General features: G+C 39.3%; 9 protein-coding genes across 10 annotated transcripts in view; 2 read left to right on the forward strand and 7 right to left on the reverse strand.

The window, feature by feature from the left end:
* Nucleotides 1-19,824: 19,824 nt before the first annotated feature.
* Nucleotides 19,825-23,657, reverse strand: s100z (S100 calcium binding protein Z). The gene is made up of 3 exons (XM_027019310.2): nt 23,514-23,657; nt 22,333-22,478; nt 19,825-20,158 (listed from the first exon to the last, which is right to left on the reverse strand). The coding sequence occupies exons 2-3, from the start codon at nt 22,471-22,473 to the stop codon at nt 20,006-20,008; spliced, it is 294 nt and encodes a 97-aa protein (XP_026875111.1). The 5' UTR covers nt 22,474-22,478; nt 23,514-23,657; the 3' UTR covers nt 19,825-20,005.
* An 8,124-nt stretch (nt 23,658-31,781) lies between these two features.
* On the forward strand, nt 31,782-33,068 carry ch25hl2 (cholesterol 25-hydroxylase like 2). Its single transcript, XM_027019311.2, has one exon. The coding sequence runs from the start codon at nt 32,069-32,071 to the stop codon at nt 32,990-32,992; it is 924 nt and encodes a 307-aa protein (XP_026875112.2). The 5' UTR covers nt 31,782-32,068; the 3' UTR covers nt 32,993-33,068.
* Nucleotides 33,069-43,446: 10,378 nt separating this feature from the next.
* Nucleotides 43,447-46,227, reverse strand: f2rl1.2 (coagulation factor II (thrombin) receptor-like 1, tandem duplicate 2). The gene is made up of 2 exons (XM_026996206.2): nt 46,005-46,227; nt 43,447-45,584 (listed from the first exon to the last, which is right to left on the reverse strand). The coding sequence occupies exons 1-2, from the start codon at nt 46,072-46,074 to the stop codon at nt 44,473-44,475; spliced, it is 1,182 nt and encodes a 393-aa protein (XP_026852007.1). The 5' UTR covers nt 46,075-46,227; the 3' UTR covers nt 43,447-44,472.
* A 2,578-nt stretch (nt 46,228-48,805) lies between these two features.
* LOC113568038 (proteinase-activated receptor 2-like) lies at nt 48,806-49,990 on the reverse strand. The gene has a single exon (XM_035521734.1). It carries the CDS (start codon nt 49,988-49,990, stop codon nt 48,806-48,808), a length of 1,185 nt encoding a protein of 394 aa, XP_035377627.1.
* Nucleotides 49,991-54,142: 4,152 nt separating this feature from the next.
* LOC113568039 (proteinase-activated receptor 2-like) lies at nt 54,143-55,183 on the reverse strand. The gene has a single exon (XM_035521566.1). The coding sequence runs from the start codon at nt 55,061-55,063 to the stop codon at nt 54,143-54,145; it is 921 nt and encodes a 306-aa protein (XP_035377459.1). The 5' UTR covers nt 55,064-55,183.
* Nucleotides 55,184-60,234: 5,051 nt separating this feature from the next.
* LOC113568041 (proteinase-activated receptor 2-like) lies at nt 60,235-65,938 on the reverse strand. Its single transcript, XM_026996205.2, has 2 exons — nt 65,781-65,938; nt 60,235-63,510 (listed from the first exon to the last, which is right to left on the reverse strand). Exons 1-2 carry the CDS (start codon nt 65,845-65,847, stop codon nt 62,417-62,419), a joined length of 1,161 nt encoding a protein of 386 aa, XP_026852006.2. The 5' UTR covers nt 65,848-65,938; the 3' UTR covers nt 60,235-62,416.
* A 2,624-nt stretch (nt 65,939-68,562) lies between these two features.
* Nucleotides 68,563-72,251, reverse strand: LOC113568043 (proteinase-activated receptor 1-like). Its single transcript, XM_026996207.2, has 2 exons — nt 72,014-72,251; nt 68,563-70,481 (listed from the first exon to the last, which is right to left on the reverse strand). Exons 1-2 carry the CDS (start codon nt 72,075-72,077, stop codon nt 69,253-69,255), a joined length of 1,293 nt encoding a protein of 430 aa, XP_026852008.2. The 5' UTR covers nt 72,078-72,251; the 3' UTR covers nt 68,563-69,252.
* A 16,941-nt stretch (nt 72,252-89,192) lies between these two features.
* Nucleotides 89,193-125,040, forward strand: LOC113568903 (protein NLRC3-like). Its single transcript, XM_035521624.1, has 24 exons — nt 89,193-89,346; nt 90,670-90,794; nt 91,824-91,931; nt 95,443-95,542; nt 96,854-97,049; nt 97,276-99,028; nt 101,954-102,127; nt 104,968-105,141; nt 105,513-105,686; nt 106,414-106,584; nt 108,418-108,591; nt 109,492-109,665; nt 109,860-110,033; nt 112,785-112,961; nt 113,291-113,461; nt 114,612-114,788; nt 116,006-116,188; nt 117,757-117,927; nt 118,646-118,804; nt 119,228-119,389; nt 121,192-121,368; nt 121,721-121,891; nt 122,169-122,330; nt 122,725-125,040. The coding sequence occupies exons 2-24, from the start codon at nt 90,703-90,705 to the stop codon at nt 123,074-123,076; spliced, it is 5,526 nt and encodes a 1,841-aa protein (XP_035377517.1). The 5' UTR covers nt 89,193-89,346; nt 90,670-90,702; the 3' UTR covers nt 123,077-125,040.
* Nucleotides 125,041-135,796: 10,756 nt separating this feature from the next.
* LOC113591938 (olfactomedin-like protein 2A) overlaps nt 135,797-144,179 on the reverse strand; it is a 9,277-nt gene continuing 894 nt past the window's right edge. The window contains exons 2-8 of one of the 2 annotated variants that reach the window (XM_027032649.2): nt 142,366-142,626; nt 141,795-141,902; nt 140,861-141,034; nt 140,516-140,747; nt 138,474-138,719; nt 136,901-137,080; nt 135,797-136,603 (exon numbers count right to left, since the gene is read on the reverse strand). In XM_027032649.2, the coding sequence (XP_026888450.2) occupies nt 135,996-136,603; nt 136,901-137,080; nt 138,474-138,719; nt 140,516-140,747; nt 140,861-141,034; nt 141,795-141,902; nt 142,366-142,626 (1,809 nt within the window). In that variant the 3' untranslated portion in view covers nt 135,797-135,995. Of the gene's footprint in view, nt 136,604-136,900; nt 137,081-138,473; nt 138,720-140,515; nt 140,766-140,860; nt 141,035-141,794; nt 141,903-142,365; nt 142,627-144,179 lie in introns of both variants that reach the window. The other variant, XM_027032648.2, reaches the window with a different exon arrangement.

Here is a 144,179-nt window from a genome sequence, read left to right on the forward strand (position 1 = left end):
TCAGGCAAAAATCATTACTGATGGTATAATATTGTATGAGTTTCCCCAGTCTTGTAGCAGTAGTCAAGGGTGTTTACTCTCTCCAGGTGTTTTCATATTGACAATAAAACCCTTAGGACAAGCAATCAGACAGGATTCTGATATGAAAGATATTCAGGTAGGACAATCAATTCACAAGATAAGTTTATTTGCAGATAATGTGATTAATTTCTAAAGGACACAGCTCGGTCACTTCAAGAAGTAAAATTTTGGGAATATATCAGACTATAAAGTGAATTAAATGTCATGCTATAAAAGTGAAGCACTTTCAATGACTGATTTTGATTATAGTGACATGGAGAAGGCCATGATTTTGAATATCTAGGAATCAGAGTGAGTAGTAACCTGAAGACTTTATTCAAACTATGCCAGAATAATTATATCCCAGAAAATATAGGAAGGCCCATTCCTGGGGTCTGTTAGACAAACATCTCCATCTTAGGGGTTACAGCCCCAAGTGCCCCTATTTACCATTGGAACAACACTGGAACACAACATTGGAACACGTTCTCACAATTTCTTCTTTCAGTCCCTGGTATTTTTCCAACTTCTCTTATTCCTTCCTTTGTATTTTCCATCTCTTGGGATCACCGCTGCTGTTTTCCTTATTAAAAATATTTTATTTCGATTTTTTCAGTATGTGTCTACATAGAAACATCATCTTAACAGTTAATTTAATATATAAATCAAATTAGAGTAAAACAATAATTAGCACAATTCCAACTGGCACCAAAACGGAAAAATCAATAAATAAACAACAAAAGCCATCTATAATGTGGTTTGGAGTATAATGAATCATCCCTATTGTAACTGCTCAGTATTGTACAATATTGTATTGTGACCTATGTACCATCAAGAATATACTAACACAAATTACTTCCCAGGGCTATAAATCGACAAGTGGAAAAAGTAATGCATCCTTGTACTAAATAAATGGCTGCCTAATCCTTAAGAACACAATGTATTTATTTCTCATAACATACAGAAGTCTTTGTAAAGGTATACAGTTATTTATTTGTTATATCCATTTTGATAGAGGGATATGGGATTCAGACTTCCATGTAAGTGTAATGCACATCCTGGTGACAGCCAGGACTTTATCTTTGATAGGATGATGGGTGATATTCATATGTGTATGGGTTCAGGACCAAGTGGAATTGTGGTTCCCTTAATATTTGTCAGAGTGGCACATAATTCTTACCATAATGCTCTGACCTTAAAACATTGCCAGGTGCAATGCAAGAATGTGCCATCCTATGTAACACATCTGAAACACATCACAAACAATACAAGGTTATAGCTGTTTCATTTCTGAGGGGTGTGATAAAAAATTGAAAATTGAAGCTGACCATTTTCAAACTAATTGTCACAATTGACATTGTCAGTTGTCACAAGGAGACTATTTGGGTCTGATCCATCAATATCATGTATATTTGTTCTCTCTCATTTTCAAACTTTTGCAAACTTGTGAAAAATAAATGTTTGTGGCCATGCTTGGACAAGGACGTAAAAGACTTCATGAATGCAGGTATGTATGTGCTCAGAGCAAGGTCTCTTGACAGTTACCTACAGGCTGCTAAACCTGCTACACATTCCTAAGAGGCGATGGTCACACATTACTGTCAATTTCATTACTGATCTTCCCCCTTCTCAAGCATTATTACCTCATTGTGTAGTAGAAAGCACGGCAGACTGCAATGGACCCAAATTGTTCAATGATAAGGGCAAAGAAAAGATCAAGATAAAATCGGGAAGCAAATTCATACACCAGGTCAGTTATCATAGAACAAATACAAACTAGCACAAGCACAAGTCTCTAAGTACAAACCTCACTGCTCTTCTCCCAAGCTTCTCTTACTGTTCTTCTTTCTTCTTCCTTTCATTCCATCTTCTCTCTTCTTTTTATTCCTCTCTACACAGGACATAACACAGGAAAATGGAAGGTTTCTGCAATCCTATTGCACTACAGCACAACAGGACTGGAGCAGCTCAGTATCCTGGGTTGAATATGGACAAAATTCCCTCACCAGTGCGCCAGCTGGTATGACTCCTTTCTAGTGCATGGAGGGATCTACCCTTTTTGAATATGATGCAGTGAGCTGGCCCTGTACCAGGACTGTTCAGAATCCTGGGAGATCTATGACGCCTTTGAAATCTTCTAGAGATGCTTACAGGTGTTGAGCCTTGTGACTGGCCATGAACATATGCTACTGCATAGGGTACTAAATGAAAACTAGTTACTACTGGTCAAACAGAACTATTCCCAATTCTATCAAAAGAAGGGAGGACTTAGCTGGTCTCCCTGTGTTTTGGTTTTAGGCTTCGATTGAGTCAGGTGTTTTCCTTGAGAAACACAATATAACCCAATAAAGTAAAATTAAAGAAAAAGAAAGGAATAAAACAACTGGAATACAAAAGCTTATTGAGATATAGATATACATTTCTCTATCAAACTGATACTCAAGGTTAGGTGAGGTAAGTTTGAGGGAGAGAAAGCTGCCATTCTCCACTACACTACCAAAGATTTCTGTCTTAAACTGCCCTCTGGCTTAGTCCCCAATGCAAATGTCTAACATCACCAAACAAGTCAATGCTGTGCCATATAGACTGCAGTTATGACCAGGCTGGACTGGGAATGCTATGACGCTGAGCAGCGCTTGTGGGTTCTGGCTGATGAGATCCTTGACCCATTTATTATCTCTGACTTCCACCATGCTGACATTTCACCCTGACAAACTTGTGCCATGGTCCTGGTGTCAGCCCATTGCATCGGCTTCGGCCGTTTGTACGTTCATGGGGTTCCGTCAGGTGTGGTTCTGTTATTCAGCCTTTGAGCCACCTGCGGTCCTCATTCTCTGACTGTCTCTAGACTTATCTGCCCCCAGTTTCTCCCAGCAACCTCCCTATTTATCTTTCCCATCCCCCTCTGTCACCAGTACCTAGTATCTGCATATCAGGCCTGTTAGTATATCACTGCTCCTCTGGTGTTTGACTCTTTACTTGTTTTGTGTTTTTATTATTTTTGCATAAACCCCTTGCTTGTCAGTTCTTTGGATTCTGACTCTGCTTTGACTCTCTGCTTTGACTCTCTGCTTTGACTCTCTGCTGTGACTCCTGCTGCGACTCCTGCTGTGGTTTTTGCCTTTTCCCCATTTTTCTCATCTCAGTAAACCTGTGCCTCCAATCATTCATGTCACAGTTTCTTATTGTGGGGGGAGAGGAAAAAAAGTTCTTCTCCCTTGCTGTAGTTCTCATAATTTCAGACACTACTGAAGTGTAAACATCAGTTAGATAAGTTGCTAACCACAGCTGTGCTATTCCTTTAATTACAATATTTCCTATCTAATACAATATTGTGACTCATGATGTCAAAAGCTTCACTGAGCTCAAACAGTACAAGCAGGAAGGTGTAGACATAGTCTGAGTCAATAAAGCACTTCTATAGCATTCATAACTTATCAGGACTGTGATACGACATGAATCCTGACATCTAAATTTCCTGTCTAATATTATCAGTTTTGTCATTGGAAAATTCTTGAAACTATAAGGGAGTTTTTGCTTGTGTTTTATTAGCTGTCTGGTCTCCATATTTTGTTATTGTAATAAATAAGAATCAATTATTATTTTTAATTGTCTTTGATCAGAGCTGAAAAATAAGATAAAAATAAGGTTATTTCTCACATCATTCTGTCTAAGCCAAAATTTTAAAAAATAATTTCCAAAATTACATATAAAATAATATTTGATAGGTTATTAGGATAGTGAAATGTGATATCTATTTACAAGCAGTGCTGTTTTATTTCTGTTAACAGCTGAATTGCATATATTTTTATTTCCTTTCCCCTTTTTCTTTTTGTTGTGTTTGTGTTTTTATTTGACACAGAAATATTTTTTTAAATTATAATATAGCACCATACCCCTCTATATGCAGAATACACCATTTTGTGATCTTATTCGTCAATGCACAACAGTTTATTGCTGTTTACTTTGTAAGCCAATTAATGTGGTTTAATGAACTTGCATAGGAACAGACTGCCTATGTTTATTAACAATTATTAGGCATGTGCTTTTAATCAGTGTACTTACCTTGTAGTGGCAGGTAGTTCAAAGTTCAAAGTTTGTTTGTCACGTACATAGTCATACATGGTATAACTGGCAGTGAAACGCTTTTTGTAACTGCTCTGTCCATGGCCAAGGGGAGATACAGGGAAATGGATGCGGTTTAATGAATAAATAAATATGTTATGATGAAAGAAGAGGGGATTTATACTATGCATATATATAATGTAAAATTCCAGTTTTTACAATTTACAGTTTTTACATTTTCTTTTTTTTTTTTTAATGATGTCATTGTGGACATCAGTCCCAGAGTAGTCCCATAAGTTCTATCAGTTGCTCTGATTCAGGGCCCAAATGGCCTGTGGATAGAAGCTCCTCTTCAATCTCTCTGTGTTGGTCTTCAGGGACCAAAAGCGCCTCCCTGACCTCAACAGAGAGAAGAGCCTATTGTTGGGATGGGTGGGGTCCTTCACAATCCTTCTGGCCTTGGTCCGGCACCGCTTGTAATAGCTGGTCTGCAGGTCAGGAAGTTCCGTATGAGTGATGCGCTGTGTTGAACATATCAGCCTCTGGAGTGCTTGTCTGTCCTGCTTGGTGCAGTTCCCAAACCAGACTGTGATGTTTCCCGTGAGGATGCTCTCAATAGTGCCGTTGTAGAAGTTCCGCAGCACCTCACAGGGCAGTTTGAAGTCTCTTAGGCCTTTTCCTCATGTCACGTTCTTTGTTCTCCCTCAGTATCTCACTTGGCCAGCTTGGCTCCAGGGTTAGATACATAGAAAGTGCAGAGTCTTTGATTAAGCCATCTGAATAAGATAATAATAGCACATGCTACTGTTGATTGCTGTGCAATGGTTTGTTTCATTATGAATTATGTATCATTTGTTTCATTATGTATAAATGAATCTTTGTTTTAATTCATGTCCTTGTTTTAGCGGATTTTGTTTAGAAAATTTGTTTAAAAAAAAGAAGAAGCAAAAATCAGCTGTGTATGAAGATCTGGGTGTTCCAAAAGCACTGTAATCCAAAGATCATCGTGAAATGGTAGACTGAGCATTACACTGAACACTCTCTCTGTCATTTACGCTGAGCCTAATGTTTTTGCAAATCAGGGCACAGTTAATTAAGTGCTTCAATGTCAGTTTTGTCTTATGATGCCGGAGTAGCTTTCACACAGCACATGAGAATTCATTGTCATGCAAATTTTAAATAATGTGCAACCAGTCAGTCACATTAAATTGATTCCTTACAACTATTTTATGTTTGTAGGCCTCTCATCAAAAATCTCACCCCCCCACCCCCCTTAAAAATAAAGCTGTTTGCATTACGTTCTGTGAAATCTAAAATTTCACATAAATTTTCATATTGCATTAATCATGTATGATGATTGGAACATCAATATTGTAGTAAAACACAGGAATATAATGACTGTTGAAATACATAGTGGGAGAAGCACACATGAAGATAGCATTTACATATGATGCTCAACTGTGATCATACAGCAAAGTTATGTATTATGTGTGATACTCAAATGTGATCAAACAACAAAGTTATGTGTTACATGTTAAACTCCAATGTGATCATACAGCAGTCATGTACTGTTCTAGGGGGTAATTTTGCAGTTGTTAACAAATGCACATCCATCACTGCTGCTTTCCTAATGATGTTCATTTTCTAGTATGTCTGCTCAGAATATTATTTGTTTATTGATTGCAATATTGATCCCTACAATAACGATATTGATGAAGTCTTCTAAATACAAATGATCTTTCTTATACACCATTTACATGATCTAACAATTCCTGTAAAAATAACGAAGTCCAATCTTTTATCATATCACACCAAGAGGACATCATGGTATTTATAATATACTGTGGACAATATTGCAATATGTAGCAAGATAATTGGAATGCAGTAATTTTCTCCATAATGTGCATCTCTACTTTATACCATGACCTGATGCACAGCAGAGATCAGATCAGATCAGATCTTCATGCTAGGATTTGTTATAATTATTTGCAAACCTTGATGGCTACTGAATGTTTGAATAACATTGGCTTAAGAGAAGACTCCTGGTGTTTATCAAGTTCATATAAAAACATTCACGTGCCTAAATTAATAACTTTAATGGTACGGGCTATTATAACCAAAATTAATTTTTTTTAATAGGTCTATACGTTCCTTACGAGATTATTCAGCCTAATGATCGTATATATGAGGAGATGGCTTGACAGCAGTTGAATATTGACTCCAAAATGTCTCAAATGCCCTCTAGCGGCCATCTTCAGTACAAATTTTAACTGTACCCAAGGCAAACGGAGCACAAGCCAACCTAACATGTGATCTCAGTGATCAGCCTTTATGACAGTTATGTTCTGTCAGTTTTACCAGTATTATCTTTGCATTATCTCTCACATTGTCTCGCTATACAATCAATGCATATTGCATAAGTTATTTGATGATATTGAAATAGATGTTTATGGTGAGGTTATTGAGAGCTAAGAAGAGTTGATTAACAGCTGTTACTTATAAAGAAGCATCAAGGATGATACAGGCACTTTCAACTAACTACTTGACAATTTTAAGCACAGATCACAATATAGTGAGTTTCTGTGATTTGAGAATTTTTTTTGTTTTAAGTTTGACTGCAGTGATAACTTTGAGTGTATTACAGATCTGTTCTGACAGTTTAAAAATAAATAAAGCCATATCTTGTGCCATTTAAATAATTTAATTAATTAATGGCATTTAGCTGATGGTTTTATCCAAAGCAATTTACAATTATGACTGAGAACAACTTGAGCAATTGAGGGTTAAGGGCCTTGCTCAGGGGCCCAACAGGGGCAACTCGACAGTGGTGGGGCTTGAACCAGCAACCTTTTGATTACAAGTCAAGTACCTTAACCACTGAGCTACCACTTAAAAAAAAACATTTAAAAAAATCAGTTGTGTATAAAGATCTGGGCACAGTTAACTAAGTGCTTCAATGTCAGTTTTGTCTTCTGATGCCCGAGTGGCTTTGACATAGCACATGAGAATTCATTATCATGCAAATTTTAACCATGTGCAACCAGTCAGTCACATGAAATTGGTGAGGTTTCCTTACATCATTCCTTATCTTATGTTTGACAATCTCAACTGCCCCCCCCCCCAATTTATGTTTAGATTTCTGTAAAATCTAAACATAAATTTTCATATTGCATTAATCATACATGATGATTGGAACATCAATATTGTAGTAAAATGCAGGAATATAATGACTGTTAAAATACACAGTGAGAGAACCACACGGGAACATAGCATTTACATATGAAACTCAAATGTGATCATACAACAGAGTCACGTTTTACATGTGAATCTCAAATATGATCATACAACAAAGTTATGCATTACATGTTAAAACTTCAATGTGATCATACAGCATGCATTGTTCATTGTTCATGTATTGTTTTAGGGGCCAATTTTGCAGTTGTTAACAAATGCACATCCATCACTGCTGCTTTCCTAATGATGTTCATTTTCTAGTGCATCTGCTTAGAATATTATATGTTTATTGATTACAGTATTGATCCCCACAAATTGATAATGCTAAAGTCTTCAAAAAAAAAAAGATCTTTCTTATGCACCACATTTCTTTTTGCATGCTATGAACATGCTGAACAAATCTCAGACTTTGCAGATAAGGGTTTACTGTTTTGATGAATTGGATTTACATGATATGAAAATGAGAAGTTAGGTAGCTGGATATGCTATACAGTTATTTTGATTTTCAAATTTCAATACCTCACACTATGGTTTAATCTGAAAATGATTTAAATGTTGTTAAAAAACATTTTTGTGATTGTTGAGAGAAGAATCTAGTCCAAATTTGTAATGTGTGCACAACCTAGATTATGTCATTTGATCATATGATTCACTAGGAGTTGTGAAATTGTGAAGATATAATAAACAACAACAAAGAACAATGTATTATCAAAAAAGGTTTCAACAGCTGTCATAAGGTGCCCTGTATCTCAGAGCACAAATATACCACATCTCTCTGTAGGTTTTAATGCCTCATGCCTGATTAAAGGTCAGAGCACAAATTATCACAGTCGGAACTGCACACTCCAGAGGGACTTTAGCAGTATAATTGATAATGATCTGAGATTCCTGGGGGAGTGCATGAAGAGGTAAGCACAGCTGCTCAAGGCTCCTTCTGCGCCCATCATCGGAAAAATCAACCAACTAAGGAAATTACTCTAGTTATTTAGACCTATTAGATATCAGAGACAGCAGGGGTGGAAGAGAGAATTGCATCATGGAATGCTTGGGTAAAAGTAGTGTCAGGTTTCATAACATTGGTGATGGTCAACTCTCGCTAAATCTGCCTTAGGTGTTCCCTAAGACATCTGGCCCCATATGGTTCAGAGGGCTATTCTAGGATCAGCTCCATGGAAATGCATTCATTAGGACGTGGAAGGTGAAAACTGATCTCATTTTAGATCTTCAGTGTAGCTACAGTGGTAGCTGCCAGAATTTTTGTTGTCTTGCAACGGCTCAGACCTGGAATCATCACATTTCAATCTCTGGAGAGAGTGTACAGTGTGACACTTTACTATCATGCAGTCATGTGACAGTTTTGGGGAAGCTACTCAGCAGCTTAATGGAGCACGACGTTATCCCAATGATACATGTCAGCATGTGTTTCACTCATAACATGAAACACAGCTCTTGCATGTGAGATTCAGAAACATCTGATCTAGACCTCAAAGTAGTACTGCTGAACAGTGCTAGTTTCCAATGAACTGTAACTCTTTCTCAACACACTGTAGCAGTGAACTGTAACTCTTTATCAACACATTGTAGCACTGCACCCCTTTTCCACCTGGATCATTTTCCTGGATGTGCAGGGTACTTTATAATTAACTGGCCCTGATTAAATTAAAGGAAGCTTTTATATTAAAGTGACGTGCAATCTCTGGGGACTTTGGGAAAAAAAAAGAAAAAAAGACAATACCTTGTATCCACCTGGAAGCCTTGGCATTAAAAACTCAGTGAGACCAATGTTCATGTACTGAAGAGGGCACACAATGTGTACATAACAGTGTAGACTGCAGACAGAGTTATTTGCAGTTATTTGACTTCATATAATTTAATTCTCATTGCATGTAATTACACAACAAAATGTTTACATCTTGAAACAGACATTTGAAGAAGTTCACACAAGTGGCTTCCATAAACTAGCTTCAGTCCTTCACATTGTTTTTATTACAAAGGCACTGGTAGAATTAATTAAGGTTGAAAACTGAACTCAGTTCAGCCTCAGTCAAATTTGTCTTCAGTATAACAGAGTCCTAATTTACATGACTCACAGGGAGATATAGATAGGTATTCCAAAGAAAGATGGATGAGAAGGTAGAGAGGTGAGAGCAGGGTTGTGTGTGATTAAGTTAATAAGCTGCTTCCTGTTTGCCAGGACTGATCATTGGACAATAATGTGAGTCATGATGTCATCCACTATACAATCTCTGCTTTGCTGAAAGGCCTAAATGCAACTGCTGTAATTTCAGCAGAGATTTATTATAAACCACAGCATACAAATAATGTTTGAAGGCAAATAGTAACCTATTTACAGTAAACCATTTTTTTCACATGATAAATATATGGACAGGGAGAGAGGAATTTGGTGCCAGAGTGTTTGCATGTCTGTCTCTTTATCTAGTTATTATGCAGCATATTGTCAGCTGCAGTGAACAGTACCCTAATTTTCTGACAGATGAAACAGAGAGAGAGGCATGTTTAATGAACAAGCTTCTTCTACAATCTTAGATATATAACTACCAGGCAGACATGAAGGTGATTTAAGGTAAATAAAGTTACGCAAAGACACAAAAACCACATGCCCCAGCTCAACATGTTAGTTGTTTTTCAGTCTCCATGCTAGTACACCCTGAAGGCAAAATATCTCATCTTTAAATGTTTGCAAGGTACTCCTGCTTTGAGTGCAGTGTTTGAATACAGAATGTAAACTCAAATTGATGTTGTGCTGCCTGTCCGAGCATGCTTTGTGCAGCTGAGAGTTCGTTTTTGCTCTTTGAATATAGATAAGTAAAATGTAACCAAAGATATGAGGATACTACAAATAAATATTTTAGGTTATTTGTAATGTAGAATTTGTGGCATTTGCATCTTATAGCCAGGAGTACAGTTGGGCCACTACTCTACCCCACAACCCCTCCGCCCACACAAACACACACAGTTTGTGCTATATTTACACACACCCCTGCAGGTCATTACCAAGGCTATCTGTTGCCTATTGCCAGTTGTTCTACAGCCCACTCTATCAGCCTGATCTGTGAGTATCAGTGCATGTGGCACTGTTGAACAGACCAGTCGATTGACCCAAGGCTGTTACACTAGTCATAGGGTTTGGGCTCCTGGACAATTCACTGCAGGTGGATTGTAATGGAATAGCACTGTGAATCATCGTTATTAAACCTGCACACTGGCACACACACACACACACACACACACAAACACACACACACTGAAGCATACTTGCACAAACACATCCACACACATGGTGGGCAAAATGGCAGGACAAACAGGAATATACAGAATACACTCAGAATTCCCATTCAGACACAAAATCTCTGAATGTGGAAAGCTGGCATCAAACTCTGTAATTTTCTCACTTTGAGACAGTTTATCTGATTATCTAAAAGTCTGCTGAGCCTCGCCTTGTGAGCACAAAGTCAGCAGGGCCCTCCTGAGCTGCACACCAGTTGCTCGCCTTCAACATGCTTCCACTCATTTCAGCCTCCCATCTTCAGCAGCAGTTCTGTTCAGTTCCAAGTGAGACAAAGGCATGTTTGGGTTTGCCCTGCTCAACGTGAGCCTCTTTCACATCAACAAAGCTGCTTTAGATGCTCTCGCTGCCAACATGTAGCCAATTCCAGCCAAAGGGACTAGTATGGAGAGCAGAGGATGGACTTGTATTCCCCTCCTCCCAGTGTGATGGCAGCTAATTCCCCCTAATAGTACAGTTGAAGTCATAAGTTTACACACACTTAAGTTGAAGTCTTTGAAATCTTCACATTCTCTTCACAGATTCCATGTCAAAAAACTATAGTTTTAGCAAGGTGTTTAGGATATCTACTTACATGATATCAAACATGACACAAGAAATTTTTCCAACAAATATTTGCAAATAGATCATTTCCCTTCTAATTCATTTGTCACTTATAATATGAAAATTCCAGTGTGTCAGACGTTTGTCAGAAGTCAAATTGATTGTGCCTTTAAAAAGCGTGGAAAATTCCAGAAAATTATCATGACTTTAAAAGCTTCTGATCTGATTAGAAGCTAATTGGTGTTCATATGGCAGTATTTTATGGCCTACCTCCATGGCATACTTGCCTCTTTTCTTGACATCATGGGAAAATCAAAAGACATCTGCCAAGGCTTCAGAAAAAGAATTGTGGCCCTCCACAAGTCTGGTACATCACTTTTCAATTGCCCAAAGGTTCCACGTTCAACTGTTCAAATGATAATTTGCAGGTTTAAATACCAAGGGAATCTGCAGCCATCGTACTCTTCAGGAAGGTCACATGTTCTGCCTCCTAGAGATGAATGTACACTGGTGCAAAAAACACAAATCAATCCAAGATCAACAGCCAATGACCCTGTGAAGATTCTGGAGGAAACAGGTAAAAAAGGGTATCAACAGTAAAATGTGCCCTATATCGACATGACCTGAAAGGCAACTTAGCAAAGAAAAAGCCACTACTCCAAAACAGTTTGTAGCCACACATGGTGATCTTACCTTTTGGAGAAATGTCCTCTGGTGTGATGAAACAAAAATTGAACTGTTTGACCATCATTATGTATGGAGGGTAAAGTGGAAGACTTGCAAGCCAAAGATCACCGTGAAGCAGCTGAAGCAACATCTAAAGACGTTTGGAAACAAACGGGTTTTTCAAATGGACAATGACCCCAAGCAAACCAGAGTTGTGGCAAAATAACTTAATGACAACCAAGTGAAGGTAATGGAGTAGCAATCACAAAACCTTGACCTCAATCCCATAGAACATTTATGGACAGAACTGAAAAAGAGCAAAGAGACCTACAAACCTATGTCAGTTCGACCAGCTCTTTCAGGAGGAATGGGCCAAAATTCCAGCAACCTATATTGAGAAGCTTGTGGAAGGTGATCTGAATCATTTGACCCAAGGTAGACAATTGAAAGGCAATTACCAAATATTAACCAAATGTATGTCAACTTCTGAGCCACTGGGAATTTGATGAAATAAATAAAATCTGAATTAAATAATTGTCTCTAGTATTATTCTGACATTTAATTCTTATTGTAGTGTTCCTAACTGACCTAAAAGAGGGATTGTGTGTGTGCATGTGTGCATGTGAATGTGCGTGTGTGTGTGGTGATGTCAAGGCTTGCGTCATTGCGACTGTGTTTGAGTGGAACCAAATACTAAATCTAGCATGAATGAACAAGAACCATAAGTGATGCAAATCCCCATGGAGCCAGCTACATACACACACACACACACACACACACACACACACACACACAGAAAGAGAGAAAGCCCTGTGGAGTTCAACTGCAGCGTGACGAGACCAGCTTTGTTTCCACAAACAGGCCACCATCAGATGATGAGCACACACGTGCGCGCGCGCACACACACACACTGCACTTTACTGTTGGATGGAAGTGTTAAGCTGTGTAAGACTGTGAAGGTGTGAAAAACATTCAGGCAGATTTCAGGTGAATTGGGGCGATGTGATGTGTTTGGCACACCCAGACATTCACAACATGAGCCCTAAGGGCCGATCCCCACAGACACATGCGGCACCTTCCTCCTCACTCTAATCATCATCATCAGCATCACCACCTGATCTGGGCAGTTATATGGGTCTAAATAGAGGAAGTTGGCATGTTGTCACACACCCTTGGATTGCTGCATGTGTAATGGAGGAGAACTAGAGGTGCTTGGTTTGCTGCAAGAGTAAAAACACCTTATTTTGTGTTCTTTCATGAGGCATTGTTATCACAGCAAAGCAGGTTTTTAAATTCTAAAGAAAATGTAATTAAAGAGGTCATTACTGAAAAAAGGGAGTCAAGCCTCAGAAACAAGAAAACAGTGAATGCAGGAATGCAATAGAGCAAAGTAGAAACATATTGTGGTAATGCATAACAAAAGCAAGACTAAATGAAACAGATGCCTTACAAACATATTCAATGCTCTTAAAAGACATCACATTAGAGTGATTTTCAAATGATGTATTCATAGATTGTTGTGATTAGTATTTTTAGTGCAAACCAATACTCTTTTAAGGTACTTGAATTATTTTTTTCAGTTTAATCATGGTGTGCCAGGCACTCAGCCCAAGGGACACACCCACTGCAGCTTCCCCATTCCCAATCCCCTGATTATTGATTACCTGCACCTGTTTCTTGTTTTCCTTTTAACCTGTTGAAACCCAAAAGAACATTCAGACAGTGTTGTATGTTGTTCCCTTGCTACTGCATTCACTAATAGACACCCCAAGTGTTACTGCTGCATGCTTTTCACCAAAACCACTTACAATTATGACAGAATACATCTTCAGCAATGGAGGGTTAAGAGTCTTGCTCAGGGACTGAAGAGTGGCAACCCGGTGGTGGAGAGACTTGAACTGGCAACCTGTAGGCTAATAGTCATATACCTTATCCACTGAGCTGTGACTGCCCCATGTTTAGCTACTGAGCTACCACTGTGCCATGCTTATCTGCTGACCTACCACTGCTTGCTGCAGATTTCCTTCATATTCAGAGTCTAACAAATGGTACTTCCATTAAGGATCTTTTATCAAGTAAAAATCTAACATCATAGGTCAGAGGCAGAGGTAACCTACCTCAGCACAGATCTTGAATATAAAATCACTAAGTAAATATCATTTTTTGACATCATTTAATATTCAAAACATATGGTTTTGTTGAGATAATGTTGTAATGAAGATTTTTTTTGTGCTACAGATACAAGACAGAGTGTAGTAACAGTATAGCAATATAACAGTATAGCAACTTTTGTGTAGCAAAGGAATGCGTGTGGGAAGAACATCTCATGATACAGTGCTTTACTGAGGCACACCATCCATATTTGTCCTGCTTGAATGAGAGAGGGAGGGTAGTTGGATGGAGACCCCTCATTCTGCCAGATCACTCATATCCTAATGAGAAGTGGGTAATGATGGAGTGGTGTACTGTTTGATGGAGGAGTAGGAGGATGGAGAGAATGTGTGAGGAGAGATAAGAGGAGTGGATGAAGGTTTCTGTTTTCACGATAATTCTGATGAAAAGTGATGATGATGCCAATGGAGTGGAACTGGGAGGGGATGGAGGAGTGGTGTAGGTGGAAGGGTGTGGAAGGTGGTGGTGTTCTCCTGAAACAGAGAGAAAATGGATGCTGTCTTTTCAGAAGACCAGCCTGAACCTCATGCTATCCACCTCTCTGTCACTCAATTACTCATTCTTTCCTTATCAAATACTTAAATAATGTTTTCTGTTTTCCATATTCCCTTCAATCTCACATCCCTTTATCTTTCTCTTTAGTTTGACTTCCTCTCCTGACTCTCACACTACTCCTCTCTCTCTCCCTCTTCAGGCAGGACAGGACAAGCTAAGAGGAAGGACAGAGAGAGGAAGAGACTGATGGCATGTTTCTTCCTGCTGCATCTTTCCATTGTCACTCTCTTTGACCAGATAAACCTGACTCATCTCCTCTGGTAGGAATTATACCTCATGCAAGCATGCATGCACATGCACACACACACACACACACACACACACACACACACACACACACACACACACACATTGGCTGACTTGTGTTAAAGGTTCCCCTGACCACAGCAGTAAAGTTCCTTATCTCCCATCTTTCAGCAACACCCTGTGGGTGGTCTTCTATATCTCTCCTACCTGTGGCCATCAGTCTGGCTCAGGCACAATGCCCCACAGTTGTGTCCTGGTCAGGTTCTCATAATTCACAAAGTGTCTCTGGCTCTGGGAAAGGAAGAGCTCTCAGGTAGAAAATAGTGCTCAAACCAAATCACTGCAAGCAATTCAAATGTGTGTTGATAAAAATAATTACTCTTAATAATTAATGCAGCTTTTACTGTTACTGGATCCACACAATTTTCAGAATTATAGAGCAATATGTTGCAAACCATCATTACTGATAAATATAATACCTATTAAACTTTAAACGCATGAAAGAGTGACAGCATGATTGAAAAATGACTGACTCACAAAGTACCAATATAACATTGTCACAGGCTTCTACAGTGGACTGACCAGCTAGGACTAGTTATGGCTATTTACCTTTATTGCTATGCTAAAAATTCCTCAACTAATTTAAGCACAAAACCCAAATCAATATCAGAGGTTTATTTGCCAGGTAAGTTTCACATATGAGGAATTTGGCCAAGTGAATTCAGAACAGAACAGGTTGACATAGCATTTACAGATATACAGGAATACAAAACATAGCTAAAGGAAAAGAAGACATTATATGGCATATCAGGTGGGAGTGCACAGTGTAATTTAAATGGAATATATATAAAAGTTGTTGTCTGGTGTTTCTGATGATTCTCACTACAGTGAAGCAGTTCAGACTGGGATCCCCTCTCTGTTCTGCACACCACATCATCACTTCATGCTGTATTACCAAATATTTCACTCTTATTTGGTATGGTTCTAAGTTTACTGACAATATGTAATTTTCTTTTTCCTATAGTTCTTATCTTAAGCTTTGCATGTGTTTTATTAACTCAAAATTTTAAGCTCTTCTGTGGCCTTTTAATATTAGAGAAGCGAGTGAGGGGAATAATTGTGTTTGTTCAGGTGAAGGCTGTTGTCACCAATTTGAGTGATTCATTTACTAGCACGAATGGCACATGTGCTTGACAATTGCGCTTGAACACTGTGTTTAGTGTTTTGCAACATGAGTGAATTGTGTTGCATATTGTGTAGAAGCAGGCAGAATGAGCAGAAGTGGTTTTATTAATGTGGTGGATTAACATAGAGATGAGATCACTGTCTTTGCATGAGTGCAAAAGCAAAACAAATGTACAATGTGCAAACATGGCTGCACATAATGACATTCCTTTTCTTGGCATGAACCACAGTTCACAGTTCACAGTTCACAGTCTGTTTTATCTGCTTTGACTTAGGCAAACTTGCCTAACTGAAGAGAGCCATGTGCTAGTGTGTAGTAATGTTTAAACATGTGAGAAAACAAGTACAGGTAAACATGTACAATGGACAATGACGTACAACCGCTATTAGAGCCATTGTGCTGTATGCACTGTATTAATAAAGAAGTGACACCTAATGTAAGAGATCATTTTGAAATAAGAGTCTGTCAATGCTCAGGAGACAGAGGGACAAGGAGAGAGAGGATAGAGAGAGACTGGAAGAGATAGAGAGGGAGAGAGAGACTAGAGGAGAGAGGGACAGAGAGATAAAGAGAGACTGGAGGAGAGAAAGGGAGGGACAATGGGAGGGAGCGAGAGAGAGAGGGAGAGAGAGGGAGAGAGGGAGAGAGAGAGGGAGAGGGAGAGAGAGGGAGAGAGAGAGAGGGAGAGAGAGAGAGAGAGAGAGAGGGAGAGGGAGAGAGAGAGAGCAATTTTGCTGCAAATGAAACGAGTACGACCATTGTGATGTCAGGGATGCTCTCACTACAGACTGTACATGTCCTCCTCTGAGCCATGAGGACCTTTTGAAACCAGTGAATGTGGGTGTCATCTCTCTGCTGTAGGAAGCATGGCATCAGTGTGCCACAGTGAGGAAGCTAATTTGGTTTCTCCAGCACATACATGTGCCAACACTCATTCTGTGATGAACAGTTCTTTTCATGGACAGCAGAAGGAAATAAAGTTGTGCTTTGCTGTTACATCATACTACTTTTACATAATACTACTGTTACATCATACTTTGCTGTTACATCATTCTACGTAATCAGTTCTGAGCACAACCTTCAGAAATTCATACCCAACCTGCAGATACCGGAACATACCTAACCTGTATCCACATACAGTGAGGGCATATAAATTATATATACAGTTGCTATATATTGTCTACATAAGTTATACAGCTATGTAAGTATGCAGTACTACACAGTGTTATGTAAAAGAGCTATACAGCTATACAAGCATTGCTACACTACTACACATGTATGGACCTACACCACTGTGCTGTTATATAGCTATGCAGTCCATCACCAGTGAAAATCCACAGCATCTGACGATGATTATTACTCATAACGTTTTAAGTAATTGTTGACTGAAAAAGATTTATAACCAAGTACTAAACTTGATAATTTAATTAATGATTATGTTATGTAATAATGCAGATTAAAAGGGATGTGATTCTTATATGGTTCTGCAGAATAGATGTAGCCTAAGGTCAGCAATCTGTCCTGCCAAACATTTGGTCTGTATCATACATAATGAGAGGATGTAGCTACAGAAGAAGGAAATTAAAACTATCTCATATGAACTTGGGGGCCTTTTGACTGAATTGCTCATACACTCAGTCCTTAGGCACAAGCCTACCACCCACTGTCTTGTCTTTCAGTATTCAACAAGTTTTTATCATAAAAATGCAAAACTAAACAACCCACTTAACGTAGGTCATAACGCTGTAAGTAGGGATACAAATGCATTTATGAGAAGCTTTCAGCTATTACCTGTCCCTTTGGTCAAAGCCTGGAAGGGGCCAAATAGGCATTACACAGCTGTAGAGCAAATAATCTGCTGTATGGTATTTGCTATAAACCACTATGATTCATAATTATATAAATCAGTCAATTTCACAGGTCAGCTATGGACCTCAAATGTGAAATCTGGTTCTTTTTAAATTCTGGTAGTTATGTTAATTTATATGATATCACAAGATCAAGGTACAGCTATTACCTAAGAGTCATGTCTGACAACAGTCTATAATATGAACTATTCAATTAACCAACAGTGATTGCTAAATCCTGGAACAAATTGTATTTGAAGGCATACTCATATACTCAGAAGGTCTTTCATACCTTTGGTCATTATGTATGTCTCATACTGATGTAATTACATTCACACAACACAATGATAACCAACTATTATTACACTGCATTACAGGAAGTTGTGGGTATTTCAGGGGGTGTGGCTCTGTAGTTGGTGTTGCTATTTCAGTGGTGTGTTGCTCTTCCAGGGGTGTGTTGCTATTATTAAAATATCTCTGCAGCTCCAGCACTAAAGTCTAGCCTGTACAGCTATACAGCTATAATTATATATATATAATTAATGTTTTACTGAATGCCTCAATTAACTGTATTTTTCAAAGTGAAAGGGTCTTTATGGTCTGCTTATTGTTCAGTTGTTTTCATTTTATTCTTTTCTTAGTTTTTTTTTTTGACTCTACCTCATATTACTGTTATACCATTATATGTTGCATGGTTAGTAGTTTGAATCTCAGAAGTTTAAAATATAAAAAATTTAAATATTTCCGATTTGTAAAAACCAGTGAAAGGTCTTCGCAAACATATTTTCCATATGCTGCCACACTGTTAAATTGAAAAGCTAGAATCTGTAGAATTTTAAATATAAACCTTGATAAAAACCATCATACAGATGCTAACTAAAGTCTTACATGTGTGTGAGCATCTGGCTGGCTCACAGGTGAGGGACCATTTGGAATCAATATTAAGTCCAGAGGGACAGAACTGCAGTAGGCCATAGAGCCTAATGTACATTCATCCCCAGTGAGCTTTAAATATAGCATGCCATCTTCTCACCGTGGTGATTCCCTCTGCCACAAACCTCCTCGGGGCAACACTGGTAGAACTGGAGTGACATAACAACTAGAGCTCTGATGATGACATACCGTCTTGAATGATTTCAAAGGAAGCGTACATTCTAGAATTTTAGAATTTGAATTTGAAAAAGTTTGAAAACCTCATTCCTTAACTTACTTCTGATTGGCTCAGCTCTTAACCACATAGCCTTCTTTCAGCTACATGGCCTTCTGATTAATTCAGCCATATAGCGTTCTGACTGGTTCAGCCACAAGGCCTGATGCATCTGGAATGAGCTGACTTTCTTTGTTTGTGCAGGGTAGGACTCTGTTAAAGCTAATTTTAATATAAATAAATGTTTCTGTAAATAAGTAACTGGGGAGATGATAATTTTCCTAATTTGGTATATTATAATCGCAATACTTTTAGTGCCCCAGAAACAAGCTACAAATATAAACTAAACCCACCACACAGCAGTGTTTCAGCAGAGGTGTGTTTATTAGGTAGCAGTAGTGTGTATATACTATACTATTTCATTAATGTTTATGTCCTGGCATAGAAATCCTGGAATTGCAAAGTTTAACTACTTTGAGGCCACACAAAAGTTTTGAGTTTTCTGTTTTAAACCTGACTGGAATCCTACAAGTTCCACTTTCCCCTGCTGGACATGTAACAGGCAGTACAGCATACATGGGGCTTATAAGTACCTTTGCATAAACTCACTAACTTTGAATAAACTCAGATTTCACAACATGGCCGGAAATTATGTTGCCTTTGGTCTCACTACAGCTGATAAATATGGATGTGTGAGGCTTAGACCTACAGAACCACACACACACACACATACACACACACACACACACACACACACACACACATACACACACACACACACACACACACACACACACACACACACACATACATACACACACACATACACACACACACACACACACACACACACACACACACTGCAGCTTAATCTAAAATCATAATGCGATGACATGGTTATAGGGTAACAGAAGCTATAATATGTAGTGTCATATCTGTTTTGCAGTGCAGTCTACTGCTGCTACTATTGACTGTATTTATTTCTTTTTCTGCATTTCCTGAAAGAAGTCATTACATGCAACAGTCAAAGCTGCCACCAGCACAACAAACTCATTAAAATCGACCTCGTTGTCCTTATTGGAGTCTAGATCATTCATTATCTTCTCCACCAGCATCGGGTCCTTCTGGGACTGAAAGAGAGAGAGCCAGAGAGAGATTGTGATTATCATTTTTAAATGAGACCTAAACTCAGTCTAAAATCAGATATAACACCAGTATTACAATGAATATTATAAGCTGAAATAAATATTCTAAGATAATTGTAAGCTGCAAAATATTATAAGCTAATTTAAATATTCTATTTCACAATACAAAAACAAACAAACAAACAAAAAAAAAACAAACGTGAAAACAAATGACCCCTTTTCATTCTTGACACTAAATTCAGACAAAGCAGGGAAGACCAGAGTGTCTTCAGCTGATATGAAGTGTGTGTGTGTGTGTGTGTGTGTGTGTGTGTGTGTGTGTGTGTGTGTGTGTGTGTGTGTGTGTGTGTGATATATTGCTCTTTTCTCTGTACTTTTCTGTGGCCAATCACATACTGCTTTTCCTGTAGTTTACCTTCTGTCACCACAGGAACCTGTTAAGAGGAAATGTAGAAATCCACTGACCCACAACATGAGAGCCATCAGACTTCAGTAAACAGCATGATTCACTATCAACAAACGTTTGCGTTTGTGTGTGTGTGTGTGTGTGTGTGTGTGTGTCTATACAGATATCTGGCCATGTCACTGTTTGACTTGGTGTTCATTAAAGAATAGACTCTAGGGTCTCTGTCTGTTCTGTTCATTATTAACATCTACCAGACTGGAACTCTTTCTGCCTGTCCATCTCTCTGCTTCTCTCTCATGACCTCTCATGACCTTCTCATGACTGTTTCTCTCTCCTGATCTCTTTGACTGTTGCTCACTCATGACCTCTCAGAATATTTGTCTCTCACAATGTCTCTGTATTTCTCTTTATCTTTTTGAGACCCACACACAGCCAAAACATTTTTTCACAAAGGAGACTCAGCTTATGATTTATGCATTTTCTGTCTCTTTTGTACACACACAGACACACACACACACAGACACACACACACACACACACACACACACACACACACACACACACACACACACACACACACACACACACACACACATATTATTAGCAGAGCAGTTACACTACCCATCAAGGTGGAGAGTTCAAGCTGAACCAGAGGCAGAAGAATATACATATTAGATCTAGCTAGAAGGACAACATGAAGTCAGCTGTTCCTCTTAGATGTTTTAATCTACCTTAAAATGAGCTAACTTTCCACTTTCTATATGCAACACAATTAACACTAATAGCTGTATTCTCAGGTATTGTCCTGTGTGAATATTTTACGGTGGGAATAAATTATCTTAAATGTGTAATCTTTGTAGATACTGTTTTTTCCCTCCAATGATCTGGATTAACTGCTTCTGTACACAATAAATAAATGAAACTGAAAATCCATATGCAAGTTGAAAGTTCACAGTTCAGTGGGCCAAATAAACATCAGTAATCAACACATGCAGTTCTAACAACAGTATCTAACAACAGTATCTCTGGATCATCATTTTAAGGGCTTGACTTAAATAAATTAGTTATGGTACAGTGACCAGTTAACATGGAAGATTTATTCTTAAGTGTGATATGTTTTCTTTTAGAAGAGAATACAATGTATGGCTCTTCATAGTGTCCTTATGAAATAACCTCTTTCCTAACTTTCTCTCTCTCTCTTTCTCATTTCTTTGTACCACTCTGTATCTACTTCCACTTTGCTGCCTATTTCCCCCTCTCTTCATGCAACCTTGGCACCCAGTTGATCTTGTCTGATTTGATGCAACCAGATGATGCACTCTTTCCAAAAAATCTCCAAATGCTGCATTCTAAATATTCAGACAGCCATCCAGCATAAAAGGCCTGATCAGACTTTCTGTAAATCGTCCCTGTGAGGAGCCGGTGGCCGAGGCCAGCGGCGCGTGTGCGGATTCTCCGTCTGTACACTCCATCCATTTCCTCACTCCGTCACGCAGCCACTCTCTCTCTCCTTCCTACATCCAAAACAGGATCCTGGAGTTAATCTGCACATGCTGCTTGCTGGGGCCCCATCTCAGTTTGGCAACTAGTGCTAACGCTAGTGGAGCTTCTGTAGACAGGCGTCAGCATGGAGAATCCTGTTACAGTGAGGGGCTTTGTGCTGAGCTGTGCTGGGCAAGGGGTCTGTTGGAGTGTGGAGAGGGGGTGTAGTTGTGGTAACAGCTTTTGTGTTCTGGTTCGGATTGGGGCTTACTGTGAGGAAGTCTGTGAGTTCGCTGTGAAGGAGCTGCTTCAGCTCGCCCTTGTTGAGTTTGAACTTGTCACCTTCGCTGCCTGAGTAGTTGTGGAACACTCGGATCAGAGCGTCCATGGCTCCCTCTAGCTGGCTGGGCATGATGACTGTACAGATGAGAGTACACACAGCAATGCAAAACAATTAGGCTACCCACAACCACACCATTAATGAAACTAGAATAAGCAAATTACAGTACTCAAGCTACACAGTGTTCGAAATTACATTTCACAGAGTAACTGTCAGTAATGAGCCAGTTATCAGAAGATACTAGAAGAGCCCCGACACTAGATGATTTTAAATCGAATTTAAGAATATTTTTATTTGGCCAGTTTTCTACTCAGGTTAAACACTCTTGCGTGAGATCCTGTAGCACTGCACTATTAACCACTATAGTGCACTTTTATTTTCCTTAATTTATACTTTATTCTTTATTTTCATTTTATGCACTTTATAAATTCTATTAATTATACTTTAGTTATACTTTTACCTATTTAATATTTCATTTTATTTCTTGAATTTTTATTAACTTCATTTTAATACATTCCAGAGTTTCTAGATGTCAGGATGTAATAAACTTTATTATTCTTCTATGTCTATTTTGAAGCACTTTGATTTGAAACACTGTGTAAGACAGGTGCTATACAAATAAAAGTCCTTGCCTTGCCTACACAAAACAACAGCTAATGATTAAACTAGATACAGCATTGGTTTTGAGTGACGTACACTGAGCAATCCTCATTAATCAACCACACACAGCAGTGTGTGGCAGTTAAACTCCACATCACAGAGCAGGTTAATCAGGAATGCAAATGAATGACTGTCATCTAGGAAATATCCAAAGTACAACTGCATATGGAAATATACAAAGGAGAAACTAGCTGCACCGTGTAGGTAATACATGTCCAATGCTATAGACATTAATTGATATATAGAATGATTTACAGTGGACAAAATGTGATTCTCATACATTTTTGGGCAGTAGGAAACTATTTCATTAGTCTACATCTCCACAGAGATGTAGACTCCACAAGATTAATATTCAGTTTTCAGTCTAAAGTGCTTATTTCCATTTAGACTGATGCAGTTAAGCTGACAACAGTGCTGGCAGTGTGTGTATGTATGTGTGTGATAGAGCTCACCTGAGGCCTTTGAACAGGTGAGTGCTGGCTCTGATGCTCGTGTGTGTGTGTCTCTCTTCTGGACGTCAAGGGCTCGGTTTCAGTCTTCTGGAGATCAGGGTTGCAGGAGAGGTTTCAGTCTTGAGGCGTGAGGTCAAGAGTATGTGAGTGTGTTGGAACAAGTTGTTTATGAAGTTTTCTGTGACTGGGGCCATCCTCCGTCACTGTAGCAGCATATGACAACTCAGGTGTGGTGCCATGGTAACAGTGTGATACAAACTGATGCTCCGCCTATAACACACCAACACACAGTGCAAGAGCAGCAGACTGCTACAAAGAATTACCTTCTATGTACACGTACACACACACACACACGTGCACACACACACACACACACACACACACACACACACACACACACACACACATGAACACACACATTTTATAATGTATTCTCAAGATGTAGGAAATATTCAAGCATTAAAACAGTCTGGTAGATCAGACTGAGTTGGTGAGCAGTGTCCGTCTATGATATGAACATTTCAAGAGCAAGTGGTAAAGTTGGGACCATTACTATTGCTTTAATGACCAAGGACATAAAGAAATGTAGACACACCAGTGTTCTGATGACAGATGAACAATTGCCTGCAACAATGTGCAACTCTGGGCAGCCACATGTCCTTCCATGGTGACAAGGTAAATCATCCCAAAATGCTATTTCCATTAATAAATTCCCTCCACACACACACACACACACACACACACACACACACACACACACACACACACACACACACACACACGCAACCTCAAACAAATCTATAAAATTGTACAGAGATATTTTATTTTCTTTTTTGTCAATTCTTCTTATGTTCCAGAATGTGCTATTTTCACAAGAAAATAAAAAAAGGGATTAGTTGCTTCTGTTTAATGATTGCAAAATTACTGAAATGGAAACCATCTCTTACACCTGCAACAGTATACTTGCTGCATTCACCCTGGAGATCTCCACTCCTTGGAGAGAGCAGTAACACACACCTGGTGCATCTTTGAATACACAACTCTCTTTAACATTTATATATATACACAGACATGCAAGCATGCACACACATGCATACAGATCATTGCCCCTCTAATATATATATACACACACACACACACACACACACACACACACACACACACACACACACACACACACACACACACACACATAATCATAATATAAAATAATTACAGTACATTGCACTAATTTGTGCAAAAATAGTCATCAGTATAATAATCAGCATGTCTGTGAATATTTATATTATATTTATATATTTATATTTATTTATATTTATTTATTATTTTCAAACATACATGTATTGTTGTTGTTGTTGTTGTTGTTGTTGTTGTTTAGAGGTATCTGTGCAAAGGGAAAAGATGGCAGTTTGATTGATTTCAGTAAGAATAGGCTAACTGACAGCTAGCCACTGAAACACGCTATTGCTACACTGAATATTCAATTAAAGAATTAATAAACTGAGGTATTTCCACTAAAATAACAATTAGTCATGACAGATTAATAAAATACTAAATAAAGTAAAGAGAGACATTTATCCCCTTTTTCAAGTTTTCTGTTGAAGAACAATGCTTTTGCTCCTCTGGACACTGGAGAGTCTTCCAGAGGGATGAACAGAGAGGTGAGACTCAGGTGTGTTTACCTCTCCCACTACCTCTCTCTCTCTCTCTCTCTCTCTCTCTCTCTCTCTCTCTCTCTCTCTCTCTCTCTCTCTCTCTCACTCTCTCTCTCTGTCTCTCTCTCTCTCTCTCTCTCTCTCTCTCTCTCTCTCTCTCTCTCTCTCACTCTCTCTCTGTCTCTCTCTCTCTCTCTCTGTCTCTCTCTCTCTCTCTCTCTCTCTCTCTCTCTCTGTCTCTCTCTCTGTCTCTCTCTCTCTCTCTCTCTCTCTGTCTCTCTCTCTCTCTCTCTCTCTCTCTCTCTCTCTCTCTGTCTCTCTCTCTCTCTCTCTCTCTCTCTCTCTCTCTCTCTCTCTGTCTCTCTCTCCCACTACCTCTCTCTCTCTCTCTCTCTCTCTCTGTCTCTCTCTCCCACTACCTCTCTCTCTCTCTCTCTCTCTCTCTCTCTCTCTCTCTCTCTCTCTCTCTCTCTCTCTCTCTCTCTCTGTCTCTCTCTCCCACTACCTCTCTCTCTCTCTCTCTCTCTCTCTCTCTCTCTCTCTCTCTCTCTCTCTCTCTTGCTCTCTTCCTGAACCTTGTTTTCCATTCATTAACAACTTTACATATTTCCTCCTGGGAGCACAGTTGGCTGCCAAATGATGGAACTGAGATTTCATTGCTGTTACAAACTGCTGTAGTGCACACACACACACACACACACACACACACACACACACACACACACACACACACACACACACACACACACACACACAGAGAGAGAGAGAGAGAGAGAGAGAGAGAGAGAGAGAGAGAGAGAGAGAGAGAGAGAGATGCTTGTGCACATCTGCAAGCACAACAAACTATTGTAACTTTTTACTATTATAAAATACTTAATGTTATGGCCCCTTTCATATGGCCTAGGTTAGAATTTTAGTACATACTAAATATAGGCCATGCTTTTATATTTTATTTTCTATCTGTGATGTGATTCTTATGGGGTTTTTACAGACCATTTTCATATAGGGTATATTGTCAAACTACATTGGGTATGTTGGGCATGTTGTCAAACTTTGTGTTAATGTGACTTAAACCCTCCGTCATACTAACTGAGACACTGTAGCTTTAGTGGCATGCAGTAACATGATACAGTGGTAACATACTTAGTTACAGTAGACTTAGGTATTGTAGACTTAGACTTAGTTATTGTAGACTTAGTTATAGTAGACATAGACTTAGTTATAGTAGACTTAGATTTAGTTATAGTAGACTGTTATAGTACACTTAGGCTTAGTTATAGTAGACCTCAGAACCTCAAGTTTCTGAAGGGCTTCTGTGAGGGCCATGTTTCTAACATGGATGGTGCATGACTGACACCTAGAGGCAAAATGTAGTACTGAAAAAACTCCTAGTAAAACATGCTAGACTAGCTAACAAGGAGAAGGACATGTTAGACTCTGGGGAAAGACATGATAGATTCTGAAATTTCTCTTATTGTGATTGATAGCACATGTTCATCCTGAGGTGTTTGTCTAAAAGGTATTGCTAATCTCTTCGTACATCTGGAACTCTGAGCACCTGTATCAGCCCACTGCCCCCCATATGAAGCTGACTGAATGTCAGCTATTGACAAGAAGAGGAGAGCTCAATACTGTCTAACATGTAGCTGCAATTCTCCCTTTGGCCAACTGTATCTGCAAATAATTTATATTCTCATTAATCTATAAGTCATTTGAGTGCAAGATCAGCGATGTAAATTCTGGCTCTTGGATAGGTGTAAAGGATTCTTGAATCATTTTTGGCTTGGTTGTTTTGATCTCTAAGTAGCTGCCCAATGTCATGTTAATTCTCTCAGATCAAGCAATATAAGCAATCTCATAAATATGATTCAGATTCAGATATGAGTTTAGCTGCTGAGCTACAGCTTTTTCTAGGATCTTGGAAATAAATGGAAGGTTTGAGATCGGCCTGTAGTTTGACAGCTGACATGGATCGAGGTTAGATTTTTTGATAAGTGGTCTGATTACGGCTAATTTGAACGATTTAGGAACATAGCCTATGTTCAAGGAGGAGTTTTAGTAAATTTAGTAAAGGTTCAATTACTTCAGGTAGGAGTTCCTTAAGAAATCCTTAAGCACAGTGAATCTAGTAAGCAAGTGACGGATTTTGAGTGTGAGATCAGAGATGCGAGATTTTAGAGTCCTTTTTAGCTTGGTTGTTCTGATCTCTAAGTCGCTGCCCTATGTCACATTAATAATCTTAATGTTATCTCTAATGTAATTTTCTCATTAAATTAATTCATGAACTCATTGCTACTGTGTGATGTAATCTGAGCATTGGTGTCAGTTTTATTCCTAGTTAAATGAACAATTGTACTAAAAAGAAATCCAGGATTATTTTTGATATTTCTATTAGGGTCGAGAGATAAGATGTTTGAGTGGTAATAAGTTATTTTCTATACTTGAGAAGGCTCTCCTTCCATGCAAGCTGGAAAACTACAAACTTAGTGTGGAGTGTTTTGTTTTAAATTGTGAATGTTGTCATTATACCAAGGTACTATATATTTTTATTCTTAAATGGAGCAACATCACTGAGTGTACAGAAGAATTCTGATTCTAAGCATTCAGTTGTTTGATCTAGCTCTGTGGTTTCAGGGTATCCTAGTTGCAAATGATAAATCAGGAAAATTCACAATAAATCTAGACAAAGTAGCTGATGTGATTGTGCATCTGGTACGATAGCGAGGCAAGGTAACTATATTGAGGCTCATATGTAGTTCAAATGAAATGAGGGAATGGTCTGAAATGGCATCTGACAGGGGTAGTATAACTGCATTCTCTATGACTACAGTTTGTCAGTACTAAGTCAGTACTAAGCGTATGTCCACCAGAGTGTGTGGGTTCTCTTGTACATTGGGTGAAAGCAATTGATTCTAATATAGAATTAAAGGCTGATCTCAGAGGGTCTTGGACATTATCAAAGTGAATATTGAAATCACAAACAATAATGGCTCTTTCTACTAGAGTGACTAGATTAGAGAGGAAATCTACAAATATCTTAATACATTCTGAGTAGGGTCCTGGTGGTCTGTAGATGCCCAATAGCGGCTGGTTGAGCTTCTTATCACTGGCTACAATAATTTCAAAGGACTCAAAAACCAGGTTTCTGTTAGGCAAAGTACATTAAATCTATGATATGTTAGGGTTTCATTTATCATGAGCACTTCAGATGTTCGGGATCTAACATTTAGTAAGCCCAGGTTTACATAAAAGGTGCAGGCAGTGTTCTGTGAATCAGTTACTTTAATACTAATTATGTTATTAAGACATGTTTTTCTTTATTTTCTGTCTTTCTGCTTAGGTGGCTCTGGATTGTCATAGATTAACTAGGAAGTTGGTGATCCACTGGCAGGTCGAGGGTGGGTTTGATGAGTGTGATGAGTTTGATCACTCATCAAACTCATCACACTCACACTGGGTTTTCAAGGTTCTGAAGGATTAGGTGAAGCCTCATGTTCCGTGTCTTCCACCAACCTGTTGGTCCAGTAAACAAACTGCAGGGAGTCCATCGGGAGGTTGTGATGTCCTTTAGATGAGCCAGTACCAGTCTCTCAAAGAATATCATGACCACAGAGGTCAGGGTGACAGGTCATTCATGAAGCATGAAGCATGAGCATGAAGCAACTTGATGTGTTTGTTAACAGCATTAAGAAAGTTAACTATTACATGTGTCTGTGGAAATACTGCAGTTCAGCTGCATTACACACACTGTGTGTGTGTGTGTGTGTGTGTGTGTGTGTGTGTGTGTGTGTGTGTGTGTGTGTGTGACACTCTCTCTCTCCCTGTGTGTGTGTGTGTGTGTGTGTGTGTGTGTGTGTGTGTGCATGTTATACTTCATATAGGCCTATACTACCATATATATATATATATATATATATATGCAAAAGCAATGCTCAATACTTCCCTATACATATGCTACAGTTGGGATTACTACACATCACCTTCCTGCTAGTGGTATGTAGAACATAAAAATTGTTTGCTGCTTAGAATTCATACAATGCGTGAATTGCATACAAAAGGCATGATCTTTAAGCTTATGGGTTGAATGAGCCCTTTGGAGAGGTTCCAACCCGCTTTTGGACATCTACCACATTGCAGAATTTAGCACCAATCTAATTTAAAATACCTGGTTCTAATATTCAGACTTTTCCAAAAGCCTTGATTAAAGGAATCATTTCTGCTACATTAGGTTAAGAAATAAACTCTGTAGGAAAGCAAGTTGCTTCAGGATGTTCAGGGTTTTTACTTAAACACTGTAGGGCAGTGGATTTCCAGCAGCAGGGTTGGAACTAAACTCTGCATGCTGGTAGATCTCTGGGGCATTCTTGGAACTAATCCCTGAAAGGTGATAGATTTCCAGGAGCTATGCCTGCTTGAATTCACAAAGAGCCAGCTTTAGGGTGCAGTTGTGGCCTAAACGTTAGTGTGGAGGAAAAATCAATAGGACTCGAGCCAGACATGCAGATGAGCGAGCTTTATTGGTTCTGTCCCTTATGCATCGAGGGAGAGAAGTCTCAAACTTCTCTCTCACATGAGTTCATATACCCCCACCATTCCCCGTTGTTCTCTCGAGCTAATCTCGTGACTCCAGGTGCCAGGACTCTCAACCGTCCTTGACCATTCTTTATTGCTAAAAACAAGTTGTTACTCCCTGCTGCTGCACCCCTGCCCAGCAACAGTTAAGCAATAACTGTCATACTCCATCACTTTTCTATTTGCCTTTCTTGCAGACTGGTCAAGATGAGGGCAAATGTCACATAAACGTCACATATTCCTTACTTCCTCCTTTAAGCAAGCATTATGCATTTTCCCTCACAGTTAGCAAATTGGTTTTGGAACTGAAAGGTTGGTGGTTTGATCCCTAGAACCAGCAATGACCATGGCTGCACTTGTGTATCTAACTATGCTCAATTTTGTGTGTGTGTGTACGTATCCGGGTGGGTTAAATGCAGAGAAGATTTCTTATGTGGATCAGTAAAAAAAGTATCTCTAAGTTTGCATTAGATATGAGATTGTTTAGGTAGTCTAGTGAAAGCAAGGGATCTGCAGCATCACAGCAACTGCGTCACTAGCTCGGGCTCTTCATGGCAGACTCCGTCATCAGCTTGGGCTTTTCATGGCAGACTCTGTCACTAGCTTGGGCTCTTCACAGCAGACTGTGGTGCTTGTGCATTCACATTGCCCAGTTTTTCTGCAGCTGTACCAGTTTTGCTGTAGTTGAGCTAGTTTTGCTGCTGTTGGACTGATCTTGCTACCGTGGAGATGCATATTAATATGCCTGGTGTGCTGGCGAGTAGCTCAGGCTGCTGAGAGGCTCCATAAAGACCAGCACTGCAGCAGCCTGACCTAACCCATGACTCCTGACCACTGACCCCAATCCTGCTCTTCTCTTCCCCCAAGCAAGCAAACTTCGTTTGGCGGAGAGAGCCAGGCTGGTACTGCTTCTTCCGGCTATGAAAAAAAAAGAAGAGAAGAAGACTATGACACATCGACAGTGTTTCTGATCTCTAGCAGAGATTGACAGCCAAGATATGATTAATTACATCTGTGTGTGTGAAAGAGAGAGAGAGGCGAGACCGGGAGAGAGACTAGGAAAGAATATATAGTCTACTCAAGCCTAACAACTATATCCATATTTATGTGGATGTTATGTAAAGTGTTCTTTATGTAAATATGGAAATGGTGAATATTAATAAATATTTATGAGATAAACATTACATGACCAAATCCAGTGAATTACTTTAGAAAACCTGAAAATAAAAAGTGGTTAATATGATCGTAGTCAGTAAATTACTCAAAGAAAACAGATGCTGGGTTGATGACGAAACAGGGACATGGGGAGTAAATTTTTGTGCTGTTGTAGTCCTATCTGGAAAGCAGTTGTAAATCATATCACTTCTTCAGGATTACATGGGAATCAATCAATCAATCAATCAATCAATCAATCAATCAATCTATCTATCTATCTATCTATCTATCTATCTATCTATCTATCTATCTATCTATATATATATATATATATATACTCTGGAATATACTGGAATATATCTGGTATAATTTATGAAAGTGCTCAAGCACTCTGGAAGCACCAGCGTTTGCTGGGTTTAGCAATACGAACTCTATTGCTGAAATTAGTGTGAGCGCTGGTTCAGGAAGTCTCTCTGAAAACCATGTCTGGAGAAATTTTGTGGTTAACCTCCAGAAGTTGTTATACTTGCATGCAAAATTTAGAACAACTTTCAACACATCACTGTGGTTGACTGCAAGTGTTCAGCCATTCATTTCTCATAAAAAGCCCTCTATGCTGATTACTCTCTAACTGCAGAAGAGGATCAATAATTCTACTTAATAATACTCATTCTCTATCTATTCTGATACTCCAGCTCTCATTTGAGATTAAGGTCACAAATTAGCCAGAGACAGTATTCAAATGAATGCTGGATCATTTTCTTTTTCATGATGAAAGCCTTTGCACATTCTCTCTCACTCTCTCACTCTGTCTCTCTAACACACACACATGCACGCACACACACATGCACGCACACACAGAAGAAGATAGAGGAAGAGGGAGATGCAGAGAGAGAGAGAAAGCAGAGAGTGCGGATGTAGGAGGTGGTTCTTAGACAGACAGAGCTGCTTAGTCCTGCCTCATTTGGCTCCTCAGCCTGCAGATCATCTGGCATCACCAAACCCTCCAGACCCTCGGAGCCCCCGCAGCCCAGTCGGAGGCTCTCCGCTCCTACTCTGCCGCATCCAGCCGCATCCAGCTACATCACCTCCACCCGTGCGCACATAGACACGTTCCAGGCTGAGGGTTTGTCTCTCTCTCTCTTGCTGTCACTCTCTTTCTCAGCAGGCAGAATGAGTGTGGAGAGGCTGGGCAATGTTCTTTCTGGTGCATGGCATGGTGGCAACGCGACATGGCCCCTGCACACCCGCCCGCTGCTGCAGCCCGCGTGGGACTACCTGCAGCGCCACCATGAGGGCACACTGCGCTCACCGCTCTTCCCTGCACTGCTCTCCATCTTCACCTACCTGCTGCTCGTGCTATTCTACACCGTGCTGGATCTGCTAGCACCTACCTGGCCCAGCATCCGCCGCTACCAGATCCACCCGGAGCGTACCGTCACCTGGCAGAACATCGGTGCCACGCTGGCCCTCACCACCTACAATCACCTGTTGTACATCTTCCCGGCAGCGGTGGCCCAGTGGCTGTGGCGGCCACCGGTGCCTCTCCCACCTGAAGCCCCATCGCTCACCGCCTTCTTGCTGGGCATTGTGGGCTGCGTGGTATTGTTCGACTTCCAGTACTACCTGTGGCATGTGCTGCATCACCGGATCAGCTGGCTCTACAGCACATTCCATGCCATCCACCACCAGTACCGGCAGCCGTTCAGCCTGGTCACGCAGTACTTGTCCGCCTGGGAGCTCTTCAGCGTGGGGCTTTGGACCACGGTGGATCCCGTGCTGCTGGGGTGCCACTGTCTCACTGGCTGGGCCTTCATGATCTTCAACGTGTGGGTGTCGGCGGAGGACCACTGCGGTTATGACTTCCCCTGGGCCCTGCACCGCCTGGTGCCCTTTGGTCTGTGGGGGGGTGTCCAGCGGCATGACATCCACCACCTCCAGCCAGGCACCAATTTCGCGCCATTCTTCACACACTGGGACTGGCTGGCTGGCACTGCCTGTGCTTCCACCACCAAGCCTCCCCGTGCAGAGACCGAAGAGGATGAGAGTGGTGACAGCACGAAGGCAAGCGGACAGCGGGCGGATAACGGAGCCTGAGAGACTCTCTCTCTCTCTCGCTCTCTCTCTCTCTCACTCTCACAGCCTCACTCCCTCTCCAACAGCACCTGTTTTGTTTTCACTTCAACCTCTCTCTCTCTCTCAAAAGTCTTGGATTTCATATGGTTTTTGTTTTCTGTTTCTGATTTGATTACAAAGAAGGTGAATCTGTCTTCATTATTTATTTCTTCATTCTTTTGACTGTTTTTCTCTTGTAACTTTTTTACTTTACTTGAAGGAATGAAAGATTTCTTATTAACTTAAGCAAGTAGAGAAGAGGCTATGCTGAACTATTCTACTGAAAGCTTTTTGAACTCTGTTTGCTGTTCATTGATCGACTGTATGAGTCATTTATTCTTGTGAAGCATATATATTTTTCTAGAGCCTTTCTACAGTTAGTGAGTGTGTGGGCATTTTTCGAAGGCTGTCTCAGGTCAGTAGCTTTGGCCTTTTGTGTGATTCCAGAGCGCTCTGGGTCTCCTGACTCAAAAGACATGAACATGTTTGCTATTCTATACTTTAGCTGGTAATGGATCTTACAGGGTACATTTGTTTTTTCACTGAAGTTTGTCCAATAAAATGCAGTGTTTGAGCCTTGTCTGATTTTGATCTTAATAGGATTTGCTTATTTATCCATATTAATACTAGAATCTCAGCTGACATATATTCAATTCTATCATTTATAACAGAGAACTTGTGCAGTATAGAAAATGGGAGCTTATGGCGTGTTCTAGAAGAGGTGCTGTTCAGATGTCAACCCAGCAGGAATGCAGAGCAGAGCATTTTTAATGCATAACAGCTGATGGCGCTGTCTAACAGACAAGTGTGTGGGAGAAAGCACAGTACAGTATATGCGTGCATAAAGCTGAATAATGACAGCGGGGTGTTGTGCAAAATGCAAGGGGTCATTGTGTGTGCCAGAAACAGCTTTATATGCACAGCACCTGTATACTATAACCACATACCAGCTCTGCACTATACACAATGCTAATAAATGATAATGTTAGCAATAGGGACACAGTTGACTGTGGTCTGCACTGACAGAGGATCATTTCACACTGCAGCCCTGGTGCAGTTTCACTCTTGTTGCCAATTTCAATTAATCATCTCTTTCAGCCTCCTACCGCCTTCACTGACATGAAGAGAATAGCTCTCCATCCTCCAGGCTCATGCTACACACATACACACACACACACACAAACATACATAAAATAGTGCTCAGACTGAATTAATTTTTTATTAGTTAAATTTTTGGAGCGGAAGGTGAGAAATAGATGTGTGTATACATGCGTACATGCGCAGACATTAATATGCATATATGTCCGTGTATGTGTACGTGAGTGAATGATTGTGTGCATATGCACATGCACATTTGAAGCGAGGCTTTCATGAGGCACAGTTATTGGCAGAGGCCCAGCTGCTCTGTGTCTCTGCGGAGCTGAACAGTGAGCGATTATCTTAAGCCCAAAACAGGAAGCCCACACCCATTTTCCCTCAGGCAGCGGAGCGGACGCCCCCTCCTCTTCTGGCACACCAACAGAGGGGTCCTTCAGGAATGTGCAAACAAGGAGGAGACATGTGTGTGTGTGTGTGTGTGTGTGTGTGTGTGTGTGTGTGTGTGTGTGTGTGTGTGTGTGTGTGTGTGTGTGTGTGTGTTTGGTTCTGAGCAAGGCTCACAGTGATCCAGCAGAAAAAGAATTACAAAGATGAGAACAGGGTTGGTTCAAGCAGTGAAATGCTGTAACCGGCAGAAAAAAAACAAAACAAGCATCAGACTGGACAGTATGGAATACAAGAGAAACAGGAGGACAAGACTAGCAGCACTCACCACTGCACTGAAGTTATTACATAAGCTTATACACAGTATGAGATTATGTGGAGTCTATAACAACTATAAAAATGATTGGTTATGTTTTATAATGCTAAAAATTAAGTTGTTGTAGCTTTGTCAGTGCTATAAGAAGAGGCACCTTTGGAATATGAATTTAGCTAAAGTTCTTTCTCAGGAATTAAAATCCGATTCTATTCGCTATCAGGAAAACCTGAGACCTGTAATTATAACAAGGTCTCATTTTTGTTTAGCTGTGAAAGGAATAATGAAATCTGCATTACATCAGCATAGAAATCAAAGAGACAGATCTCTGTGGAAAAGCCACCTATTCTTGGTAAGAGCTGCAGGGTACAATCAGTCCAACACTGTCCTTGATCTGTAAACCCATCAGACTCCTCTGGTCTTTTGTATGTAGACGATTCAGCCTAAACACCGAAAAACATGGTTCAAACAACTCTATGACTCTCAGTAACTTTTAGTACTTCTGGTGTACTTCTCTTTATGAGATACAGTTTCACACTGCATGCTTTGCATACAGTTCAATCTATTTCTGAAAATGTTCATTTGAAGAACATTTAGTAAAATTATCTTATGATCTCCAGCTAGCAGATGATTGTGATTCTTTCAAAAACAATTCTTACATATGTTTACATGTTGAAAAGTATACATATTTATTTATATATTTATTTTATTATTTGTTTGGTAAGTTATTCGTTACATTTATTGAAGAAAGGAGTCTGGATCAACATAACGCTGTACACCCCAGTCACAGATAAATTAGAATTCATCCGAGTGTCACAGATCACACTATATTATCAGACGTTCTGCATACGCAAATGATTTGTACATTTACTTACTAGTTGTACCCTGCATTCCGTATACTTTAGAGGCAATTATGAATTTACTGAAATACAGCACTAGAGGGCGATCTTTTAGCGACCCGCCATTCCTGAGCGACAAAGGCTCCCCCCACCATAATTTCTGCTCACACTACTCAAAAAAAAAAAAAAAAAAAAAAAAAGTGTTAGACCTGGTGACGTGAACGGTACGCCCCCAGAGTTGAAATCAACCCTATGCCACTCCCTGAAAATGTCTTTTTTTGTGTGTAATTGTATAATGATTTATAATTTTATAGTGGAACAAATCAGACATTTTATTATAATTATATTACTAACCACAAAACTGGCAGTCGAACTTGTCAAAGTTACTACAGATACTTTAACTCTTCGGCGCCATTTTTAAAAACGAAGGCTACTGAAACTTGGACTAAAATGTACGAGGTATATGCATAAATCGTTCCAGTTGTAAAATATTTATGTTCTCTTATGATTGTTACAGTCATAAGGGATAGCACAGTAGGCTAGAGACATTATGTAGGCTAGAGCATTATGTTTCGCATAACAAAACAGGAGGCCTGCGTAAATAATGCTGAAAATTATAAAATTGCATAATTTGTTTAACGTGCTGGTGATACTGTTGCGTGGGTTTTGTATTAGATGTCACCACTTGTTTATCTCTTGCTATTCATTGCATCAGAGTAGGATTTTTTTTCTCATCCTGTCTCTGATGTCTCACACTCTTCCTGTCTCTGATGTGTCACACTCGTCCTGTCTCTGATGCCTCACACATTTGTCCTGTCTCTGATGCGTCACCCTCTCGTCCTGTCTCTGATGTGTCACTCTCGTCCCGTCTCTGATGCGTCACACTCGTCCTGTCTCTGATGTGTCACACTCTCGTCCTGTCTCTGATGTGTCACACACTCAAGTTCAAGTTCAGTTCAAGTTCAAGTTCGGTTTATTCGTCACATACATAGTCATACACAGTATAACTCGCAGTGAAATGGTTGAGAGTGCTCTGTCCAAACTGAGGAAAAGAAAACAGGGGTGCATAGAGAAATATAGATATTCTATATATGTGAAATATATATATATATATATGCAAAGAGAAATATATATATATATATATATATATATATATATATATATATATATATATATATATATATATATATATATATATATATATATATATATATATATTATATGTATGTACAAAATATATTAACAATGTATGTACAATATATGTATATTATGATTATATACACAATGTACAATGTATATGGTTGTGTATATATGTGCACAATGTACAGATCCATTTTGTAGAATAACATTTACAGTTGTGTTACAAGGTAATTGAATATATATATATATATATATATATATATATATATATATATATATATATATATATATATATACAGTTATACAGTTATGTTACATGGTGGTGGTGGTCCCTACAGTTTATCAGTTTCCCTGATTCAGGGCCCGAATGGCCTGTGGGAAGAAGGTCCTATTCAGTCTCTCTGTCTTGGTCTTCAGGGAGTGAAAGCACCTCCCTGACCTCAACAATCCTCCTGGCCTTGGTCTGGCACCGCTTGTAGTAGATGGTCTGCAGGTCAGGAAGTTCCGTGTGAGTGATGCACTCTGCTGAACGCACTACCCTTTGGAGTGCTTGTCTGTCCTGCTTGGTGCTAAACCAGACCGTGATGTTCCCTGTGAGGATGCTCTCGATAGTGCAGGTGTAGAAGTTCCGCAGTACCTTGGAGAGCAGTCTGAAGTCTCTTAGGCATCTGAGGTGGTAAAGACGCTGACGAGCCTTCTTTGCCAGGGAGTTGGTATGGCGGGACCAGGACAGGTCCTGCGAGATGTGAACACCAAGGTACCTGAAACTATCTACTTTCTCCACCGTGGTTCCACTGATCCTCACAGGTTGGTAGTGCCGCTCCTGCTTCTTGCTGCAATCCACGATCAGCTCCTTTGTCTTACTGACGTTTAGGAGGAGATTATTTTCTTGGCACCAGTTTTCCAGGTGTTTAATCTCCTCCAGGTAGGCCCTCTCGTCGTTGTCCGAGATCAGACCCATGACAACGGTGTCGTCAGCAAACTTGACAATGATGGTGGAGCTGAAAGTGGCTGTGCAGTCGTGGGTGTACAGTGAGTAGAGCAGGGGGCTTAGGACACAACCCTGAGGAGCTCCAGTGCTGAGGGTGTGGGTGGATGAGGCGCAGTTGCCCACCCGTACTGATTGTGGTCTGTCTGTTAGGAAGTTGGAGATCCAGTCGCACAGGATGTATGCAGTCCTAGATCTCCCAACTTAGTAGTGAGTAGGGAGGGGATGATAGTGTTAAATGCTGAACTGTAGTTGACAAACAGCATTTTAACATAATTTCCCCTCCCTTCGTCCAGGTGAGTCAGTGTAGTGTGGAGCAGATGTGCAATTGCATCGTCAGTGGAGCGGTTGTGGCAGTATGCAAACTGCAGTGGGTCCATGGAGGTTGGCAGTGAAGATGTGATGAAGTCTCTGACTAGCTTTTCAAAGCACTTCATCACGACTGATGTGAGGGCAACAGGGCGGTAGTCATTGAGGTTGGAGGGTCGAGGTTTCTTCGGGACGGGGACGATGGTGGATCGCTTGAAGCTGGACAGGACGATACCGCGCGTCAGGGAGAGATTGAAGATGTCGGTGAATACCGGGGCTAGCTGATCTGCGCAGGCTTTGAGGACCCTCCCGCAGATACTGTCTGGTCCCATTGCCTTCCTGGTATTCACCCTTTTAAACACTCTCCTCACGTCACTCTCCGTGATGATGAGAGGGCGCTGTTTTATGGTGGGCCCTGCGCATGCGCCATTGGCTGCGCCGATAGTACCATTAGCACTAGCGCTGCTAGCATTAGTGATGTTAGCACTAGTGCCGTTAGCATTGGCGCTGCTAGCATTAGCGCTGTTAGCAGTAGCGCTGCTAGATGTAGCCTCGAAGCGAGCGAAGAATGTATTCAGCTCGTTCGCCAGAGACTCATCCGCACTTATCAGTCCAGAGGGAGGGCTCCTGTAGTCCGTCATCGTCCGTAGTCCCTGCCACAGGGATCTAGAGCCACTGTGCTATAACTCTGACTCTAGTTTCTTCCCGTAGCGCCGCTTCGCCTCCCTCACGGCCCTGCGCACGCCGTATGCTGCAGACTTGTACTCGTCCATGTTCCCGCTGATGATCCCCGCATTGTAGGCAGCAGTGCGAGAGTTCAGAGCTTCGCGGATGTTTCTGTCCACCAAGGGCTTCTGGTTGGGAAACTTCTTGATGGTGGTTCTTGGAATCGTGTCGTCCATTAGTTTCCCAATAAACCCCACTACTGCCTCCGTAAACTCGCTGAAATCATCAGTGCTGCGCCGGAACATGTCCCAGTCTGCGTCATCCAGAGCGTCCTGCAGAGCGGCCACCGATTGGTCTGTCCAGCGCGCGACCTCCCTCTGAACCGGAGCTTCCCATTTCAGCCGTTGTTTATATTTTGGTAGGAGGAAGATGGCGGCGTGGTCCGACTTACCAAACGGTGGATGAGCTTGTGCCTTGTAGCTGTCCTTGTATGGGGTGTAGCAGTGGTCTAGTGTCCTATTTCCCCTGGTGGGGAAGGTTACGTGCTGGTAAAGGTTGGGCACTGCACGCTTGAGGTTAGCGCTGTTAAAATCCCCAACCACGATAAGTGCAGCGTCCCGGTGCTGTGTCTGAAACTGTGTGAGAGCCTCATGAAGTTCACACAGGGCAGTGTCCATGTTGGCCTGAGGTGGGATGTACACGGTGTTGATGATGACCGAAGTGAACTCCTGGGGAAGGTAGAAAGGACGAAGCTTGAGGGCGAGCAGCTCCAGGTTGGGTGAGCAGGAGCGGGTGAGAGTAACAACATTGGCATTGCTGCACCAGCTGTTGTTTACCATCACACACACTCCGCTGCCTCTCCACTTCCCCGAATCTGCCGTCCTGTCCATGCGGTGAACCGAGAAGAACTTGGCCGGCTGGATAGCGTGGTTTGGTACCGCTGGGTTCAGCCACGACTCGGTGAAGCAGAGGAGATTGCAGTCCCGAATGTCCCTTTGGAACTTTATCCTGGCCTGGAGGTCGTCTAGCTGGACGTTGGCTAGCAGGATGCTAGGTAAGGGAGCTCGGTCTGTGCGAGCCCTCAGGCTGTTCCTGACACCGGCTCGCTTCCCTCGAGGCCTTTTCCTCGCGCCGCGTCCTTTGTTTTCTCTCAGGATCTCCGTCGGCCGTCTTGGGTCCGGAGTTAGAGACGGTCACGCTCATCCTGTCTCTGATGTGTCACACTCTCATTCCGTCTCTGATGCGTCACACTCTTGTCCTGTCTCTGATGTGTCACACACTTGTGCTGTCACTGACGTGTCACGCTCAGCCCGTCTCTGATGTGTCCCACTCTCATCCTGTCTCAGATGTCACTCTCTTGTCCCGTCTCTGACGCATCACACTCTCGTCCCGTCTTTGATGTGTCACACACTCGTGCTGTCACTGACGTGTCACGCTCATCCTGTCTCTGATGCATCACACTCTCTTCCCATCTCAGATGTGTCTCTGATGTGTCTCTGATGCGTCACACTCTCATCCTGTCTCTGATGCATCACACTCTTGTCCCATCTCAGATGTGTCTCTGATGCGTCACACTCTCATCCTGTCTCTGATGCATCACACTCTCTTGTCCCGTCTCTGACGCATCACACTCTTGTCCTGTCTCTGATGTGTCACACACTCATGCTGTCACTGACGTGTCATGCTCATCCTGTCTCTGATGCATCACACTCTCGTCCCGTCTTTGATGTGTCACACTCTCATTCCATCTCTGATGCGTCACACACTCGTCCCGTCTCTGATGCATGACACTCTCATCCTGTCTCTGATGCGTCACTCTCGTCCCATCTCTGATGCATCACAGAGGGGGTGAACTGTTATTCATACACTGGTCAGACCAGTTACAAATGCAAGCCATCTATTATTAAAATGAAGGCCAACTCCCACATTACAGAAACTCTTGTCTAAAACACAGAGCTGAACTATAGATGTATATGTATGTAGGGGGTGTGCATTCCTGATATGTGAACTTTCATCTTTACAACTGCCAGCCATTAGACAACCACAAATAGTAGTGGAGTAGCCTTGGATTAAAGCTCACATATATGTGAAAGCAAGTTACTAATGAGACAGATACAGATTCAGAAAAAGCCTGAGAGAGTCAAAGAGAGACAGAGATCCAAAATTATGGTGATGCTTTGGCAATACATTAGCTAAATATGCTTAAGTGGATTATTGGAACTCAGTTCCCCAGTTTGTGTAAGGGAAGATTTCCCGTTAGTTGCTTTCCAACCGATGAGTAACTATGGAAACACAGCTGCTGAGACGTGTCTATGATGGTATGTTGTGACAGGGTTGTATGTACCTGCAGTATCACTGCACCCACTCAAAATACACTGCTCTTTTTATGTGATCTTAAAACTATCATATGGCTGATATTTTTCTCAGCCTCTGTTGTTTTCTCACCTGAATTTGGGAAAGAAGATTGCAACATCACAGATACTGAAACCAATGCAGAGACAAAAAAAAAATGTCAAAGGTACTGAGTGAGTAATAAGTCATAATTGAGCTCCCCCCTTACTGACCAGTAATGTTTTCTGTGACAAATTTGCAGACCCTTCCAACCCCCTTTACTCTGGGACTCCAGCTTTCTGGCACAAAGCAGAACAGCCCAGGTGGTCAGCCCCTGCTATAGTAGTACCACCACTGCAAAATCTCCAACTGTGTGAATGGCATGGCCTGTATGCACCAAGTTTCTTTTAACTCAGTCATTTTAGAGCCATGTCTTACATTTGGACCATTCTGGTGAAGTTTACATTTATAATGTAAAAGATAACAGAATCCTCATCAAAGAGCTCCTGACTATAAACATTAAACAAGCTAAATATTTAAGAACAAAAAGAACACATACATTAGAATGTTGTTCATAGATTTTCAGTATTTTATACCATCATTTCTCAGCATCTGACTGAAAATCTGAGACAGCTGGCCCAAACACCTCCCTCTGTGACTGGATCCAGGATTTTCTGACTGGAATACCCCAGTCAATCTGGATTGGCATCAGCACGCTGAGAACTAAGATACTCAGGGCTGTACATTGAGTTGTTCACTCTGCCTACCCATGACTGTACAGCAATGCACAGCTCAGACCACAACATCAGGTTTGCCGATGACATGAATGCGTTGGGTCTCATCAGCAGGGGTGACGAATCAGTGGATATGTGGATAAAACCAGAGATGATGTTTGACTTCATGAAAATACATGGTGATGACTCCCTAATCAATATTGATGGTTCCTCTGTGGAAATCATTACAAACACAAAGTTCTTTGTTGCCCATTTAGCAAAGAACCTCACCTGGACCTTCAATACCATTCCAATAGCCAAGAAAGCCCAGTAGCAAATCTACTTCCTGAGGAGGCTCACCATGGTGTACAGGGGGCAGTAGAGAGCATCCTCACCATGTTTTACAGGGGATAGTAGAGAGCATCCTGAGCAACTGCATCACTGCCTGATTGAGAATTGCTCCATCTCGGACCGCAAGATCCGTGAAGAGAATAGTAAGGACAGCAGGAAAGATCAGTGGGGTGTATCTCCTTTCCATCATGGACATTTGGAACACACTTTGCTTTCACAAAGCTTCCAGCATTTTGGATGATCACACACACCTGCCACAAAAACACGCCTCTCTCCTACCATCTGGTAATGGGTACTGAAGCACTGGGCATCAGTTTATTCCCCCATTCCATCAGACTCAAGTCCCAGACAGCAAATATATAACAAATACTGTATTCCACTTAACAATACTGTTAAGGGCTTGGACATTTGTAAATCTGCTTTATGACATCTCTTGTAAAAAGCACTATATAAATACATTTTAATTTGAATAGTGTTTTTAAATTAGTGTACTGCCTCTTACCTCACTGTCTGCTGTATACCATAAGCAAATTTATTAAAATATTATAGCATGGTACATCCTTCTACCATACACTCAGTGTCATGCATAATTCTGTGTTGCCCTATAATATTATCTGCAATTCATATTTATTGTTCTAGAATATAATAGAGTTTTCCTGTTTTGGTCACTGCACTCAAAGTGTTAGTCCCAGACCCTGGAGATGATTTATCAGGCCAGGCCCTGAAAACTGTGTACAAAGCATGAGGTCAGATTCCTTCCCCGTTTCACCTTCTGACTTGTATCAGATTCCTTTGAAATCAGCATGGCAGGAACAGGGAACTTAAAGAACTGTACAAAAAAAAACCACATACACATTAGTTCAGAAAACAGCATCTACTGTTAATGACCAGGAGAGCATGTAGAAATAACAAATAAAACTGTGAATTAGCGCACAACCTTGTAAGAGAATGTACAAAACACATACACTCCTTGGTTGACAAACACAAATGTTTTTAAAATGTCTTCTATTGCAAAAAAACACACACACACACACACACACACACCCACACACACACACACACACACACACCCCTCTGTTTTCAAGATCCAAGCATGTGATAGACTAGACATTCTGGTTAAACAGGTCTGGACAGCGTCAGAATAGTGAGAAAGGAGCAAGGGAACATATGGCCTCTCTGCGGAAGGTTAAAAACAAGTGGTGGAAAATGATGCTTTCAATGATACACCACATATAGAGGAACAGGTTCTGGAACATTCCAGACAGTTGAGCAATCACACAGCCTAAAAACCAGACTGCAAATGATTCCCTCATTTAGCCATTTATTCTCAAACCTGAGCCTGTTCCTTCTTAATTCAAACAGTGATTGTACAGTTTGATGATTACACATTTTAACAGAATAGGTTAAAGCAGCAAACTAAGTCATTCAGTGACACTAAAATGAGACCCTGGTCATGTGATTATGATGATTCACTTGACTGGAAATGCACTGTACAACAACTTCACAACCAATTATTCTGGGTGGTAAGTACTTAGGAGCCAGAAGGCTCTGTAACTTGAAAAAAAAAATATTTAAGAGACAGCTCTTGCATAATTCCAACTCCTCTATATAGCAGACGTCATTACATTCGTGCTACACTGACTGTAATTAGAAAATCTGTTTAAAAGCAGTCCCACTTCAGAGTGGGGCCCACATGCAATCTGCTGTTCTCTGCGAGCATCTGGCGCAAACCCCTCCTGAGGTGATAAGGGTCTCAAATACAGCAAGAATAAAACTGAGGTGTCACACAGCTGCCACCAGCAGCCACACTAAACCAAAAAACCAAAAAAAAACCCTAACAAAACACATTCAAGTTTATAGTCTGAAAGAACACAAAACAACAGTAGTGCATTTTAAGTCAATATCTGGACACATATACTGAACTCTGAAAGGCACTTTTTAAAATATCACAGTAACAAATTGCCAGTGCACTGTGCAGCTTTAGTCTCAGAAGCCCGTTTACGCTTCCTCATGCCTGAGGTTTCTAAGCTCTGCAGTGAACAGTCTGCAACTCTGTCCTTCCCACAAAAATGAACAAACCAGCATTTGCAGTGTAGCTTTTCTCTCTTCCAACTCCAAACCACACTCCCATAGCCACAGAGGCTCTTTTTCCTGCAGAAGGAAACTACAAGTTTTTGTTTCCTGAGACAGCATGGCACAGCAGATGACTGTCTAATATTACAAAATTCCAGACGGTCACAGTGAGTGCAAATTAACCTCCCTGGTAAGGTCACTGGTTTTCTTTTTAAAAGGTCCATAGTGGTTCTCGCATAAGTGCCCTATAAGACATCTCAGCACATGCTGCTGTCTGTAGGGCCAGAGCTGGAGGTGTAGGTCTTGCTCTTCTGGGAATACTTCATGGAGCTGAAGGACACCCTCATCCGCTCCACTGTCCGGCTGCTCCGGCACAGAAGCGTGTTCTTCACGTGTTCCCTGAATTCCTCTGACACGTAGTAGTAGACGAATGGGTCCAGGCAGCTGTTGAGGCTGGCCAGGCACAGCGTGGCCACGTAGAAGCCATAGCCATTGTTAGCGAGGCCCTGGCCGAGCAGGGCATAGTGCACCACCAGCATCACGTTGCTGGGCACAAAGCAGAGCAGGAAAGTGAAGAGAACGGTGAGGATGAGCGCCATGGCCCTGCGCCGGCTCTTCCCCTGGCTACTGCCACCCACGGTGGACTCGCCCAGCTGCTGCAGCATCAGCACATATGCCGTCAAGATGACGACACATGGTGCAGCGAACGCCATGCCTGCCATGACCATGAAGTAGTAGTAAGGCTTCTGTACATCTAGGAAAGCATTCTGTGTCTGGAAGTTGTCCTGGCTGATGACATTCACGTCATGGCAGGTGGTGATGTTCAGGTCGGAGAGTTTGGCTGTTTGCTGATAGAGGAACAGCGGTGTGCTGCTGACCCAGATGAAGCCCCATATGACCAGGGAGACTACAATGGCCAGCCGATTGTCCCTCCTGTGCTGGGTGAGTGGATGTGCCACCACCCAGTACCTCTGCATACTCAAACACATAATGAACAGGATAGAGCAGTACATGTTCCCATAGAAAAAGCCCACCAGGACTTTACACATTCCCTCACCAAAGGTCCAGTTGTTGCCATTGAAGTGGTAGTTAATTTTCAGGGGGAGCCATATGACAAACAGGAGGTCAGCCAGCGCCAGGTTAGACATGTAAATTGATGCTGGGTGGATCTTCTTTGACCGGAAGATGAAGACCCATATTGCCATGGCATTGCTGGGGAGCCCCACAGCAAACACAAAGATGTAGACGAGAGGGAGGAAGACCGTAGTTAGGCCGCTTTTTAACGTGTTAGCTGTAACCTCGTCAACCTCGACCGAGTCCGAGTCAGGATTCTGAAGACCAATAAAACCTCGTGATTGGCCACCGCTTGCTGAAATAGAAATGGAAAACGACAACTTTTGTGGTCAGCAAGCAAAAAAATCTGGCAAAACTGTATGGCAACAGTCTGCCGCTGAAAGGTAAAATTATACATTATATTACTTCAAAAATATTCTAAACTGCCGATGGTCAATACAACCATCGGTAGTCAGTCCAAGGTTATAGTCTAGTCTTTGTTAAGATCAGAAAGACAAGGGAATCGTCGATGTGTCGTAGCACAATGTTGTTGTTTTTCTTTCTTTCTTTCTTTTTAATTTTTTTGGTTGGTTGTTTGTTTTACATGAAAACAATTTATATCTCGTTTCCCTTTACAGTGTTCATGTACAAGAAACGTGAATCAAACCAAACAACGGCAAACAAGTTACTTACAAGAAGTAGTATAGTAAAATCAATTAAAAAGCAAAAAACTCACCTGTCTGCACGCCAGCTATCATAATGTAACCAAAAAGCACAATAAAACGAGCGAATTCAGCTCCAGTCATGGTCCGTGAATTTAAGGAATTATCTTTGCTGTAGACTTCTTGCTTCGGGCGATACTCCCTGTGCCTAAAATGATCCCTCCGAGACTTTCGACTAAACCGAACGAAGCACACCTTAGCCTGCAAAGGACGTAAATACCGGGTCAGGTTGGCCAATCCCCGCTGCGTCACAGAACAACTACGAATGAAGTGCTGCACTATTTTCTCCAGGCCCCCACCTGCTAGTTTCGAGTAACATTTCGCCTAGAGCAACAGGTTTTTCATTCTTTGTGAAAGAGAGAGAGAGAGAAAAAAGACGGAAAGATTAGGTTAAAAGGGAGTAGCTTTCGCCACAAATGATCTGGCCAGAAACGAACTTAGGTTGTGATGTGCATACGCTAGGTAGTGCAATTTATGCAGTGCTCAACGGAGAACAACGTAATACACGATATAAAGAAAGTAATAAAAACCGAACTCTAAACTGTTTTGGTTAACACATTGCAGTTTCAGTTCCCTCTATTTCTGTGGTATTTAACTGAGCTGCGCCACATACACTGTATCGGATATTATGTAAATGCAGTTCACGCAAATATCCTTGGATGATAAGATAACTTCGTCACAGAGGGAGGCAACAGGACTAGCTTTCATCCTCGCATACGATTAATGCAGGTATGTTTTCTAAATGACTGTTTAGTAGCAGCTCTCAAGTTTCAAGAGTATTTACAGCATCTTTGCAAAGTCTGTGTCTGACTATAAATGCTTTAGCACACTGACGTAACAGCAAGAATCTTGATCTCATCTTTGTGTGTTTTTAATTTGGGTTTCGGTTATAGTTTCAGACAAGATAATGTATCCTACCACTTGTCTGCGCTGTTTGTTTGCAGACATGGAGAAGTCACTTGGACCAATTCTGCGTGGGTCACATATGATAATAGATGAATAAACAACTACATACACACAATTATAACATGGATTTCGCTGCAATTACGACACGAGTCGATGCATAATAAATACCCAGGTATGTTACAATTAATTGCTAAATGACTAATAAAACCAATTAAGGAAGCAGCTAAGAAGTCACAGTACCTGAAGCAGTTCCAATAGGATTTGAATCTTACTAGAAATGCTGCATATTTCAATGTTATAATACCAGTAGTGAATGATAACAGTTCATATTTATTGCAAAGTCTACAAACTTACTTTCAGTCTCAAGTTATTAAAATATACATTAAAAAGCAGGGAGAATATCTTACAATAGGCATTACTTACAATATTGTTAATCTTTTTAGCAAACTGGAAATGTCTGACCATTGCCCGTTGGTTCTAGGCCCTTGGGGGTTCTGGCCTTGATTCCAAATATGTTGACTAAACATTTTATATCCTTAACCTGACCTTAATGGCTACTTCATACATTTCAAACCTGTGTGTGTGCACACCCATTTTTAAATTTTTTTATTAATTTTTTTTTTTATAGCTGACTAGATTACTAGTCTTCAATAAGTGTTCTATGAATAAATAACTAAACTAAAAGTTTAGTAAATCTACTTCAGATCTATAGGCTTAAATTGTATATCTTGTTATATCATTTATTTCCATATATTTTCATATTTGGCAAATAATTTTCAAGGTACCAGTGTACATTTTAGCCAGTGTAAATTAAACTGTAATTGTTACGACCCCATTTAATCAATAAGCACTTGTGTGTAGTTTTTTGAAATAGCAACATAAAAGCCAAAAGAACAACAAATTTGATGTACAAGGTTAAAAACACTTGTTTTAGTGATAAGAGCTTTATAAAATGGCAGTTTATATAGCACATGGAATAAGTCATAAACAAATGGCTTCAGGGCAAGGTGTTTCCATAAGAACAAATCAGAAATTCTAGCCACACCACATTAGCTTCCCTAATCCAAAAGAAAAGTAAAACAAAATACAAGTAATCTATCCTACCGCTCTCTGTTGGTAAACAGGAAAAATAATCAATAATACATACTAGGCATGGTCTTAGAGATAGTTTGTAATAGTCTTTGTTTCTTATATTTGGTGGGCATTTCTCACATTCACTGTGTATGTGTCCATAACAGACAGATGAATGAATTGATGTCTTGTTTTGTGCTTTAACTAATCTGCAAAGAAGCTCTTACAAAAAACAAATGAGTCACCAGTTTTGCTAAATGAATTCAGTTTGATCTTACCCCAGTTAGGACAAATTAAAAATGAAGCACCATATTCTGGTAAGATTTGTGGGTGTTTGAATAATAATAAAAATGACACAATATATCATTTAGCTGACACTTTTATCCAAAGCAACTTACAATTAAACTTTGCCATTGAGGGTTAAGGGCCTTGCTCAGGGGCCCAACAGTGGCAGGGCTTGTACTAGTAGTCTTCCAATTATAAATCAAGTACTTTAACCACTGACCTACCACTGCACCAAAAAGGATGAACTCACCAGGGTTCTGGGACTAATTATTAATCAATTTACTCTTACTATTACTGTAACACAGCTGGCCTGAGTGCCACAGAGCAAGGGGCAGGACGCACAGACTTCCTTGACAGTGCAAAACGATATTCAACATTAAACCCTGTGCAGGTGTGTGCAATCCCGGGGGGCATGTTTACAAACAGCACAAATGTGAATCCCCTGCACGTGGCGGGACTCATGGGGGGAGGATCCTTCTGTGACAATTACTTTTTTATTTACTTTAAGCTTCTTTAACCAGAAATAAACTGTTCATTAAGCTGTCCAAACTGTTCATTCACCTACAGCTGTTCTTAGAGAACCAGCTATAGTTGAAGTCTCATGACCACTTTTAGGTGCCTGAGATGGGGGTGTAGATGTTTTCCTGGGAAACTTCAGAGCACTGATGGAGATTCTCATCCTCTCAATTATATGCTTCCTGTGACACATCAGTGTGTTCTTCACATGCTCTCTGAACTCCTCTGAGATGAAATAGTACACAAATGGGTCCACACAGCTGTTGAGGCTGGACAGGCACAGAGTGACAATGTAGATGCCATAACCATTGTTCTGAATTTTGGCAGTCATTAGAGAGTAATGCACCATTAGCATGATGTTGCTGGGAGTGAAACACACCAGGAACATCACAAGCACAGTGATGATGAGGATGATGGCCTTCCTCTTGCTTTTATTGGCATGGGTGTGTGCCATGGAGCTCCTGAGAAAGCGGAACATAAGCACATATGCCACTGTACACACTACACATGGAATTACATATCCAACTACACCCATAGTCAGGAAGTATACTTCAGGGAAAATTAACTGGCTATGGAGAGTGACATCATGGCAGGTGACAATGTTAAGGCTGGTGACACTGACAGTCTGATCATACAGGTAGAGAGGCGTAGTGATAAGCCAGACTACAAACCACACACATACAGACACACACACTACTGCTTGGTTATTCAGTTTTTGAGAAAGTGGTTGCACAACATCCCAGTATCGAAGAACACTGATACATGCTATGAAGATGGTAGAGCAGTACATATTGCCATAGAAAAAACCCACCAACACTTTACACAGAGGTTCACCAAAGATCCAGTTATTGCCGTTAAAGTGATAGGCAATCTTCAGTGGCAGCCAGATGATGAAGAGCAGATCGGCCAGTGCCAGGTTGACCATTAGAACTGTTACTGGGTGCTTTTTCTTTGTTCTAAAGAGGAAGACCCATATGGCCATAGCATTGGTGGGCAGGCCCACAATGAAGATTATGATGTAGATGAGAGGAAGAAAGATTTGGGTGACACCACTGTCTAGCACATTTAAGATTGTGAGAGTCACATTTATGTTTTCAGAGGTCTCATTGATTTCCAGTATATCAAGCACCTTGAGGGAAGCCATAAGATACTGTAACACGACAAAGTCCTGCAGTGGTACCTGGTTGAAGAGAAAGATGATTTGAAGTCTGAGGTTAGACATATGCATATGCAGAGCTATTAAATGCTTACTGGCACATAAATAAAATCACTCCAGCATAATTGTCACAGTGCTCCATGAATAAAAACTCAGACTTTTCTGTCTGTCACAGGTAGTGTCAATATTTACTACTTTATAGGTAAGTGTTGTTAGGCTTGCTGGAGTTGTTAGCTTGTGCAGCTAACAACTCTAACTTGCAATCCAAACAGCTCTTTGATCCTAACTGGTGGAATCTTAAAGGTTGCTTGCTCGCTAAAATATAGTATATGTGCTACTGATAGAGCTGATATCACCGGTTGTGGGAAATTGTCCTGACTGTGTTGTCAGAAAGGCAATGCCACCTCTTCTGAGTGCTGCTTTTCATTACACTGCCATTATAGACTACTTCCTGTTTTTTCATTGTACCACCCCAAAATCTTGATATTTCTAGGTGTGGTTTGAGCTTTATTACCAAGATCCAGTTTCCTGTTTTTTTTGTTTTTTTTTTATGAGTATATGTTATCCTTCTTCCTGTTTAAGTAAATTACTCTCATATTGATTGTATACCCACACGTGTGTAATAGGATATTTTTGTCAGTACCGGTGTTAAGGAACGGGACTTACCAAAGCAATTAGTGTGTTAAACCTTCAAAGCATATTTCTTCAGGTTGCTAACCACTGATTACCAGATCCATGGTTCAGCCTATGGAGTTCACATTTTGTCATGTCATAAATGCATTTGTTGGACTACATTGACCATAAATAGAACTACATTTACCAACTTACAGCAAATTAAATTGATAATGATCTTATATCCAATCTGTTTCTCAAGGGCAGAATCATGGTAGCTTTCTAGATTGTACTGGGATTGAGCAGCAACCCCCCACCCAACAAATATGTCAGTGTTTTTTTGGTCACTTGAACTCTTCAAAGAATACATTTACATAGTCTCAGAGAACAAGTAAGTATTGAATAAATAAACAGCCTGCATGACAGAATATCCTATAGCCAGAATATCCTATATACAGTAAAATGGCAAGTCAGAAACTAAATCTTAGATTATACTTGCAATGTTTGAGTGATTCCAAAGACAACAGGGTACATATTCCAGTTGCCTTCAAAAGAGAAGAAAAAGGAGCTTACCTTTGGATGACTTGATAAAGAACAAATTGAATGAATCCATCAAAATCCAAGTTCAGCGTTTTGGTTCAAGATTAAACCCAATGTCACCGAGTAATAAAAGTTGTTAATATAAGATACAGTGAACCATGCTGTTGTGCTCTCATTGTCAGCATACTTCGATGCTGCAAGTACAGTCTTGCACAACTGCACCTGTCATACAACTCCTAACATCCACACCCATGTTGGTGAGAACAGCCATGCCCTCTTGGCATGTGTTACCTCATCTTTTTTTTTCTTGGGGTGCCATGGATTGAAGCTGAGATGAAGATGCAGAAGTAATAAAATTGTTTTTTTTTTTTTTCTAACTGGGAACAAAAGAAAGGATAGTTGGATCTGATTAAATCCATCTATCAGCTGAAAAGCAGGAGTGGCTCCTGCAAAAAGTTATAAAATTTGTCAGGTGGGAAACAGGGATGGTGGATTGGGGACAATTAAGGATTTTCCATTGGGCAAGACTGAACTACCAAGGTGATTTTGGACAGTGATGGCGACCGAGATCATTTCTGGCCTATGGGAGAGAAAGCTTAATCCAGGTTTTGCAGTTCCCATGAGCTGCTTCATATGATTCAGAGTTATAAAACTGCAAATGAGATTGTAGGTATAAACTGATGATAATGTCAAATGCGATATGAGCCATGTCTGACATAATAATAAAATATCCAGTGACATTAATCTGGGATGCAACAATTAAATGTGCATGCTATTAAAACACATACAATGTAGCATTCTATATATTGGGTCTTTTATTTAATCTCACTTTCAGATATGCAAATGAGACATGCTACAGACATGCTATAACTATGAATAACAATAGCAGAATTTTGAAACAATACTTAGTTTTTGTTACATTTAATGCTTTTTTGTTTTTTAATACCAAAAAGGTAGCCCAAAAAAAGTAAGCACAAAACACAAATTTAATACAGAAATATGGTGTATATATTGTACAGTGTGTCAACCTGCTTACATGTACATGCATAAGGACAAATTCTGCACATAACACTCCTGGCAAAAAAATAAGGTGGTAAGGTGGTATTTAGTATTTATTTGAAAATTCCAAGACAGCCATATCTGGGTAATCAGGTAAAGGTCTTATAATCAGCCTCATTCTCTGAGACAGGGGAGTCATTTGCTGTATTACACTGTGTGGGGTCTTAATTCTGTGTACCTTTCTCTCCAGGGTTCTTGTATTTCTATATGGGAACCAAGCATGCTGTGCTGTTTGCTATGTATTGTTTCAATCTTGCTTTCATCTCCAATCAGGAGTTTCTTTACCTTTTGGCCTAGGCACTTCTTAACTTCTATGAACCGCAGGGTAAATAAACTTCAAAGATTTTCATTAAGCTTTGGTTGTCTCCCTTTTATGAGCCGGCCGTAACAGCATCTAAATGTTATGTAATGGGGTATTTCCCAAAAAGATTACAATTTTGAATTTGGTGACCAAAATATCTACATCAAAACTAAATTTCTTTTTTATTTTTTAAATTTGTGACTGCTGGACTATAATTTTAACTGCAGGAAGTGACTACATTGGGCCTTTAATTTTATTAATAAGGAGAGTAAAGTAAATGTAGCATGAGTATGTTAATATAAGCCTTACTCTGTTCTAATTTTTTGTTTAGATCATTTGGCCTTAAGAGTTCATGTTCATTTTGACTCATGACTCATATGTTGTAAACAGGCATCAGCTCTGAAAGGCCCCACATGTGCCACATTTATCTTTGAACACCAAAATGTACAATCTGGGATCAATAAAGTTATTTATAGTGAATAGTAATCATTTTGTAAAAAAAAGAAGTGAGCAGTGTAGCTAATTAGTCTATGCCACCTAAGGAACCTAGGAACAAATTATTTCTACATAACTACACCTGCCACACAGAATACATTCATCTCTGGGCACTGTGGGGCACTGTGGGAGAGGTATACTCACGATGATATGTACTCACGTAAAAATTTTGATGGGCTTATCTGGGTATTTTCAAATTAAACATCTATGCATTTATAAGGAAGGTAATCCACTGCTGAAACCAGTTCCCCCCCCCCCCCCCCCCCCCCCCCCCCCCCCCCCCCCCCCCCCCCCCTTACCAGTGTGACAGTGTCATCCTTAAAGACTAACAAAATACTAACTACTTATTTGTATAGTTCTGCACCTACCACTATATTTACAAAAAAAGAATACTGCCAAAGAATGAAGAGGCAGTGTCACGGTATTGCCCCTCCTCCCAAATGTCTCCCCGTGTGTGTTTGTGTCTATATATTTGTCCGTATGGCCACGCCCCCCATGTGTCACACCTGTTTGTAATTGTTTTTCATTTACGTGTGTATATAAACCCCTGTGGTTCTGTTGTCGGTGTTTGATGTTACGCTAGCTTCATTGCTACATAGTCTTTGTTCTCTGTGTGACTAAACGTATGTGTTTGTTCAACGTAACTCGTCCCCACATCCTGCTTAGCCTCCTAACGTTACAGGTAGAGGTTGGTAGCATTGCATTTATATAGAGGACATAATAATTGGTCTTCCCAACCTGAATGGGCCACCACACACCTATGACATAATGTATGCAACATAACCAATACATACAAAACTCTCCAATAACAGGAGCATGCACTGCCTCTCAGTACAGTCTGATATAGCTGTCTTGGACTGGCACATTTGCTTAACATTTTAGTATTATATATAAAAGCTCATTAAATCATAATACATACATCAATGTACAGCTGATAAAGGACCTCTGTCCAAAATGTCCTGTTTCTCTGGAAACTTTGTGTACTTCACTACAATTTTCACTATATAACAAGGTCTGCCAGCTCTTATCTGATGATATAATACAAGTTTTGCTATTATGATTTCTATACTTCTTATTTCTTAATTTAAATGACATAGTGAACCAGTTAGTAAAGTGGCACTTATAATTATGCAATTTTGCATCTCTAAATATTCAAGACTCGATACACTTTTACTTTAGGTGCCACCTGACAGTTGGACTTGAATTTGCTTTTAGCAATTGCTGCTTTCAGTGGGGGTAGAGCCAGATGAGTAGTATTTGGTCCTTTGAGAGAACTTCGGAGCTGTGACCCTCATTCTCTCAACTGTGCGCTCACTGCGACATATCAGAGTGTTCTTTACATGCTCTCTGAACTGCTCTGAGATGAAATAATACAAAAATGGGTCAAGACAGCTGTTGAGGCTGGACAGGCACAGAGTGGTGATGTAGAAGCCATAACCACCATCATTCTGAGACCCATTAGCTAGAAGAGAGTAATGTACCATTAGCATGATGTTACTAGGAGTAAAACACACCAGGAACATCACAAGTACTGTCGTAATGAGAATGATGGCCTTCCTTTTATTTTGTCCTTTCATTTCTTCTTCTGAGGGCATGCTTGAACTCCTGAAGTAGAGGAACATCCTCACATATGTCACTGTACACACCACACAGGGAACTACATATCCCACAATGCTCATAGTCATGAAGTAGCCAACAGGGATGTGTGACTGCATGTCAGTGACATCATGGCAGATCACAAACTTTTTTTCATTAACCACAACATCAACAGTCTGATCATACAGGTGGAGAGGCACAGTGATGAGCCAAACGATGACCCACACACATGCACACACACACACTGCTGCCTGGTTATTCCTCTTCTGCTGGGAAAGTGGATGCACTATTAACCAGTAGCGCTGCACACTGATACATGCTATGAAGATGGTGGAGCAATACATATTGCCAAAGAAAAAACCCACCAACACTTTACACAGAGGTTCATCAAAGATCCAATTATTACCATTGAAGTGATAGGCAATCTTCAGTGGCAGCAAGATGATGAAGAGCAGATCGGCCAGCGCAAGGTTGACCATTAGGATGGACGCTGGGTGCTTCTTCTTTGTTCTGAAGAGGAAGACCCATATAGCCATAGCGTTGGTGGGCAGGCCCACGATGAAGATGATGATGTAAACGACAGGAAAGAAGACTTTGGTGAGGCTGCTGTCGAGCACATTTATAGCAATGAAGGACAAGAGTAAACCATGCTGGGTCTTTTCCACTGGAGCAAAACCAGCTGCCTCCCACTCTGTATCATTTTCTGTAGTGAATATAAGAAGATGCTGGATCAATATTTTGGCTCGAGAACTGGCTGTCTTCCTCTTTCTTAAGGTAAACTAATTCACAAGTATTTTTCAGTTTACGCAGGTTTCCTGGTATGTTTTGTACTGACTACAGAGTCATGTTTAAAGTTCTTAATTGTTTACTTCTAGCTCATTCTAACCACTTTACCTAGCCAATGCAGGCCTACTAGAAATACCCAGGATTGCCGGAAGCTCACCTGGTGGAAGATGTTATTATACAGCTCCAAACATCTGAAATAGTGTTCCAGGGAAAATTAGAATGCAAACTCTATGTGTGTTTTATATAAATAGTTATTAAAAGATTTAATTCACACTACACAGAGCCTGGCTAAAAAGTATATTTTAATAAGTATGTTTTTAAATTTTAGATGTGATGGTGGTAGAAATAGCTCATAACCTGATTGCTAGTAAAATAGTATTAGACAAAAATCATTTTTTTGGTAGTAAACACTAAAACTTGCTGTGATGTCTGTAAGGCTTTCATTATTAATAAAGTACATGAAAACATTAACTTAAACATTTTTTGTAGCTATTATACTCTGGAGTTTAGAACTTATTTAGTTTTAGTTAGTTTTGTTTATGGGGGAAAAGGAAACAGATTCACATCATCTTAGTGAAAAGATTTAAATGCTTTGAAATTAAACTCAAACTAACACATTTCAACAATTATTTACTTGAACATGTTCCAATTATTTGCTTCTGAGACAATTAAAAGCTTAATATGAAATTTGGGGTTTGGTCCTTTGGTCCAAAGAAAGCTTTGACTGTTCATGTATTCTGTGATGTTTTATTATGATAATAACTGTGAAGATGGTAAGTAAATTCAAACACAAAAGCAAAAAGAAAAATGCAAACAGTTGGCTGAATAAAACAGACTTCCCAAACAGGATGCTTATTTCAGGAAACAGGAGACTTAATGGTTTAGCTGTTCTGTCTACTAAAAATGCCAGAGACAGGAATTTGGACTTGAAGTCTAGCATAGATATTTTTGCTGAGTGAAAGGCACATCACATGAACTTCAAATTTTAACTTAATTGATAGCAACTGCCAATAGATATTGATTGCTGAGCAGCTTGGCTGAGAGTGCTTCATTTTTTTGTCCTAGTTGGCTGTTCTACTGGAGTTGTAACAGGGGTAGTTGCTCTAACCAGTAGTGATGTCATTCACTGCACATGTGCTCAGTAGGGTTCTCAGTGATATCATTCACTATACAAGTGCTCAATAGCATTCCCTCTCCATATTTTCTTTCAGTTAAATCTTCTACTGGCACAGTGCCTGCAGTTTTGATTTCCCTAGAGAGCCAGAATGACTTGATCTTATATCTGAGCCTGCTGAGAATGTATTTTGCATAACTTTAGTCAAGGATGAACCATCTCAAACAAAAATAATTAAGAGATGAGACTGGCAACTTGGTACAACACTCAAACACTCTGAACACCAGGAACCACGCTCATCCCTGCATTGCTACACCTACCTCTTCTCACCGACATCGCTGATCTGGTTCACCAGAGTACTAAGTACATACCTGAAAACTATTCTCCTCATTACTGCTCCCCTATCTAAGCTCCCCTCCCTTGTACTCACTTCGCAATGTATTGCCAACCCCATGTTGCATACCGAGCATTCCAGGTTTGTCTTCCTGGTTTTCGATTCCTGCCTATATTTCAGACCTCATCTCCTGCTTGATCCCTGGATGCCTTCTGGACTCTGCCCCGCATTATTGGCCTCAGGCTGACCTGATTACAAGTACCTGCCTGAGTCCTCTAACTTGTCCTGTTTCATCAATAAAACCTCTTGCATTTGGATCCTCTCCCTCATGTGTGTGTGCAATCGTAGCACACTTAGTTTGAAACTGCACAAAGCATGGCTTTGCAGGTCGTCCTTTGCAGGCTCAAAGCCTTGGTAAGATTGACATGCCAGCAAGGCAGGGGAGCAAGACATGAACAAATAAGGGAAACAGGTTTGATCACTAAAAAGTAACTGATTCATCAACAATGAAAGAACAGGAGAATACAGAGAAACAAGAATGGCCCCACAATCAGTTTATCATGCCATAGCATTAGTCTGGAAGCAGGCAAATGTGAAGCACTGGTGAAGCGAACCAATTGGTAGAATCAGCCAGAGCTTTTGTAACCTTGCAGTAACTGAGAACAGGTAGATTACTGGATTAGTGGTAATGTTGATCTTGTCCATTTAAGTCCTTATTAGATCAATAACATTAGACTATTTTTCTACATTATCTTATTGCTGTGTTCCACCACTGATATAGGAGAGGCAGGAAGCAGATTTAGGAGCAATTTCCTCAATGAAGATGGAATTTGTAATAGCCTGCAACATGATAATAGGTGAACAGTCTCATTAAAACTGTTTTCATATATAGAGGACTTCTGAGTTATCAGGCTTTGTTGTTTTATGTTAATTTTGAAGAAGCCCTAGGCAGTTATTTGCAAAGTCAGTAATGTGATTCACTGTAGTAAAATAAAATAAAAAAAAACAACATTTTTTTTAAAATAAAGAGGCATAGACAAGCCCAAAGTAACCCAGACAAACTGCTGCTCCACTTCACTGCGTGGTTATGGTGGTTGCATTTTTGGACCATGGATTTGATGTCTTTTAAGTAAATAAGAATAAGAAATAAAATAAATATCCATATCCAATTTCTAACAAGAAAATGATAACCTATTAAATGTTAATGTCATGGAACTGTTTTTCATTACAAATATCCAAAAGCATGTTGGTAACTTACTAGGTTCATGAGGCCAATAATAATCAACAGTCTCTCCTGGATGATCTGTATCTGCTTACACAGAAATAGAATTGGGGTTCAGAGGTTGGAAGCTTTTACTGGATGAATCAATCTTCATGTTTAAAACAGCAACTAAGTTTCTAAAACTTGCCATAACAAAGCTAAATCTTACCTTTCAATGGCTTCATAGTAATGACGAAATCCATCTCAGTCCAAATCCAAATTTTTGGTTTAGACAGTACTAATGAACTGGAATGACTTTGGTTTTAATTTTCTGATACTGGTTAGATGAGTATATGCTTTGTCTTATTTTCACTCTTTTTTTTTTCCAAGGAAAAACAACCAAGCTGCAATACAAGACCTTGAGCATGTTAGCACCCAACCCAGTAAAGACAGGACAGTTTTTGTACTAAAAGAAGAAATGTGGGAGTGCCTTTAGGCACAAGGGTAGTATATTATGCGAACTTAACATGCTGTTACATGTGCAAGAGAAGCCAAAACAGTAACAACACACTATATTTCAGTTCATACACTGTAAATACCAACCTTAAGAATTAGTTGTTATACCTGAATTAGTAATTTGGTGATGGTTCATTTTACTCAAAATGTATTGTACCACCCACTTTAAACAAAAACAAAACCACCACCACACCACCACCACCAACAACAGCAGCACTGGAACAATGAAGGTGTTTTGTTGAGAAGGCTCAGGCTGCAGCCAAGAGTGTTTCTGGTTTGTACAATAACACCCCCACCCCCAACAATAATGCCCCCAATAGGAAAACATTCAATGTTGTGGAACTCTTAGAAGAATATATTTGATTCCAGATAGCCTTAGATATGTTGGTTATGAGTAACTTTGAAAATGAAGAGTCACTAAAAACAACACTACTGAACTGCAAAGTACATTTTAGTATATACTAATGTTCCAGGGTGCCCTCAAGGGTGTTTCCTTCTGGCACTATTCTTTTAGCTGTGCTGCCATAACTAGTTCTGCCTGAGTCCATCTATGCACATTATAGTTCCCTAATTTACATACCTTCGTACCTGGATATGCCTAATAATCTATTTCTGCTGAGGTGCACCTACCCCTGATGTCATGTTGTTACTAAGCTTCAACCCGTCTCAGCTGCCATGGCTCCTCCCACCACCACTGATGCCCTTCTGCTGTAGCTTACCACACCTCCACCTCAGCCAATCACTTCTCCGTTGCCCTTAAAGGACATTCTCATGCGGGATGTTTTCGGACACATGCACACCGTCAGGACCAGACTAGGACTTCTAAAAACTGGACTACATATTGTTTGTTTATTTTCTCATTTTTATTATTTATTTATTTTCCCCTCTCATTCACTACTTATTTTGCTCCTTATTGATTATATTGTTGATATTGTGGTGTCTATTGTCAGCCAGAGGAGGATGCCCCCTGCCACACTTTGAGTCTTGGTTCCTCTCAAGGTTTCTTCCTCATGCTCTGGGGAGCTTTTCCTTGCCACTGTTGCCTTTGGCTTGCTCACTGGGGACTTGGACACTGACATTTGTAAAGCTATTTCATGACAACAAAACAGTACAAGACACATAACCAAAGGAAGTTACCTACATATGTGATTCATCCATGATTGATGCTGTTTACAAATAAAAAAATTTAAATTACATTTTTTATGTCATTATTTTTAGCAAATTGTTTATGTCAGGGGTGCCAAAGTCTAGTCCTGGTGATATACCTCCCTGCAGAGTTTAGTTCTAACCCTAATCTAACTTCCTTGGTCCAATTAACCAAGTCAATCAGGAGCACATTATTATTGGAGCCAGGTATGCTAGATTAGGGTTGGAAATAATTCAGCAGATCTGTAGATCTCTAGGACTCGACTTGGACACCTCTATTTTATATTATATCTTTTCCTAATCAACTCCTGTTAACATGGCATTTTCAGATCCCACATCTTATATCATCAAAGAGACAATTAAATGTAAGAATAATTTCCCCAAATGTTCCTTAGCCTGTCCTCTCTGGTCCCACAGTCTGCCTCATCTGGTTGTCCCTCCTCAAGGACCTGGAGCACATCTCTCAGAATAAGTTACACGGAGTCAGAGATGCTGATATGCACACACACATTATTTTCTTCACACATCAGAGTATATAGGGAAAAAAGTAGAACACATTAGACTTTAGCATATTCTCAAGAATTTAGTTCTGTAATCAAAACAACACAGCATGTTCAGAGACTGAGCAGTGTTAGCAGACCATCTATAGACAAAAACAGCAATGGAAGATCATATATGGTCAAAGCAACAATGGAAGGTTACAGTGAAGCATAAAAGAGGAAATCTTATGCAGATGTGTGTTCCATTTTTTAGAATTATCCATCAGCAGAGACCAATATTATCAACCCGGTTTCAACCATTTTGCTGGTCAAACTTCTTATGTCTATGGCAAGAGTAAAATGTGTTTAAAGGACAGATTTATACAGAAAATAATTTTCCTTCTAAGAACATTTTAACAATAAATTATCCATGTCACTAAAATAGAAAAGTCACATTTATTAGAAATCAATACCAAAAGAGTGCATATCTTTATGATCATATACCCACAGTTTTGTTATAAGCTCTGAGAGATTACTCTGAATGCTTTGCTCACTTTTAAACTCTTCATTAGTGCACTGTAAAAAGTGTGGTGCTCTATTGATGTATTTAATCAAACACGACAATGAAGCAAGCCTCTTTTTTTTCAGATCACTATCCATAGCACAAATATTTCATGCAAGAGTCACTGGTATGGGATTGAATTTTGAATAAAGATGTGTTTCCAATTCAAGGAAAGTGGATAGCATTCTTACTGCTAAGAAAACCGTCTTAGTCCCCAGAGGCCAGCTAGTTTTCAAGATACTGGGCTGCTACCATACAGTGCTGATTAGTAAGTACATTAGTAAGTGTTATAGCTAAAGCTATCAAGAGATAGTATACATGAAGCCCTTGAATTTCTTGTGCAGGTTGTGTATCATATAAGAATGTGGTGGCAATCAGAGATATATGTATTTTAACAATGAGATGGCAGTCAGACTTGTAATTGCTAGAATGTAAGATTTTTGCCTGAAAAATACTTCACATATAGTTGCCTCACAGCTAGGAAATGTGCCTCAGAGCCTGCTAGCTAACAATAGCTAATCGCTCCAAGTCCTGAAGATGACCAGCAAACATCAGTGCTTTCTTACTAGAAAAAGGCTAAAGGTTTCTTCCCTTTCCATTTAACACTGCAATTTAGGACAACAGTGTCCATCAACACCATACTCAAAAATCCAACGGCTCTAAGTATAGACTGTGGATTTTTAATTGTACCTTTGACTCTTATACTATATACTTCTACATACTTCATACTACTATATGCTATATACTTCATACTCAAAAACTAGTTATGATTAGTGTGAAGTATACATTTGTATATCAATATCAGTATACATGATATCAGTATACATGATATAAAAATAATCATGAACCAGAAAGCTGTAGGTAAAATATTTAAACTCTCCCCACCACTTCCCTTATGCTAACAATAGAAGATATAATCATATATACTTTTTTATTTATAGTCATGTGACTATGGGAGAAAACCACCACTCTTCCAATCTTTATATATAACAAGGTGCATACTGCTAACCTACATAGTAGCTATTCTTCTTGGATAAGTGAACTCTTCTCCACACATGCGTGTTTAGTCAGTCAGTGAGAGAAAATGCTTCTTCTAGGTCAGGCTACTAGTCACACACTGTCTCTTTGCACTCTTGGTTGTTTGAATGGCCTGGACATGAGCTATCACACAGAATTCTCTGAATGTCTGAGATAAGTTGATATTTACTGGCCAGTACATCTTTCTGGCATAACCATGCCCAATAAAAGTGTTCAGTATAGCTAGTGCTTACTAACTGATTTGAATAGACAGGACAACCTTTTGTATCAAAGTTTGAGAGAGTGTGACAGAAGTGTGATAGGCAGAAGTCTGATTTAATTAATTGAAACACCCCCTCCTAGATGCATTTATACATTCATCCACATTTGAGCTTCTCACTTTTTAAAAAAACACAAAACACTACCAAGCCTTTTGAGGTTGATGTTATGCTATCTGCTGCACACTTTTGCAACAAGCCCTTCTTTTTACAAATCTATATAAAAAAGGCTTGGTGGTCACAGTGTTTATGATAGTCAATACACTGCAACAAGTATGGAAAGTTTCATTAAACCTCAAGTGGAGAGCCAGTGGAGAAATCTGAATGTTTACACATATAAATATACATTGAATAATCTGGCCAATATTCAAACTTCAGAATAAGACTTTGTGGGATGAGAATGGTTAGTCTGTGTAAGTCATTCTAAAGAGTATAAAAACAAAGTGCATTTTGCCCTCAGTAGAGGGCAGAGTTAGATGTGCAGGTGTTGCTCTCTTTGGTGGAGTCAGAGGTGTAGGTTTTACTTTTCTTAGAGAACTTAAGCGCACTGAAGGATACCTTCATTCTATTCGCTGTGCGCTCACTGCGACATTTTAGTGTGTTCTTCACATGCTCTCTGAACTCCCCTGAGATGAAATAGTACACAAAGGGGTCCACACAGCTGTTGAGGCTGGACAGGCACAGACTGACGATATAGAAGCCATAACCATTGTTCTGAATTTTGGCAGCCATTACAGAGTAATGCACCATTAGCATGATGTTACTGGGAGTGAAACACACCAGGAACATCACAAGCACGGTGACGATGAGGATGATGGCCTTCTTCCTCTTTTCACTGACACTAGCATCTGTCATGGAACTGCTCAGAGAGCGAAACATCAAGACATATGTTACGATACATATGACAGTAGGAATTACATATCCCACAATGCCCATAGTCAGGAAGTACCCAACAGGTATGCTTGAGTGGCTAGGACGAGTGACATCATGGCAGGTGACAATGCCAAGGTTGGTTACATTAACAGTCTGATCATACAGGTAGAGAGGCACAGTGATGAGCCAGACGATGAACCACACACATAGCGACACACACACTGCTGCCCGGTTATTCCTCTTCTGCTGGGAAAGTGGATGCACTATTACCCAGTAGCGCTGCACACTGATACATGCTATGAAGATGGTGGAGCAGTACATATTGCCATAGAAAAAACCCACCAACACTTTACACAGAGGTTCACCAAAGATCCAGTTATTGCCGTTAAAGTGATAGGCAATCTTCAGTGGCAGCCAGATGATGAAGAGCAGATCGGCCAGTGCAAGGTTGACCATTAGGATGGACGCTGGGTGCTTCTTCTTCGTTCTGAAGAGGAAGACCCATATGGCCATAGCGTTGGTGGGCAGGCCCACGATGAAGATGATGATGTAAACGACAGGGAAGAAGACTTTGGTGAGGCTGCTGTCAAGCACATTCATGGCAGTGAGGGGCACCTGAACTCCTTGTACAGTCTCCTCACCAACAAAACCTCGTTCGTCAGTAGATACCTGGGAGCCTGAAGCAAGGGAGGTGGAACAAAAGAGGATCTGATCTCACAAGAGGCACATGGGATCTGATCACACTGTACTGGAATATCAGGATGTAACAGTACACCAGGGAGTGACATCTTATTGTGTACTTTTCAAATTAATATTAGCTGTTTTTTTATTGTTTATCATTAATAAGAAAATAAAATCTATAGTCATTTTCAGAGAGAATTTTAAATAGCACAAATGCACCTTTTTATTTTTGTGGACATTATATTATTGACATAGCCAAAGCAAACATAATAAGGGAACTTTAGAGCAATGTGAGAGAGCCATCATGAAACTCACTGGAACAAAACATTGTGATTATCTCTTATGGTGCAAAATCTATTCAAACAGTAGAGCAGCACTACTACAGCCCTTCCCATACTGAAACTGTATTTCACCAACATGAATTGATGTTTGGCACAACACTAAAAGCATACAGACACATATGCTAACATGTGAGCTTTGCTTTAGTCTTAAACTTTGGAGTTTTAAGGTTTAGCACTCCACCAGCAATGTGGTGGAGCATTTCTGAAGTACCCATTCTTTTCAAACTGCTGCAGTAAAGGATTCATATGATTATTATAACACATATTGATATATTTTAGAGAATTAACTAATTTTTAAAAATTCCATTTGAATTTTTGAAATGTTTCTAAAAATATGTAAGAAAACCAAAGTTCTCATTCATAAAGACATAATAATACGATAATATGCAAAGCTAGATAATCATTTTTCTCCAGCATTAACAACAATAACAAAATACACTTTGCAATGGTTGACAAATTTATGAACAGAAATGGCCCCTGAATTAGTATCAACTGAACAAGGTAATAAGTTTGCAACCTTTTTTAGCACTAAGAGTCACAGTATCAGACAAGGCATTAGTATATCTATATCCACCAATGAGCCTGTGACCTCTCTATCACAATGTAAAGTTATGTTAAAATGTTTAGTGTTATTAATAATGACATTTTAATCAATACAGTGAGTTATCTCAAATCATCTGCTTGCATCCTCCACGCTTTACCGACTAGCTTCCTAAAGAATACCAGATTTACTAATGCTCAATCTCAGTGTATCCTTTGATGCCACAGCCCACAATATTCTTTCAGATAGGCTTTAAAAGTGACTTGGACTTTCAGTCCTAAAATGGTTCAGTTTGTACCTGCAAAGCAGGAATTACTTTGTCAAAATAAAAAATGTTTCTGAATGAATGCCAATGACCTGTGTCCCCCAGGGTTCGATTCTTGGGTTGCTCTTATTTAAATTATACATGCTTCCTCTTCACCAAATCATACAAGACATGATTTTGGGCTATCTTAGAACTATGCAGACAACACTCAGATTTACTTGGCCCTCTCCCCAATCAGCTATGGTCTTTGTATGACTGACTCTCTATGTAACACTAACTGGATGGGCCAAAACTTTCTGCAGTTGAATAAAATAGATAAATATTAGATAATATTATATTATATATAATATAAAGATTATATTTGGCAACAGCAATGAGATGCATATACTAGATACATACTAGGAATAGACTAATCATGAACAGGCAGAGTTTAGCTGTTATGCTGCTTTTAAATGGAACCAGTTGTTAGAGGATATTAGAAGAGCCCAGACACTAGATGTTTTTAAATCTAAACTAATACCATTCTTATTTGGCCAGGTTTCTCCTCAGGTTAAACACTGCTCTCTCGGATCCTGTAGTACTGCACTTTCAATCACGACAGTTCACTTATTTATTTTATTTATTTTATTTTTCTTTATTCTCAACACTTGCCACTGAGTATGAAAAGCGCTGTTCAAATAAACATGCTTTTCCTTGTCTTGTCTTATTTAATGTACAGAATAGTATGGGTGTAATGACTACATGTATCCAGGACATTCTGTAATCGTCCATAAAATGGAATCAGTTGTTAATGCAAAGACTAGGACACTGTAAATGTAGGAAATGTTGCCCGAAGGTCAGACACCTTAGAGCAGATTCCTTGAAAAATAAACCAACAACCTTTCCTTTCAAACGTGTGTTTCACTGACATTGCCTCAGTTTGTTATAAGGCACTAACGTTTTTTAAAAATACTTAAATTCCACTGACTGTCATTTAATTGCACTGACGGAATTAATGCTAAACCAATATTTATGGTTTAACTTTGCTTCTGTTATGGTTTAACTCTTCTCTGCTTTACTTAGCCTACACATAATGTATAAACAACGCAGCTGTCAAGAGAAACGGTAAAGGACACTTACCATGTAAGGGCACATTTACGAAGAGTAAAATGACAAAAATTTTAATCCAAAGTAATTTGTGCTTCATGATTATACGATGTCCGATAAACAGAATATTTCAAAGCACACCTAAAAGTTTAAAGTTTGGCAGCTTTAACAGTTATCTGTTGTTTGTTATATCTCCCCGTTTTTCGAAAAACTTAAGTTTCCAATAGCATCACTACCAAGGTAAATGGTAAACAGGAGTGGTGTCACGTAATCTGCCCCACCTCGTTTACGAGTCTGTCAGTTTTCCTTCTTAAAGTCAATGCGAACAAAACGCGTTGGACAAAACTGCAAGAACAAACAATGTGTATTTAATTAATTATAATAGTAATAATCTCCTCTTTTCCCCTTTTTTGGATAGACAAAAGGCGATTTTCCTGATTTACACTTGTGTTTTCCGTAGAGTGCGAGGACGTTTTATGGCCATTTTGAGGGAGGTGGAGGGAGAGAGAGAAAGATTTTAGACTTTGGACCTGATCAGGGAACCCGTGAAGACAGGCTGGACTGAGAACTAAATTCAGCCCTGAACCTTTTTTTTCTAGTGCAACCCTATCTATCGCATAAAATCATATATATATATATATGATTTTATGCGATAGATAGGGTTGCACTAGAAAAAAAAGGTTCAGGGCTGAATTTAGTTCTCAGTCCAGCCTGTCTTCACGGGTTCCCTGATCTATCTATATCTATATCTATATCTATATCTATATCTATCTATATCTATATCTATATCTATATCTATATATATATATATATATATATATATATATATATATATATATATATATATATATATATATGCTTAATCGTGGACGCTGATTTTTGAACAAATAATGACGATACTGTTTAAAAATTAAGTACATAGGCTAAGTGTAGACACGTCAAAAAATATGATGCTTGAAAGATTTGAATGACCGCTAGTTAGCTAGCTAGGTAATTAGTCAGACTTAGGGTGTGATTGTACATTAAAGGTCATTTTACCACCAAAATGTAGCAAAGAATATTTATGAAAGTGATTATAATTTTTGAAGAATCTAATGAACCAGTTTATGCTTCACAGAGAAAGTTCCACACATGGAGGCTTTCATATTTTAGATTTAGCACAGAATCTCGCAAACATTCGGGCCACTAGATGTCAGTATAATAGCTGTTTCAAAAATGAAGAAGAATCGCTGGAGAAAAAAAAGAAGTTATTGCTCCTTTAAGATAGCCATCTGAATTAAGTTAGATTAATTGACCTGGATAATGTGGAATTTTCATATGACATTTTATTTATCTTTTTATTTGTCTGTTATGATATACTTGGTGAGCTCTTGTCTGAACATACATAGGAAGGTAACCCAGGACCCGAGACATAAATTCAAAGCAATAACTGTCAGATTTGGGATTTAATTTTAAGACCGTAAATCTGGGAAACAACGCAGTAAAACACGCGCACACACACGCACAGACACAGACACAGACACAGACACACACACACACACACACACACACACACACACACACACACACACACACACACACACACACAGTCACATCCTGTCACACATATACACACACTCACAGCACCCACTGAAGTACACCCACACACATATGGGCTCAGTCTTGGATTGTAAACAATGACCAAAGCCTGAATGCGAACTCTCATTGTCTGCTTGTTCTTTGATTTTTTGCAGGACACTAACCTAGTTCCTTTCTCTGCATTTTGGTCATTTTTTAAAATCACACATTTTAATCCCTTCTTTTGGGGTGTTTTTTCATCTGCGCTATATTTTCTCTAGTTTAAAAAAAACAAAACAAAAGAACAAACAAACAAAAAAAACCTTTCTCTGTCATTACATTTTACCCTGGAGTTTAAGCATTTCTGTAATTGGAAATGGAAAAAGCACACTGGGCCAATGGCATACTTCAGTATTCAAATATTTAAATCAGATTCTGTTTTTTTCTCAGCCAGTGGCCCACTGGGGATTGTTCCGGTATTCCTGATGGCCAGTCCATCCCTGTGTGAAGGTTACTCTCGAGTTTCATTTCTTGCATGGTGGATAGGACTGTGGACCAATTAAAAATCTAGTGGATACTGGATTGTCATAGAATGTGTGTGTGTGTGTGTGTGTGTGTGTGTGTGTGTGTGTGTGTGTGTGTGTGTGTGTGTGTGTGTGTGTGTGATTTTTACAGCTATTTTAATAGGCCTTATTTTCTCTTTTTAAAACATCAGATCTTCTATAATATATCTTCTATAAGAGTCACTGCAAAGGTTGTCCACTGTTGCATTGTTCTTACATACCAAAATAATTTAATCCATTCATTGTTTCAGTGGGGGGATGGTTTGATATGGTTCAAGAAACTATTGTACACCTGGCAATGTGGACAGTAATGTTAGATGCATTTTAATTAAAGACAGCACTGTCAGTCTAGTAAAATCATGAAACTTCCTGACACTACCATATTCAATGCTGAGATGAATACATCACCTGTATTCAAAAGAGAGCATGGCAGTGCATGTATTGGACTATTAAAACTGCTGCAGATACCTTTCATTTTGGACATCATTTATTTCAAAAGCTTCTTTCTGGAAGCTTTTGAAATAAAAGCTTTTCTCCCTAGGTCATCAAACCAAAACCATCAGACTTCTCAACAGCTTCTTTCCCAAACTCATACTTAACCTGCTTAGCCACCACACTCCCTCCCACAACAACCCTATTTCAGATAAAAAAACATGAAAACCATTGTCATGGTTAATAAACATCTGTCCTGTGTCTGCATTTGTAAATTCTTTTTATGCAAATACTTACAAAGACAACATAAAATGATTAATGTGCAAGTCCATATACATACACAAAATATGCAGATATAAAATGCTATGTTTTCAAAAGCTGTCATACACCTACAAAGAAGGAATACATAAAACTCAGTGAATATACAGTGAATTATGTTTTGCCTATGGTCCCATCTATGTATTGACACTCTGCTTCACAATTTGTCAATGTGCCTAGACAAATTGCTGACATACTGCATACTGGTAATTGACATAATTCTCATACTGATAAACTTTCCATTGGGTATATACACCAACCTTCTGTAATAGTGGCCAAATAATGCACTCGTTATGTAGAGCATTCAGTTCACCCCTGGAGTTGCTTTACATCTTCTGCTTTAGGCCATAGTACAGAATCAAGTGCCAGAGAAATCTCATTCACCAGCTTAGACTCATAGGGAACTGTGGTAGGATAGAAGTGGTCAGGGACAGACTGAAAACCTGACAGAGTACATAAGTAGAAAACAAAGAGAAATAACAATGAACAGATTCCTGGGATTACAACAAAATAATAAGAAAAGATTTAGTTTTCTTTAAGGAGAAGGTAATTACTGGTATCGATTCATTCTGTAACATATTAAATTTGTATGACAACTCCCCCAGCCCCGCAGTTCACTTCACTTTGCAGCATGATCAGCTACTCTGTGTTGAGCCGCTGTGTGTGTGATAGGTAGTAGTAGCCTGCTTTCCTCTCCTCCACCACATGGCACTGCTGATCTGGCGTCTGCACTGTGAAGAGCCATAGTAGTAGAGCAGCGGGTCCAGACAGGTGCTGACACTGCCCAGGCACACTGCCAGTATGTATGCGGCGTATGTCCTGTCGCCATCAAGGTTGCTCTCTCCTGCTGTCTGCTGTGCACAGTGCAGCAGCAGAATCACATTGGTTGGTGCAAAGCACACCACAAACTCCACCGCTACAGCAAATGCCATGGCAACAGCTTTCTTCCTTTTTCTCGACAGCGATGACCACTTCGAAGTTCCATGGAGGGACTTTATCGGCCTGAGCACTCGGATGACGATGCTGTAGCAGGTGGCTGTCACAGCAAGAGGCAGGAGGAAAAAGACGCAAGCGAGGGAGGAAAACAGCTGCAGGTAGCGAGGGTCTTGCGGCTCCAGTACGTCATGACAGGTGACGCCTACCTGTGTGATCTGCATCGTTTGCTGCATAGTCAGCAGGGGCGTCGCCCCCGCCAACGCCAGGAGCCACGCCACAACGCACACCAGTGCTGCGTTGCGATGACTGCGCCAATGCATGGAGGTGACAGGGAGTGCCAGGGCCAGTACACGGTCCACAGCCATACACATCATCAGCAGCACGGAACAGTTCATGTAGCTGTAAAATGCAGCGGTAACTGCGCGGCAAGCTGCCTCACCAAACGGCCAGTCAGAGCCATGGGCATAGTAGTGCACCTTCAGTGGCAGCAGCAAGCCAAACAGCAGGTCAGCCAATGCCAGCTGGGACATATACACCACTGCTGGCTTCTTCCGGCGGATGCGGCATGTAAACGCCATAACGGCCACGGCATTCAGAGGCACGCTGCTGAGGAAGACTAGGGTGTAGATGGTGGGGATGAAGTATGAGGCCAGGGGCCCCCGGAGGAAGAGTGCCGTATGCTCTGAAACTCGGAGCACAGTGATGTTATAGCGTGCTGGAGTCTGGTTGGAGCTGTTGAATACCCATTCCAGACTGTGCAGAGACGTGCGACCCCATTTGCCCTGAAGAACCATGCTGCCCTTCCCTTCTCCTGGGTTGGGACCTTGGTGGTCTTGCATGGATTCCACATCTGGAGGAGGGTAGTCAATGGGCTCATAGGTGACTGCCTCTGTCTGTCTGGACAATGCAAAACCACGTGGGTTGCTGCCTGCATAGAAGTTGTTTTTGTGAATTAAACATGTTCATTTGTATTGCATTTGTACTACATTAGATATGCAATGTGGTTCTATTGTTTAAAGGACAGATGCTATGCCCAGGGGAGTTTGAAGCTGGGGAGCCACCTATGCTCTGACTGTGTCTACAGTGTGAAAAGGGCTGTCAAAAGGCCTGGTTTTAGTTTTTGATTGTAAATGTCTATGTATTAAACTGTTATATGTATAAAAAAATAAAGAAATATTGGCCTCATAGAGATTTATTTCTTTTTTCTGATCTCATATTGAACAAGTTGTTCAATCATGGGCCATTGCAGAGAAAATTGGAGAATTAAAATTAGTGTGTGTACAGTATAATCATTTATAACTACTTATTGATAAGTATATTTCTGACAGTGAGAGCTTTGTTTCATCTGTAGTGCCTACAATGCCCTCTGCAATGTCCTCTTATCTACCCCTAAGCTCTAATTGTACTTTGCAATGAATTCAGAATGCCACTGCCAGAGTGTTCACTCTTACAGAACGAGAGAGAACATTACAAGAACATTACAAGCCCTAACATCCCTTCATGCAGACACATGACAAGCCCAACCTGTAACATTCAGAAATCATTTTTAACATCCTTTTATTGATCTGTAATATTGTCATGCGCTTAGAACTTTCAAAAAGTACCTTGTTTTCAAAATGCATTTTGTTTTCCCCTAATTTGGTTTGGCTTGGCTTGGCTTCCTGTCTCATCATAACCTTCCTGTTAATTCTGTCTGGCTTCCACCATTCTTATTATAGTTTTGTTTTGTTTTCTTACATTCTATATGAAACCTATGGGTGGGCAAATATCTGCTCAACTGGGTTATGTTGAGCTATACACTAAGACTTTATTAATGTAACAACTCATGTAAATAAGGCAAAACAAATTAATTCTCTTTTGAAATAAAAAAATATATTTAATCACACTAATACAGCACATAATGTAATAGGTTTACAGAATGTTGAGTAAAAATGGACTAAAGGAGGTCTAGCTTTTAAACTGTGCAGATAATCACCAGTTTTTTTCTGTATTATTATTTAATTCATGATTACACCGATAGTCTCTACAGATTAATATGTATTTATATGACATCCATCCTTACCTACACTGTATACTGTCTTGCCTTATATGGTTAAAGTATTTTATTGAGGAAACCTCGACAGAATAATCTTGAAGGAGAAACTTTATTGTTAAAAGTGGTTGGTCCTGATTAGGTGGTTGCTTTCTCACCTAAAAACTGTTCCATAGGCCCACAATGTCTTAAACATTTCCAAAAAGGCTTCAAGCTTTGAGGCTAACAATTGCATTGAAGCATTGAACAACTGTCACTGTTGGAGAAATGTCGTTATTCTAGCCTTGACCTTTTATATGCTTTTAATTACTATTTTGATATCCATGAAAACATTTATGTATAGGGATAGGGTTATGATCACAAGTTTTTAATCAGAATACTAGGAATACTAGGATTTCTAGGAATTAAGTTTTAATACAGCTACATACCGTTAGAAGAGTCTGTAATGGCATGCTCAATCAGTATGAAAAGCAGAATAATATTGATTCCCATTGCTACTGTTTGGTAATCGTAGTTCCTCTCTTTCCAATACAGAACAATACCAAAAAAACAAAACAAAAACTATTACACAAAACGTTTCTTGACAACTATCACCACTTGCAATGAGTAGGCTATTCTCAGTTGGGTGATATGTGTTGTGTGGTCTGTTCCAGTTGTTTCAGCTAAGTCTTGTGCGAAAGGAAGTGCATTCCAATGTAGCGACGTCAAATGCAACCCATTTGGTGGGGGTCAGAGATTGACTGGATACGAAGGGCATGAGAACAGTTATATGCCCAGATATTAAATCTAAGTAAATCTAAATGACTACTTTTTAAACTACTATATATATATATATATATATATATATATATATATAGTATTTTAAAAAGTAGTAGATTTAAACTTATATATAAATTGTATATAAAGCTAGCAGGACAAGGAAAGCAAGAGTGAAATTTATTAAGGTTGAATCCAAATCACAGTCAGTACTACAACTCGGGGTCACAGAGCCAATACAAAAAACAAACAAACAAACAAAAAAAAAATCCAGAATACATTATTAGAGGAATGAAAGCAAAACAGAAAAACAGAGGAATGAACTGCAGGAAAAGCAGTATGTGGTTGGCCGCAGAAAAGTACCTAGAAAAGAACAATATTACTTGAGGAGTTGGTCAAAATGATTGCTCTTGGTTTACATTTTCTGCTGTAGAGGGCAAAGGATTTATGGATTTAGGGATCTATTCAGAGTGTAACAGCTTGCTTTTCTTATAAAGACTTTATTGTTACTCACTTATTATATTTATTGATTTTAACAGAAATGTTTTTGCTAAAATGAGTCTGATTGTGTGAACCTACACAGAATTGTGTTCTGCCTCTTTAAATGGGACCTATTTTGCTCTATTATCAATGTTCAGAATTTTATTTTAGGGTCTACTAGCATAGATTCTTCAATAATCCAAAAACATTACTTTTCTCATATTGTACATCTCTTTTTACCCTATGTCTGAAACACTACTGTATCTTTAAACTTGGCATAATGCATTTATCACATCTCCTGTAATATCATGGACTCCAACTCTATTAATGCCCCTGTTGACTTCATCAGATTTAATTTCCTTATTCATTGATTTCACCTGCTACCAACTTACGCTTGTTATTATTATTATATTACTTCTGCAATCAACATTCTGCTTTTACATCCAGTCAACACACACACACACCAAAGAGAATTAGCAGCCATTGGTTCACAATATGATCTCTTACATTGCGGGACTTCACTGAATGCAGGGATCAGGAGGGAGGCTAAAACCCAGTCCATCACAGGGCATACATTCACACCAGGACAAATCAGACATAATTGACCTAATTTCCATGTTTTTTGACAAACAGAGGAAACCAGAGACCCTGGAGGAAACTCATGCAGACATGGGCAGAACACGGAAACTCCACCCTGATGAGGACATGAACTGAAAACCCTAGTGATGCGAGGCAAATGTGCTGTGTGTTACTTAACTGTTGATGCTTACCGTTGCTGACCCTTTTTCCATTCCTGTTGTTGGCCTTGTTGTTGTACTCCTGTTACTGTCTTGTACCTGTTCGTGCATTTCCTCTGGATTTGTTACTATACAAAACTGCGTTTGATTCTGCTACCGCCCACCAGTCTGACAGAAGACAATGCCACTTTATGGTGTTAGCAAATTTAGGCTCCTTGCCTGACATACTTGCTGCATATTGCACCAGTTTGAGTCATTGGGGAGTATAGCAGAGGAACTAAAAGCAGACTCTGCAACGTGTCACACTGATTCCTCCCATGGTCCTGCTGACTCAGGACGAGTCAGGCACTTAGATGAGTTTGTAACAGATCTTACTGGTTTTGTATAAAACCAAATTTGTGGACAGATGATAAGGTATTGAGCACTCCCTCTTAAGAAAATAAAAGTAAAATTGTTACACTTTAGAAATGGCTGGATAAAGAATGTTTTTATCAGTGTTCAGCCTCTCTGTCTCCTACCACACTAATCTCTGGCCGGAAATGCTGGTTATATAACCACCCTGGCTACAAAACTACTCTCTGTAGTGTAACTACACTAGCATTGGATTTATGATATGCATACAATTACTGTCTGCTTTATATCATATATCTCCTATAATACTTAAGTGTAGAATCAGTTAATAAATTACTGTTCCTACATGTGTTGCATAAATAGAGCTCCCTCTGCATGTAATGGTGAGTGGTAAGGAGGCGGATGCATGTGCAGAGAAGAGCGAGATTTAATAGGGGCAAATCCAGAATCAGAGTAGTTATAGCGGTTCAAGGTCAAAGAGCCCACACAGAAAGTACGGGGATACATGATCAACAAACAAGAACACATGAAGGCAAATGGGAAGCAGGCTATAACAAAAGACACTAGGAAAACACAAGGCTAAGAAACACAATGGCCCGGAGTACAAACTTATCAAACACAGTGATTCAAATATACATGCACACATGGAGTCAATAAACAACTACATGAAACAAAACACATTCAATGAACAGCCAAGACCAGGGCACACAACAGGGTTTAAATACATGAACTTAACAAGGTAGAAATGAGGGACAGGTGCAAGCAATCAAACGAGGGGCGGAGAAAACGAAACTAAGGCATGGAACTAAAAAAACACAAGACAGGGAAAACATGGAACACGGAAACAGTACCCCACCCCAAAGCGTGCAACACCGAGGTGCGAAAAAACAGGAATTACCAAAAACAAAACAGGACTAGGACGAGACACCAACAGGAACAGAATGGGCAAGACGCGGAGCAGGGACACGGAGCAGTGACAAGCAAGCGGGGCAGCAGGAGCAGACAGAACAGGACAAGAACCAGGAGCAGAAGCAGGAACTGAAGGAACAGGAGCCAAAACCGAAGTAGAAGCAGGAGTGGACCCAGAAGCGAGAGCAGAAACAGAACTCACAACAGAAACAGACTGATGGTGAGAAAAGTGCCAGGAAAACACAACAGGAGCAAAAACAAAACCAGGCAATGAAGAAGGCAAAAACAATGAGGCAGTAGGAGCAGGCAACAATGGAGAAACAGGAGGCATTTGGGGAACAGGAGATGCGGGAGGGGCAGGAACCCAGGGGGGGAGGCAGCAGGAGGGTTTCAAGGAGCAACCACTGGGACAAGTCTAGCATGAGGCACAGGGACAGGCCTGGGATGAGGCAAGGGGGCTTGTGGAGTGACTTCTTCCACTCCAGGAACAGGAACGGGTGGGTCCAGAGGCAGGGCTGCGGCCTTCAGCAGCAGTGAGTCCGGAGGCGTGGCTACAGGAACAGACCTAGTAACAGGACGGACGGCGTCTCTCATGTCAGCAACAGACTCAGGATGGGTGGCTTGCGGGATAGCCACAGGCACTGGTAGGGTGACCCTGGAGGAACACACAGACACAGAACATTCTCGGCGACTCCCAAGGTTCACGCGAGCAATAGGGTGCTCACAGTTGTGCTTCAGTGTACACCGAGTGCCTAGCCATGGATTATCTGTGCATTCACTCCACCTACTCACGTCTTGTACTGCAGGCCGCGCCCCCCTGCTGCGTTGGTCAAGACGTGTAGACTCTTGGCGCTTACCTGGGATCTTGTCGTCATCAAAATAAACGTGACCCTGCTTTTTCCAGGAACAACGAGATGCCCTTGTACCCACAGCGCCAGGGAATCTGCTGTCTCTGGTTTGGTGGCGCTGAGACGTAATGAACTTGGACTGAGTAGAAACGGCCGGAATTTCGTCCCAGCGAAACCACCTCCCAGAGTCTCACTCTCTTGCTGCATCCTTGTTGGGCTGTTCATTCTGTAATGGTGAGCGGTAAGGAGGCGAACGCATGTGCAGAAAAGAGCGAGATTTAATAGGGGCAAATCCAGAATCAGAGTAGTTATAGCGGTCCAAGGTCAAAGAGCTCACACAGAACGTATGGGGATACATGATCAACCAACAAAAACATATGAAGACAAATGGGAAGCAGGCTATAGCAAAAGAACTAAAAAAACACAAGACAGGGAAAACATGGAACATGGAAACTGGGAGACACTGATCATGACACTAAATGAGTTGTCAGGTTATACACTTCAGATTTCTCTGTCACTCTGCAAAGCTTCCTCTTTATAATCTGGACAGTTTCGTGTCTGAAAAAGTTGACAGCAGATATGTTACCAGAATTCCCCAAAACACAAACATTGCCCTAGCATTTTAAATTAATCTCACCAACACAATAGGTAATTTTGTAGAAACCGGAAAGTGTAAGACAGTGTGTGTGTGTGTGTGTGCGTGCGTGTTCGTCTGCATGGCCACACCTTCCCCGTGTATCACACCTGTTCCTCGTTTCGTATCACTACGGTTCATGTATATAAAGTTTTGTGTAGTCATTTTCGGTTGTCGGTGTTTGACCAAATATGAGCCTGTGTTCTAAGCCTGACTACGTTGTGTGACACGTGTAAATAAATGTGTCACTGTGTCCCACACAATTCGTTCCTGCATCCTGCCTAGCCCCCCGCTTTACAGAAACACCGACCACTGAAGGATGCCTGGAAAAGAGCAAGAAGACGAAGGGAAAGAAAAGGCATAACCGCTCTTCCACAGACCTTGCAGCGAAGCCCTCCATACTTTTGGGCACACGCCATGCTACGTCTACTATAACTTTAATGTCTCCAGTCACCAATGTGATAAAAGACGAAATGGGTGTAAATATGAACATGGCTATTGTTGGCATTTATATCTGCCACGAAAGTATGGTAGTTTTGCGAAATTGTATTGAAAATTGTGTTTGATGCAGTAACTTATTGCATCTAGTAGCTAGTAGCATTAACATTAGTTATCAGGCAAAGCTAATTTAATTGTCAGTGAATTTCATGTATAAGGTTTACTGACAAGTAAGTTACCTAGCTGACTATCTGGTATCTACCTAGTTACCTAAGTACTCTGGATTTTTTATGTTCATGCTAAAGAAAAATACAAACTGGCTGAATAATAACCATGTAACCATGTTTTAAATATTCAAGGCTAGATAACATTATTACAGTGTTATGCATGGGTCCAGTTCTAACACCCGTCGAAGATATTGGTGTATGTCTATTATTTTTATGGTCTTGGCACAATAACAAAGGATTAACAAGGAGGGGTAATACATTCACAGAACATATTAAAGACTGGTGGACAGTGTAACAAAAAGTGAAAGAGAGGCAAATGCAAAAGCTGAGAGGAATGAGATTCATTAAGAGCAAATCCAAAATCTGTCACGGGACTCTCTCCCCCCACGAGTCACGTGGTATGGCCTGCCGCGTGCGGGGGGGGGAGAGGGGGGTTAACCCTTATTTGTAGCCACGCCCTCCGTGATAGCACGCACCTGCACAGGGTTTAACGTCTTGTGTTTTGTCTGTCTATTTAAACCTCTGCCAGTGTGTGCATCGTGTTGGTCATTGCTTGTTTGTTGAAGTATGTCGAACATTTGTGTACCCAATGTTATATGCAGCTGTAGCCTGTGTTTATTTAAACGTATAAGTCATGTTTGTCGGCAATGTGTGTGAGTGCCGTCGTCGCAGTATGTGTACTATGTCAATAAATGTCTTTCACTATGGAGGGAATCTGTGCGTTCTGCTCCACGCCCATCGGCACTCGGGCCAGCGGAAACGTTACAAAATCATGGTTGATACTACAATCCAGGGACACAGAGCCAATAGAAAAAAAACAAAACAGGAATACATTATTAACGGAACGAAAGCAAAACAGAAAAACAGAGGAATGAATGAACAGGCTACGTACAAATGGCGAGAACAAACGCAACGGCCTGTAAGAACCACAACACGACTTAGAACAAACATGCTAGGACAATGGCCAACAACAAATCATTGAGTTTAAATACATAGGCAAGAGGGAAACAAGAAACAGGTGAAACTCATGAAGAGCAGAACCGAGGTAAAACCAAAACCAGGAAGTATAACAAAACAGAAGCACAGGACAGGTTGCTAGGAGACAGATATGTCAAGAATGGGCCAACTGTAACAGTTGATTTTCTTAGCGATAAGAATACATGTAATAAGCATAATTTTGCCATTCTTATGTGTGTAGGCCACCAGCAGACTTCAAAGCATGTACATACAGGTAGACAGGTAGGTAGGTCATCCAATCATTTCATTCAGTCCAGATGAAATGATTGTACAGGCTTTTTAAATTGTATTACTAGAGTATTTCATTTACTGATTGCTATTGTGATATATATAGTATTTAATAAATATAAAAAATGTTTCCAAAATAAATAAAAAATTATATTATAAAATTATAGATCCACTTATTGCACCTGCGCACTCAATTACTGACAAAACAACTGCCTGACATGTTTAAAAAGGGAAGGGGGCTATCAAATTACTTCACAAATGTTTTCCATGTGCAAGTGGCATGATTGGCAACTGTTTCAACAAATAGAGGATGCTTAGATCTAATTTGTTTACCCATTTAGTCAGCTACAGCCATGTGCACCATGAGCAGCCATGTCCTGCTCTTCAGGACTGTTTTGAGCAGACGACTTGGATCACGTTCAAGGAGGCTGCTACTGATGGTGGCACTGTTAACCTGGAAGAGTATACAGCATCAGTGACTGGCTACATCAGCAAGTGCATTGATGATGTTACTGTCTCCAAGACCATCACCACATGCCCCAACCATGGATGACTGCTGAGATGCGCATGCTACTGAGGACCCGTGACTCAGCCTTCAAAACAAGTGACAGAGAGACTCTCAGGAAAACAAGAGCCAAACTGTCACGTGCGATCAGGGAAGCAAAGCGTGCACACGCACAGAGGATCCATGGACACTTCAAAGACACTGGTGACACACGGCGCATATGGGAAGACATTCGGGCCATTACTAACTACAGGAAAACACCACCTTCCTGTGACAGTGATGCCATCCTCCCAGATGCACTGAATGACTTCTATGCACGGTTTGAAGCGCAGAACAACGTTGCAGCAGAAAAGTCCATCCCTCCGCAAAATGACCAGGTGCTGTGCCTGATGGCGGCTGATGTGAGGCGTACTCTGCGTGGAGTTAACCCACGGAAAGCTGCTAGACCAGACAACATCCCGGGTTGTGTGCTCAGAGAATGTGCTGACCAGCTTGCAGATGTCCTGACAGACATCTTTAATATCTCTCTGAGCTGTGCCGTGGTCCCAACATGCTTCAAGACCACCACCATCGTCCCCGTGCCTAAGAAGCCCACAGTGTCATGTCTCAATGACTACCGTCCCATCGCACTCACATCCATCATCATGAAGTGCTTCAAGAAACTCGTCATGAGACACATCAAGACCCAGCTTCCCCCTTCTCTTCCCCCTTCTTCCCCCTTTTCTACAGATGATGCCATCTCTACCACACTTCATCTGGCACTCACACATCTGGATAAAAATGGCACCTACCTAAGAATGCTGTTCATAGAATTCAGTTCAGCATTCAACACCATTGTTCCTCAGCATCTGATTGGAAAGTTGAGCTTACTGGGCTTGAACACCTCCCTCTGCAACTGGATCCTGGATTTCTTGACCGGTAGACCTCCGTTTGTCCGGATTGGGAGCAACACTTCCAACACCACCACACTGAGTACTGGTGCTCCCCAGGGCAGCGTACTCAGCCCTCTGCTGTTCACACTGCTGACTCATGACTGTGCAGCAATGCACAGTTCGAATCACATCATCAAGTTCGCTGATGACATGACCGTGGTGGGTCTCATCAACAAAGACAATGAGTCAGCATACAGAGAGGAGGTGCGAGAACTGGTGAGCTGGTGTAAGGTCAACAACCTGTATCTGAATGTTGACAAGACAAAATAAATGGTTGTTGACTTCAGGAGAGCAAGGCGAGATCACTCCCCGCTTGCCATCAATGGCTCCTCAGTGGAGATCGTCAAGAACATCAAGTTCCTTGGTGTTCACATAGCGGAGTACCTCACCTGGACCCTGAACACCAGTTCCATCACCAAGAGAGCCCAGCAACATCTTTACTTCCTTCGGAAGCTGAGGGAAGCCCATCTCCCATCACCCATCCTCACTACCTTCTACAGAGGTACTGTAGAGAGCATCCTGAGCAGCTGCATCATTACCTGGTTTGGGAACTGCACCGCCTTTGACCGCAAGACCCTACAAAGAATAGTGAGAACAGCTGAGAAGATCATTGGGGTCTCTCTTTCCTCCATCACGAACATCTACATAACACACTGCATCCGGAAAGCCACCAACATTGTGAAAGACCCCACACACCCCTCACATGAACTGTTCACCCTTTTGCCATCTGGAAGAAGGTACCGCAGCATCCAGTCCCGCACCTCCAGACTGTGCAATAGCTTCTTCCCAGAAGCCATTAGACTCCTGAACTCTGGCTAACTCCAATTCCAATTCAGATTCCAAAATGGGCACTTTTATACATGCTTATAGACAGTCACACACACACACACACACACACACACACACACACACACACACACACACACACACACACACACACACACACACACACATACATATCTATACACACACTCACACATTGTTTTGCATTGGAGTAGTGCTGAAGTCAAACCTCGCACAAATAAACTATGCAGTCCTGTTGCAGTCTTGCACATTATCCTACTTGCTGCTAGAGTACTGTACTAAAACCAGCACTATACTCTGAACTGTTCTGGCTGCTACTGGTGACTGCTATGTTCAGGGTAGCATGTCACTGATTGCTATGCACAACTCGCTTTACATATGCCCAGTACTGTGTACTGTACTAAATAATTGCACTCATTTTGCACTCATTTTGTATTTGTCCTGTCCTGTATTTATTATTATTTATTTAATGTTTATTTAATGACATTTTGCACTATATTGGACTTTTTGCACTTGTGTAGCGTGTTGTCTGTTGCTCTGTTGTTTTTGTGTTGCACCATGGTCCTGGAGGAACATTGTCTCGTTTTTGTTGTGTACTTGTATATAGCTGAAATGACAATAAAACCTCTTTGAACTTTGAACTTTGAACCAGCACTTGCAAGGTGTAATCAGATAAAGTCTAAAAATGACTGAAAATGAATCTCCAGCATCGAAATACACAATATAAACCCCCAAAATAAAAGCTGTTTTGTTATTTTTTGACATTTTGTGTTTTATTAAATGAGCTCAAATGAAACCTAAATGATGAAAAAATAAGCTTGGATTTGAATGGCTGTCACGTCCCAACTGTCTACTTAAATTTGAATCCTGAATAATCATTGTTCTTTGTGTACAATTTCAGACATTGTGCTGTGTGCAATTTACATACCAATGTCCACCAGACTGTAATGTCAGTTCTTATTAAGGTCCACCAGACTTAGCCACGGATGGAGGTTTTACTGATAGGCATGAGGGAAAAACCTTGTAGAGAAGTTTCTTGATTGGTTAATTAAGACAAATTTAAAACATGTAATTATTATCAATTTGTAACAAATAATTACTTACTTCTACAAACATGAAAGAATAGGTCCCTCTCAGGAGCTCAGTGAATTCTAGCATGGTGCTGTGATGCCACCTGTGCAACAAGTCCAGTCGTGAAATTTCCTCACTACTAAATATTCCACAGTCAACTGTCAGTGGTATTATAACAAAGTGGAAGCGATTGGGAATGACAGCAACTCAGCCACGAAGTGGTAGGCCACGTAAAATGAAAGATCAGGGTCAGCGATCCAAGTTTTTGCAGAGTCAATCACTACAGACCTCCAAACTTCATGTGGCCTACAGATTAGCTCAAGAACAGTGCATAGAGAGCTTCATGGAATGAGTTTACATGGCCAAACAGCTGCATCCAAGCCTTTCATCACCAAGCAATGCAAAGCGTCAGATGCAGTGGTGTAAAACACACCGCCACTGGACTCTAGAGCAGTGGAGACGTGTTCTCTGGGGTGATGAATCACACTTCTCCATGTAGCAATCTGATGGATGAGTCTGGGTTTGGCACTTGCCAGGAGAATGGTACTTGTCTGTTTGTATTGTACCAAGTGTAAAGTTTGGTAGAGGGGGAATTGTTCCAGTGAAAGGAACAGTTAATGCTTCAGCATTCCAAGAGATTTTGAACAATTTTACCTCTCATTTTATAATGTAATGGAGTAGGAAATCAGCTAACTTGGACATTTGTTTTTCTCTAGCTAACTGAAGAAAGTTATGTCTGACAGAGCTAACTGTCAAGGTTTAGTTGCAAAGAAATTTGGACAAGTATACTCTAAATTATTGAGGTGTATTGGTGTACATTATTGTGCTATATGCATAGTGTAGTTTGTGAATTTTGTTGTATTTTCCATATCTGTAGAGTTGGCTTAGTGGTTTTATGAAACTGAAAACATAATATATGTTTTCATTATGTAAAAACCTAAGGTGCCAGTGCAGGCTCCAGTACATACATTTAACCCTATGTATTGGAACTATTCCTATGAAATGAAAAATAAATAGTAAACATCTTGAAGTTAGCTATGCATGAACTGAGCTGTGTGACAAAAGAATACAGAGCCTTGGTGTTTCTTTCTAAGGGAGAGAGTACGAGAGATGAGAGAGAGAGTGAGAAGGGGGTTGAGAGACAGTGAGAGTGAGAGTTCTAGTTTGTGCACATATTCAAGAACAGACCTTTTTTTTTTTTTTTTAATAAGATGGGGCCAGGGTGCTCACCCTATCTACCAAGGCAGACTGTAAGAATTTAAGATATGAAAGTCTGTGTGAGCATTTCAGAGAAGAACAGGCCTTATAGCCAATGACTATTTGAAAGCCCATAACTCCGTTAAAAAAAATACAAGGAAGGGATCAAAAGGGATAGAAAATAAATCTTGCATAATCAAATCCCCATATAGCACTGACATTTTTGTGTGTACGTGTAACAAAATAATGACCTTTTTTGTTTCTTGATTATGTATTGTGTTACTACCCAAACCTGCCTATTTGCATATATCCCCCAAACTCATTAATAAGGCCATTGCCACAACACTCCAAAATTATTTTAACTTGTGGTTGCATATTTACAGAGCAGACATGAGTACGCAGTATCACAACTGTCTCCATGGATGATATTTGGCCCAGCAGCGGTAAGAACATGAAAAAACCATGAACATGGTCTGCATTCCACACAAACCTGGTCCAGGCACTCATGAAACACACTGGGAGGTGTGCTCGAATGGTTAGAGAACATATTTCCAGACCCAGAGAGGAGAGTTTCTGACACAGGACAGGGCATGCTTTTTTTAGTTGTACTAAAAAGGCAGAGTCTGACAGCATCATTGCTGTACGCTTTCTCTGCTTGTCCCTGAGAATGTGAAAATACTGTAGGTCGGTTGTCCAAATAGCTTAAAATCTGTAGGCCTTAATTTATGAGTGGGTCCAGAGCCACCTCAACATGCTGACACACTATAGACTGTAATCTATTGCCATGTGAAAATAATAGACTGGCCAAGTGAAGTAATGGCAAAGTGTTAGTATTTTGAATTTAAAAATTCCCAAAAGCTTGTTTAACACATATACATCCAATATAGGATGCAAGTTCCCACTCTTTTTTGGAATCTCAAAATATTAACTCTAGCAGTCGCTTTGAGACATATTGTTGTCTGCTTGGTGAGAAGAGTTTGTATTTCCTGTCTCGTAACATCCACAGCATAAATGTACATGGGGGAAATGTCCGAAACTGTATTTGATAACTCTTGGCAATCATCCTCTGTCTATTCATTATGGCACTGCCATTGCTAGATGAGCAATATGCTGGCTGACTAGTGGAGGTGCGAAAAAGAAGCACTAGTACCCTCTGGAGGACAAACAGGGTCTGCTTATCTTTAGGCCTCCCACAGCTGTCTGCTTATCTGCTTAATGCTGTCTGCTTATCTTTAGGCCTCCCACAGCATAAACACATGCAGAAAAAACTTTATTTATTGGGTTGTTAAGCATGGAGAAGTCTCTAAAGAACCCAAACAAGGGATCTGACAACTCTCTCAGCCAAGAACAGAGAACACCTCTTTGGGGGCTTAGGGTGAATCTCTGGTATCTCCTGAACACAGGTACCTCTCTCCCATGTTAGGGAAAGATAGGTTTCTTCTTTGTGGTGTCCTTCTGGAGATCAAGAAGGAGATCTCTGTTCCAAGCCAACAGGTAAACCGTACTGAAAAAGAGGCTAAGACAGCTCTTGGCTGGTTACAAGTGCTTATCTCTCAACCCTAATAGAAAATAAAAAAATAATCCTACATTTATATATAGTACAATTGCACATTTAACTAGAAACAAAACTGACACTAAGGTTCAGATTACATCACATAGTAGTAATGAGTTCACAAAGTTCTTCAAGGAGAAAATTAAGCACATTAGATATAACTTTCAGAGTATTAACGTGACATCAATCAGCTACTTAGAGATCAGAACAACCAAGCCAACTTAGTTGAACTTACATCTCTGATCTCACGCACAAAATCCTCCACTTACTTACAAGATTCACTGCCGACACACTTTCTTGTGTGAAATAATTGAACTGTAACAAAATCTAATCTCCTCCTTGAACATTGGCTACAAACCTAAATCATTCAAATTAGTAGTAATCAGACCACTTATCAAAAACTCTAACCTAGACCCATGTCAAAATTTATTTATATAGCACCTTTTACAAAAGTTGTCAGCTGTCTTGTTAGGCTGATCTCAAACCTTCAGTTTATTTCCAAGATCCTAGAAAAAGCTGCAGCTAAGCAGCTAAAATTTACTATATAGGCCTGAAAAATTTGTTGGGATTAGGAGAACAGCCCTTTCCTGGTTTAAAACTTGTCTGTTGCTAGCAGTTTAACATAAATGGAGACTTTTCAGCATACAACAAGGTTAGCTATGGTGTCCCACAAGAATCTGTTCTAGGGCCTCTGCTTTTTTCTTTATATATGCTACCTCTAGGTGACATTATACGTAAACACTGTGCTAGTTTCCACTGCTACGCTGATGTGACTCAGCTATATGTCCTAGCCAATCTAGAGGACAGATATCATCTTAATATTATTTAGGAGTGCTTAAAGGACATCATAAAAGTTGAGAAACTTTCTCACACTTAATCCTGATAAACCACAACTGCTTCTATTAGGCCCACAGACAGCTAGGCCCAGACAGCTAGGCCCTCGATCTCTAATTACTTAATGAACCTCATGTAATGTTTGGAGGACAAAGACGGAGTCAAATGCAGGAAGACTGAGAGTTTTAATATTGAAGGGCAATCCAAAGCAAAGTTATAGAAACAGGCTGATGAATATATAGCAAACAAATCCAAAAGGGGCAGGCAAAAGAGTAATCTAAAAATACGAGCAGTGAAATGAGAGACTAGAGAAACATATCTATCCAATAATGCTCAGTAACATAAGGTAGGCAAACGAGACTTCGCAAAGATTGAATGGACTCCTAGGGATTTACACACACACACACACACACACACACACACACACACACACACACACATATATATATATATATATATATATATATATATATATATATATATATATATATATATATATATATATATATATATATATATATATATGTAAAGTAAAGATTCTGCACCTTTTGATCTAAGCAGACATGATGGGTCATAATGCAATAGGAGTTCTCCAAGGTACTGTCGGGCAAGACCATTCAGTGCTTTGTTGGTCATTAGAAGTATTTTATAATCAATACAAAATTTTACTGGGAGCCAATGTAAAATAGCTAAGATAGAAGTGATGTGATCAAATTTTGTAGCTCTAGTTAGGCCTAAACCCTGATTGAAAGACTTAATGTATCTGGTTCTGATTCAAGTATGAGCTTAGCTGCTGAGCTACAGCTTTTTCTAGGATTTTAGAAATAATTAGAAGGTTTGAGATAGGGCTGTAGTTTGACAGCTGTCATGGGTTGATTTTTTTGATAAGTGGTCTAATTTGAATGATTTAGGTACGAAACCAATGTACAAGGAGGTGTTTATTAAATTTAGTAAAGGTTCAATTACTTCAGGTAGGATTGCCTTATGAAAGTGTGTGAGCAGTCAATCTAGTAAGCAAGTTTTTTTGATCTTGAGATTAGAAATGTAAGTTCTGGCTCTTGGATCAATGTAAAGGATTCTATAATCTTTTTTGGCCTGGATGTTCTGATCTCTAAGTAGCTGCACGAGGACACGTTAATACTCCGAATGTTCTCTAATGTGCTTAATTTTCTCAGTGAAGAAATTCATGAACTCATTACTATTATGTGAAGTTGTAATCTGTGCATTGGAGTCAGTTTTATTCCTTTTTTAATGTGCAATTGTACTAAATAAATCTAGGATTGTTTTTGTTATTTTCTATTAGGGTTGAGAGAAAAGTGGGGTCTGCATGGTAATAAGTGCTTTTCTATACTTGAGAAAGCTCTCCTTCCATGCAAGTTGGAAGACTACAAGTTTAGTGATGCACCAGTTATGTTCTATTTTTTGAGTGTTTTGTTTTAAATTGTGAATGTGATCATAAAAACAAGCTACTAATTTTTTGTCCCTAATTTTTTTATTCTTAAATGGAGCAACATCACTGAGTGTGCAGTGGAATACTGGTTCTAAGCATTCAGTCATTTGATTAAGTTCCATGGAGATTGATGGTATCCTACTCGCAACTGATAATCCTGGGAGATTCACAATAAATCTTGATGCAGTGGCTAACGTGATCGTGCACCTGGTGTGGGAGTGAGGCAATGTTACTATATTGTGGCTCATATGTAGTTCAAATGAAATGATCAAATGGTCTGAGATGGCATCAGACTGGGGTAATATGCATACATTCTCTATGTCTACACCGTATCTCAGTACTAAGTCAAGCATATGTCCACCAGAGTTTGTGGGTTCTCTTATACGTTGGGTGAAACAAATTGTTTCTAATATAGAACTAAACGCCAATCTCAGAGGGTCTTGGGCACTATCAAAGTGAATATTGAAATCACCAACAAGTCTTTTAACTAGAGTAACTAGATTAGAGAGGAAATCTGCAAACCCATTAATAAGTTCTGAATAGGGTCTTGGCGGCATGTAGATACCAATCAGTGGATGAGGTTGGATGGGCTTCTAATCGCTGGCTGCATTATTTATGTTAGTAAAAATAATTTCAAAGGACTTGAACTCAAAACCAGCTTTCTGGTTTATGCCTAATGTGTCAGTATAAATAAGTGCAATTCTGGCTCCACAGCCAATTAGAAGAGGGCAGCGTACATAGCTGTAGCCAGAAGGACAAGCTTGATTTAAAGCGATGCACTCAATTGGCTTGATCCAGGTTTCTGCTAGACAAAGTACATTAAATCTATGATCTGTTAGGATTTCATTTATCATGTGCACTTTAGATGTTAGGGAACTAACATTTAGTAAATCCAGCTTTAGATGAAAGGTAGAGGCAGTGTTCTGTGAATCAGTTACTTTAATATTAATTATGTTGACGTTTTTCTTTTTTTTTTTTGTATTTCTGCTTAGCTCAGGGAACAGACACAGTGTCAGTATGATGAACCTTGGGTGACAGCAGATGACCAGCAGATTATTGGTTTAGTCTCTTTGTCTGCTGCCTGGCCTCCACTCTAGATTGTCCTATATAAAGTAGGTCTGTCATGAAACTATGTCTTATGTTACAGGGAAGGAGAGCAGCACCCTCCGTAGTAGGATGGATATCACCCTGTCCTAAAAGTCCAGGCTTACTCTTGAATGTGCTCCAATTATCTATAAACCCCACATTGTTTTGTGAGCACCACTTGGACATCCAGCAGTTCAGTGAAGATAACCATCTGTACATTACATCACCGGGCCACATTGGGATATTCATTGGCACAGGTGTCACTTGTGTTGCAGAGTGCAATAGACTTAAGGTACCACTACTGTACCATGGTGTTATATCTCTGTAGCTGTTTTGGAGTTCACCAACCAAAAAATACAATTTTAACACAGCATATTGAAAGAAATCCACTGGTTCAAACATTCATTGAGTCTAAACAACTGTTTCTAAACTCCCAGCTGTACAATGGTTGAATGTCCAGATACTTCTTCTTTGCCCTAGCTCTTTCAAATCAGTGAAAATGATGAGCCTCTCAGTCAGTGCACTCGTGTTCTTTTACAAGATAGCCTGTGAACCTCAGCAGCTGGGCCACAAATCAGTATTTGGGAACATGGTATGAAACACCTCCAAGCACATCTAAAGCCTGTAGGGTTTAAATAGGGAGGTAAATGAAAAAGGTACAGGAGCAGGAGATAATTAAATAAACAGGTGATTGTGATCGGGGTGAGTGGCTGAGTGCCATAATTGATATGTGGGTGATGTGTGCTGTGTTACTGTTGTCTGGATACCGGCCAGGGCATGACACTACACTTCAGTTTTGAGCTTAGTGTATATCATTCATAATAGTTAGCCCTACCTGAACCCATCAGTACCTTTCACATTAATAAATTACTTTAACCTTATTAAATATTTAAAATATGCAGAAGTACATGGACTGCTCTTCATATTTTCTCACATTTCTCCAGTTATTTTGGTTTGTTATCTGATGGATTAGACCTGGTATTCTATAAAGCTGCTTTGAGACAATGTTTTCTGTTATAACGTGAAAAGTGCTATAGAAATGAAGCTGATTTAGCTAAGTGCAAATTTACTGTATCTTAATCCTTGTAATCTTAGCTTTTTTTTTTAAGTATGATTTATTTCAGATGCAAAGAAAGCATCATTAGTTGGCATATGTCTTTGATTACAAATGTTCATATTATGAAGTATTTAATTACTACTTATACTTATGGTTGCTTCTTTATGGATCTGATCTATGAATGGCTGTATCACTTTATTACTTAATCCAACTCATTTTTGCAAACATTACTACTATAATAATAATTTTTAAAAAAGACACCCATGGTGTTTACTGCTATTCTTATGTATTTGCTACACTGTCTAGTCTTCTATTCAGTAGCCTCTGTAAGATTGCTTAGAAGCAGTTTAAGCTGTAGTTGATCTACTTTAATTGGTCAGTGATACATTTCAGGACAAAGTGACCTTAGCCAGGTTCAGACAATAAAAATCACTTATCTGTGACTAGAAATGAAGAACATGTGTGGAAAACAAAACTACGGAATGGAACCAAAACAAGACAGCGAGGAGGGACCAACCGTGACAATTTAGTCTTTAAACGTTTTTTTTTTTTCAGTCTCTGCAGTGTATGAATAGCATTATCCGCTACTGGATTTTTTGAAACGGGAAGCACGTTTTACCACAACCCAAGACATCATCTTTAGAAACGGTAAGAACGCCAGTATACGTTCTTATATGGCTGTAAACGCAAGGAAACATTTTAATTTAAAAGTGAACAACAAAACAAAAGTAACAATTTCGCACTTGTTTATTGATTGCAGTTAACAGTTCCACTATAAATGTACACGAGAACCCATAGGAAGTTCGATGTTGACTGATGTGGGATATAATTGTTCTCTTTGTAAATACTTCTTTTATAGTAAATACACTTTTCCCTATCATAGCTATACTGGTGTTTCGTATGTGTGAAGTTTAGATATTCCTTTTATATAGAGCGTGAATTTGGTATTTCAACTATTTGATTGTGGCCAAAACAAATTAGGAAGCAAATGCAAAACGTGGGAGGCATCTTAAAAATTTGTCATCAGGAACTTATTTGCTTGGATAAGCCACATCGTTTATGGATGATCTTATGAACGTAAATAAATGTACATCAAAGAGTATTTAAAAACACTGCCTCGGAAATGGCTTGCCATGACTAAGCATTAAAAGAAAGGAAAGTGAAAGCAAATTCACTTCACTAATACAAGTCTTTCCTTTGTATATTCGACAATGGGCCCTCTGCCTCTTACAATGTTAAGGTTTTTTTTTAATTATTATTATATTCTTCTTACTGGGTTTAATTTATTTTTGTCTTATTTGGGTTATTTTATGTAGTACTATATCCAGTTAGTGTCAGTGTGACATGTGTCGGCCCGAGTGCCGCATAGCGCGAGGCGGGACACACAGACTCCAGCGACTGGGACGTACATTTAATTTACATAAACGACACAACGGCACTCACGCTTATCACAAACAAGGAACATGAAGGGGTTAACATTAAACAAACACGATACACAAGAATACATTGAACATTAAATACGTCACACTCAGACATTACGCCAACAATGACCAACAACCTGCACACTTTAACACGGGTTTATATACATACAGACTAACGAGGTGCTGTGACAGTCTGTTAGTGTAGAAGCAGTTTTTTCAGTTAGTGTAGAAATGCCTGATTTCCATTGGAGCTGAGTATAAACGTAAAAGTAAATAGTGAACTTAAATCTTTATGCACTTAAATTGTGAACAAGCTTTCACCATAAGCTATAAACAAGCAATAAACAAATCATAAGCAATAAACAAGTCATAACATTAACTAATGAAGCCCCTGTCTTTGAGCTACACTTGTTTACCATCTGAGAGCCTGCTGTTTTAATGTGAAAATTTCTGAGTGTGTTTTCAACTATTCTGCTTTATGAGTTTTCACAGATAGAAACATAGCCATTTGAGACCACTTGTTCTTGACAAATGTTAATCTTTTCACCAGGTTAGGTAGCATTTCAGTGTAAATCACTGACTAATGGCAGACCTTTCTGAAATAATGTCAAAGGAGTTTACAAAGAATACTTTGGCTGGCATGAGTCACCCAGACGAGGACTCTGAGATTCAGAGGTATGACTTAGCAAATTTTAACACTTTACAATCTCATTTATAGCTGCATATGTGACTGCAGCCATGATTGCGTGTCAGTCCACACTGTAATAGAATTAAACTCATAAAACACTGGGAGTGATTACACCACCACCTGTTTCAGCCTGTACAAAGTAGTACAAAGTAGGCCTATACATGTTCAGAAGTAGAATGATGCATGCAAATAGTCTTCCAGCTTTGTTGGAACTATGGTTCAGTGATGTAATTAAAGCATTTTGCATGCAAAACAGAATATGTGTGATTCACAAATTAAAAGGTCTAGATGTAAACAAGTAAATGCAGTATTTTTTTTTTTACATCAGCACATTGTGAATAACAGCTATGTTCCCTACTCCAGATGGGGGTCACTTTTGACCCCCAAGCATGGGGGTCACTTTTGTGTGGGATGGGAGAATTGTAACAAACACACACACACACACACACACACACACACACACACACACACACACACACACACACACACACACACACACACACACATATAACGAGTTAGATTGATTGATCCAGGCATTCACAGCCAATCCATCAGATCAGAGAAGAGAGAACAAATTAATTTGAATGTTAAATGTGGGAAAAACCATCTCAAGCTCTCAACAAATTTAAAGTATGAAATGATACTACATTTGGCTATGGAGATAGTTATCTAATATTGGCTGTTTCAGTGTTGACATTCCAACTAACATTATCCATGGAAGACACAGCCTGAAAATGTATGGTAGATGAGGTGTTTAGATCAATCAGCTCGCAAGCTAATGTTAATGCTAGCAAATTGTATTTGGATTGATGTAGGTAAGTTGTCCTGACTAGCTAGTTAAAGTGTGAGTAACTGTATATGTGTTAGCCAACTTTCGATTGATCATGCTGTGTACCACAGTGACATCTGGTGGGGCCACACCACACCAGCCTTTACTTTAGAGACCACTGTGTTGAGTGCACTAAAGTAACGTATGTCATGATCTGAGCTAAAGTACTTTTCTCTCATTTCTTTAGTGCCACTGAGAAGAAACCAGGCTCACCTGTATCCAGCTGTGTGAAAAGTGACCAGTCAAAAGACCCTCCTTACAACTTCAGAGAGAAAAAATTACCTACACAGGAAAGGTATTTCTTTCTGACTTATCCAGTAGAGCATTATAGAGCATTACAGTTTTTTATTGTTTTCATTTTAAATTTACATTAAGCTGTCAGTTTATTAGATACAACTTAACTATAGCTGTGTATAGATATGCAATCAATACATTTTTCAGTAATTTTTTTTATTGTTGTTTGTTAATTGCTTTTTGTTGCTTTCTTTAGTTACACTGATAGCCAGTCTGTATGGAGCTGTGTGTCCCTGAAGAGTAACCAATCAAAAGACCCCCCTCACAACTTTTCTGGCATGCATATTTACAGAGTGCTACCCATGAATAATCTGGATAATAATAATTGGCACAGTTCTTGGGTTTTGAGAGAGTACTTCTGCTCTGTACTTCTGTACACTGGATGAAATAATGACTTAGAAGTGGAAAGGCACAGTGTGAGCTTTGAATAAATCAGAAGAATCACAGTAAAGTATAGGTCGGCTTTAAAGAAATCATATAGGAATGACATTATTTTAATACAACTTCAGTTTTGATCATCAAAATAATCATTTACATTTAGATTTATGGCATTTAGCAGATGCACAGTCATGCCAAAATCATGAATCAAAATACACAGTTGGTCACGTGAACATTTAGAGCAGTCTGTCATCCAATAGAACACAAGGATTTGAAATGGATGTGGCTTTGTTCATAAAAGCAAAGCATTTTCTTCTGCTTCTGTCAAGAAGCTAGGTGAATATAAAAATATGATCATTAAAATGATCATATTTCCACTGTGGCATCGTATTACTGTTCTTAATTGGAAGCAGTGTAACAAGCCAGTTCTCTGGATGTACACAAGGCACCCTGATACCCTGACACCCTGTTTCTATGTAAGCATTAACAAAACTGAATGTTTCTTGAATCTATTAATGGCCTACAACCCCCTCTTTCTTTGGTAAATAAAATACCAGCTATAGAAACCACACCCTGCCTGATCTGACCTCTGTGAGTGCCTAACTATGGAGAAGTCACAGAATCTATTTCCTCACCTGGGAGGATTTCAGGAGGTCTAAAATCATACATATTTGGTGTTAAAAAATTAATTTGCAGTTTATCACTGTATTTTGGAGATTCATCCACTTTGGATATGGGAAGAGTGTGAAGGAGCAGTGTTTGCACCATAGTTTTTACTTTTCTATTTTTTATGAGAACCTTGAAATTAAGGTTTTCTTTGCTTCTGAGTGTTACTCAACTTTTGAACACAGCAAGTGGAAGTTCATTCCACCATCAAGGAGCCAGGACAGAGAATAGTCTCAATGCTTGTCTTCCATGAGACTTGAAGCATTATATTTTAAGTCAAGCCATACTTAAGGTTCGAAGTACCCAAGGTACGGATCGTGCTTTGACCATTGACATCATGTATGGAGGGGCTGGTCCATTTTTGGCTTTGTAGGCAAGCATCAAGGTTTTAAATCTGATGCAGGCAGCTACTGGAAGCCAATGAAGGGAGTGCAGCAGTGGAGATGATATGTAAACTTTGTAAGATTGAAGACCAGTTGTGCTCCTGCATTCTGAACAAGTTGTAGACGGTTCTTATAAGAAGACCAGCAAGTAACAAATTGCAGTAGTATAGCTTTGAGATTACAAGAGACTACACAATTACCTGGGCAGCTTCCTGTGAGAGAAAGGGCCGAATCCTTCGTATGTTACAAAGGAGAGATCTGCAAGACTGGGTTAGATTTGAAACATGAGTTAAGAATGACAACTGCTTGTCCAAAGTTATACCCAGGCTATGAGCAGCTTCAGACGGTGATACCAGGGAGTTCTTGAAGGAAACTGTGAGGTAATGCTAAGAGTTGGGAGTACCTGGGATGTACAGAAGCTCAGTTTTACTGGGGTTCAGCTTCAAGTGGTGGGCTGTCATCCATGAGTCCATGTCAGTCAAGCATGCTGAGATACGTCTGGAGAGCTGAATATCGGTGGGTGGGAAATAAATAAATAATTGGGTGTCTTCAGCATAGCAGTGGTAGGAGAAGCCATGAGAAAATATTACATTCCCAAGAGAATGTGTATATGAAGAGAAGAGAAGAGAAGAGAAGAGAAGAGAAGAGAAGAGAAGAGAAGAGAAGAGAAGAGAAGAGAAGAGGGTCTAATACTGAGCCCTGGGGGACACCAATAAAGAGTCTACATGGATTGGCTGTGGATCCTCTCCTTGTTACCAGATAGGATTGTCCCTCCAGATAGGACTGAAACCATTTCCATACAGAACCAGTCACACCAAGGCCGGACAGAACAGAGAGGAGAATGTTATGGTTTACTGTGTGAAAGGCTGCCAAAAGGTTCAAAAGAATCAAGACAATGACAGTTTGGCATCTTTAGCAGCAAGAAGTTTCTCTATCACTGCTATGAGGGTTGTTTCTGTTGAATGTGCCGGTTTGTAGCCAGACTGATATGGATCATGCAGCTGGTTCGGGGTGAGGAAAAGCGATAATTGACTTTAAACTGCTTGTTCAAGGGTTTTTAGAAGAAAGCGAGAAGTTATACTAGCCTGTAATTGGTTGTGTTGGGTCCATTGAGTATGGCCTTCTTGAGGATTGATACCACACTGGTAGTTTTGAAAACAGTAAGTACATGTCCAGAGGATCAGGAGTTGTTGATGAAGACAGAGATGAAAGGAAGCAGATCTCTTGAAATTGTCTGGAACATAGTGGAATGAATGGGCTCCAGCAGACATGCAGTCAGATTGCTGGAAGTCAGGAGTTGATGAATTTCATCTGAGGAAAGAGAAGAAAAAGAAGCCAGAGAGTTGGATGTTGGGGATTGTACACTGGTTTAAAGAGTGGGAACAGAGGAAAAGGACTGGTGGATTGCTGCAACCTTCTCCTTAAAGAAGGTGATGAAATCCTCAGGAGTAAGAAATGAGGAAATATGGGGAGGGTTAAGATTCACAGAAGATTCATTGATGAGAGTGTAGAAAGGAAAGCATTAGTAATTGTTTCCAGAGAAAGAAGAAAGAGAGTCAGGGTGAGTAAGGGTGGACAAAATAGTAGAAGTAAGGGAAGAGGGAGTGATGGAGCACAGATTGCGATGGAAGATGAAGGAACATGTTGGTGAGGTATGGATGGAAAGAGAAGGGATGGAGAGAGAGAAGGATAGAAAGTGATGGTCTGGGAGGTGGAGGGGGGTGACTGCGATGTCCAATGTGGTGGTGGTCTGGGTGAAAATCCAGAATGCTCTGTGAGTTGGAGGAGACTGGTTGAGGGTGAGGTCAAAAGATGTCAATAACAGAAGGATGCAGGAGGAATGTAGCTTGTCTGATGGAAAGTTAAAGTCACCAAGGAGAATGAGTGGATTTCGTTCAGTGGGGAATTGACTCAGGAGGACATTAAGCGCATCAATTAAGTTATGTTCATTGTAACATTGTAACTTATAAAGAAAATCTTTTGCTAGCTGTCAAATGTTATAATAATAACACTGATTGCATAGTGAGATGTCAGTCTATATGTGCTATAAGATGTTTTGACTGTATGAATATGTTTTGACTGCAGGTTTTTACCTGAAACAAAAGAACCTTTACCAGATTCACCAGTTCCAAGTGACCACGAAGGTTCAAGGAAGTTTCAGGAACATCTATTCCATGTCTTTTCTGTAAGATCAATGGCTTTTGTAAATTGTTGCAACAGTTTATGCAAAATTGTGTAATTCCTAATAATTTGCTGAGTCAGTGGAAAGGTGGATAGATACGGTCACATTTAGGCACGATGTCTGCTGCTTGCTTGCAAGCTTAATGCTTTTTCTGTGCAAAATTCATGAAATTATTTTTTAATATAGTTGTCATGGTTTTTGTTTGACAAAATTAACTGTCCATTACTAAAAGTATAAGTTTTGTGTGTAAAATTAAGCTAGAATTATAAATGAAAGGATATGTTTTGGCCATACTGAATACTGTTCTGTGCAGCTGAGATTCTGTTTTTTTAGTTATAGTTGTAATGCTCATTTTTCACTTGCACATGTGAGGCTTCATATGTAATATAAAGTCATCGTTCAGTCACATTTTATTTCAGTCCATTTAAGATTTGGTGGAAGTAGAGCGACAGACCACACTTGTATTCAGTAAACAATTGAACATACTGTCATTTTAGACATTTATTACACGTTTCTATACTTATATAGAATATATTTAGTTTATATTTCACTGCTTTTGTGAAACAATCACTTAAAAGTAATTTCAAAAGGTAAAGTTATTTCAAACACCAAAACATGAGTAAAGGTATGTTTTTTCACATGAAATATGATACATTTCTAAAATTGTCCCTCATATTTTCAGGTGTATGGCCATATTATTCCTTGATGCAGTGCTCTTAGTCAAATGGTTCCCCATTAGGAAGAGAGCTGAGATTGGTCTGAACATATGGGTATAAGTGCTATAAGTAAAAACCTTTAAAGTGAATTTAAGAAATATGCAAAAACAGAGAAAATAATAGAGGATTAATGTTTATAAATGCCCTTGGACTAGGGAGGGTTAATGTTTATAAATGCCCTTAGACTAGGAAGGGTTAATGTTTATAAATGCCCTTAGACTTTAGAGGCCTGTAGTAAGCAAATTCTGATTATTGGTATGTAAAGAATATTAGTTTGGTTTGCCAGGCCAGATGATAGGTAGTACAGGCTTGAACAGTGCCATGTTTGTATTCACTTCCAAAGTGGAAGATTGAAAAGAACTGTTCAGTAGAGCAACAGACTTCAGTAAGGATCTGTTCAGCATTGTTGTCTGGGGCATTATATCTACTGTAATTCATCTAGCTAAATCATCGTAAGTGAAAAAAAGCTGTAAATGCTAGAACATTTGTCTCATACATTATACAGCTGAAATTAGACAAATGTAAGTTGTGAAGGTACTGAAAATATGATTGCATCTTGATATCCTTTTTTATCTATCCCCTTATTTTCTGTCTTAAGAATCTGGAGAAAAAAATTATTGTATTTATCAAGCATGAACTGGAAAGATTCAAGAAACTTCTGAGAAAAGACAATACAAGTTACTATGAGGATTTAACCGAGGATTGGTGTGGTGCTAAAGAGGGTACTCTTAATATCGTTCTGCACTTTCTAAGGAAGATGAAGGAAGATAACATTGCTGATGCACTGGAGACAAGTAAGTGATTCATGATGTTTTATGTTCACTATGTCATTTCATGCATTAGATACATTTTACAAATATGTTTATAATTTGCATCAACGTCATATGACCTCTATCAATTTTGTGTCTTGTGTGAGTGTCGGAGACTTAGCAAGTGGGTAAAATAAACATTTTTAGAAGAAGGAGGAAAAAACTTTGTTACGTTTGATTGACTTGTTTTCATTTTTTCACAACTACTTAGGTGAGCTGATTGTGATTCGTCAGTGCGAACTCAAGTCAAATATGAGGATAAAGTATCAAAGGGTCATTGAAGGAATAGCACAGAGAGGTGAATATAAACTCCTAAATGATATCTATACAGATCTCTATATTACCGAGAGTGGAAAGACTGGTGATGAAACTGAGATGAAAATTGTGGAAGCATCAAAGAATCAAGAAACATCAGAGACACCAATAAAATGCAATGACATGTTCAAGCGATTAACCGAACAAGACAAACCTATCAGAACTATGCTAACACAAGGCATTGCTGGTATTGGAAAGTCATTCTCTGTGCAGAAATTCATTCTGGAATGGGCTAAAGGAAGTAGAAATCAAGACATCAAGTTCATATTTCCCCTTCCATTCCGGGAGCTGAATTTGAAGGAGGGTAAACACAGTTTGATGGAAATTCTAAACCAGTTTTTCCCACAGACAAAAGGACTGAGATTTAGAGAAAAGTACAAGGTCATGTTTGTCTTTGATGGTCTAGATGAATGTCGACTTCCATTGAAGTTCAAGACAAATGAGTCTTGTTTTGATGTCACACATCAAGCATCACTGGATGTTTTGCTGACCAACCTCATCAAGGGAAATCTCCTTCCTTCAGCTCTCATCTGGATAACCACCAGACCTGCAGCAGCTGCTAAGATCCCTGCTGAGTTCATTGACTGTGTGACAGAGTTACGCGGCTTCAATGATGAGCAAAAAATTGAGTACTTCAGAAAAAGGATCAGTAATGAGAACCTGGCCAACAACATCATCGATCACATTACAGGATCAAGAGTCCTCTATGTAATGTGCCACATTCCAGTATTCTGTTGGATTTCATCCACTGTATTAGAGCGACTGATGGAAGTAAAAAAGAGTGACACCCCCAAAACACTCACACAAATGTACATACGCTTTCTGATCTTTCAAACCATGCAACAAAATTATAAGTATGATGATCATGATGAACATGCTTTAGACATACCCTGGGATAAAAAGGGCTTCCTGGCACTGGGAAAACTGGCTTTTGAACACTTGAAAAAAAACAACTTTCTCTTCTATAGTCATGACCTAAGCTCGTGCGACATTGACATCAATGACATGTCTGTGTACTCTGGAGTGTGCACACAGGAGACTGGAATGTTTCTGGGGACAACGTACAGCTTTATGCATCTGAGCATTCAAGAGTTCATTGCTGCATTATATGCATATGTTTCTGCTGACAACGACAAAAAGAATGTTTTCCTCGATCAGAATGAAGCACAGAGAAATGAAAATGAAGCTATGATTGGCTTACTCAAGACTGCAATTAACAAGGCAATGGAGAGTGAAAATGGACACTTGGACCTTTTCCTTCGCTTTCTCCTGGGCCTCTCACTAGAATCCAATCAACATTTCATACGAGGTCTGTTGACCCAGGAAAAAGGCAGCTCTCACAGCCAACAGGAAATAGTTGATTACATCAAGGCAAAGTTTGAAGAAGATTCCTCTCCAGACAGAACAGTCAATCTGTTCCACTGCCTGAATGAACTGAATGATCGTTCTCTAGTAAATGAAATGCAAAACCAAATCAAAGAAGGAAAGTTGTCAATGACAGAGCTCTCACGTACACAATGGTCAGCTCTTCTCTATGTTTTGCTGACATCAGATGAAGATCTCGACAACTTTGACTTACGGAAGTTCGTAAGCTCAGAAGAATGTCTTAGAAGGCTCCTGCCAGTTGTAGAGACTGCCACAACAGCTTGGTAGGTAAAACTTAATTTCCTACACAGCTAAGTGAGCACAGCATTTAGCACATTTTCTATATCCTAGGCATATCCTTATGTTCAATTGAAAACTCACTGACCACATAAAATGTTGTCATTTAATGCTAAAAAAACAATTACAAATTAATGCCACCTCATTAGTGCCTAAAACAACCACAAAATTTTCCAGAAGCACAAATCACATTCTTGTGAAATATTTTCTACCCTTATCATGGTGAGATGGAGACTGTCCCCAGCATTTAAAAACATTTTTTTTAAAGAATATTTGCATTGGTAATAAAAACTAAATCTATTCACTAATATAAGTGCTGTAGGCTTACATGATGGGAATTGGAGGATCCCACAGCTAATGCATATTAAGATTTTGTACAGCGCCATTTACATATACATATCAGCCACTAATCAATTTTAGGCATGTAAAATGCACATTGTGCAGGATAGAAACTATTACAAAGTCTTCAAACATTCCATCCAAAACATTCCATTCAGAACAGTTTGAGGTCCCATATCAAACTGTTAGAGAATAGGCCAAGATGCTTTCTATAGTTGAATGGTGAGTGAGAATAACAGGGTTTAATTTTTAGAGAATCATTTTCAGAAATGAAAATGAAAAAAAAGAATTTGAAGTTGATTTAATAACAGAGTAATACCAGGTGCAGAATACAATACAATACAATTCTTGAGCAAGTTTCTTTAAAAGTTAATGATGCATGTATCTCTATACATGCACCTATATGCATGCACCTATATACTGTAAATGATGTATTGATCTCTTCCTACTTCCCAGTGAAGGTCAAATACAGGCCGATTGATTATCAATTATATACTCAAGTACCTTTGCGAAGTCAAAAATGTATTTTTACTTTGTTAATTTCATCAACGTTCCTTTTGTTATATTTTAAAATAATTTTGTATGTTTCGCTACAACCTGTCAGGTATAAGAGGGTGTAACGGTCAGCGGTAAGGAGGTGGATGCATGTGCAGAGAGGACCGAGATTTATTATGGGCAAATCCAAAATCAAAGTCGTTTAGGCAGTCCAGGGTCATAGAGCCGACACGGAGAGCTCGGTGAAACATGAGTAAACAAAACAAACATAAAGGCACATGGGAAAGCAGGCTATAACTAAGGCAAAGGAAAACTCAGGGCTAGGAAACACGAAGGCTAGGATAAACACAAAGGCATGGAGTACAAAGAAAAAACCATAACACCTTCAAACATTCAAACAGTCAAACAATGTACAGCCACGACCAACACAACAGGGTTTAAATACTAGAAACAAGGGACAGGTGTACGCAATCAAACAATGTGAGGACAAAATGAAACTATGGAACTGAACTAAACACATGACAGAGAAAACACGGAACATGGAAAGGACCGATCATGACAGAGGGTAAATGAAATCCCTAAAGCTGATCACTGAATGCCATCGCTTTGCTTCAGAAGGTTAGACAATTGGACATAACAAACATGCACATTTTCCAGCTTTGGACTCAAATGATTACGTTTGTGAAAAGTAGCTTTCGATATATCGTTTTCTTTCAGTCTCACATATCTGTGTAAAATCGCTGCTCTCTCCTAATGTGCAATATTGATATAAAAGTAGTGTCATCTGATATCAATGATAATCTAGGAAAAAAATTGCTAACTAGTTAGCAAGCTTCTTAGCTATAAACTACAAGCAGCAGAAAATAAATGCAGCAGCTGAACTGAACTCATGGGATGCAGGGACACTTTATTTATGATCAAGTAATATATACTTATTGTAAAATTCACTTAAAATTCACATTTAAAATATTTGTATTCAGTATAAAAAGAACTATGAGGACTACATATTTTAGTTTGTGGGTCTCATATTTTATTTTTATTTATTTATTTATTGCCTGGTGTTATTAAATTAGTTCAGTTGAAGTAACTCGCTACTTGAGTAGTCTTTTTAACAGTAACTTTCTTACTTTTACTTAAGTAATAATTTAAATGACTAATAATAATTTAAATACTTTTACTTCTACTTGAGAAATTGCTATTTTAAAGTAACAGTACTTTTACTTGAGTACAGTTTTTGCCAACTCTACCCACCTCTGGCTGTATTTTTCCCCCCAAAAGATACCACAGTCATAAGTAATAAGTAAACCTGATGTAATACCATAACTCTAATTTACACAGAGAGATTTGTTGTCCTGGGAAAGTTAAAATCCAGTGGCAGTTTGAGAACATAATGATTTTAACAGGCATTAGAAACTTGCAAAAATGTTGGAAATGTGGAGTGTGGGGAGTTATCCATACATTCTCAGATAGTAAACTTATAATTACAAGGGTCAGGAGAAAAGGAGAGGAGGTCATAAATTGTAGGCTGTGTCCTTGCAGAAGTCATAAACCTTTCTTATTTTGAACTTTAATCATGTTAATGGTGGTGTGATTTAGTGGCTCTGGTGTAATTTAATGGTAAAATTTTGTTATCATAAGGATCAGGTGCTATACGGTCACCGGATGATTGCAAGGGTAAGATTGGAAGAAGGAATGTCCATACTCCACTACAGTGAGACACCAAATTAATGTCCATACTCTGCTACAGTGAGACAACAAATTAATGATTCAAAAATAACTTCAATACTTACTGCACCAGCATGCCAAGACACCTAACATGTGCATATTTTAAGAAACAGGCTCAGTTAGCCATCTCTCTTTTAGGGTTGTCTACCAGGGGGTTGAGCAAATGATGAATAAAGAATTTCTCTTCACACTTTTAAATTTTAATGTGCATCAGCCAAAAATGTTTGAATAAATGTATTAAGGCCACAGTAAAGGTACTTTTAAAAGCATGGTGTGTTTAGAAGTAGGTATGTACTCAGCATTGGACCAATCAAGTTCAGTTTCATTAAAGGTTTTTGCAAATTTTCTTTTAGGCTCAATGAGTGCAACCTAACAGAGGGGAGTTGTATGGACTTAGTCAAGATTCTCAGTTCAGTTTCGTCTAAAATGATTGAGCTGGACATGAGCAGCAACACTCTTCAGGATTCAGGAGTAAAGCAGCTCTCTGAAGGACTGAAAAGCCCAAACTGCAAACTGGAGATACTGAGGTGAGGTTTTTATATTTTTTTTATATATTTTATATATTCTTGACTACTATATGATGCATTTCTCTGAGGGTGGAAATAATCAAAACCGCTTAATAGTATGTGTGTGCCTATGACAATTCTGGTGATATTGTAAAGGGCTCTGTGTGACACTTGCCTTGCTGTTATCTTATTTTATCCTCCTGTTTTGTTTTCCTACCTCACTGGATCTCAAAATTACTGCATCTGAAAACAACCTCATTCCTGGTAGCCCTCCTCCTGCATCTTTGACTTTGTCTCAATCCACTCCTCACCTCCATTTGGTAATTATCGTCCCCACCGCCACCATTCATCTTCCTGTGCCTGATTCATCTCCTGGATGCGGCCACTGTTGCTATGGTTGCGCTAGGCCTCATATTATCCAACAAGCCTCCCCCACATCCATGCACAAGCATGGTATTACTGGTTACAGATAAGCCTCTTTCTCTGCCTCTTCCTTCCTTGTTATTGACGTCTTTGGGGTCATCCTCATTGGTCCATCTTCACTTCTTTGGTCCATCCTCATTGGTCCATCTTCACTTCTTTGGTCCATCCTCATTGGTCCATCCTCACTTCTTTAGTCCATCCTCATTGAGCCATCCTCACTTTTTTGATCCATCCTCATTGGGCCATCCTCACTTCTTTGGTCCATCCTCATTCACTCTGACAACACAGCTGATTTCGGTTCCATCAACAAAAGACACTCCAAATCCCTTATGTTCATACTATTCCTATGCCACCCTGTGGCCAGGATGGAAATGCTTTCAGCACATCCATACAGCTGATAATATTTCTTTCCCTTCAGACAGCCTAATTTTAACCTCCACCTTCCTCACATTTGCCTAATCTGTTCTTTACATGTGTTCATCCACCCTTAAAGTCTACGTAGCTGGCATTAACTTCACCAAACTCTAAAGTTGATGACGTGGAAAACCGCAGCTGATGCTAAAATCTAAAACATTGGTTTCCCTGACAAATCTGAGACACATGCTCATTTTTAGAAAACGGTCTCCTGAAAATGGAAATGTTCACTGGATTCAAAGACCTGAATCAAACATTAATACAGCACCAAGTGCTATGAGAATGAGGTTTTTGTACTATAAAGATAAGGTACATGTAAATGGATGTGGCCAGAGCCAAGAAGGATATGTTTAAAAATCACAGTGATCTTTTCCTTGATCTGTCTGTGGAAGTCAACAAATTAAGCAGTTTGATAAAGTCAAAATAAGTCTAAGAGTTATAGGTCTGCACACAGATTCATCTTTTGACCTTGTCTCTGAGTATACTTCAATAGCCAGTCCCATGTCTTCAGAAGTCCACCGCAGGTAAACCTCCTAATGTGCATTTGAGGTGTGCTAGTACCATGGTGCTGAATGCGCATTGTTGAGAAATGCACATCGTCGGGTACAGTTTTAGCCCATGGACAGTTTAGGTGTGTCTGTTATAGAAGAGTATCATAATAATGTAACACATTGTCTTTTCAACATGAGAATGGTTTAGTGTGGTTTGATTTGCATGTTTTCCTTTTTTTCTTAAGTGCCTTGGGAGATAGTAGCTTTCAGAGCATATATATTTTCTCTATTTCTCCATTCGCATACATTGCCAAAAGGGGTTACATGTAAATATTAGAGGGTACACTCTTTCTGAGAATAGTCACTAAACAGTTCCTCTTGTTGTTTAGTTTGTTGGTGGATGTGCTGAGTGTGAGGAAATTATTTTGAGGGAAACAACGGGCTAAAACAACTACAATTTAAAATAGTTTTCTTACAACAAATTCATTTACTGCTAAGTGACATTTCTAAAATACATAACAGATGTTTTCAAGTGTTTTCAAAGATATCACTTTGATTCATACATCAGTGCCATAAAGGCTCATTCATGGAGATTTGGAATTACACAAGGTACATTATTAACCCAAACATTGAACCATTGGGGACATCCATAAATAGTAATCTCTTCTTTATCCACTCTTTCAGGTTGCTATATCATAGGGGGACTTTAATTGCACTTTAGATCCAGTTAATGGATTAGATCATGCACGCAAATAGTCCAGGAAACATTTACAATACTTCACAATCTCCTCTTACACAAACAATCCAGGAAAACTTTACTATGCTTCACAGTCTCACAATCATCTCATTCTGTAACATTACAGAGAAATTCAGACATTCATGGATAAAATGAGTTTCTGGTTTAATCGGAGAAGGATAAACCAAAACAATAGTCCAAATACAGGCAAGGGTCAGAACCAGTAAGAGTCTACAGAGCCATGGAACATCACAAACAGATCCAAAAAACAGTCCAGGTCAAAATAAATATAAATATTCAGGCAGATAAATATTCAGGCAGACAAGTACAAAGAGGCAGGGAAAACAGAAGCAAGCAATCAAAAAACAGTCAGAAATACAAACAGGCAATCAGGAAATCAGGAAATAACGCTCAGTATGCACAGTGAATACTAGTGGAAATACTTTGCAAAGAGGATGTGGACATGGCAGGTTTAAATATACTGAGTTTATGAGAAACAGGTATAGCTAATAATCCATTAATAGCGATCTTGTAAACTATCTTTGATTGGTTGGGTTTTCCTCTGGTTGACAAACATAATTTTAGGGTTTGTAGTTTACTAAGGAAATTATAATTCTTCACATTCACAATCACCTCATACACACAAACAATCTAGGAAAACTTTATAATACCTCAGTCTCACAAGCACCTCCATTCTAGCCTCTATAAAAGGGTTGGTCTACACTTGCAAATGCTAAACCCAATATGATAATGTGGTATGAAATTATAACTTTTGTCATTATTTTATTTTATTTTAGGCTCAATAACTGTGGCCTAACTGAGGAAATCTGCTCAGTTATAGCCACAGTTATCAGCTTAGAGTCTTGTACATTGAAAGAGCTGGAATTGAGTGAAAACAATCTACAGAATTCAGGAGTGGAGCAGCTGATGGTTGGACTGGCAAATCCACATGTTCAACTAAAAATACTGAGGTGAGTTCCAATATGTGATAAAGTGTAATGCTGGCTGTATTCCAGATATTTGAATTTATGACTGCATACATGAAAAGTTAAGGAGCTCTAGTTCAACAATGATAAGATACTGCAAGAAGGAATTTATTAATTTGGGTTCCTGTTAAATTAAATTTCCATACATTATTTGGTATCTAAAGTTAAACTGCAGCACAGAAGGATCTGGGATTTTGTTAAAAATTCAGCACTGGACTGAATATATTTCATTCTATAAAGGTATTTCATGTGTTTATTAAATGACTTGTTTATTAAAAGCCTTTTCTCAGTACAGTTCACATTATGAGAAATACACATCTTGATGAGATGCTAAACTTTGATTTTGCTCTTTTCAGGTTGTGTAAGTGCAGCATAAAAGAGGAAGGCTGTTCTGCAGTGGCTTCAGCTCTGGCAGCCAACCCCTCACATCTGAAAGAGCTGGATCTGACTGGCAATAATGTAGGAGTCTTGGGAGTGAAAGTCCTCTCAACTATACTAAACAATTCTTGCTGCAAACTGGAAACACTGAAGTGAGTGGTTATATCCATACATAAACTTGCACTATGTAGTTATGAGGTGAACATAATTAAGAAATAAGTTGCAAACACAGTTAAATTAGATTTTTGGTTCATCATTCAATAAATACAGTGAAGTATATTGAACCCATAGGGAAGGCTGTGCATTAAGACTCCATGGGTTAAGAGCATTTGCTAAATGCTGAAAATGTCATTGATGATTCATAAAGAACTCCATCTTAGTTTGTTATAAGTGTAATGTTCATTTCTGTGCTTCTTCCTTTCATGTGAGTCACTGAATGTAAAACAACACATAAAGTGACATGCCCAAGCACCTGCATATTAATTTCCTTGATGAAGTTTAGTCAAGTAACCTGGACCTGTCCATCAACCTAACAATAAATACCTAAGGGCAGCCTTTCTACAAAGTTGATCTTGATATTATATTAATTGTGGTGTTTTCTAGAAATATTAGGCACAACAAATCCTTCAGTTCACAAATATTTATGGTTAATGAAAAATACAAGCAGGAGCTCAAATGGGCAGGGTGCTGTATAAATAGGTGACTCCAAAATTTGTTTAATGGTATTTGGTCCAATTACTGTTAGATTTACTAACTTGAAGACAAAGACCAAAGAAAAATCAGGCAAGATATAGTATCTTCAGCAAGATATAGTATTTATTGTGATATATATTTTTTTGTTTTCATACTCATCAATGGTTGTCATTTCCCTTTCTCCAGGCTTTCAGACTGCAGTATAACAGGGGAAGGATATTTTGCTTTGGCTTCAGCTTTGAAATCAAACTCATGCCTGACAGAGCTCGATCTCAGAGGGAATGACCCTGGAGATAAAGGAGTTAAGCTGCTTACTGACTTAGTAGAGGATCAATCGTCTACATTCAAAACACTGAGGTGAGAAGGAAAGAAGTTTATAAATTATTTATTGTACTTTTTATTTAATCTGATCTATGTTATATAAATAGGAGCCATTATGAATGGCAAGACTGTGGAACAGTTAATGATTGAAATAATTAATTATTAGAAAAAATAAATAAGCATTTATGTATCTTTTTATACTTTTATTTTTTTTTTACTCAATGTTTGAATGACTGTGTGGCAGTGTTGGCACATTCACAGTTCTAGTGCAAAGGCATTAAATTATTTGTTTTGAAAATGTGTGTATTCTTGCATACTGGGTAGTTTGTTGTTTTTTTTTAGTAAGGGAATTTAAATACATAATTTTAGTTCATAGTGTACGTATGTTAACCTTGAGATTTGTAGGCATATCTTTTATGAGTGATAAAAATGGTTTACTCAAATAACTTGGAAATTATGGGTTGTTATGGGTGATTACATGCACATTGATGGATAAAATAAAAATCATATCCAATCAAACTCACTAAAGTGTGCAACACGTAAAAGGGTTTGAATACTTTCTGAATCCATTGTATAGCTGGCTGTCAAAGGACCTTAAAGAAATCGATAGGATCCACTTAAATTTTATTCGAGACATGGACTCAGTCTCAGTAGATTTGGTCTAGACCCCAGTCAGTCTTTGTCTTGACTCAGCCTTGAATATGGCCTTGACAGACATGGTGTTGTGTATAATCCTATGGCAGAGGTAGATACCCCATCCAGCTGAGGTAAAAGACTTTCAAGCCTGTGTTACCATCCAAAAAGTCTTCTTGTCTCTTGTCTTTTGAAGATACAGAAACTCTCACTTTTTGCATCCTGTCTATGCAAGTGAGAAGGTATTCACTGCTCTGGGATTTGGAGTGTAAAATTCTGAATATTGTAGTTTCATGGGACAATTTAAAGTCCAGGCAGAAAATAAAGATAGTTTGCTCATTATCTTGCTATTAGAGTTCTGTCAGCAATAGATGTTTACCAAACTTATTTATGAAGTCAACTGTTTCAAAGCCCCAGAGAACCTAAATCAGTGTTTCTTTTAAAGTAGGTTAATCTTGTTCTTCTGAGCACATAATACAATTGTGCAAAAGTCAAGTAATTCTTCAAACAGTCCAAAACAAATAATTTTGCAAGACATTCTCCACTTTCAGTGTAAAATGGGTGGGCCTAATGTTGGGTAAAGCTTACACAAGCTTTACCTAATATAGGCTACATCGACATTAACTACATGAAAATTTAAAGGTAGTCAGTGTGAAGCTAAATTATTTTTCAGTGGAATCAGTTTTTCACTGTCCACCCAGCTAGCCATTTGTGTCTATATAAAAAAGTCTATATAAAAAAATAGTAAACATTAAAACCTGTGAAAGATTTTACAATTATAGAGAGTTAGAATTATTTCCAAAATATTAATTGGTATGGTTATACATGTATGGTTTTGATTGTCAGCTCGGCTTGAGTAGTGTAGCAGGTAGTAAATCTGGCAATGAGGTGTCAATCAAGTGTTCTCAATTGGAATATTGGGACAGGCCCAGACCATTCATGATGAGCAAGTTTGTTTTGTTTTTGAGCAGTGTATCACATATCTGTCTGTTTTTGATTGAAAAATTGCTGACTATAACCGTCTATTATCATACAGCATTTTATTATTCAACAGTATGTTTTTAAATAGGTTGTGTTGGTCAATGATTGTGTTGGTCATTGATCATTCAAATAAGCACATTATCTGATCAATATACTTGCACCATGCTCATCACTGTTTTATCTGAACACATGGAATGAGAAGACAAGTAGAAAATTGTTAACCTTTTAAAAAATGTTTTTTTTTCTTTTCTACAGGCTTTTGAAAAGTCCTGATGCAGAGGAAGCCCATGTTTCTCTCACTAAACTTTTAAATACAAACCCGTTATTGTTGATTGAGCTGGATCTAAGTGCAAAAATACAAAGTCAATCAGTCGTGAAGAAGCTTCCTGCTCTACTCGAGGATTCACACTGCAGGCTGCAAATACTTAGGTTAGAAGTTTGCTTGACTTACTAAGGATGATACTTTTCATCCTAGAGGTTTTGTTTCATCCTGAAAGTTGTTCTTTTTTTTTTACAGTGTAGAGTGATCTTTTTGTGTAAGACTTGTAAGTGCTAGCAGCCTAGCGTTGGGAGAGGTAGTCTGGGGTCACAGTTATAGATAAAGCGAATGATAAATTAAGCAAAATGTTGAAATCCCAATATTTAATTAAGCTGTCTTTACACTGCGGAGCAAAGTTGGGTCTCAGAGAGGCTATAATATCATAAATTTCAATACGATGGCTCTGAATTACCCCCAGTTCCAAGGACTCTCTGAACTCTGAAGTGGCTTTGCTACAATGTAAATGAAATGACATATCAATTTTGTTTCCATGGTCAAGACAACAAGAATGCTTCTTGTTATTCAGCTGCACACTTAGATAGCTAACATTGCAGAATGAAAAAATAAACTAAATGTTGAAACTAACTGGCCTGAGGAGAAACAAGAACACAAAAAGGAGATTATTAAGTAGAACAGGTTAAAAGCTTAGTGGGTTGTTAGTTTGCATACTTTGCAAACAATAGTATATTAGCTGGTTAAAGGCATTGTTCGCATGTCTTCCCATTCACAAGCATAAACACATTTAAAACCATCTCCATGTCACCTATAAAGTTTTGTTTAAATTGGCAATTGTGCCAACTCTGAAGCAGCTCCAGTAGCCTTAACTAATCAGGCTTGTGTCCTTTGTGTATGTACTCTGACTACAGACCTAGCCTAGGACAATAGAAACAATTTTTCATTACATACCACTGAAATAAAATAACACTTTGTCCCCCAGCCTGAAGACAGTGTTTCTTGTGTTGTACTCTGTCTTGAAGACAGCGTTTCTCATTTTGTACTCTGTCTTGCAGGCTAAATAACAACAACATTAGTGAGAAAGACTGCTGTGCTCTGGTATCTGCTCTTTGTTCAAATCCCTCATACCTGAGAGAACTGGACCTGAGTTTGAATACATTAGGGTTGTCAGGAATGGAGCGGCTAAATTCTTTTCTGGAAAATCCTCACTGTATACTGCAAAAGTTGGGGTGAGATTTGATTTAACATATTCAGATATCATTTCCTGTTGTTTATACATTATTCTGAAAATAGTAATCATTAAGTGAATATATGCTCAATAAATAAATCTATTGCTTATATGTGAACGTTTTTCCATAAATGGGAAAAATGTCAAATCTATCAAGGAAAACAGTGTTTCTTAAACCTTCTGCTCTTATTGCAGGCTCAAGAACTGCAGTATAACAGAGGAAGGCTACAGTGCTATGGTGTCATCTCTGGAAAAACACACTCCACAACTAAGAGAGCTGGATCTGGGTGGAAATAAAATTGAAGACTCTGGACTTAAACAACTTTCAGCTTTACTGAAAAATTCAAGCTGCAACTTGACAAAGCTGAAGTAAGTAAAAAATAGAAAACAGTTTTATGCAATACAGATTATCAGTTTAACTGTGACACGGCATCAACAAGCTAATAATTAAACAGCTTTAGTATAATTTTAAGTATTATCTGGCTTATATGCACTGCATTTTCAACATTTTAAACCACAGTAATTGCCATTTACCACTTATTTTGTTCTAATAAATAGAAGACATTAACTGTAAAAATGTGAGGTTTTTTTGTTTGTGCAAAACATTTTCCCATTTATGTCCTTAGACATTTAAATATTTTTTTTCTTTCATCGGTTGCTGACAATTAAATATTCCAAACAAGCTTATCTTATATTTCATAGTGATTTGAGGATTAAGTTAAAGTTTGCTATAAAAATAAACTGAAAGAATTTGATTGGTTGAACTGATAGACTCTTCACTTTGCCCTTATGTGAGACTAATTTAGTTGCTGTGTAACTATATATATATATATATATATATATATATATATATATATATATATATATATATATATATATATAGTAAAAGAAATTGTAAAGAAGTGTAATGTCCAGGGAGTACCGAATTGTCACTAGCATCACCGTTCCCACAGTGCTGTGCTCTACATAATTTTTCTTTAATAGCCATGGTGACCTTGCCATGTGGTTTTGTTTTGATTTGGTTTCTGTCTCTATCCTTGTCTCTCGTCATGTGTATCTCTGCCTTGTGTCAGGTATTTCTTGCATTTCTTGTATTATTTCCAGCTGTCTCATTTTCTTTTGTTCTACTGTTTAATTATACCTCAAGTTTTCCAGTCATGATTGTCAGTATTTATTCTTCCTATTGTCATGTTGGAAGTTCATAGTTGTACTTTAGGTTCAACTCTCCTGATTTTTAATTTTTTTTTCATTTCCTTTGCAACTATGTATTCTGGTGTTTTGACCCTGGACCTCTGTAGTGATGATGAGTATGGATTTACCCAGAATAACCATTGTCCATCTCTGCAAATGCAACCTTCCTCCATGCGCTCATCCTCACAGATTGGCCAACCAAACAAGAATGCCATGAGTGAACTTGTTTTTCTTGAGGACCATGTCTTGACCAGTAAACACTGGTAAACCCTCATGTTCCCAGTGTTACAGACATTCCCCTATCTCAAGTCTTCACTGTTGCAGATATTGCTGTGTCTTCTATCTCTTGTGGCAGTGGAGATTCCCAGTCACCTTTTTCTTGCCTAAGATCTGGATTTACCTTGAATTGTGACTGGGGCAAAATCCCAGAGGATCAAAAACATTGTTCACAACAGACAAGACACGTCTATTTAAAAGGTTTCTCTTGATCAGCGACTAAAGAAAAAGGTTCTTGAGATCCCAGTTGTGATCATAGCATGCCTCCCATTCTTTCCCTGCCTAAGGCAGTAGAAGTCCACTGCTGGAGAAGGGATGTGACCTCCTTACAATACTCTGTGGTTGAAGATCATTGTCTTTGAACCATAAGAACCTTAAAAGGTTTCTGTCTTCTCTTACGAACAAACTGAAATATTTGCTGTATATCTGCAGTCACAAAAAACAGCTTCCTAACAAAACCAGATAAGCACTCCCAGAAGAGAGTTGTTTAGGTATGGTCCGGTTAACAGTACATCAATGAGTGACACTCCATTGTGTTCAGCACTGAAATCAGTTACAACACAGATTTTGTCAGTTTGATCCTTTGAGCTATCTCCAGTTTCACTCACATCTCCCTTTCAGCAAATGACAGTTGTGCTTTAGGAGCCTTTGGTCATGCCTGAGCTATTGTAGATTTTTGACTTTTTATATTACTGTATTGGTTTATGTTACTTGAACTGTGTTGTCATGCAGCACAAGAGACCCCAAACATTTGTCTGTTGTCTGTTTGTCTACATTTGCTAGCATGAATAGGCTAAAGGTGTGCATTAGATTTAATTGTTTGCCGCAAATTCAAAGAAATCTACATGACAGGAGTACAATATTACTTTTCTGATTTTCACAACTTAATATGCTAAGAGCTAACAAGGTATTGAAATAGCGTTTTAACAAATAACTACAATTCTTGGGCCAACATTTTAAATAATCTTTCTGAAATGCACTCCACAATATGGATTTAGATTTACAAGAAATTAATATTTCTGGTACTTACATACAGGGGACGCTGTCAAATCACAGGATGAAAGCAGATGAATAACTGGTACTCACATACTAGTCCCCACTTCTTGTATAGCATCAATGAGTAGGAAATCAATAGGCAATAATTATAAATCACCACTAGGTGACACCAACTACAACAGGACATCTAAAGTTACTTTATCAATCATTTTCTTTTATTCTTCCATGTATTTAAACCTGGGCATCATTCCCCAAAAGCATCATAAAACAAAGATTATCTTTAAATGGTGCATGAGAATTACACTGAACATTCTTTCTCATTTAAGATGATCTTTACCCTATGATGGTTTTGTGAAATGGGGCCCTGAATGTCAAACATTGTTCTTCCCATTGTCATGTTGGAAGTTTGTAGTTTTGTTTTAATGTTAATTTTTACTTGTTCTTGCCCTGTTTTTTCCTACTGTACCTTATGCATCACACATTTAGTACTGAGTAAACATTGCCCATCTCCACAAATGCATCCTGCCTCCACTCTCTCAACACAAGAACACAGAAATTAAAAAGAAATCTATTGTAAATATTATCAGCTATCACTGAATTCATCTCACAGTAAAAACATCTGAATGTTCTCTAGCAAGCTTTCTTTTTTACTTCCAGACTTTGCAACTGTCACATTACAGAGGAAGGATATAAAGCTCTGGCTTCAGCTCTTGAGTCAAACCCCTCATCACACCTGACAGAGTTGCATCTCAGAGGGAATTACCCTGGAAAGTCAGGAGTGAAACTGCTCAAAGGTTTACTAGCAGATCCCAACCATAAACTGAAGAAACTCATGTGAGACAAAATACAAAGATCAATTTATTCAGTTTTTTAATTTACATTTATTATGAGTTAGGGTTTGCATCTCTTTACTCACTTGTCCCCAGCTTTGGATCTAATAAGGTTAGCTGTTTAAATGAAACTTGCTTAAGTAATTACATGGAAAATGTATGTTAGTAAAATACTTTTCTGCTCTTTTATAAGTACACAGTGTATATCATAGAAGATTATGTGCTTCTACAGCATCACTAATGTATATTTAAAAAATTATTCTCATTTGTCAGTAATGTATTTTCTCCCATTTAAAGTGTTTTTAACTGAGAATGTGTTTTCCTCCTGTATAGGTTGTTGAATCCTGATGCAGAGGAATCCTGTTCTTTTCTGGCTCAGGTCCTAGATACAGATCCCTTACTGCTGACAGAAATGAATCTGAGTGAGAAAATACAAGGAAACTCAGATGTGAGGAAACTCTGTACTTTCCTGCAAGATTCACACTGCGGACTGCAAAAACTTAAGTTAGTAGTTTTGTTTGTTTTTACTAAGGATTTTATTTCTCTTTGCTTAAACCTAAAAGAGTATGTTGCTCTACATTGCACATTTACATTTCCTGGTCATATCTGATCATTTAATTATAATATTCATTTTCTTGTTTGTTTTAATATGGACATTGTTTTTTATCATTATAGCCATGAGAAACAACTCTGGTAGGCTGTTTAACTTAATAAATAGCAATATGTAGATGTTGAACAGACACATAGGGATAGCTAGTGTATATTATAAAACCATATTTAATATTATAATATTTGTAGCATCCTTTGGAATCCAAAATGAAAGTATTGACTGGTGCTCAATAGGTCTCTTTTATTCTTTGTTCATCAGTGGTTCCAACAATGTACAAGCACAGATAAGGCACCATTTGGCCCTTTAGTGTCTTTCAAGACCATGAAAACTACAATCAAGATATACGAACACAGTTTTCGCATCTTTCACAAATTCATAATACCAAAGTGAATAAATATCAACAACAAATCTATGACAAAACATTACATGAATTAATAAACAAATTATAGATAACAGTTCACAACAACTCACCAAGGAATGCAAAGTATGATGCACAATAGTCCCTTCCTCAGTCACATTAAAATAAGCCACAAGTTAACTCAAATAATGAATTTGTGAAAATGTGGTAGAGCAACCATTGTAGACCAAAGCTATGTGCAAAAGATTCAAACCTGCAAGCTAATTTAAGTTCTTTTCTCCATGTAAAAAAAACGATGGTATCACACAAGGGACAAATTTCAACAACACGGTTCAACAGCATTGCCAAAATCATAATTCACACCATCATTTCAAAACAAATATACAATTTGCAAATTAAGTTGCATGCATATAAACCAACCCACACTAAACAAGACAAATACAAACCAACCCATACTAACCAGACAAATACAAAATCCCTTTATAATATTATTAAGCATTATCTGATAACTAACTCAATTGTATAATTATATAATCTGATAACTAACTCAAATTCAAATTCACTACATTATTTTTTATACTAATGTATTACCATAGCAAACATTTGATAAACCTGTGCCATGTTCAAAATCTGTTGTATTCTCAGCCAATCTGTGGTCTTCTCATCCATTTTTCTCCTTCATCCAGTCTTTCAGATTGTTCTGTAACAGAGGACGGATATAAAGCACTGGCTTCAGCATTGGAATCAAAACCCTCATGTCAGCTGACAGAGCTGGATCTCAGAGGGAATGACCCTGGAAAATCTGGCGTGAAGATGCTTACTAATCTACAAAATGATCCAAACTATAAACTGGAAAAACTGAGGTAAAACAAAAGACAAAGATCAGTTTACTCAATAATTATAATTTACTCTGAACATTTCCTTCATTGTGCAATCCCCATGTTTTATTTATTTACTTAATCTGATTTTTAGCTAATGTTTCCTTCAGTGAATTAGGAGGTTGAGTAAAGCAGTGATGTTTTACAATCAATAATGTCATCGAATAAATAAATACAGGACAGGATCAATACACAAAGAACAGTGCATTTATTTTTTACCAGTACACAGTACTGGGAATATGTAATATGGGTTGTGCATAGGAGTCAGTGACATGCTATACTGAACATAGCAGTAACGGGTAGCAGCCAGAACAGTTCAGAGTACACTGCTGATTTAATACAGTTCTCTAGCAGCTAGTAGGAATAATGTGCAAGAGCGCAAAAGGAGTGCATATATGTGTGTGAAGTTTGATTTCAGCAACTAGTCCGATACAAAAACAATGCGTGTGTGTGCGTGCATGACTGTGTTTAAGCATGTGTGTATGTGTGTGTGTGTATAGAAGTGTCCATTTGTTTGGAATTGTAATTAGCGAGAGTTCAGGAGTCTGATGGCTTCTTGGAAGAAGCTGTTGCACAGTCTGGAGGTGCGGGACTGGATGCTGCGGTACTTTCTTCCAGATGGCAAAAGGGTGAACAGTTTATGCGAGGGTGTGTGGGGTCTCCCACAATGCTGGTGGCTTGACAGATGCAACGTGTTGTGTAGAACTGTAATGCTTCTGGCCTTAGTGCCACAGGGCAGGACGTTCAGACTTCCTCGACAGTGCAGAGCATTTATTAACATTATACATATATGACAAAGGTGGCACTCACATACAACATTTACAATGAACATGACTATACAATTAACATTAAATGGAGAACACATACACTTTAACACAGGACTATACAAACTAATGTTAAAGCTACAAAAATCTGAACACACACATAGCAACAATGACCAACACCGGTGCATACACTGACAGGGGTTTAAATAGACAGACAAACATACAACAGTAAACCCTGTGCAGGTGTGTGCAATCCCGGAGGGCGTGGTTACAATGCACACGTGTGAATCCTCCTGCATGCGGCGAGCCATACCACGTGACTCATGGGGGGAGGAGCATTCCGTGACACCAACACAATATATTTCTGTTATATTTGTATGGTAGTAGACTTGAGGTAAAAAGTGTTAACATTAAAATAATGTTCTTCCCTCTCTGCAGGCTGTTGAAGAGCCCTACTGCAGAGGAAGCCTGGGCTACTATTGTTTCGTCTACAGGGGACAACCCTTTACTACAGACTGAACTGAAACTGAGCAAGAATACAGCAGGACCTTCAGGGGATTTCAGAGTAAAGCAGCTCTGTGCTTTACTGCAGGACTCACACTGCAAACTGGAGACACTTCAGTAAGTAATCTGGTTCATTTTAATATCTTATACTTGTAACTGTAGAAAGTAAACCTCAGAATATTGGCCAATATATATTGAATCTACCCAACACTCAGACTGAATCATCAATTAAAATATAACAGTTTTCATAAACATGATGCTGGATAAAGAATTCTGACGAGTTAAATGATTCTCTGTGTTTGTGTTAAAATATTCTCTCTATTTGTGTTAAATTATTCTCTTATTCTCTGTATTTGAATGGTGGTGTTTTTTAATGTAATCTATTGGTGTCAATGACTCTCATGGAAAAACCACTTGTATGAACAGATTTATTCTTAAAGTGTTTGCATGAGAAGTTTGAGAAGGACTTGCTGAATTCACCATTTTTTTGTATTCAAGATTTTCTCTTTGTACAAACAATTTATAAATAGACAATTTATAAGCAATTCTTCATATATAACCTATATGAACTAATAGGTTATACTTCACTACCTTGCAGAAATCTAAGTTTGAATATGTAAATGTACATACATGTAGATGTATGTAAATGTAGATGTCTGAAAACAGGAAAATTGCTCTCTTTACACATAAAGTATCTTTATAAATGGAGCTTCCTGTAATGGGGCAACAATCCCAGGAGGAAGGGAAGAATGCTTGTCATAAACTTGCCATGGTTGTAAAGTCTCTGGTGGGAAACCACCAGGAGTAGGTCTAATTGCGGGTAGAGGAGTACCAAAATAAAGATAATATTCACATGTCTAAACATAACATTAATAAGATGTTGCCGGCTTTTTGTACAACATATTGAATGTACCAGACATATTTTGATTGGTTCTTGAAAATGCACTGCATGATTCCATGGACATGACCCGTTTAACTTAAGCAGAGCAGTGGGAGCTTTGGATGTAGCATGTTAACACCTGCTGCCTGTTCATTTACATCATTCATGATGTTATTTAGTATCCTCCTGTCTCAGCTGCCAGGGCTTCTCCCACCACCCACTGATGTCCCCTCCTCCACCCTAGCCAACTACTTCTCAGTTGCCCTTAATGGACACTCTCTTGCAGGATGGGTCTCGGACACAGGACCTCTAGAAAGTTGGACTAGACGTTGCTTATTTTTATTTATTTTTCAATTAAAATTGTTATTATTGTAGTGACCAGTGTCGGCCACAGGAGGATGAGTCTTGGATCCTCTCAAGGTTTCTTTCTCATGCTCTAGGGAGTTTTTCCTTGCCACTGTCACCCTTGGCTTGCTCACTGGGGGCCTGGACATTTGTAATGTTGCTTTGTGACAACATCTGTTGTAAAAAGCACTATATAAATGCATTTTGATTTGATTTGATTTGATTTGATTTAAAGCACAATAGACATAAAAATGACCAGAAATTTTATATCTTTTTTTATTATATGAAAATAAATTATGCTTTTACAAATGATTAATTGCTTTCTGAAGGTTTGTCTGCTTCCATTGAGAACATCATATGCTTGTCTTCACTTTGTTTTAACTAATATATGAGATTTTGAGAGCATGTGAAAGCTGCTCACAGTCACACATTTATGTTATGTCTGCCGTCTTTTTTTTAGGATCAGTAATGATGATCTAACAGAGGAAAGTTGTTCAGCTTTAGCTGCAGTTCTCAGTTCGAAATCCTGCTGTCTGAAACACCTGGACCTGAGCAACAACAGTCTGCAGGATTCTGGAGTGAAACAGCTCTGTAATGGACTGAAGAACTGTAATGGACTGGAGATTTTGAGGTAATATCTGCTATTATGTGCACTTCTCCCATAATCTAGATCTGATAGAAAATCTAAATAATACCTTATAGTAAGTGAATAAAATGAAATAAAATTAAAGCTCTTTCAATCCATACAGGATGTTTTAGGACAGACTGGAAAAATAGATGTGAGATACTTTTATGAACTGCCAAAAGTATTTTTGAAAAGGGTTATGTAGAGCAGAACTTCATAAGCTTAGTGTTGGCTTTGAGGTCAGGAGATGAATTGGTTGTAAGATGATGTGAAAACAGAAGAAAGGCATCATCCGTACTTTATTATTATCTGTTTACTCAAGTGTATTATATCAGTTATATTAATGCAGCAATACTAACATCAGCACTTATTGTGTTCAAGGATTAATGAAATAAAAAAGACTAAAAGAAGGATTTCCATAGTTACACACCAAATGTTATCAACACATGCATGTTGTTCTGTTTTTGGGAGGTATAATCTCAGTTTAGCTTTTGTTTCTAACATTTTACTCATTTAGTTATACATGAGCCAGACATGCCCCAAAAGGAGTAGATCCTATTTTTATTGTAATGCATTAATCCCCACCAGGGCCTTCAAAATTTGTAGATCTTTCTTATTTCAGAAAAATGTCAGTCTTTAGTAGTTTTCTACTTAGAGTGTTTATTTGTAGTTGTAATGCCATTTGGCCAACACTAACATTAACACATTTTTGTGCTCTCTAAAGATTAGCATACTGCAGTATATCTGAGGTTGGGTATAGTGCTCTGGCTTCAGTTCTGAAGTCATCACACCTGAAAGAGCTAGATCTCAGGGGGAATGACCCTGGAGACAAAGGAGTGAAGTTTGTCACTGATGCATCTGTGAATTGTGGGAGAACACTGAGGTAAGAATAAAATGAATTTATTCAGTAACGATCCAGATAATAGACATTATTATTTCTTTACCTTTGGGTTTGTTATTTATTTGATTGTGCTGAAATTATTTTATGCTGTCCTTAAACACATTCTACTCTATGTAACACTGTCCGGGATAATTAGTAGAAATGGGAACTATAGTGAGTGGGCTTTTGAATGAATAAGAAAGAATAGTAAGAAGAATAGTTAAAAACCCATTGTATAGGGTTGGCTGTAGACCTTCAGTTTTTAATTGCCTTAAAATTGTATTTTGAAACACTTGTTTCTTTGCTGCAACACTGTAGAGGATCTTTGTTAAAAAAGATTTACATAATAAGGTCTGTGGTTACACAGAGATGATACTCTTGAGCAGCACATTCCTTACAGATATTGTAATATTCTTCTCTCCATAGGTTGCTGAAAAGTCTTGATGCAGAAAAAGCCTATAATGCTCTAGGTAGAAACATCCTATTGCAGAAAGAGCTGGATCTGAGCAAGAAAAAGCCAAGTGCCCTTCCTGTGAAGCAGCTCTCTGCTCTACTGGAAGATTTACACTGTAGACTGCAGAAACTCACGTGAGTACTGTATTTCCATAGTATACTCATCATCTTAAACTGATTTTACAAACTAGCCTTGGTCAAAAGTGCATTATCTGTGTGGATATTTTCCAATAGACATCCTATTTATCCAACAACAAGGGTCTCTTATGGTACTTATTTATTAAGAATAAATATCAGTTTTTGAGTGGATGTAATCACACTTGTTATTTGTGCATTGGTGGTCATGTGTAAAGATGTCAGGCCTGTTTGAAGATACTGCATGAGTATAGGTGCAGCTCTTCACAGTGTCATGACTGTTAGCTTAATTAAAATTAGGTTTTTTATTAGTCTGAAATTGTGGCACAATGCATTGTGTGATGTGTAAACTTTAACTTGTTCCAGCACTAAACCTCATATTTTTAGCATTCAAGCTCATTTAAAATGATTTGATAGTACTTATTTGTCAAATTCTTGGTATTAGACACATTTTTATAGCATCTGATTATTTTCCTCATTATACAGCTATTAATTGGTTTTAGCGCAGCAGATAAAATGGCACAATTTTACGTTGACAAAATTTACAACTGTGAGCAAAAAAAAAGGTTTACTGACATGATGTTCTCAGTTATTTTTTGAATTATTAAAAAATATTCTAATTTTCTTGGCTAAATACTTAAATAATCACTTGCATTTTAGCTTGACAGAAAGTAGCGTGGTACACTGGCTAGTCCAATAGCAACTCTCTTAATTATATGATCAATTTCTATAAAGAATGACATTTTACCTTCCATAAACTAACATGTTTGTGGACAAGTTAGCAATGCTTTCATATGAAGTGGACCCATAGTTATTTTAACTGGAGTATCAGTGAAGAGTTACTGCCATCTGTAGCTAAATCCTTACAAAGAATATAACTCTTATATATATAATAAATTATATATATTCTGTCTTATATATAGAGCACCTTTCTCAGACTCAAGGATAGCTCAGACAGACATTAGCTTTTATAAACACTCACACACAGCATACTCTTTATCAGAATCCACAGCCCACTGGGGACTACACCAGGTACAGGGGAGGAGGTTAAGACCAGGACAGAGCACCAACCATCACATATATATATATATATATCTACACAATAGTCATATTCATACAGGATAATTTAGAATATCCCATCATGCTAACCTCTATATTTCGGACTGTGGGAAGAAACCAAAGACCCCAGAGAAAACCCACACAGACACAAGGAGAACATGGAACTCCACCCACAGAGGGACTCAAACCCAAGCCCCTATTGCTGAGAAACAAACATGCTGACCATCAAACTACCGTCTTAAACATAAACACTCACAGAGAATATAACTGAAATACTCATAGAGTATTAGACCCTGAACACTCACAGGGAATAACCAGAATACTCTCAGAGAATATCACCTCAGATGGCTTGCACAAATACATCAGAAATGCATCAGTTATCTCTTATATTGGTACCTGGTATAAAACAGTTATGTAAGCCAGGTACCAATATAAGATATACAAGCCATCTGTTCTTTGTTAGGGGTCACCATAAAACAGAATTCACTTTTTTCACTCTAAAACCAAGTAAGTGACAAATAAACAGTGTATAACATGTTAGATAATGTCAAATGCATGAATAATAAATGTTCTTTTGAAGTTTATCCTTTAAACATACATGTATACAATTAATGGCATACTTTTGCACAAATATATGAGGGGGAAGTAAGTAAAATAAATTAAAAATGAGCACACTTTGAACAACATAAACTTCAATAGTCAACTTTACGTGTTGATATTTTTCTGCTTTCATCTCTCTACAGGCTATATAATACTGGCAGTATTACAGAGGAAGACATTGCATGTTTGGCTTCAGCTCTGATGTTAAATCCCTCACATCTGAGAGTGCTGAATCTGAATGGGAATATCCTAGCCAAGTCAGCACTGAAAGGTCTTTGTGACTTAATCGAGAATCCTTGCTGTAAATTGGAGACACTGGAGTGAGTAATAACAGGATTAATATTTTATTTACTTAAGATTATTACCAATTAAATTAGAATTACACAATGTGTATGTAAATATATGTAGCTCAGTACTTAAGCTACTTGACTTGTAATTGGAAGCTTGCTGGTTCAAGCCCCAACACTGCCAAGTTGCCACTGTTTGGCCCCTGAGCAAGGCCCTTAACCCTCAAGATATACTCAGTCATAATTGTAAGTCACTTTGGATAAAAGTGTCAGCTAAATGTGAATATTCTTAAATTGTCTGTTTTGAATTAGTAGATTAGTCCATGAATACTTTAAAATCACTGTGACATTGACTAATTTTTATTAATTCTCTCCCTGTCTGCAGACTCAGTAACTGTTTAAAAGGGGAAGCTTGTGCAGATGTGGCTTCAGCTCTATGTGAAAACCCATCACACATCAGAGAATTGAATCTGAGTGAGAATAAACTAGATGACCTGGGCATGAATAAAATCTCTATCCTACTAGAGAATCAGAAGTGTAAACTAATGAAACTGATGTGAGTAAATGTCATATGATGGGACACTATGAACATTAATTATAGTATTAGTATAATATATATATTAGTATAATATATTCAGATGAGTGCTTTCACTTATTTTGACTGTATCACAATGACAAAATAGACAAAATGTTCAGGATTATATTTTAGCAGCTAACAGTGACATTACCATACCCCTATCAGTATCAAACCATACTTTTATCAATAGCAAAGTACAAGATGATAACAGATTGTTTGTAGCTTGATGAAAACAATTCCTTATTTGTATGTCCAGGCTTAAGCACTGTAGTATAGGAGAAACGAGCTGTGGTTCTCTGGCTAAAGCACTGACCTCAAACCACTCACACCTGAGAGAGCTCGATCTGAGAGGTAATGAGCTAGGCGAGTCAGTGAAAAAGCTCTGTGAGATCCTAAAGGATTCAAAATGCAACATCCAGTAAGTAAAGCTAACAGCACAATGGAGTAGAATAAACGGCTGGTATTTTCATTTTAATTCCAAATACACAGGAATAGTTAAAAACAAATATAAGATAATAGCAGTTATAAAGATATGCTTATGAGTCCTGTGTCCTGGTTTAAAAAATGTACTATTATAATGTATTCTGACACCCATTAAATCAGTTCTGCAAATATGCAATTACATGTTTAATAAACAGCTGGAATCTGTAGGATGCGGTAGTACGATTAAGCTCTAGAAATGTTCTTTTATTGATTCTAATCTTTGCAGTCACATCAGAAACTGCATGTGACAAACATGCAAAAATGTTTAAAAATTGTTAGGTAATGTGTAATCATTTATTTTCTCATGTTCTTTTTTTTTGCCCTTATAGGTTGGATTCTTCTTGGGTTGAAACAATATCAAAGTACTATATGTGGTTTAAGCATAAAATAATGAAAACATCTGAAAATACTTATGAAGACAAAGGCAAACACACAGCAGCAGAACAGGATGAGCAAAGCCAGTTCCTGTCAAAAAATGAAGAGGGTGTGGCTGGGCAGTCACATATGTCCAGTAAAGAGGGTGTAGCCAAAGAGTCAGATGTTTCCAGAGAGGGTCTCCCCGGGCTGGCTGAAAGATCTCACGGATATCCACATGATCCACCTGTACAGACTTCAGAAAGGGGTATGACTGGGCCCAGCAAGGCCAAAACAACAAATCAGCACACAAAAGCACAGCCTTGAAAGACACAAAAGTATTAAGAAAAAAGAAAAAACTATTAAATAATTTGATCTGTTCTTTGAGCAACATTGATTTATCATCACTGAAATTATACTGACAGAATTACACATAAGATCTTCTGCTTTAGTTGGTGGCAGTGTTGATGGAAGGATAGTGTGAACAATAGGAATAGGAGTAAGGATAGTGACCTAGAAAGACACAATTGCTCTCAGTACAACACAGATGGTTTATGGGACTTTGTCAGTTATAAACAACAAGGGAAGAAACATTAAAAAAAATATTAATATTAATATAAAATAATTGCAACCAAACAAATTTTGTTTTAAATCCATCACATGATTTCAACTTCAGCAAATAAAATGTAAATTTTATTATGTGACCAAACGTTTTGGTATCCAGGGCATGTAAGTAAAAGAGTGCCATGCTTTGGACCACATGGTAAATAGGTGCCATCATAAGATATCATGGCCATCATGATAAGTTCATTTTGCAATTGATTTTGTACTTAGATCCCTTCAAAAAATTCTGCATTTAGGTTAATATGTTTACTTATGTTTTAGCCATTTTAACAGTAGTAGTAAAAAGGCACAAGCTTTGACTAGATCACAGGTGTAATGACTATGAGAAGACAGGAACCAACTTTAATTTCAGTGACTAGAGTCTGGACCTCAGCCTTGCAAACCCATGCAGACATCCACTGTTGAAGTTGAGGTTCTTGCTCAGTTCTGTTCTTGACAGCATTAACAACATTCCAATGGATGAACATCTCAGTGTAGATGAGCAAATAATTATTTCCAAGAGTTGCCCGAAATTGTACAACCCAAGCAAACCCCATAAGTGTGGTTACTAGGTGGATATGCTCTGTGACTCCAAGGGCATTGCATATAGCTTTCTTACAGGCAAGATTCAGGCAATAAATGGAACACCTGACCTTGGTGCCAACAGCAGCATAGTCCTGAGAGTGGCATCCAGAGCAAAAAAGCGCAGGCCTTGAAACAGAAATGGCAAAGATCTAATGCCTTTTCACAATACATGCTAACCGAATGAAATGATTTCAAAGTAACAAGGATCTGAAGACAACAGGTCATTGAGCTTTTGATGAAAGAATAGCCACTTATGAGGGCAGGCAGCTCAATGCAAGCAAGTGGCAGAATAACCTCACATAATGCTGAGTACATTTGCATGGCACTGTCTAACTTGCACCGTGCAGAGATGAGACAGGACACGATTGAGGTCATAGATGTCCATTGTCCATCCTCTATTGTGATAAGATTCATTGATTGCCCTGTACCATAAAAAGATAGGTCTCAAAATGTTCTTTCATCTCATGGATATGCTTTGTGTAGACGCATGGCTTGTCTACCACAGAGACTCATGAATGTGTCCAAAAATGCAAAGAAGAACTGTGACATGGGTGGCACTGAGGAAGCAAGAGGCAAAGTTGAACTAACATGTTCTTTATTATCCATAATCCTTGAAGTAGTGATGACAAGTCTTGGTAGTCTCCAAGATCGGAGCAGCGTTACACCAACAGACGATCGTGGTTCTGTCCGCTAATGCACAGCGCTGTCCCTCCAAACCTGTAGGAATATAAATAGTGTGTAATGTTAATGAGCAGCAGGTTTCTCCTGTCAGAAGGCAGGTGATTGCAAGCGGGGAAGGCAAGTGGTACGGTCCTGGTCTGGAGGGGGCATGTCCCTCCTGGTAGGGGACCCGTCTACTGTGATAAGAACTTGATCTGCGTTTAAGACATTTGGCCTTTTGGCTAAAGTACTCATTACATTACAAAGTAATGTTGTTAATTTCATGTGTAAGGTGTTATTTTGTTATTGTGCATGTAGTAAAATTATTTCTGAATGGCATTACGACTTGGAACATCTTTATTCCTAATTTATAAATGATGTCCAGCCAAAATAAAGATCAAAGATCCAAATTCAGAAAATAAAATTAATTGTATGGAAGCCAATGTGTCTCTGTACTTACCATCATCCTTGCATGACTGGAAATATGAAAATACTGTAAAATATGTATTGTGCTATGGACAAAACCAAAATGCACCCCTTTTGTACTTGATGTAAAGCTGCAAAATAGCAGCACTATTTTGGTTCAGTAATGGGAACAAACAGGAATCCAGGAATGCAAATCTTTGAGAGTGACTATGGACTACATTACAAATCCTTGGTTGTAGTTTTGATACTCTTAGGATGCAATTCATTTGACTCACTTGAAATTGCAGCATTTATTGTGTAGATATCAGAAAACCTTCCTCTACTCATAGTACATACTTCATTTATGTTCAGTGGAGTCACATATCATAAAATGAGTGTCTCTTTACTTCTTTTCTTTCTGACCTAAATCATTGTACTTTTATTACATTTGTTTTTATATACTAGCATAAACTGTACAACATTAGAGCATAAAACAGAGAACATGAGAATGGTTATACACAGACCTGTTGTTAGTCATTTATGAGCTGTCATCCTGAGAGCTATGTATTTCTCATTAGTCCCCTGAGGACAAAGTGGACCTCTCACTCTGCCTACAGCAGCAATTTTCTGTATAGGTGTTGCAATGTCTTTGAAGAAACTTTTAAATTTACATTTATGTAAAAATGTAATTGGATGGTTAAATGATGTGTAATTCTGGATTCACACTAGATGGCTCAGTCTTCATGGGATTTAAGATCTACAACATGGAGTGACGTGCATGCCCGATGTACATGGAGAATATGATAAGTCAAGTGGGTCAGAATTTGCCATGGTTATGTTTAAAAATGGAGTCCAGAGTGCAGTATTTTTACATCTTGCAAGGCTCCACGAGACATTCTATAATGTCTGCCGGCTGCAGGCACTTATTAAATGCCACCGTTGCTCACAGGCAGAAATTCACAGAATTTCTGTATTCCATCCGTTAGGTTCTGAAGCCTCTTGCTCAGCCGCCTAGTGCAGCACAGTGCAACAGCCTCCCACTTCTGTCCAGTGCATATCACAAGACCAGAGTCAGGTGTTTATTTACAGCAAAGGGAAAGTATTTGTTGGGTTGAGGTGTCTGAGGAGGAGGGAAGTGGTGCAGTGTGTGTGTGTGTGTGTGTGAGTGTGTGTGTGTGTGTGTGTGTGTGTGAGTGTGTGAGTGTGTGTGTGTGTGTGAGTGTGTGTGTGTGTGTGTGTGTGTGTGTGTGTGTGTGTGTGAGTGTGTGAGTGTGTGTGTGTGTGTGAGTGTGTGAGTGTGTGAGTGTGTGTGTGTGTGTGTGTGTGTGTGAGTGTGTGTGTGTGTGTGAGTGTGTGTGTGTGAGTGTGTGTGTGTGTGTGTGTGTGTGTGTGTGTGTGTGTGTCTGTGTGTGTGTGTGTGTGTGTGTGTGTGTGTGTGTCTGTATGAGAAGGTTCAGAGGGGTGATGGAGCTGGTTGAGAGCAGCTGCTACCAGTTATCATAAGTCTAGAGAGATCTTACAGCGACAAGGAACATAGAAAACAAGAGTGTCAAAACATGAGATTAGAGGGGCATGGGCAGTCCATGCCTGAAATGAAGATGGTCTTCTTCATTCTAGACTAACAGAGTGATTTTAATTTAACAACAATAATTTTATTCTCACATTCTTCTTCCCCAAGAGGTTCAGTCTTCTAGCTATTATTCAATATCTGTAGCACGAACACGAGCTGACTTCACTACAAAACAAGGAAGCAGAAGCAGATGGAACACCAAGGAAGAGGAAGGGAAGAAATAGAAAATATACATCCAGGAGCAGCCAGCTGCCTAGATAAAACACTAAAGAGGACCACCCAATAATTAATCATACATCCAGGAGCAGTTAGCTGCCTAGATAAAACATAGCTCATAGCAGTGTTTCCCCAAAAGACCTGTGAACATCATTAAAAAGTGGGGATTTAATTGCTTCTGTTTGTCTGTATGTCAATATGTGTGAGTCACCAACAGACATCTTCATTGTAGAATATTTCATTTTCATCAGGATCTACACATGTACATACAAACCACACCAGAAGCCTTGATGTTGTCATTTCAGAAGATTGTGATAGCCTGGTTCAGGTCTGAAATTTAACCTCTACTGAATTTACTCATAGACATTATAATCATATATACTCACCGAGTCAAAGATAAATAATGTCCACAGTGAAATGTTACAATGAGAGTCTGATGAGGATGTTTTTGCACTACAGATGAACTTTCATCTTCCAGCCAAACCACTTCAAAACATTTTATCTACTCTATTAATTTATTCATTAATTAATTCCTACATTCTCTCTGTCTTTGTTAAGGCACAGTTGGATCTCTTTCTGTGTCTCTCTCACATACACAAATATCTGCATTGACATGATGTGTGTGTACATTTGTTGTAATACTTTGGCTGAGAGTGTCTTCTCTCTATTTGAATGTGGTGCATGTGTGTGGACACCTGTGTGCATGCTTGTGTTGGGTATGTGTTTCTCTCTCTCTCTCTCTCTCTCTCTCTCTCTCTCTCTTTGTGTGATTCTCTCTTTTTATGATTTTCTCTTTCTCTCACTCTTTCTCTCTCTCCCCATTTTTCTGCCCTCCCCCCTCTCTCCATAGCACTTCCCCACACCCACATACTAACCGCATGCGAGGTGCCATCAATAAATTAACAAACCCTGCTCAAGATAGTGGTGCGATACTCACTCTGCCAGAGTGTTTTGCAAACAGATTTGACCAGATTAACAAGATGTTGGAAAGCTATTTAGAATGCACTGAGACAGCTGCAAGGACCCAGGATTGCTATCAATTAGACAATGGTCTCTGTGTTTGGGGACGTTTTTGTGTGGTACGTTTTGGGGGCTGACCGTGGAGATGGGAAGAGCCTCCTTCCCATTTACATTGCATAGGAATCAGATAGACAAAGGTCGCTCTTTAGGTTAATAAGATCCACACCGCATCTCTCTCTTTCTCTGCCTCTTCTCCCTGTCTCCTCTCTCTTTTTGTCTCTCTGCCTCTCTTCCTCATTCTTAAGAGAACTACAGTAGAAGCCGCTAGTCTCTTTCTCACTCTCTTGCTCTTTTTCTCTCTCACTTGCTCAGGCCCCTCTCTCTCTCTCTCACTCTCTCTTATGCGCTCTCTCTCTCTCTCTCTCTCTCTCTCTCTCTCTCTCTCTCTCCCTCTCTCGCTCTCTCTCCCTCTCTCTCTTATGCTCTCTCTCTTACTCTCTCTTATGCTCTCTCTCTTTCTCCTCTCTTTCCCTCTCTCTCTTTCTCTCTCTCTCTCTCTCTCTCTCTCTCTCTCTCTCTCTCTCATTCTTTCTCTCTCTGATCCATGCTCCACGTGCAATACTGTTGGACTCAACTGGTGACAAGTTCAGTGTTTCCTTCTATCAAATAATACTATGTAAAATAATAACTCAACAAAAAGATATTGCCATTTTACTGTGTAGTGCAGGACAGTTACAATGTTTGCACTACATTTTTACTCAGAAAGATACAAGAACAAGAACCTTCTCCTTATCTCATCTTTCCTTGTTTCCAATCTTTGTTTTCTAGGTCAAAGCTCACAAGCGCAACAGTGATATTGATGTTATTGCAGTTATAAGATTTTGCACTGCTAACAGCGCCCCTTGTGGCGAACTATGGTAAATGTGAATGAATGAGTAAGTGAGTGAGTGAGTGAGTGAGTGAGTGAGTGAGTGAGTACATAAGTGGTAAAAAAAGAGGAGAAGAGGAGGGGATAAAAAGTATAAGTAGGGCTAGTGGGACATTCTTGTCACATTCATGTGATCTAAAATATAATCACCTTAAAACTAGTAATTTGTACATTACTGTACTAGTACATTACTGATTGTGTGTTTTTGTGTGTGTGACTGAATTAATGTTAAAATTAATGTTTAAAAATAATTGCAATACTCACATTTCACTCACACGTCTGACCTCAGAGAATTAGATGATTGACCTTCAACCTTAGCATCAGTATGTATATTTGTTATGAACATCCCCTAGGGCCACATGAGCACACCAACCAAAAGGCTGACAATTTTTATCCGAAGCAACTTAAAATTATGACTGTGTGCAACTTGAGGGTTAAGGGCATTGCTCAGGGGCCCAACAGTGGCAGCTTGGCAATAGTGGGCCTTGAACCAGCAAACATCCAATTACAAGTCAGATACCTTAACCAATGAGCTACCACTGCCCTTAACATGAAAAATGACAAATTAGCAAAACATTCTATAAAATGTTGTTACTACACCAGTTGTTTGCTCATTTGCGTGATTGTGTGTGGCCTTTTTGGAGATTAAGTCACATGTGCATAGGTAATAGAAGATGTAGACCTACTATGGAAGGAACAGAAAGAAAACTTTATCTGCCCAACAAGTCAGGTTCACAATCAGAATCCTTTGTAAGGTTTTTAAAATAAATTTGCCAACGTCTAGTATCACCCAGATATCTTTTAGTCTGAAAGGAATTTTCACAGTCTAGATGCTCCCCAGGTACAGGGAATTTTGTCACACTGTCTGCAAGCAGGGCAGTAATATAGCAAAATCTGCAGTGATTTCCAGGTTTCTAAATAATCACAATAATCAGCAGCATCTGGAGTGATCTTCTGCCTGCTGGTTTAGTATCAACAGGGATTATGTTAGAGTTTCTCTCTCACACGTAGCCTTAATAAATTCTGGGAATTCTGGCAATGGTGAAACTATGAGTCTCACATATTATGAAGATAGTAACATTATGAACTACATTCACACAGAGTTTCTGCAGTTTCCTAACAGACTGACAGTCCCCTAGCACAACTTTAGCACACTGCTCCTGTCTGGCTGTTGAAAGAACCAGAAGGCATGTGTATATGTGTGATGCAAATTTATGTGATACATACGTGTGGTGTGATGCCTGTGCAATATATATATGTGTGATACATATACGTGTGGTGTGATATGTGCATGTGCAACACATATATGTGTGATACATATATGTGTGGTGTGATACATGCATATGTGATACATATATGCGATACATGCATGTATGATACATATGTCTGATCATGTGTGCGTATGAGAGGTGATGCTGAGCATGGTAGCAGCTGCTAGTCAGACGGCAGTTTTGCCGTAACTGAGGAAATACTTCTTAAAGTCTTCCCTCCTCCTTCACACATTCTATATTTGTATCCTCTCTCTTAATTCATTCATCCTCTCTCTCTACCTCCTAACATCGTCTTTGCTGCGTTGAGTATATAATCGAAAGCATACACATCTAAAACAGGAAAGAATAGATAAATCCAAAACCTGCTGCATTTGGAAAGCATATGTTACAGGACACTGAGATATGTGACTGTGTGTGTGTGTGTGTGTGTGTGTGTGTGTGTGTGTGTGTGTGTGTGTGTGTGTGCTTATCCTCTGTATGATGGGGTACTGCAGGCCTTCAAGTGCATTTGGGGTTAAAAAGCTTAATGAAGGTCCAAATAACCTAAATGCAGATTTGACACGGTAGACCACATCTATTTATCTTTTAGTTCCCTGTGAACTTAATTTCTGACGGCATACTGTCTATCTACACAGTTATTTATTCATAAAGTTCTCCCTGTACCATGGTGGGTGTGTAGCTCCGTCACTATACCTGGTGATGTCATTAAAGCTGGAAGGTTCATCTTGCTGGCAAAGAGCTGTGGATTTTTTCCAGATCGCATTTCACACTGAGATTTACTATCTGTGCCAGTACTCTACAAGGCATTATCAAACCCCACCATAAACTAGAACATGTGTGTTAGATCCTATACAAAAATGTGCAGGCAATACGATCTGCAGAACACTTATTAGAAACCACTGTGTCGTTCTTAATGGGGCTTGGAGGATTTCATAGTCAGGATACTTCAGTTAGCTGGATTATACCCCAAAGAAGAGCCAGAATGTCAAAAGCCTCATTCCTCAATCTTCAAATCAAATTTATTTATATAGTGCTTTTTACAACAGCCATTGTCACAAAGCCGCTTTACACATGTTCAAGTCCAAGCCCACACTGAGCAAGCCAAAGGCAGCAGAGACAAGGAAAAACTCCTTAGAGCATGAGGAACAAACCTTGAGAGGAACCAAGACTCAAAGGAGGGGGGGAGGGCATCCTCCTCTTTCTGAAACTGGACACTACAATAACACACCTTTCAAATTAGTCTCAATAGTTACTGAATGATTTACAACAATTACTCAATAATATAACTATATTATAATATAACAATATAATATAACAATATTATAATAACTAAATAATAATCATGGCATTTAGGAGGTTTAGCCACAAATTCACAGGTGCTAATGATGATGATGAGGATGATAATTCAGATGATTATTGTAAGAGTAATGATGATGTAGTGCTGCGATGAAGCCGATGATGGTGATTGTCGTGTTTCCTGGGTCAAAGAGGGAAGAAGAGTTGTGAGGCATGAAGACTACACAAGCTCCTTTATTACGGCTCAACAAAACTACACAAACAAACACAAAAAAAATTAAGATTCAGTTTTCTACTGTTCCTCACTGTCACTTTTGTGATAATGTCGCTTGCAGTGGTAGTGGTACTTGACTAGTAATCAGAATGTTGCCAGTTAAAGCCCCACCACCACCAGATTGTCACTGTTGGGTCCCTGAAAAAGACCCTTAACTCTCAATTGCTCAAGTTGTATTCAGTCATAAAAGTTGCTTTGGCTATAAGAGTCAGCTAAATGCCGTAAATATAAATCTCTCTTATTGTTAAATAGCCTACTATGAAAGATATCAGGGTTTAAATAGGCTACTGGCAACAAGATGCAGGGTTACCCAGTTTTATTTACTGGTTCACTGGCTCGCTTAGCCACGCCTGCACTTCCACAGAGAAATATGATAATGAGCTGCATAACGGTGAGAATGTTGATGCTGGCAACAATGACAATAATGACAATGATGACGATTTTAAGGATGATGATGGTGACAGTAGTGTAGTGCCTGTTACTACCATTAGTAACATTTACATGTTGTTGCTTGGTGATGGGCCTGTTGCTGGCACGCTTTGCATGGTGAGGCTCGCAGCTGCTGAGTGTTGCTGCATGTTTACAGGTAGTGATCCATGCCTCCAAGGGCAGCTGGCAACCAGACAAAAAGCAAGCCTGGCACCATTCAAATGCACATTGGCTCCCCTACTGACACTTCTAAAAATACCAGCAAGCAGAACAGTTCTGATTGCATGCAGCTTTAGTTTAGCTGTCAGTTCTACAAAACTAGAGATCTTGTGTATTTGTGCATATGTGTGTGCAAAACTGTTTTTTTCCAGATTAGTTGTACCCAGCATTGTTGGTTTGTAGTAAATTAGGGCAGTTTCTAGAATGTACTGTAGCTGCTTGCTGGTGATTCCATTAACAGCATAACCAAATCAAAATTGAAACTTTCATTTCCAACACCTTCCTCAAACAATTTACATATCAGACTATGCTTTCTGGTGAGATGTGAAGTGGCATTTTTGTTAAAATGTTGTAATTTTGTAATTAGCAATCAGTAATGTGACAAATCCCTTGTATGTGTCTTTCAGTTCTTTGATGAAAATATGTTTATCAAAATGAGAGAGTGAGTGTGAGCAGATTTAAATGGGACCAATTATCAGGAGTGAGCATAGGGGATGAAAAAGCAAACACAGCCTAAACAGAGATAAGCAATTGGAGTGGCTATGTTAGAGTAAATGTGTTGCGGGATGCTACATAAATCATTGGTTAAACAGATTGAGAGTAATAAGCTTAATGAATGTAGAACTCCCTCTGGACTGGCTGCTGAGTGAGGGGAGGAATGAAAAGGAAGAAGGGACAGAGGCAAGTGCTCTACCGCTGAAATATTCACATTATCACTTTTACACTTTTCTATAGACTGCACACCAGTTTCTTAAAACTTTGGCCACAAAACAGTAAGCTGGCAGAGCATATGGGTAAAGGACCATAAGAGAAGCGTTTGTTTCTTCTTTCTTGCTTTTATTTTCTAAATGTGATGCTAAATGTGAAACATACTATGATTCTTTCATTATGCGGTTCAATAATGTGTGATTTACTAAAAAACATTATTTGGTATGCAAGCAAATTTTAAATCTGAGTTGTAGACCACTGTGGTTCACAACAAACAACACATACCAAAACACAACAAACAACACATATCAAAAGTGGAATTCAAGTGTCGATCCTGGTACTGGAAGGCCTATTATGGATCACTAGTTAATTTTTAACAAAGATGCTTTTTGTTTTTGTTGTTTAGGTTATCACTCAGAGAACATTATGGAGAGAGAGAAATTATCCAGAGACAAATGTGGAGCAAGAGAGGGATTGAGAGAGGTAGGGGAGGGTAATCAATGGCAATTCATTAGGAGATGAAAGATGAGCATGAGCTCCAAAAAGCTGAGGTCATGACCAGAACACTCTGTTCTATGTCATCGGAATCCCAGTGGACCTGCAAAACATAAACGCACAGTTACTCTGCTGTGTCTCCTCTGATTTCTTTGTAGTCTATGTGTGTGGTCAAATTCTAAAATGTGGCAATTTTGCTGATTCTCATTTATAAATTATTTGTATAAAAATAATGTGTGTGTGTGTGTGTGTGTGTGTGTGTGTGTGTGTGTGTGTGTGTGTGTGTGTGTGTGTGTGTGTGCATTCAAGTGAGCACACTACTTTTGTTTAAGTTTGTTCTTTGTAACATCAGGAAAAAAGGAAAAAGGAGACTGTTGCCAAACTCATAAAGCACTCATCAGCATTTCTCTCATCTTCCATACCAGGCACACCACTAGCTCTGCCTCTCACACTGACATTATAAACCATAAGCACACTTCATGTTCCTGATTCAGCAGAAATGCATTAATGACTTATCTAGGTCATGAACAGACTGTAAATCCTAAAACTATAAATAAGATTGCTTCTTATGAACAATTTTATTTGAACATATTTTATCAACACACAGGCTGGAGTGTATTATTGAAAAGGTTGATCCAAGCCCAGCAGTGTTGTGCTGCAGTGAAATGGTCCTAGCTACATGTGTGCATGACATATGTCAACTGAAGTGTGCAGGATTTACTGTTAACATCATGATATTTTATCTCATACAACAGGCAGAAAATAGTATATCAAAGTTTTATGTCAGAAAATATAGTACGAATTTTCCACATACAGGTAATAGTTTTAGATATGCTTATAACACAGCAATGTCTGCATTGTCTGCTGTGCTTTGTAAAGAGTGTGTATATCAGTTGTGTTATGTTCTCTGTTTTGTTTTGTTTTTTGTAATAAACACTTTTCAGTTTGGAGATTCGCCTTTGCATCCTGCTCAATTTTCCTTATTTCTCTCCTGTGTCACACTGGCAATATTCACCACAAATGCCATCTCAAGAATTATCAACTATAATCTGACACTGGCTCTCATAGGCAGTTATTTAGAATACTTTGACTTTCTTATTTTGCATTAATTCCATCAGATGCCAAAGATTTATTCAGATGTACAAATTTCCAGTAACACAGTCACTTACATGTATCCTTATTCCCTTCTAGTCTTTATTCCCAGTCTACAAATGCACAAAAACATGAAGTGGATTGAGGGCAAACTCACTGAGTACAGGAACAGAATGATGGCTTTACCACCATGAGCAGTTTTATTTTAACATATTACATTATTTATATAATTAGTTATCAAACAACAATGGATCATTTAATCTATCATTTTGTATAACCTTCTTAAACACATTTTGCTTTTTTATTTTAATATTACAGTGGTGATATAACTTTCTGATCAATCACACAAGGAACTTCACAAGCACCGCTGTATTGTAATTAGTGTATGATAACTGAGGCCAACAGGACAATGGAATTTGAGAAGAACTCAACTGGGATGTGAGCAGAACTCAACTGTTTTGTGTGGTACTACCAATTTTTACTGACATTCAAAATGTATTGCAAGGTGGAGGCAGTATCTGATAACCAGGAAAAAAAAAAAAAACATTATAAATACACATTGCACAGGTTTAATACTGCCATGAAAGGACACATGCCTGGGAAATACCTTTGGGTCAAAGCAGGGAATTAAAGCACTCCCAGGAGCATTAGGTGCATTAGGTGTGGATACTGTTTTTATTTATGAGAATCAGTCTGAGCTTGCTCTGCATTTATACCCACTACTCCTGAGCATCTAGTTAGAAACCACAGTATTCTACATTCTACAAAGCAGGAAACACAAATCCAAAAAGGATAACACAAATGTAGTTTTACATGTGCATTGTATAACATTTATGGTACCATAATTACTTATGTAAAGGCTATTATTGATAATAGGTTATACAAATGTTTATTATATTATATATATTTGATTTTCCCATACAGTAATGAAATGCCGCATATAAACTTTTACATGCTACTGAAATTCTGCTTATGAACCTTATTGTTTCTTGTAAAACATAATAAACAGATTACCTTTATTATTAATAATTTTAGTATCTTCTTATTAGAATTAGTCCAAGCACATATATCCTGCTAGCTTGATCTAATACTGAAACAGCTGATGCAATACAATTAAGATTTGATTCAGCACTAGAGTTTTAGGATTCTGCTTGACTTAAATCTGTAATTTCATAATTTATCTGAAATTGTACCAGAAACAGTCAAGGGCTGGCTGACAAAGCTAAAGTAGATAATGTCTCTAAAACATTTCTTTTTGATTTTCATTTTAATGTTGAACTCAACTATACTACTGAAGTGATTTTGGAGAAAGACAACAAACAATAAAAGTGGCCCCTTTACATAGGAAACACATAAAATCACTTTTTTATTCATATGCACTCACATATATTCACACAGAGATTCATACATAGACACAGCCAATCATCCAGCTGTAGCAGCCTGAGGGTCAGATTTTGTGAGGCAGTCAGAAATCTGACAGGGTGGAGCAGTCATTGGTTTGTCTGGAGCGGATGGTACCAGTGATTCTTGTGAGGTCATTTCTGTTCTTGCTCTATAAAGGTGATGTTATAGGTGACCTGGTGTCCATTGTCCCAGGCATACAGCACCTTTTCCTTTGGATTATAGTCAATCTGCGTGGTGAAGGCATACTTGTTCACAAACAGCAACCCCGGGGATGCTTCGGCACCCGTGTGTGTGTCATATGCATACAATACTTCAGCGTCTAGCCGGTCATACACATCAACAGCATACAGAACACCACAGGCAATAAAGCAGTTTCCATATGAGTTCCTTTTTAGCCCTGTTCGCCATGTTGTTTCTTTCCGAACTGAAAGGTCATTGGGGTCAAGTTTGGCCACCACAATGACTTCAGAGTGGTCATAATCAGATGATGGATATATGACCCACAGTCCACTCTCATCCACGGCGAAGTCAATGTCTGAGTGGCCCCTCCAATTCCAGGGCGTGGTGTCCTCATACACAGCATCATGGAGCTGCATCCAGGCCGCCACATAGCGCTGACGGAGCTCATACTTGATGATGTTCTTGGTGAAAGCACGGTTATAATAAAAAGCCCCCCTGTACACCACATGACCAGTTCCAATCCAGTTATAGGGTAGTTTGTACAGGTTACTCCAACGACCTATACAGGAAATGTATAGGATAACAGTGAAGGGTAAACTGAGATTTCAGTTCACTTAGCCATACATTATTATAAATAAAATAACACATCCACACACACAATCAGTGCGAACAATTCAATTCAAACCCTGCCTTTGTTTCATCACTAAATGTAACTGTTTAATTGAAAGCAAAGCACATGAGCATGTGATTTCTCAGGATCACATTAATTAAGAAAACATTACTGCATTTACATTATCTCGCATACATATGATCACACACAGCTTTACATCACCTCACCTAAGGGCTGACCTCTTACCTTGTTTGAAGTTGTCCAAGTTTCTGAACTCCACCAAGTTGTTGCCATAGTAATAGTTGGTGACATAGATTTTGGAGTCCTTGGCAATAGGGTCCTTCATCCATGCACCCTCGTTCCTGCCATAGCTGTGATGTTTCACAGGTGGGGCCACAGACGCTATTGTTCCCTCACATATGACCTCTTGAAACACAGAAAACACCATTTACCAATATTTATTAGTGGCTGTGTTAAATACTTGACTGGCCACTTAAAGTGTAATTATTCCCATTTAGATACATACATAACCACCAACAACAACTGTGGGCTAGGTGGCCTTTATCAGTGTAGTCCAGAGATAGAAGAATGGTTTAAACAGTGGTACAGCCAGTGATTTAGACAGTACCAGTACCAGAGTGTTGATGGTGCAGCAGTGTGTCTGGCAGACAGTCCCTTCTAACCATTCAGAGAAGGGGTAACAAAAAAAGTGGAGGGAAAACGGTATAAACGTATTTCGTAAATAAAGTAAAAAAAAACATCATCATCGTATACAGGAATAGCATATAGGCTATTTCACATTGTCACGCTCCCCAATTCAGGATCCGATACTACGTGAACTTTCCACGTGGTTTTTGTTTTGCTGTGTTGTGTCCGCATGTCGCCGTGTGCCTTTAACTTCCCTGTTTTCTCAGGTCGCTCCGCCCTCGTGTTAACGTTCCTCACCCGTGTCCGCTCTCCCGTCTTTCACAGCGGGTTATTATGTGTGTAAGTGTGAATGAGAATGCTTATGTAAATGTATTATTCTGTTGTGCTCACGTTTGAAGTACTGCTTTGTCTTCGTTGTATTGTGTTTAAACGTCTTTTTACTTTCGTTTTCATGAAACGGTTTTGTATTCGCAAATCGTCGACTCGTCACTTACATATTCTTGGTTACTATCATTTCTATCGGAGAGGAACTAATCAGAACTGCTCATTGGTATGACTGCGGGGACTCGCGGCAGTGTTCCTCCCTACGTCCGTTTTCAGTGATATTTTGAAGGGTTCAGTAATAAAAGTCTGTTAACAAAATGACTGGGAAATCTAACCAATGAAATTTGACTCCATAGGGGGCTAAGGCTATAGCGTTCTGAAGGAGGGGCTACGGTGTTATTAGTAAAACGTCACTACTGTCTTAACCAGCTAAATATAATTAGCGACTACAAACGAGATAGACTGGCTGACCTAATTGAAAAGCGTTTCTAAGGTTATACTTTAATGAACATCTCACAGTAATTCAAGGCCAGTCCACTCCATCTATAAATGTAGCCAGAAAGAAAAAAAAAGTATGTATGTAGTTGGGTTTTGGGGGGTTTTTTTGGGTTTTTTTCGGGGGGGGGGGGGGGGGGGGGGGTGGCCAATTGGATTAGGAGAGTGGCACTTCAACACAAGGTGGGATGAGTGTGTCTGTGAGACCTGAAACACCCGATTACTCCAGGATAATGCAGAAAGGTCGTGTGCACTACATACCACTGGTGTGTGGATAATGGTGTCACCCTATTAATGGTAGCAGTGTGTCTGCATCTAAAGATGTTGTCCATTGTTAGGATGTTGGATGTACCTGCTGCAGTGGGAGTGTAGTTGATGGTGTTATCCAGTGTTAGCAAGATGGTTGGAGCTGGTCGCTCCTCTCTTGCTATTGTACTGCTGGTTGTTGTGCTTTGAGTTGTTGTTGTGGTAGCTGTAGTGCTGGAGGCTGTGGTTATTGTTGCAGTTGCATTAGTGTATGTTGCAAGAGTGGTGGGCAGTATGATTGCTTCCTTCACCTCCTGCATGGTGTTAGCGTCATCAGATTCAGCCTCAAGACCTATAAATCACAGAGAAAGCATCAGTTAACTAGCTATAACCATGGAGATTGACAGTCAATAAAATACAACCATGAACACTGTCAAAATGTACTGGTTTTATTGAGTCTGCAAGACAACTGGTAAATTTAAAACACGGGTGATATGTCAGCTAGTGAGGCTCAAGTGAATGAAGGAAGGAAGACATAAATGACAATGAATGAATGAATAGGACTATTCAGAAACAGCTTGTTTGCAAAGTTTAGTTAGTTAGCCTAAGCAGAAAGCTCTATGGCACCTGGATATATTTTTTTTTAAATATTTGATTTTGAGAGAACAGATTTTTTAATGTGAGCTGGATACTGATGCACAAAAGAAAAATGATTCTAGGATGCACAAAACTGTTCCTGACAGCAGACAGCTAGCTATACTGAGCTATAATTAAACTTGAAGTACTGTAATATTTAGTTGTGACCTATACAATTTCCAATCCTTGCACAGCTGTACCCTCTGCATACGGACACGCGCAGGCACACATACACACACATTCAGACTGTGCAGTACCACATTATGCATTAGCATTATGATTAGATGTTTGTGTCTGACTGTATAAAAGAGAGTGAAACGTATGAGGTGGTGGATAAGGAGAGATACTCTTTACAGTTTAGCATTTTCTGGCTGTGTTTGTGAGACATTAATTGGCTCAAATGCTTGTGTTTGAGCATATAAGCGCATGTGTACGTGTGTAACTGAGCACATGTGTGTATTGGCACACACTCCATAAAATGTCTGGCTAGGGATGGATATGTCACCAAGGGTTCAGCAGTGAGTGAGTGAGAGTCTGTGTGTGCATCTGTGTGTGTGTGTGTGTGTGTGTGTGTGTGTGTGTGTGTGTGTGTGTGTGTGTGTGTGTGTGTGTGTGTGTGTGCGCATGCACAAATTACAGTTCATCGGTGGTTGTGGTAGATTTATTAGCAGAGGGAAGGAACAGAGCATTCCTGCCTGGCTTCTATGTCTCTGATAAAGATCATTTACTATTCACAGTAATTATCTACATATGAGACATTTCAGCCGTGAGTCTACACTAACAACACTCTGTTGAACCATTCATGGACCTGTGTGGGTGTGTGATGTACTGGGTCTGTAAGAGAAGCAAACTAGAGTTAGCTGGATTTCCTTGCTTTTTCTAATGCGTGTGTATATATGCATATGAAACTGCTGGCATGCCTTCAGAGCTTGAGTAGAGCTCTGCTCGAGTCTCGATCTTTCCCTACCCCTTACCTGTGTTGTGTGTGTCTGTGTGTGTGTCTCTCTCTGTCTCTCCCTACCCCTTACCTGTGTTGTGTGTGTCTGTGTGTGTGTCTCTCTCTGTCTCTCCCTACCCCTTACCTGTGTTGTGTGTGTCTGTGTGTGTGTCTCTCTCTGTCTCTCCCTACCCCTTACCTGTGTTGTGTGTGTCTGTGTGTGTGTCTCTCTCTGTCTCTCCCTGCCCCTTACCTGTGTTGTGTGTGTCTGTGTGTGTCTCTCTCTGTCTCTCCCTGCCCCTTACCTGTGTTGTGTGTGTCTGTGTGTGTGTCTCTCTCTGTCTCTCCCTACCCCTTACCTGTGTTGTGTGTGTCTGTGTGTGTGTCTCTCTCTGTCTCTCCCTACCCCTTACCTGTGTTGTGTGTGTCTGTGTGTGTGTCTCTCTCTGTCTCTCCCTACCCCTTACCTGTGTTGTGTGTGTCTGTGTGTGTGTCTCTCTCTGTCTCTCCCTGCCCCTTACCTGTGTTGTGTGTGTCTGTGTGTGTGTCTCTCTCTGTCTCTTCCTACCCCTTACCTGTGTTGTGGTCTGGTTTGCTTGCTTTGTAATAAGTGATGCCACGGACATGTCCTGGGTGTTGCTGACTGGGTTGGCTTTTTCCGGCTGGTTCAGCTCTCTTGGGCTGGAGTATACTAGTCCCCTCCTGCTTGGCCTTGACTAGCTTAGCTGTTTTGGCTTGTGCTTTTGCTTTCTCAGTTTTTTTTGTGAGAAATGTGCTGGAGTCTTTCAACTTCCCACCAAGTGCGGCCTGCAAATATAACCCAGTCTGCAGTCATAGCATATAGATTGGATTTTTTAGACTATTGGATTGTGAGAGAGAAAAAGGTTCTCTCATTAGAATTGTAATTTATCTACATGTACCTTGCTTTTAGGAGTGGAATCCTTCTGTTGCACCCAATGGTGCAGATTGGATAGCTCTTCCTTTATGCTAATCATGATGTTGGAGTAATTTTCATATTGTTGCAGCTGGTTGGTCAAAACTGCCATGCTGTCTCGCACATACTCCTTTTCCTGGGTTAGGTTAGTCTTGAAAACCTAATGAAGAGAAAGGCTGTGCCTCAAGTAGACCCACCTTGTATTCTATATTGTCTACAGAATCTAAAACACAGCTCTGAAAACCTATTAGTATCAGTAAGGAATTTTGAATAACCAGCTGTAAAAGAAAGTATTAAGCCTTTATGTAATTCATGTTTTTAAGTTATTCTTACAAACTTAACTGTCTGAAACTCTCAGTGAACCTTCATACTACACCTGAGTGTAAACCAACACCGCATAGAACATATTACAAATCAGCACATTATGACCCAAAACTGCTCTCAAACACACAAACCAAACATTTCAGCATTACCTACAATAATGCTCCAGTCCATACTGGATACTCCTTTAAGCATTACTATATTCATGCTACAGAATGAGTAGGATAAATTCTCTGCCATGTTCCAGGTATCCTTCTCCCCCCTCCCAGGTACAGTTTCTGTGCCAAACATTTTACACAATAGATAATAACACAATTCCACATTAGCAATATTGTAATCAAATATTTCTCCCCAGTCCATTTTAAGGCAGCAGTTTACCTAACACTTTTTAATCTGATCCTTCCCACCCATTATTTAGTCTAGCACTCTATCCAATGCATGATAACTGAATACCTAATACAATATACTACTACTACACTGTTACATAAACATATTACAATATGGTCCTAACACTTTACAGTCCAATACATTAAAACCCAACACCACAACATCATAACCGGGTACTCCGCTCCCCACATCTTAACTAAATATTCACTCACCTCCTCCAGATTGTTCATCTGAGACACCACTTTGTTAATGTAGGCGTGGATCTTCAACAGGTCTGTACTGAACAGAGCTCCATGCAGCAGGTCCACCACTGACTGCAGCTATAGAAGTGTAAAGGTAAAGCAATACAGACAGACAGTAAGAAATGGGGTAAGAGAGAGAGCAAGACAGGGACAGAGTGTGTGTGTGTGTGTGTGTGTGTGTGTGTGTGTGTGTGTGTGTGTGTGTGTGTGTGTGTGTGTGTGTGTGTGTGTGTGTGTGTGAGTGAGATAGAGAGTGACAGAGAGAGAGAGAGAAAAAGATGAAAGAATGTGGGTTTTTTGAACAGCATAAGTATTCAATTAATTCTGTTCTCCATTCATTGAGCAGTTAGTTGTGATGAAAAAGTGGTTACCCAGTTACATAAGCTACCAGTAATTATGAAATTGAGGATAGGATTTGAATTTGTCTGCATGTGTATGCATGCGTGCAGTGTAGTGTGTGTGTGTGTGTGTGTGTGTGTGTGTGTGTGTGTGTGTGTGTGTAGGTATGTATGTGTGAAGTGTAGTGTTTGTGTGCGTGTACCTTTAGTAGTTCGGGTGCTTGTTTTTTCAGTTTCTCCATTCTCCATTCATTTTCACAGGGGTTGAGTGAGGAAGGTGGAGCAGTGCAGGAGCACCTACAGTCAGCCCCCGAACTCACTGTTTCTATGGTGTAGTAATCCTCCACTCGCACACGTCCACTCTTCAACCGCACACATGCATCTCTTGGCAAAGGACGCATCACGCATTTACAACGACAATCCGAACCTTCTGATGTCATATGCACTTCATCCTCACTGAAAATCTGATTGGAATGAGAGTGAGGGAGTGAGAAAGTGGAGGGAGAAAAAGTAATGTAGTTAAAGAAATGTAGTGAATTGGTTTACAGCTACAGAGAAATAATAATGTGTATGTTAAGGGATATTTTTTAACTGGGGGGGGGGGGGTTACAATGTTTGTGTGTACACACAAACCACACATGCCACCAAACCAGAGGCGCTCTCGGGACTCTCTCTCTCTCTCTCTCTCTCTCTCTCTCTCTCTCTCTCTCTCTCTCTCTCTCTCTCTCTCTCTCTCTCTCTCTCTCTCTCTCTCCCGCTCTCTCTCACACACACACACACACACACACACACATAAGCCCCCTATTCTGTCTCTGTAGGTCAGAATGCATGTATGTTGTTGCCATAGTGACTGACTACCCAGCGGAACTGCAGAAGCTAATTGGCTGGACAAGCCTAACCACCTCAAACCTAATCCCACACATACACCAAGAGACAAACAAACATATGCACAGAAAAAGTCTAGCGTCCCTTTGCAGGCAAATGATAGCAGATCAGTGCTTGTGTAATTACACATATTAAATATGGGAAGGTTTTGATACCTCATTCATAATCATTACTGATTAACATAACTTTGAACAACTGCCCACAAATACACACACACACACACACACACACACACACACACAGAGAGAGAGAGCCTGCCAAGGAGACACGGTGTTCTAGAGGCCTTTTTAAGTGGACAGCCCCACCCACCTGTTTCTCTCTGTCGGGAACACACATAAAACCCCTAATGAATCTAAACATACTTCATAACAGACTAGACTACGAAGTGTGTTGGATGGCTTTTTATAAAAACACAAAAATCCAAAAGTCATAAAACATAATTCGCACATTTAGAAATGTAACCCCATTACAGGGCAAGATGCAGAGGCCGCTGTGACGATCAGGAAAATCTCTGGAAAGTTACAGACACGATTCGAAAGGTTCAACCTTAGCAGAGACGTTCTTTCTTATCCCAGCGAGGCATCTGGCCACTAGCTCAAAGAATAACATATGCCTTAAATCGTTTTTTGTTGTTGTTGTTGTTTTTTTGGGGGGGGGGGGGGGTGGGGGGGGTATAATTAACAAAATTCGACCACTTTGTATGTTTTTCGCTGTCCACGGACTTCTTTTGAGCAGGCAAGTCAAGGCCTGTTTCTCTGACTAAAGTAACGTTCTGATGTGTCTTGACGTAGCCACAATTCTCGGTGTCTATCTTTCTTTGCGGTTTTATTCTTGGCAAACCAACCGTTTTAGACGACCAACATTTGAGTTTTCATCCACCCGCCACAGTTTCAAGCTTAGAAAAGTGTTTTAGAATGCCCAGGTAACAAAAATGTCTTCTGACCTGTTCCATCTATCTTAAAATAAATGGAGTAATTCCATTCAAATGTATTACGGTTTAATTAACCGTCCTCTCTACAAGGTCATTACGCACTAAACGGAATTGATTTAATCCACTGAGCCTACTAACGAGACCCCCCCCCCCCCCCCCCCCCCCCCCCCGCGGTCTGTTATAACTAATGAATGAATTCAT

The sequence above is a fragment of the Electrophorus electricus genome, chromosome 22 (assembly GCF_013358815.1).
Source record: "Electrophorus electricus isolate fEleEle1 chromosome 22, fEleEle1.pri, whole genome shotgun sequence".
Lineage (NCBI taxonomy): Eukaryota > Metazoa > Chordata > Actinopteri > Gymnotiformes > Gymnotidae > Electrophorus > Electrophorus electricus.

What these genes read in the sequence shown, in the direction of transcription:
- LOC113568039 (XM_035521566.1), bottom strand. Translation starts at nt 55,063, where the DNA reads ATGGCTATATGGGTCTTCCTCTTCAGAACAAAGAAGAAGCACCCAGCG.
- LOC113568043 (XM_026996207.2), bottom strand. Translation starts at nt 72,077, where the DNA reads ATGGGAATCAATATTATTCTGCTTTTCATACTGATTGAGCATGCCATT. An exon ending in CATTACAGACTCTTCTAACG is followed by an intron (nt 70,482 to 72,013) that starts GTATGTAGCTGT and finishes ACTTCTATGCAG; the next exon opens with GCAGCAACCCACGTGGTTTT.
- s100z (XM_027019310.2), bottom strand. Translation starts at nt 22,473, where the DNA reads ATGCCCAGCCAGCTAGAGGGAGCCATGGACGCTCTGATCCGAGTGTTC. An exon ending in AACTCACAGACTTCCTCACA is followed by an intron (nt 20,159 to 22,332) that starts GTAAGCCCCAAT and finishes TCTCTCTTTCAG; the next exon opens with TCCCAGAAGGACCCGATGCT.
- ch25hl2 (XM_027019311.2), top strand. Translation starts at nt 32,069, where the DNA reads ATGAGTGTGGAGAGGCTGGGCAATGTTCTTTCTGGTGCATGGCATGGT.
- LOC113568041 (XM_026996205.2), bottom strand. Translation starts at nt 65,847, where the DNA reads ATGAAGCACAAATTACTTTGGATTAAAATTTTTGTCATTTTACTCTTC. An exon ending in CGTAAATGTGCCCTTACATG is followed by an intron (nt 63,511 to 65,780) that starts GTAAGTGTCCTT and finishes CCCTTGCTTCAG; the next exon opens with GCTCCCAGGTATCTACTGAC.
- LOC113568038 (XM_035521734.1), bottom strand. Translation starts at nt 49,990, where the DNA reads ATGTCTAACCTCAGACTTCAAATCATCTTTCTCTTCAACCAGGTACCA.
- f2rl1.2 (XM_026996206.2), bottom strand. Translation starts at nt 46,074, where the DNA reads ATGACTGGAGCTGAATTCGCTCGTTTTATTGTGCTTTTTGGTTACATT. An exon ending in GATAGCTGGCGTGCAGACAG is followed by an intron (nt 45,585 to 46,004) that starts GTGAGTTTTTTG and finishes TTTCTATTTCAG; the next exon opens with CAAGCGGTGGCCAATCACGA.
- LOC113568903 (XM_035521624.1), top strand. Translation starts at nt 90,703, where the DNA reads ATGGCAGACCTTTCTGAAATAATGTCAAAGGAGTTTACAAAGAATACT. An exon ending in GAGGACTCTGAGATTCAGAG is followed by an intron (nt 90,795 to 91,823) that starts GTATGACTTAGC and finishes TCATTTCTTTAG; the next exon opens with TGCCACTGAGAAGAAACCAG. An exon ending in TGCTGATGCACTGGAGACAA is followed by an intron (nt 97,050 to 97,275) that starts GTAAGTGATTCA and finishes ACAACTACTTAG; the next exon opens with GTGAGCTGATTGTGATTCGT.